The 117436-nt window shown below is 41.7% G+C and overlaps 5 protein-coding genes across 11 annotated transcripts; 3 read left to right on the top strand and 2 right to left on the bottom strand.

Moving 5' to 3' along the window:
• Positions 1-55198: 55198 nt before the first annotated feature.
• Positions 55199-61206, bottom strand: HNRNPH2 (heterogeneous nuclear ribonucleoprotein H2). 3 transcript variants are annotated; one of them, XM_032330499.1, is made up of 3 exons: positions 61070-61193; positions 58103-58180; positions 55199-57229 (listed from the first exon to the last, which is right to left on the bottom strand). In XM_032330499.1, exon 3 carries the CDS (start codon positions 57174-57176, stop codon positions 55827-55829), a length of 1350 nt encoding a protein of 449 aa, XP_032186390.1. In that variant the 5' UTR covers positions 57177-57229; positions 58103-58180; positions 61070-61193; the 3' UTR covers positions 55199-55826. The 3 variants fall into 3 exon arrangements, with proteins under 3 accessions (XP_032186390.1, XP_032186389.1, XP_032186388.1); XM_032330498.1 differs by lacking the exon at positions 58103-58180 and having other exon boundaries at positions 61082-61206; XM_032330497.1 differs by lacking the exon at positions 58103-58180 and having other exon boundaries at positions 61070-61203.
• Positions 61207-61390: 184 nt separating this feature from the next.
• On the top strand, positions 61391-69744 carry GLA (galactosidase alpha). The gene is made up of 7 exons (XM_032330500.1): positions 61391-61675; positions 64446-64620; positions 65617-65794; positions 66580-66671; positions 68285-68446; positions 68652-68849; positions 69235-69744. The coding sequence occupies exons 1-7, from the start codon at positions 61482-61484 to the stop codon at positions 69496-69498; spliced, it is 1263 nt and encodes a 420-aa protein (XP_032186391.1). The 5' UTR covers positions 61391-61481; the 3' UTR covers positions 69499-69744.
• Positions 69745-71625: 1881 nt separating this feature from the next.
• LOC116582308 (60S ribosomal protein L36a-like) lies at positions 71626-76006 on the bottom strand. The gene is made up of 6 exons (XM_032329709.1): positions 75995-76006; positions 74296-74454; positions 73771-73876; positions 73505-73572; positions 72087-72209; positions 71626-71782 (listed from the first exon to the last, which is right to left on the bottom strand). Exons 1-6 carry the CDS (start codon positions 76004-76006, stop codon positions 71762-71764), a joined length of 489 nt encoding a protein of 162 aa, XP_032185600.1. The 3' UTR covers positions 71626-71761.
• Positions 76007-78004: 1998 nt separating this feature from the next.
• BTK (Bruton tyrosine kinase) lies at positions 78005-110515 on the top strand. 5 transcript variants are annotated; one of them, XM_032330513.1, is made up of 20 exons: positions 78013-78151; positions 83102-83249; positions 86970-87137; positions 87686-87784; positions 91631-91699; positions 93229-93310; positions 99666-99794; positions 100082-100149; positions 101097-101284; positions 101700-101762; positions 102342-102396; positions 102681-102760; positions 102926-103053; positions 103865-103939; positions 104414-104585; positions 105105-105321; positions 106329-106393; positions 107000-107118; positions 107643-107800; positions 110006-110515. In XM_032330513.1, the coding sequence occupies exons 3-20, from the start codon at positions 86997-86999 to the stop codon at positions 110075-110077; spliced, it is 1980 nt and encodes a 659-aa protein (XP_032186404.1). In that variant the 5' UTR covers positions 78013-78151; positions 83102-83249; positions 86970-86996; the 3' UTR covers positions 110078-110515. The 5 variants fall into 5 exon arrangements, with proteins under 5 accessions (XP_032186403.1, XP_032186404.1, XP_032186402.1 ...); XM_032330512.1 differs by lacking the exon at positions 83102-83249 and having other exon boundaries at positions 78005-78151; XM_032330510.1 differs by lacking the exons at positions 78013-78151; positions 83102-83249 and adding an exon at positions 84444-85099.
• A 461-nt stretch (positions 110516-110976) lies between these two features.
• On the top strand, positions 110977-114033 carry TIMM8A (translocase of inner mitochondrial membrane 8A). Its single transcript, XM_032330516.1, has 2 exons — positions 110977-111388; positions 112952-114033. The coding sequence occupies exons 1-2, from the start codon at positions 111257-111259 to the stop codon at positions 113111-113113; spliced, it is 294 nt and encodes a 97-aa protein (XP_032186407.1). The 5' UTR covers positions 110977-111256; the 3' UTR covers positions 113114-114033.
• Positions 114034-117436: the final 3403 nt, after the last annotated feature.

Below are 117436 nucleotides of genomic sequence, written 5' to 3'. Positions count from 1 at the left end.
ATCTCCCATTATATTTTTACAATGAAATATTATGCAACAATAATATGAATAAACTACAACTGTATATGCAACCACATGTATGAATCTCACAAATGTAATATTGAATGAAAGAAGGCAGACACAAAATAGCACATAATGGATGATCCCATTTATTTATTTACTTTTTACCTGAATTAATTTTATTTTTTATTAAGTTCAATTAGCCAACACAAAGTATATCAATATCTTCAGATGCAGTGTTCAATAATCAGTTGTGTATAACACCCAGTGCTCATCAGATCACATGCCCTCCCTAATGCCCATCACCTGGTTATCCCATCAACCCACCCCCTCCCTTCCAGCAACCCTCGGTTTCCCCCCCACCCCCCAAGTCCAGAGTCTCTCATGGTTTGTCTCCCTCTCTGATCTCTTTCCATTCAGTGTTCCCTCCCTTTCCCTATGGTCCTCTGCAGAGATAAAATTCCAAAACAAGCAAAACTAATTTGTTTTTAGAAGTCTGAACAATGGTTACTCTTGGTAGGGGGAGAGAGTTTTGTGACTGGAGGGGGACACCAGTGGGGCTTCTGGGATGCTGTTAATGTTCTCTTTCCTGATCTGGGTTTGGCCACACAGATATGTCCATTTTATAAAAGTTTATCAAGGTGTATGTGTATGGTTTGTGCACTTATCTCTCTGTTACATTTCCAAAGGCGCTATCTCTTTTTTTAAAGATTGTATTTATTAATTTGACAGAGAGAGAGAGAGAGCACAAGCCGGGGGAGCAGCAGGCAGAGGGAGAGGGAGAAGCAGACTCCCCGTGGAGCAGGGAGCCAATTCGGGGCTCCATGTGGGGCTCGATCCCATGACCTGAGCCCAAGGCAGATGTTTAACCAACTGAGCCACCCACGTGCCCCTCAGAAGCTCTCTTTTTTTAAAAAAAATTTTTATTAACATATAATGTATCATTAGCCCCAGGGGTACAGGTCTGTGAATCACCAGGTTTACACACTTCACAGCACTCACCATAGCACATACCTTCCCCAATGTCCATAACCCACCACCCTCTCCCCACCTCCCTCCAACCGGCAACCGTCAGTTTGTTTTGTGAGATTAAGAGCCTCTTATGGTTTGTCTCCCTCCTGCTCCCATCTTATTTCATTTTTTTCCTTACTTAACCCCTAAACCCCCCACTGTGCCTCTCAAATTCCTCACATCAGGGAGATCATATGATAACTGTCTTTCTCTGACTTATTTCGCTCAGCATAATACACTCTAGTTCCATCCACATCATCGCAAATGACAAGATTTCATTTCTTTTGATGGCTGCATAGTATTCCATTGTATAGATATACAACTCTTCTTTATCCATTCATCTGTTGATGGACATCTAGATTCTTTCCATACTTTGGCTATTGTGGACATTGCTGCTATAAACATTCAGGTGCATGTGCCCCTTCATATCTTTTGAAAGATTGGTATCTTTCATTTGTATCTTTTGGGTAAATACCCAGTAGTGTGATTGCTGGGTCATAGGGTAGCTCTATTTTTCAACTTTCTGAGGAACCTCCATGCTGTTTTCCAGAGTGGCTGCACCAGCTTGCATTCCTATCAACAGCGTAGGAGGGTTCCCCTTTCTCCACATCCTCACCAGCATCTGTCATTTCCTGGCTTGTTAATTTTAGCCATTCTGACTGATGTGAGATGGTATCTCATTGTGGTTTTGATTTGTATTTCCCTGATGCCGAGTGATATGGAGCACTTTTTCATGTATCTGTTGGCCATCTGGATGTCTTCTTTGCAGAAATGTCTGTTCATGTCCTCTGCCCATTTCTTGATTGGATTATTTGTTCTTTGGGTGTTGAGTTTGATAAGTTCTTTATAGATTTTGGATACTAGCCCTTTATCTGATATGTCATTTGCAAATATCTTCTCCCATTCTGTCAGTTGTCTTTTGTTTTTCTTGACTGTTTCCTTTGCTGTACAAAAGATTTTGATCTTGATGAAGTCCCAATAGTTCATTTTTGCCCTTGCTTCCCTTGCCTTTGGCGATGTTTCTAGGAAGAAGTTGCTGCGGATGAGGTTGAAGAGGTTGCTTCCTGTGTTATCCTCAAGGATTTTGATGGATTCTTTTCTCACATTGAGTATATTTGGAGTATATTTTTGTGTGTGGTGTAAGGAAACAGTCCAGTTTCATTTTTCTGCATGTGGCTGTCCAATTTTCCCAAAACCATTTGTTGAATAGTGTCTTTTTTCCACTGGACATTCTTTCCTGCTTTGTCAAAGATTAGTTGAGGGTCTATTTCTGGGCTCTCTATTCTGTTCCACTGATCTATGTGTCTGTTTTTGTGCCAGTACCATACTGTCTTGATGATTGCAGCTTTGTAATAGAGCTTGAAGTCCGGAATTGTGATGCCACCAACTCTGGTTTTCTTTTTCAACATTCCTCTGGCTATTTGAGGTCTTTTCTGGTTCCATATAAATTTTAGGATTATTTGTTCCATTTCTTTGAAAAATTGGATTGTATTTTGATAGGGATTGCATTAAACGTATAGATTGCTTCAGGTAAGTATAGATATTTTCACAATATTTGTTCTTCCAATCCAGGAGCATGGAACATTTTTCCATTTCTTTGTGTCTTCCTCAATTTCTTTCATGAGTACTTTATAGTTTTCTGAGTATAGATTCTTTGCCTCTTTGGTTAGGTTTATTCCTAGGTATCTTATTGTTTTGGGTGCAATTGTAAATGGGATTGACTCCTTAGTTTCTCTTTCTTCTGTCTTGTTGTTGGTGTATAGAAATGCAACGGATTTCTATGCATTTATTTTATATCCTGACATTTTACTGAATTCCTGTACAAGTTCTAGCAGATTTGGAGTGGAGTCTTTTGGGTTTTCCACATATAGTATCATATCATCTGTGAAGAGTTATGTTTGACTTCTTTGCTGATTTGGATGCCTTTAATTTCTTTTTGTTGTCTGACTGCTGAGGCTAGGACTTCTAGTGCTATGTTGAATAGCAGTGGTGATAATGGACATCCCTGCTGTGTTCCTGACCTTAGTGGAAAAGCTCTTAGTTTTTCTCCATTGAGAATGATATTTGCTGTGGGTTTTTCATAGCTGGCTTTGATGATGTTGAGGTATGTACCCTCTATCCCTACACTTTGAAGAGTTTTATCAAGAAAGGATGCTGTACTTTGTCAAATGCTTTTTCAGCATCTATTGAGAGTATCATATGGTTCTTGTTCTTTCTTTTATTAAAGTATTGTATTGCATTGACTGATTTGTAAACTTGCAGCCCTGGAATAAATCCCACTTGGTCATGGTGAATAATCATTTTAATGTACTGGTGGATCCTATTGGCTAGTATTTTGGTGGAATTTTTGCATCCATGTTCATCAAGAATATTGGTCTATAATTCTTTATGGTGGGGTTGTTGTCTGGTTTGGGGATCGAGGTAATGCTGGCCTCATAAAATGAGTTTGGAAGTTTTCCTTCCATTTCTATTTTTTGGAACAGATTCAGGAGAATAGGAATTAATTCTTCTTTAAATCCTTGGGTAGAATTCCCCTGGGAAGCCATCTGGCCCTGGGCTCTTGTTTCTTGGGAGATTTTTTTTTGGGGGGGTTTTGTGGCCTATGCTTTTTTTTTTTAATTTTTTATTTTTTATAAACATATGTTTTTATCCCCAGGGGTACAGGCAAACGACATATCAGATAAAGGACTAGTGTCCAGAATCTATAAAGAACTTAACAAACTCAACACCCAAAGAACAAATAATCCAATCAAGAAATGGGCAGAGGACATGAACAGACATTTCTTGGGAGATTTTTGATGACTGTTTCAATCTCCTTACTGGTTATGGGTCTGTTCAGGTTTTCTGTTTATTCCTGGTTCAGCTGTGGTAGTGTATATGTCTCTAGGAGTGCATCCATTTCTTTCAGGTTGTCAAATTTGCTGGCATATATTTACTCATAATATGTCCTTATAATTGTTTGTATTTCTTTGGTGTTGGTTGTGATCTCTCCTCTTTCATTCATGATTTTATTTATTTGGGTCCTTTCTCTTTTCTTTTTGAGAAGTCTAGCCAGGGGGTTATCCATCTTATTAATTCTTTCAAAGAACAGGCTCCTAGTTTCATTGATTTGTTCTATTTTGTTTGTTTGTTTCTATATCATTGATTTCTGCTCTGCTCTTTATTATTTCTCTTCTGCTGGGTTTAGGCTTTCTTTGTTGTTCTTTCTCCAGCTCCTTTAGGTGCAGGGTTAGATTGTGTACTCGAGACCTTTCTTGTTTCTTGAGAAAGGCTTGTATCACTATACATTTTCCTCTCAGGACTGCCTTTGCTGTGTCCCACAGATTTTGAACCGTTTTGTTTTCATTATCATTTGTTTTCATTAATTTTTTCAATTCTTTAACTTCCTTGTTGACCTATTCTTTCTTTAGTAGGATGCTCTTTAGCCTCCATGTATTTGTGTTCTTTCCAAATTTCCTCTTGTGATTGAGTTCTAGCTTCAGAGCATTGTGGTCTGAACATATGCATGGAATGATCCCAATCTTTTGGTAGTGTTTGAGACCTGATTTGTGACCCAGGATGTTATCTATTCTGGAGACTGTTCCATGTGCACTAGAGAAGAATGTGTATTCTGTTGTTTTGGGATGGAATGTTCTGAATATATCAGTGATGTACATCTGGTCCAGTGTGTCATTTCCTTGTGGATCTTTTGCTTGTATGATCTGTCCATTTCAGTGAGGGGGATGTTAAAGTACCCTACTATTATTATATTATTGTCAATGTGTTTCTTTGATTTTGTTATTAATTGGTTTATGTGGATGGCTGCTCCCATGTTAGGGGCATAGATATTTAAAAATGTTAGTTCTTCTTGTTGGACAGACCCTCTGTGTATGATATAGTGTCCTTCCTCATCTCCTATTATAGTCTTTGGCTTAAATCTAATTTATCTGATATAAGGATTGCCACCCCAGCTTTCTTTTGATGTCCATTAGCATGGTAAACTGTTTTCCACCCCCTCACTTTAAATCTGGTGGTGTCTTTGGGTCTAAAATGAGTTTCTTGTATACACCATATTCATGGGTTTTGTTTTTTTATCCATTCTGGTATCCTGTGTCTTTTGATTCAGGCATCATGTCCATTTACATTCAGGGTAACTATTGAGAGATATGAATTTAGTGTCAAAGCCTCTTTAAAAAAAAGTTAACCTTACTAGTAATCAAGAATCTGCAGATTTGAACAACAGTGAAATATTATATGCTCTCAGCAGAATTAAAATTCTCAGTATTTGTGTAGAGGTAGAGAAAAAGACAGTGGCTTTATATTGAAGGTGGATTTTTTTCAGCACTCTGTAGGTGTTTTTTTTTATCTGTTTGTACAAGTTTTGCCTTTTAATTGGAATGTTTAGGCTGTTTACCCATGATGTGATCACTGGCATATTTTGACATATATCTACATCTTATTTGCTTTCTATTTGTTCTGCCTATACTATATTACTTTTTCTCTTTTCTCTTGCCCTCTTTTGTATTGCTTGATTTTTTTTTTAGAATTCCATTTCCTTCTATCTAGTTTAGAGCATTCCTAAATAAATTTTCAATCTCTTGGCTGTATTCCTCACTCCCGTCTTTGATTCAAAATGTCTGTGTTTTTTCCCTCAACACACCACCGCCTTGAAAACCAGTGCTTTTGGTTCTATGCCTCGGCCTTTTACCACAAGGAAAGGGTTTTTATCTCCCTTTCCTCATCTCTATCAAGAAAAGTTAATGAACTTGTAACCATATGTATGCACCATTTCATAATATATGTGCACCGCTTGAAACAATTGTAACATAGCCAAATCCTGATCCCTAGAAGCTCATCATCCAAAAGAGGAAGCAATGGGATAAAATTGGGAAGTTAGGCATATCGAAGCCAGGGTAAGAACCCCGGGTGGTTGTCACCTGGAAATGCTTTTTATCCTATCTTGACCTATCTTCCTGTATAGGTAGTGTTTGATATCCTCGACTCTACCACTAGATGTCAGCAAATCCTAGAAAAGGTTGGGTGGTTCATGTGAGATTGTAGGTGTTTATTCCAATTATTTTTGTTTTATTGTACTTTCTAAATGTTACAGAGAACGTGTATCACTTAAATTCAATACAAATAAAACTATTACACATAGCAGGCACTTAATGGTGGTGAGCACCATACTTATTCCTCTTTGTTAAGGAGCAAAATAAAAAAGCTCATTATCATTACTAAGCTATAACTGGATATCTTACCTCTGTAACCTGGGTATCTTTTCCAAAGATAAGCCAGGTTCTCACCCTCTCTGGGCTTCATGTTTCTATATCTTTAATATGTGGATAACAATCCCCCCTCAAAAGGTTGATCTCAGTATGTAATATCACCATGCACATGCAAAGGGAATGCTCAGGGCAAGTTGCTCCCCACCCAGTTAAAAAGGTGCACAGGAAACACAAGGGTCCTTTGAGGGAGCAGCCCATGGTTCAGGTTGTTCAGAACACAAACCACTTGGTAAACAAGGCTGGATATGTAGTCTGGATCCACCAGGTGGGAAAAGGAGTTTGCTGTTCTCTTGGTAGGTAGCAGATTGCCTCTGAGGGTGTTTGTGTGGTAATACCAGAGCCAGTGGCAAAGAAACTGTTCTGGGCATCTGTGTGTAAAGTGGCCTGGAAAGAGGCAGATGGAAGACTTGGGAAGCCATTATATGGGCTTGGTACTTGGGGCTTAAGCCACCTGCTTTCTCCCCAAAGCGTCCTCTCTACAATGTAGACTGGTTAGTAGACCTTGATGAAGAGATAGAGAGAGAAAGAGGGAAGGGAGAGAGGGAAGGAAAAAGAGAAATCAATGAATAAAGTATATATGAAACCACATTGATAATCTTTTAGTCTTTGTATATGAAAAAAACATTTTCAAGCACAATTTATGCCATCTTATATATACTGTTTAATAAGAGACATTAAAAATAACATTTTGGGGATGTCTGGGAGGTGGTTAGGCATCTGCCTTCAGCTCAGGTCATGATCCCAGGGTCCTGGGATGGGGTACCGCATAGGGCTCTCTGCTCAGCAGGGAGCTTGCTTCTTCCTTTGCTTGTGCACTCTCTCTCTCTTTCTCTCCGACAAATAAATGAATAAAATATTTTCAAAAATAAGTAAAACATAAAAATAACTTTTGTTTCTTTAAAAATGCCTTTTTGTGACTAGGTAATATTCCTGTGTGTGTGTGTGAGAGAGAGAGAGAGAGAGAGTGTGTGTACACACTACATCTTGGAGGAATGGGTGAAATAGCTGAAGAGTATTAAGGATACAAATTTCTAGTTATAGTTATAAAGTAAACAGGTCATGGGAGTTAAAAGGGCAGCATAGGGAATATAGTCAATAATATTGCAATAACACTGTATGGTGACAGATGGTAACTACGTTTATCATGGCAAGCATGCATAATGTAGAGAATGGTGAAATCACTATGTTTTATGCCTGAAACTGATATAACATTTTATGTCAACTATACTCCAATAATAAATTTTTTTAATGTTTTTTCATTTAAAAAGAGGAAAGATGGGGACAGATGCCACCTGGTGATCAGAGTCAGAATTGCAGTACTGAAAAACAAGACAGGATGCTTTGCAGGGGAGGAGGAAATAAGGGAGGGACTTGCATTTGGCCTCAGCCAGGTTTTCTTAGAATTACCATCTACTGGTAACAATCTCTGACTATAGGACTTTCTGTGGCCCTAAAACTAGACATATGTCTCCTGCCTAAGCTGAAGGGAAAGCTGCATATATGAGTGTATTATCTGGAGGAAAGAATTTTGAGACATAGAAGTACACATTCACAGATACACCGTCAAATCACTTGCTTTATTCTTTTCCCAGCAAACAGCCATATTGTGAGCACGTTTCCAAAACACAATATGTGTGCACATAAATTTTGTCACTTGGGTTACGTATTTTTGCTCTTTACAATTTTATCTTAATGAATTTTCCTAATTACAAAATTTTAAACATGACAAAAACATATATGTGTACATTCAATTATCCTGTACATCCCATTTACCTAACCCTCACTCCCTGACCCAAAGATATTCACTGAAAATAGGCAGGTGAATGTTCTCCAGTTATGTTTCTCTGTATGTACTTTACTGATGTAGTTACACATAAAGAAAACTGCATAAAATATACTAAAGTACACATGTTCTTCAAAGCTGTAATCATGTTACATGTATTCTTCTGCAATTTGCCCATTTCATTAAAATATGAAAATATCTGATTTTCACTAGCATTTCATTAGCTAGTGTTTACTGTGCACAAATATTGCCCTTATGTGAATTTTCTGTTGACATCATGGACCTACCCATCTAACATATCACAAATATGAACCCTATAGACTTTGCAAATATTATCTCTGCTTTTCACATAACTTTTACAGTTTTTCCTGCCACACGGTGTTTTAAATTTTGAATATTATTAATTAAAATTTGTTTTGTAAATCTAAAATTACTACAAAATAACATTTATGTTAAAAATAAATAATAAGTGGCCCTTGGGTGGCTCAGCTGGTTAAGTGTCTGCCTTGGGATCAGGTCATGATCCCTGAGTCCCAGGATGGAGTATGCATCAGGCTTCCTGCCCAGTGGGGAGTTTGCTTCTCTCTCTACCCCTCACCCCTCTCCTATGCTCTATCTCTCTCTCTCTTCTTCTCTATCTTGCTCTCTCTCTCTCAAGTAAATAAATAAAATCTTTTTAAAATAAAATAAAACTTTGCCTTCCTATTTTTTTAAAGATTTAATTTATTTATTTGACAGGCAGAGAGGCAAGCAGAGAGAGGGGAGGAAGCAGACTCCCCACTGAGCAGAGAACCCGATTAGGGGCTCAATCCTGATTAGGGGCTCGATCCCAGGACCCAGGGATCATGACCTGAGCAGAAGGCAGAAGCTTAACCCACTGAGCCACCCAGGCACCCCTGCCTTCCTATTTTAAATAAACAAATAATCGCATCCATTAGGAAGGATATTGTTTTTTAAAAAGCAAAAAATAACAAGTGTTGGTGAGGGTGTGGAAAGCGGAGACTCAGATATTTGTGCACCAATGTCGATAGCAATATTATTCAAACTGACAAGACTCTCTCCTTGACCAAACTTTAATCGTGCACCTCTGAACCCTCTCCTCAACCTAGGACTTCCACGTTCATCTTTGCCTAGCCTAATTTTAGCAAAAATCCCACTAAGTCAATTCCCCAAGAATCCCCACCTCTGATGTCTGATCACCCAGCCTGCCTTTGGCAAGGATCCTGGTCAGGTCATTTAACCAGAATCCCTCCCATACTCCTGAGGCTTCCTCTTCTATTTTCCACTCTGATTTCCACCCTGTTCCTTGGCTATAAATCTCCAAGGAAGATTTTTAAATTTATTTATTTATTTATTTGACAGACAGAGATCACAAGCAGGCAGAGAGGCAGGCAGAGAGAGAGGGAGGGGAAGCAGGCTGCCACTGAGCAGAGAGCCCGATGCAGGGTTCCATCCCAGAATCCTGGGATCATGACTTGAGCCAAAGGCAGAGGCTTTAACGCACTGAGCCACCCGGGCTCAGTGAAATCTTCTCAAGGAAGGTTTAGAGCTGTATTCAGAACTGAGCCCAGTTTTACACTGAAGTCTCTTTCCCCATCACAATAGTTCCTGAATAAAATCTGTCATTACCACTTTAACTACTATACAGATCTGTTTTTCTTTCTCGTTTTTTTTAAGATCTTATTTATTTATTTGACAGAGAGAGAGCACAAACAAGGGAATCGGCAGGCAGAGAGAGAGGGAGAAGCAGGCTCTCCTCTGAGCAGGGAGCCTGATCAGGGACTCAATCCCAGGCCCCTGGGATTGTGACCTGAGCTGAAGGCAGATACTTAACCGACCGAGCCACCTAGGCACCCCAGCTCTGTTTTTCTTTAACGACAATAGCCAAAAGATGAAAAAAATCCTAATGCCCATCGATGGGTAAGAGTATAAATAAAATACGGCATATTCATAAAATGAAATACTATTCAGCCTTAAAAAGAAATGAAAGTTCATCTTCTCTTTTGTTTCCTTTGCCTTTGGAGACATATCTTGAAAGAAGTTGTTGTGGCTGATATCAAAGAGGTTACTGCCTATGTTCTCCTCTAGGATTCTGATGGATTCCTGTCTCATGTTGAAGTCTTTTATCCATTTTGAGTTTATCTTTGTGTACGGTGTAAGAGAATGGTCGAGTTTCATTCTTCTACATAGAGCTGTCCAGTTTTCCCAGCACCATTTATTGAAGAGACTGTCTTTTTTCCACTGCATATTTTTTCCTGTTTTGTCGAAGATTATTTGACCATAGAGTTGAGGGTCCATATCTGGGCTCTCTACTCTGTTCCACTGGTCTATGTGTCTGTTTTTATGCCAGTACCATGCTGTCTTGGTGATCACAGCTTTGTAGTAAAGCTTGAAATCAGGTAACGTGATGGCCCCAGTTATGTTTTTATTTTTCAACATTTCCTTAGCGATTCGGGGTCTCTTCTGATTCCATACAAATTTTTGGATTATTTGCTCCAGCTCTTTGAAGAATACTGGTGGAATTTTGATCGGAATGGCATTAAAAGTATAGATTGCTCTAGGCAGTATAGACAGTTTAACAATGTTTATTCTTCCGATCCAAGAGCATGGAATGGTCTTCCATATTTTTGTGTCTTCTTCAATTTCTTTCATGAGTGTTCTGTAGTTCCTCGAGTACAGATCCTTTACCTCTTTGGTTAGGTTTATTCCCAGGTATCTTATGCTTCTTGGTGCTATAGTAAATGGAATCGTTCTCTAATTTCCTTTTCTGTATTTTCATTGTTATTGTATAAGAAAGCCACTGATTTCTGTACATTGACTTTGTATCCTGCCACGTTGCTGAATTGCTGTATGAGTTCTAGTAGTTTGGGGGTGGAGTCTTTGGGGTTAAGGAAACAGTCAACAAAACAAAGAGGCAACCCACGGAATGGGAGAAGATATTTGCAAATGACAGTACAAACAAAAGGTTGATATCCAGGCTCTATAAAGAACTCCTCAAACTCAACACACACAAAACAGACAATCATATAAAAAATGAGCAGAAGATATGAACAGACACTTCTCCAATGAAGACATACAAATGGCTATCAGACACATGAAAAAATGTTCATCATCACTAGCCATAAGGGAGATTCAAATTAAAACCACATTGAGATACCACCTTACACCAGTTAGAATGGCCAAAATTAGCAAGACAGGAATCAACATGTGTTAGAGAGGATGTGGAGAAAGGGGAACCCTCTTCCACTGTTGGTGGGAATGCAAGTTGGTGCAGCCACTTTGGAAAACAGTGTGGAGATTCCTCAAGAAATTAAAAATAGAGCTTCCCTATGACCCTGCAACTGTACTACTGGGTATTTACCCCAAAGATACAGATGTCGTGAAAAGAAGGGCCAACTGTACCCCAATGTTTATAGCAGCAATGGCCACGGTCGCCGAACTGTGGAAAGAAACAAGATGCCCTTCAAGGGACGAATGGATAAGGAAGATGTGGTCTGTATACACTATGGAGTATTATGCCTCCATCAGAAAGGATGAATACCCAACTTTTGTAGCAACATGGACGGGACTAGAAGAGATTATGCTGAGTGAAATAAGTCAAGCAGAGAGAGTCAATTATCATATGGTTTCACTTATTTGTGGAGCATAACAAATAGCATGGAGGACAAGGGGAGATGGAGAGGAGAAGGGAGTTGAGGGAAATTGGAAGGTGAGGTGAACCATGAGAGACTATTGATTCTGAAAAACAATCTGAGAGTTTTGAAGGGGCGGGGAGGGTGGGAGGTTGGGGGAACCAGGTGGTGGGTATTAGAGAGGGCACGGATTGCATGGAACACTGGGTGAGGTGCAAAAACAATGAATACTGTTACGCTGAAAAGAAATTTTTAAAAAATGAAATTCTGATACGTGCTACAATATGGACAAACCTTGAAAACATGCCGAGTGAAAGAAGTCAGACACAAAAGGACAAACACTGTATGATTCCACTTATGAGATACCTCTAATAGTGAAATTCATAGAGAAATAAAGTGGAATGATGGCTGCCAGGGGCTGGGAGGATGGCAGCATAGGAAATTACTGTATAAGGCGTATGGAGCATGATGAAATGAGCTCTGGAGATGGGTGGTGGTGACACTTATACAAAAAAATGGATGTATTTAATACCACTGAACTGTACACACACACACACACACACACACACACACACACACACACACACAGATTCAGGGTGCCTGGGTGGCTCAGATGGTTAAGCATCTGCCTTTGGCTCAGGTCATGATCCCAGGATCCTGGGATCGAGTCCCACATTGGGCTCCATGCTCAGGGAGAAGCCTGCTACTCCCTCTGCTTCTGCCTCTCTTTCTCTCTCTCTCTTTCTCTCCCTGTCTCTCATGAATAAATAAATAAAATCTTTCAAAAAAAGATTCAAACAGTAAATTTATGTAATGTCTATTTTATAAATACGTACATAAGTACATAATACAGTCTATTTAACAAAAACTGAGCACTACCCTGCCAAGCATCAAACGCCAACCGCCAGGGAGATTTGAGCACTCAGCCTTGGAGGCTTCAGGACACAGGGCAAAGCTCTAGAGTAATTCCAGCTGTAACTACTTATCTCTGCTAACTCAGCCCACACGCAGTGATAGGAATTGCGCATTACTCATATGCATCAATACCAGGAGGCCTGGGTCATTGTGACCATTTTAAGGACTTCCTACTACAATATCATTTCCCCATCTCTCTATATGAATTACTGGGAATGTTTTCTTATAGCGTGACAGTTAGTCCCAGATAATTTGCAAATATTTACTCTAGCCATTTCAGACAAGCTTTGAGGGTTTATTTGCCATAGAACATTTTTAATTTTTCAGTAATATTATAATTTAAAAGTAATACAAGTCACTATTTAAAAAAAAAAAAAAGCAATACCCTGGCCAGCATCGATTGCCCAAGGAGATTAGAGCATTCAAAGCCTTGGCCACTTGAGGGTCACCTGGGTGACTCAGACTGTTAAGCATCTGCCTCCAGCTCAGGCTGTGATCCTAGAGTCCAGGGATTGAACCCCACATCGGACTCTCTCCAGAGAGCCTGCCTCTCACCCCACTCATGCTCACTCTCTCCCTCTTTCTCTCAAATAAATATGTGAAAGTCATTTTAAAAAATAGTTTATCAGGGTGCCTGGGTGCCTCAGTTGTTAAGCGTCTGCCTTTGCTCAGATCATCATCCCAGGGTTCTGGGATGGAGTCCTGCACTGGTCTCCCTGCTCAATGGGGAGCCTGCTTCTCCCTCTCCCACTTGCTCTGCTTGTATTCCCTTTCTCGCTGTGTCTCTATCAAATAAATAAATAGAATCTTTAAAAAAAATAGTTTATTGAAGCCCTGACTGGTTCAAGACCCAAGGGGAAATCTTTAGCCTAATTCCAGGCTTGACTACTAAGCAGGCATTTACGAATTTACTTAACTTCTCCTAATTTCCTATGGCCTGATCTGAATTAGTGATATAATAACAAGTAGCTCACATAGCTGTTAAGATCAAGGGACATCTTGGGGCGCCTGGGTGGCTCAGTTGTTGAGCCACCTGCCTTCGGCTCAGGTCGTGATCAGGGTCCTGGGATCCAGCCCCACATCAGTCTCCCTGCTCTGTGGGGAGCCTGCCTCTCTCTCTCTCTCTCTGCCCCTGCTTGGGTTCTCTCTCTCTCTCTGTCAAATAAATAATACAATCTTAAAAAAAATAAAAGATCAAGAGAGATCTTGGGAGCCTGGTGCTCAGTCCCTCACACACAGGGCCTTCCAGGGTGAGAGGCAGGATGAAATCACAACACCACATGAGCTATTTTATAGACCAGTGACCGGTCCCCTTATACTTTAGGGGAGTGACATAGTATCACTCACTGCCTGAGTATATGGCCCAGACAATGGGCCTGGGTACACCGTATACTGCATCCCCTTTGACACAAAGCCACCTACATCCACCAGCCCTCTCAGGTCACTGTGATTCTCTAGGTATTCTGGAAAGGCTAAATGACACTTCTGTTTATTTTTCTATGAGCCACATTAGTGGTTGTCTGACTAGTCCTTGAACCCACAGTATCAGCATTACCTAGGAACTTGTTAGAAATGTTTATCCCTGGGCCTCACCCAGACGCAGTCCAGCAATCAGCCTTTGAGCGTCCTACAGGTGATAAAGGGCAAAGTTGAAAATCCTTGGCTTTCATCCAGAAATAACTGACAGTTTTATATGTTATCACCTCTCAGAGCCTCAGTCTCTTCAGTGAGTGTGAAAAATTGCACCACTTCATCACAGTGGTGTGAGGAATAAATGGGAAATCCTTTGCAAATGGTATCTGTTGATACTCCTGTGTTGGAAGATGAATTACCTCCCGGAGCTGGGAAAAGAACAAAAATCCTTACGCCATTTCCTTTTTTAAATATCCTGAGACTGTCCTAAAAATGAATACTTTTAAAAATGTACTCTGTTGTTCTTATGTTTCCTTCACTGCGACTATAATAAAAATATAGTGAGAAAACTATGTTATAATGACTGGCACAGAATAAAATTTCAACAAATACTAGTCCTGGCCTACCTTAATTTCTCTCTCAAATAAAAAATATGACTTTGGGGGCACCTGGGTGGCTCAGTGGGTTAAAGTCTCTGCCTTCAGCTCGGGTCATGGTCCCAGGGTCCTGGGATCAAGCCCCACATCAGGCTCTTTGCTCAGCGGGGAGCCTGCCTCCTCCCCTCTCTCTGCTTGCATCTCTGCCCACTTGTGATCTCTGTCTGTCAAATAAATAAGTAAAATCTTTAAAAAAATATGACTTTGACATAAACTACATGGAACACAGCTATCATAGACAGCATCTGAAGATGTAAGCAAGAAGTAAATTATGCATACATTTGCATAACATATAAAGCTTTGGTGCCATGTCTTCATTGATGGATGTGAGTTCTGAGGGGAAAAAATACTCCCACCATTTCCTTTTATTCCAGGTGCTTACTGGGCCTTAGTAGTTTAGCACCAGTTTGACACTGGAGGGGAATTATTCCTGACTGATCATTGTGGCTAGAGGTTTATCAATGTCCAGTCAACAGCAGCAAATCTGAGCCTCAAGGCTTTAATGCAAACATTACCATCCCGCCTAGAACACCTTCTGTAATACACCAGCCACTCAGTACATTGTAATGAATTAATTAATAAATAAATAATAGTGACTTCTAGGCTCAGTCTCAGCTTAAATTTACACATTATCTCAGTAAAGCTCAGGGGAAGGAAGGAAGATTATATATTGAAGATTTGTTTTTTAAAAACTGGAAATAATATGCCAAAATGTCAACAGTAATTTCCTTTGGCATATATATTTCTATACTTTAATAAATTTCTACAGAGAACAAATAATAACTATTCACAAAGCTAGAAAAAAGTAATCTGCCTTTAAGGATTTTGGTACGTAATACTACATAAAGTTGTATGAGACTAAATGTGGGTCAATTCCTTAACTTCTTTTTTTTAAAAGATTTTATTTATTTGTTTGACACACACAGAGAGAAAGAGAGAGAGTACAAGCAGGGGGAACAGGCAAAGGGCCACAGTCACGATCTCGGGTAAATGCGAAGAAGCAGGTTCTGAGCACCTCTGTGCATCAAGCTTTGTTCTGGATGTTTGAGATACATTAGTGAACAAAACAAAGTCTTTGCCCCCCCCATGCAGCTTATATTCTAGATTCTTAGAATATAGAAGAAGAAACAAATAGTTAACAACAAAATACCATATGCGCTATAATGTGAAGTAGTGATGTGTGCTATGAATATGCATGTGGATATGAGGCTTAATAGATGGAATTATTAGGGATGCCTGGGTGGCTCCTTCTCTCAAGTGTCTCCCTTCAGCTCAGGTCATGATCCCAGGGTCCTGAGACTGAACCTTATGTCAGTCTCCCTGCTCAGTGGGGAGCCTGCTTCTCCCCTGCTTACCATTACCCCTGTTTGTGTTTGGTCTCAGACTCTCTCTTGCTCCCTAACTTGCTCTATCTATGTCAAATAAATAAATAAATAAAATCTTTTTTAAAAAAATATGCAATTATTATACCGTAAACAGCTTGGAGAAATGGCTGATGCCAATTCTGGGGTATTTAATATATAAGATAAGGTTAGGCTATCTTGTCATATCATTCAGCAAAGAAGCTGTCAAAGATTGCTGGTGTGTGTTGGGGGGGGGTGGAAATTAAAATACTGAGGTCATAGCCAAAGGAAACAGGAGATAACCTGAAAAGGCTTCTACTGACCAAAGATGGAACCTGAGCATTTTTTAAGGGCTATATTAGATGAAAACACATTGAATATAATTTTTAAACTATTAAGATCTTTCTCAAAAAAGATAAATAAATGACTCTTAAATTTGTGAAAAAATATTCATCCTTACTCATAATAAAAAGCGTATAAATTAAAAGTAAAATGAGATGCAATTTCTCATCAGATTGACAAAAATTCAAGGGTTTGATCACATAGACTTCTGGTGAGGCTATGAACAGGAACTCTTGTGCTTTGACAGTGAGAATATAAAATAGTACCACCCAGTGGAAAGGAAATGGTCAAATCTAATAAAATTACATAAGTATTTACACTTTGACCCAATAATCCCACTTCTAGAAATCTATCCCAAGAATACATTGACAAAAATTAAGACATATGTATTAAATTATGCATTTCAGTCCTGTATGTGATAGCAGAAGGTTAAAAAAAAAAGTCCATCAATAAGTGACTGCTTGAATCACCTCTAATATATTCATATGTTGGAGTATTATGCAGCTGTAAAAAGAATGAGGAATACGTATTCTATATGCTACTATGGAGTGATCTGCTGATATATTACTAAGGTGAAAAAAGCAAGGGTGGCTCAGTGATTTAAAGCCTCTGCCTCCAGGGTCCTGGGATCAAGCCCCGCATTGGGCTCTCTGCTCGGCGGGGAGCCTGCTTCCTCCTCTCTCTCTGCCTGCTTGTCTGCCTACTTGTGATCTCTGTCTGTCAAATAAATTTTAAAAATCTTTAGGAAAAAAAAAAGAAAAAAGGAAGATAAAGTGAAGTATAAATAGCATGCTACCATTTATCTAAAAGGGGAGAGAGGGAGGGATGAGTACACAGATGATAGAGATAGGAAATGATAGAAAAATAGGTCTTTTATATCAAATCAAGATAATAGGTAGAATCTCAATCCAATTCTATCTGGAATTCAAGCTGTGGGGAGTGATAACAGCTAGGTGGTCCAGATTTGTGAAGATCCACAGGCCCCTAGTCACCCATCTTCCCAATAAGACCATGACCAAGAATTTTTTTTTTAGAGAGGGAGGTAGGAAGGGGCAGAGGGAGAGAGAAAAAGAGAATACTAAGCAGGCCCCACACCCAGTGTGAAGCCTAGTGTGGGGCTCAATCTCACAACCCTGAGATCATGACTTGAGCTGAAATCAAGACTTTGACACTTAACCGACTCAGCCACCCTGGGGTCCCTAGGCCACCACCCAGTTTTTTAAGAAAAAAGTCAATTCAGCTGAAGAAACAGTAAAGAAAGAACCCAAGAGAGCCACAGGTTGCAGCCAAACCCATGTCTGCAAAAGTTGAAACTAAGACAAAAACAAAAGGCAACAAGAGAAGATAAACCTTTAGGGAAAATGTGTGAACATGACAGAAAGGAAAAGAACCACCAGATTGGCTAACAAAAACACTAAAGACTTCAGGAAAGAAGAAAAAAGAAAGGAAAGCATGGTCTCTGACCTAGCAAGACAGAAAGAAGTTGAAGTATGCCAGTTAGAACTGGCATACCTATACTAAGTCTTATCAGACATCACAGTACATCTCATCTTTTGCAGTACAGAGGAATGGTTTCTATCAACCATTTTGAAATTTTAAATTTCTTAGCAGCTCCAGAAACACATTTTTTAAAGGATTAAATTCAACCTAATACTAGTATACTAAAATATATATTTAGATCAGTGTAAATGAATGCTTTGTTTAGGAAGCAAAATCATGTGCTGTCTGCTTGTTTCTCTGTAAAGCCAGAACTCAGTGGGTTATTGAATTAAAAGAGGCTTTGACTGCATCCCATAGACTGGAAGCAAGGGTAGTTTTTACATCCTGTCATAAAAGTCACAACTAAATGGTAGAGTTGAGTCACAGTCCTGCAGTTAACATGTCACACATTTTTCAAATTACTTATTCATGTTGTTGTATTAATTATATCAGAAATCAAGAAAGCTCTCAAGGATAATTGGGATCATGTCAAAAGCATTCAGCAACCAATTTGAAAAGAGTCACAATGGTCAATTTCAGTATCATTAAAAATAATAACTGCAAGAGCTTGGGAAGATGGCAGAGTAGGAGGACCCTGAGCCCACTCCATCCTCTGCTTACAACTAGATATCATCCACATCCAAGTCAACAAACGAGAGAGAGATCTGAAGACTGACAGAACAAACTCCACAACTGAAAATAGAGAAGAAGCTCCATCTTAAAGGTTAGGAAGGCCAGAAAAGCAGAGAGAGGCTTCCTACAGGAGAAAGGAAGCTATATGTACAGAGAGGACAGAGAAACAGGCCCTCTCACTAGGGAGTTCACAGGGGGAACACTAATCCCCATAACTCTGGCTTTAAATGCCAGAAGGGTGGAATTCCATGACTTTGTAAAACCAGTGGGACTAGGAGCCTGGGGCTTTAAAAGTCAGTTGAACTGAGCCAGGAGAGCCACTGACAGCTGTGCCTCTGCCCTTAAAGAAACAGTAGTCTTTGGAGAGGCAACATAAAAGCGGCAGTTTGGAATAGAGAACCCAGAAACAGACCTTCAACTCTATGGTCAACTCATCTTCAATGAAACAGGAAAGAAGATCCCATGGAAAAAGGACAGTATTGTCAATAAATGGTGCTGGGAAAATTGGACAGCCACATGTAGAAGAATGAAACTGGGCCATTTTCTTACACCATACACAAAAATGGACTCAAAATGGATGAAAGACCTCAAGGTGAAACAGGAATCCATCAAAATCCTAGAGGAGAACACAGGCAGCAACCTCTTCGACCTCGGCTGCAGCAACTTCTTGTTAGATATGTCTCCAAAGGCAAAGGAAACAATAGCAAAAATGAACTATTGGGACTTCATCAAGATAAAAAGCTTCTGCAAAGCAAAGGAAACAGTCAACAAATCTAAAAGGCAACCTACAGAATGGGAGAAGATATTTGCAAATGACATATCAGATAAAGGGCTAGTATCCAAGATCTATAAAAAACTTACCAAACTCGGGGCGCCTGGGTGGCTCAGTGGGTTAGAGCCTCTGCCTTCGGCTCAGGTCATGAACCCAGGGTCCTGGGATCGAGCCCCGCATTGGGCTCTCTGGTCAGCAGGGAGCCTGCTTCTCCTCTGTCTCTGCCTGCTGCTCTGCCTACTTGTGATCTCTGTCTGTCAAATTAAAAAAAAAAAATCTTAAAAAAAAAAAAAAGCTTACCAAACTCAACACTCAAAAAAACCCAAAAAATCCAGTCAGGAAATGGGCAGAAGACATGAACAGACATTTCTCCAAAGAAGACGTACAAATGGCCAATAGACACGTGAAAAAAATGCTCACTATCACTGGGCATCAAGGAAATACAAGTCAAAGCTGTGATGAGATACCACCTCACACTGGTCAGAATGGCTAAAATTAACCACTCAGGAAACAACAGATGTTGGTGAGGATGCAGAGAAAGGGGAACACTTTTACACTGTTGGTGGGAATGCAAACTGGTGCAACCACTCTGGAAAACAGTATGGAGGTTCCTCACAAAGTTGAAAATAGAGCTATCCTATGATCCAGCAATTGCACCACTAGGTATTTACCCAAATGATACAAACATAGTGATTTGAAGGGACATATGCACCCTAAAGTTCATAGCAGCAATGTCCATAATAGCCAAAATATAGAAAGAACCTTGATATCCGTTGACAGATGAATGGATAAAGAAGAAATGGTATATACATACATATATATACCTATATACACATATATATACCTATATATTCCTATATGGAGATATATAGGAATATTATTCAGCCATCAATATATAGGAATATTACTCAGCCATCAATAAAGAATGAAATCTTGCCTGTGCGATGATGTCATTGGAACTAAAGGGTATTATGCTAAGTGAAACAAGTCAGTCAGAGAAAGACAAATACCATACAACTTCACTTACATGTGAAACTTAACAAAGATGAACATAGGGAAGGAAAGGAAAAATAAAATAAGATGAAAACAGAGAGGGAGGCAAACCATAAGAGATTCTTAACTATAAGGAACAAACTAAGGGTTGGTGGGTGGGGGCTGGGGAGATGGAGTAACTGGGTGGTAGGCATTAAGGAGAGCATTTGATGTGATGAGCACTGGGTGTTATATGCAACTGATGAATCACTAAATTCTACCTCTGAAACTAATTACATAGTATATGTTAACTAAACTGAATTTAAATTAAAAAATGTCTTTAAATCCTGCTAACAATATGCTCCATCAACTCTATCTCCTTCTTTTCCTAATGGCATGCTTTTACTAAGGATAATCTGAAACTTCAAAGGCTTCTTTGGGAAAGTTAAGATCTCCCCCAGATTTGTTCCTCTAAAGCCTTTACCTGACCATCACTTCTGCTCTTCCTTCCCCATTTCACCTTTTTAAAATTATGTTTTTATTATTCCCAGTTGGCCAAAATATAGTACACCATTAGTTTTTGATGTAGTATTCAATAATTCATTAGTTGCATATAACACCCAGTGCTCATCAACACACATGACCTCTTTAATATCCATCACCCAGCTACCACATCCCCCTCCCTTGTGTAACCCTCAGTTTGTTTTCTAGAGTCCAGAGTCTCTCATGGTTTGTCTCCCTCTCTGATTTCTTCCCATTAAGTTTTATCTCCCTTCCCCTATGGTCCTCTGTGCTATTTCTTATGTTCCACATATGAGTGAAACCATACAATAATTGTCTTTCTCTTTTGATCTTCCTTCTAGTTCCCTTGAATCCTTTGCTATGTCCCCTTTCAAACTCTTACCTCCTCCATCCTTCTGTCCATTCTGACAGACTTACCTTCCCACTTCACTTACCTTCCCACTTCAGCTCCCCACAGTCACTTGAACTGTGGGCTCCTTACCTTCTGTTGAGGTCCCTCAAGGAATTCAAGGACTCCCAAAAGTAACCACCTGAGGCTGAATGGGGAGGGGGAAGGCTACTTGGAAACAGAATTCGATGTTTTATCCCTCAGATGGTTGTAGAGACATATCCAGACAGCTGCTAGGTGTCTCCTCAGTCACTAGCCTAAAATTTGGTCACAAGCCTCCATGAAATTACATATAATGGCAAAATAAAACCATAAGTGTCTGCTTCAAAATATTAGTAAACAGGTGACCTTAATTTGTCTTGTTTGCCAGAAACATTATTTAAATAAAAATATAAGGTGGAGACGAGCGGTAACTATTTTATATAAATAAATGAGTTTGTATTACTAAGTTTTACTGATTAATGGTTATAATTTTAGAGGAAAAGATATAAGACCTCTGTTTGTGTCTGTCTGTATATTTATGTCTCTATGCATGTATGTTATGCATAAGTGTTATTTTTTTTTTTTGCCTCTGGGAGGTATTACCAAAATGATTTATAAAATCACTTAAAGAACTTCTGTTCAAATTGCTTAGTGATAAATGAGCATTTAAATAAATTAAGTATGCCCAAAACTCTCAGAAATGTAGAAACTAATCCAAATGTGTTTTTAAAGTTCACGTGACCTAGGATCATTGTTGGTAAATAAAGCTAGTTTTAAAATCACTGGTAGAGGGACGCCTGGGTGGCTCAGTTGGTTAAGCAGCTGCCTTAGGCTCAGGTCATGATCCCAGCGTCCTGGGATCGAGTCCCACATTGGGCTCCTTGCTCAGCAGGGAGCCTGCTTCTCCCTCTGCCTCTGCCTGCCATTCTGTCTGCCTGTGCTCGCTCTCTCCCCCTCTCTCTCTCTGATAAATAAATAAAATCTTAAAAAAAAAACAATAAAATCACTGGTAGAATCAAAACAAGCGTGTCTTCACAATTGTCAGCATTAAATATGATGCAGACATAAAAAGGTTTTCTGCCTAGGTTTACTAATCAAACAAGTATATGTTAAACGCTCAATGTTTAAAATTATAAAACTAAAAATCTAAGCTAGAACAAAATGTAAAATATAAATCAATCACGTGATACATGTCAAGCATGTCAGTAAAAAAGGGGGAAGAATGGAAGAACCATCTACTTAAATTTCTAGGATATTTGCTTCTATTATATTTCTAACACTTCTCTGATTTGTCAACAAGAAAAATAACTGAAGATGATGGCTAACTTTAATGTCTCATGAAAGTTTCACGACAAGTTCAAGCATTATTGTTAAGAACAAGTAAATTAAATCCACGTAAGTGGGATACGAGTTTATAAATGAAATTTTCAACAATAATTATGCTTTATATCTGCTTAAAAATAGTTTCAAAAGTCTTTTTGATAACTTGAAACCTAAATGATGGATATCCATTAAATATCTAGGTCATTTCCAAGTAAGATGAAATATTAAAACAGTAATTGCTGAACATAAGATTAAATTTATTTACTTTTGGCATCTTGGTTTTTTTAAAGATTTATTTATTTATTTGAGTGGGGAGTGGCAGAGGAAAAGAATCTTCAAGCAGACCCCCAGCTGAGCACAGACAGACACAAGACTAGATCCCAGGACCTATGAGATCATGATCTGATCTGAAACCAAAACTGACTGAGCCACCCAGGCGCTGTTTTGACATCTTGTTTTTATATGATTTAAAGAAGCTAACTATATTTGAGTCTGCTAATAAGCATGAGAAATTGTACTATGAAAAAGATATATGCCTCTGGAAATAATTAAATGAAGTATCCTTAAATTTGCTGCAGAATGGTAGACAGTTTACAATCACTTACTTCCTAGTTTTCTCTCCCAGAGAAAAGGAGGATGTTACTAATGCTTAAAAATTTTAATCAATATATGTACGTGAAACTACTAGGAATAATAAAAGTAAAGAAAACACTTGGGGCGCCTGGGTGGCTCAGCCAGTTGAGCATCAGAATCTTGATTTCAGCTCAGGTTGTGATCTTGGGGTTGTGGGATGGAGCCCCCCCTTAGGTCCCATGCTCAATGGGGGCTCTGCTTGGGAGTCTCTCTCTCCCTCTCCATTTGCCCCTCCCACCTCTAAAGTAAATATTTTTAAAAAATAAATTAGAAAGAGAAAAAAATCTCTGTGTGCAAGGAAAGGAAGATGTGTTTTTATAAGGAAAAAAAATAATTTTGTCATAAATTAGAACAACTGATTGTTCCAGAATGAGAAAGAGGAAAGGGTAGGATAAAAACTGAATGGATACTTAACAAATAAGTTGTAGGAAGTTTGAGGAAAAGGAATTTTATGTGTGGTCAAATTGCTAAGGTAGAGTAAATTTATAAGTTTTTTAAAACTGAGTCAATATACAAAGAACACTGGTGCAAGACTAGAATTTGGTTTTCTATTAAAAATGACAGAGGTTTCTTAGATTATTGGTCTTCTCTTTAAAAAGAGATCATATAAATGTTTTTCTTTACCTTTTAACTAATCTTCTTGGGAAAGCAAGATATTATGTCTTATCAAAATAATTTCCTGTGCGTGTTGTCTTTATCAAGTCTTTGATTACTTAAGAAAACTGAATTTCTCATATTAAGAGCTAAGATTTTTAATAGCTGTGTGACTCTCTTTATTTGTCTTTGAAATATTTTAATTATCATTTTGGTTAAATGGATAGCTAAGTACTGTTTCACAGTGATCTGTGATCCTATATAGCCAAGTGTCTAAACCTTTTGACATTTTGACAACTTTCCCAAATAAAATTCTAGATGGAGTACTTTTGAGTTCAAACTAATTTTGAAGTTTCCCAGATGGTCCCTGGAAATTTTCAAAAGGCTTTTGTCTCTCACCTTGTAAAAGAAAGATATTAAGCCAATTAGATTTATTTGGTATGTTTAATTACATGGGAAGCCTTGTCAAATAAGTGATGATAAACCTTCTCAGTTTATATATGAATGAATATATATTACAAATATAGATGCTGCAGAAATTGTGAAGTTCACAGAAATTTTTCGATACCTTCCTTGTCCAGTTATTTATGTTAAAATGTATTTCACAGAAATAACTAAATTTCTTTACCAAAGTTACTTTCATCAGATCTGTACCCATGGCTATTTTAAGTCACTTATGATTCACAGTTTTTCTTCTCTAAGAGCATTTGATTGTTCTCAGAAGGCATTCTTCTCAGTCAGCTACTGCAAGAATCCTCTGTGATGACATCACTTGAATAACCTTGAGATGATACCACTGGACTAAGAATTTCTAGAACTACTTAAGAAGTTGATAGAGTCATAAAACTGCTAACTCAAGTGTAAGCAGAACCAGAGTTGAATTATAATTACTTGGGACTTAATGAACAGATGAGGATAATTATAATTTTTTGTGAGTCTTTGTTTGAAACATTGCTGGTTCTATAATTTTTGTTTTAAGATCTCTAAGGAAACTTTTTCTCTTTTCTCTTAAGTTATCTATAGCTTACAGCAATTTGAGAAAGTATACTTTGTGAACAAAATGAAACAATTACTTTTTCTCTCTTTTTGATCCCTCCAGAATTTGGAAACTTTTAATGGGTATTTTTATTTTTATCTCAATATAGTTAGTTGTGTAAGTTCAATAAGAATCTGTTGTCCTTTGAAACAGGAAAAAATTGAAAATATTGGATATATGTATAATTTATATAAATATATATATATATGGCTGGAATGTCATATTTGAGAATGTGCATAGAATTAGATATGATTAGACAGCTTTAAGGAACTAAGGTTGACTTTATGGAGAATTAACCCCCTTGGAAAAGCCACGTGGAAGCTTACAGAGCCAATAAAGCCCCTGGAAAAGCCACCTGGTATCTGTAAGTGTTCCCCATCCTACAATATGAATAAGGAAGGTCAATTCCTGGCAGGCCCAGGAACCTCAGAATATTTGGAGGACCTCATAAAAGAGGAATTCACCTGAATCCATAGGTATTGCATGCAAAGTCTGATGGCTATTCCTTGGCTTGGCTTCTTTGCCTTGAAAGGCTTTTAAAAGTCCAATCTAAGACACTTTTGAAAAGTTTCAGCAAAGCAACCTTAAAAAGAGTTTACATGGTCAATTGCTATACTTGCACTTAGGTAAATAATCAGGCCAAGTTTAATGAGATTAGGATTATTTTGCAAACTAATGATTGTAATGATCTCTGATAGCAAAGGGGGTGAGTACTGAGAAAAAAATTATGTTTAATAGAAAACTATAGCATACCCTTGTAGGTATTAAATTATAGCCCTGTTCATTGTCTTTAAGGGTTTTTTTTTAATCTACCTGTAAACTGGATTTGGTTCTGAATTCTTTTTAGTTTCATTCAATGTCATATTACAACTCTCCAAATTAACATTTCCAATTTTTCTCCCTCTGAGTGGAATCATTGAAAACAAAAACTGTCCTTTTCCCAAGACCCTGCAAGCTGAAGCTGGATGACATGGTAAGACCTTCAAGGAAATCACCATCACAGATGGTGTATGTACGAGCAACCTCAGTGCCAGCCACTGTTGTGGGCTACTCAGAAAGTTCACTGAAACACAATGCCGTGAGCACAAACATTAAAACTGCAAACCAGAAGATCCACTGAATTATCTCTGCTGTCTTTCCACCATTTAAAAATACTTTGAGTCCAACATCTTGAAATCTTCTCAACTAGCTGCCTGCTGGTCTCAGAAAGTGGATTTCAAATTATTAATCTTTGTTTTCCTTTTATTTTCATAGAAATCTTCTTCATTAAATGCTTGCCTACTAGCACCATCCAGCAAAAAGCCCCTACTACCAAGTCCCAAGAGATGATTCAGCTGGTCCTTAATGAACAAAAGGCAATCAAATGAGAAGTGAACTTACATTGTTCAAGTTATAGAAAAATGTCTTCTTTCCTTGAACAAGAGGAGTAACTACAAAGAGTTTCTGCTTGACCAAACTTTAGTTAGGTTCCTGAACCTTCTAGGTCCATTTTTGCACTTATTTGTAAAATCCACTTTTAGCAAGAGCCCTGCTAAGTTTATCCAGAACCTTCCCCCTTTAATATCTGATTAGGTTTCTGATTTTCTACCACCCCTCCAGGTGATATCTGATCCTGTCCAAGTCCCCTTAACCCTGATGTTTCCCTTAATTTGTCATCCACTGGCCTCCATCCTACCTACTCCTTGGCTAAGACTCCCCAGTTGCTCATGCTATATGCTATATGGGAAATCTAACACTGTCCACTCCTCTTTTTTTGACATTTTTGTGCTATCTTAATTTTTTTAAATTTTTTGTTATGTTGTATTAGCCAAGATACAATACATCATCAGTTTTTGATGTAGCATTCAACGATTCATTAGTTTTGTACGACACCCAGTGCTCATCACAATATGTGCCCTCCTTAATACCCATCACCTGGTTACCCCATCCCCCCACTCCCCTCCCTTCTGTGACCCTCAGTTTATTTCCTTGAGTCCAGAGTCTCTCATGGTTTGCCTCCCTCTCTGATTTCTTACCATTCAATTTTCCCTCCCTTCCCTTGTGGTCCTCTTCCTTATATTCCACATAGGAGTGAAATCATATCACTTTTTTTCTCTTCTTGACTTATTTCAGTTAGCATAATCCCCTCCAGTTCCATCCATGTCATGCATCCTTTCTGATGGCTGAGTAATATTCCATTATATATATGAACCACATCTTCTTATCTGTTCAAGGACATCTCGGTTCCTTCCACAGTTTGACTATTGTGTCCACTCCCATTCTTTAAGTCAGACTATCATTGCTTACTGCCAAAGCAACCAAGTTTCCTATCACATTAAGTCATTCACATCTGCTGTTCCTTCTACCTGGAATCCTGTCCGACCTCCACATTTGATGGACGAACTTTTGCTTTCTTTTCAAATCTTTTCTTAGACATAATTTACTTTTGGAAACCTTCTATATCCCAATGGCATACTAGAGTTAGCTTGCCCTGACTTTCATGAGCCTATTATGCATATGTCTTCCCAACTCTGTGTTCAGTGTCATCAAATTGACAGCTTGAAATTGGCCATAATGAAAGCACTTACAACATGAAAATCAGAAAACACTACAAATCAGGACTTTTATTTTCCCAGAGAACTGATTGTTAAGCATTTACCAGCACACTACTGCCCTGCCTCCTCCCCACATATCCCAAATTTGTGTTATATGTCTGTGCTATGGGCTCTGATAATATCCTAACACCCGTCACTACTTACTGCAGGTTGTCTATCTCACCCTCCAGGCTGAAATTTTCTTGAGGGTAGAGATACTATATCTCTAGAATCTTATCTATGTGGCTCATAGAAGGTACTAATTAGTATTACTACTCTTTGACAAGACTGTTCATCTGAATGAATGGCTTTCAGAATCCATGGTTGTTAAACATTTGCAAACCCTGGGAGAAACGTTAGCAGAGAAGACAGCTCCTGGCCGCCATCTGCAATGATCACATATTTGCCTGAAAAACATGGACTGAGAGCAAGGGGAGTGAGTTGGATGCTTTCTATCAACTGTGCCATCAAGTTGTGACTTGATGTAGGTATTTCATCTACACCACATAGGTCTGTCCTACAGAATAGACCATGCTATTCACAGTCCAGGGCTTCTTCCATCTTCATCTTATCAAGCAACAGAAAAGACCGTAGTGTTTGCCTCTGTGATTCACCCTGCTCTTCGCTGCCATTGTTCATCAGCCGCCTCTTACAGTTAATATCAAGGGCCTGCAAGAGCATATGGATCCAGTAATACTCAGCATAGCATGTTTTCAAATCTGCTCATATACAAGAGACAGAAATGGTATCATAAGCAGAGCTCTGGTGCAGAGAAGAACTACCATAAAAGAGCTCTGGCCAGAAGCTTGAACTCTAACTCAGCTAGCCATTCTTGATCTGTGACTACAAATTCAGGGACAACCAGAAGCACCCCTGGTTATTCCAAGAATATTTATGAATGACTACTCTTTAGTGTTGCTACTCAAAGTATGATCTGAGATCAAGCAACATCAGCATCACCTGTCAGTTTCTTAGAACTGGAGAATCTTAGGCTCTAGTCTGGATCTAATGGATCAAAATCTGCATTTTAAACAGATCCTCCAGGCCATACATATACATATTTAAGTTTGAGAACCACTGGTCTACAGAACACTGGATTTTCTGAAACTAAGCAGTTAGCCCCTTAGAGTCATGGAGTTTTGGGTATTAATGCTAATGGCACTTCATGATAACAAATACTACTTATGTAACATGAAAAAATTTACATTCACTTTACCATTAAATCAAAAAAACCAACTCTACGACATAGCCAATTTTAATCAATCTGATCCTGAAGTTTGAAAGCTCACCATCTGAAAAGAAAGCACTCTAAACACTATAGGCTTGGGAGTTAAACAAAGCCTGGGTTTCGGTCCTACTTATGCCACTTACTTGTTGAGTGATCCTGAAAGAACTACTTAACTTTTCTAAATATCTATTTCTTAATCAGTTAACAGTAAAAATAATAGTATTTTATTTTCAGAGTGGTGATAAAAATTAAAAGAGGAAACCTATATAAAGTCTCCAGCATGTGGTAATTACTCATTAAATATTAGTTTCCTCCTTCCCTACTACATCCTTTCTGAAAACAAATTAATTCAGAATAAAACAAACAACCCAGAGCCACCTGGATGGCTCAGTCCATTAAATGTCTGTCTTCAGCTCAGGTCATGATCCTGGGGTCCCGGGATGGAGCCCCACATCAGGCTACCAGCTCAGCAGGGGAACCTGCTTCCCACTCTCCCTCTGACCCTCCGCTTACTCTCTCTCTATATATATCTATCTATCTATCTCAAGTAAATGAATTCTTAAGAAAAAAAAACGTGCCACAAATAGCTTTTGGAAATTTAAGAGCAAAAAGAAAAGTAAACACTATTCGCACATCGATGTACATTCAGTACCATCTCTGTGTGGTACAATGAATTGTTCTGATTGAACTAGGGTTGAAAGAAAAGACGTTCTGTTCTTTTCAATGAATTGGTGACATTCCGTTTCAGTTGTTGGATTCTAGGTTACTATCAGAGGTGCATATTGTATTCATCCATGCTCTCTGGGAAGCATATTTTAGCCTGGTATTCTTTCCCTACCAAAACATGAACATAAGCACAGACAGACAGAAATACTGAGTACCTGGCAGGTGGACAGCGAAGCTCCTAGACAGCCTTTCAGAATCCAGGGCCACCACCGTTAAAGCTTCTACACTTTGTATTTATTTCATCATCTGATTGTTCTCTGACAGCCCCTTACCACCTCCCACCCTGCTTTATAAACACCCCGAGGAGTTGTGTCAGAGTTTTGTTGTTGTTGCTTCTGCTATGAGGAAAAAAAAGACCATGACAACCTCAACAATGACTTGCTTCCAACTAAAAAAATATGCCCTATGTGGTAGTGTATGACTAGGTCACAATGACTCTCAGACCATTCACTCTGGAGGAAGCCAGTAGCTATGCCATGAGGACAGTCAGCCAGCCCTATGAAGGTATTTACATGGTGAGGAACTGAGTCATCTTGCAAACAGCTCCATGAGGTATCATAGAAGTGTGTCCTTTAACTCCAGTCAAACCTTCAAGTGACTGCATTCCTGACCTACATCTTAACGATTCTTTTTTAATTTTAGAGAAAAAGAGAGAGAGCATGTGAGGGGAATAGAGGCAGAGGAAGAGAGAGAATCTCAAGGAGACTCCCTGCTGAGCATGGAGCCCAATGCAGGCCTCAATCTCACAACCCTGAGATCATGACGTGAGTTGAAATCACAAGTTGGATGCTTAACCGACTGAGCCACCCAGATGCTCCCCAACATTTCTTAAAAATTTTTTTTGTTCTGTGCTACATCTTAATTGCAACCTCATGAGAGACCCAGAGCCAGAATCACCCAACTTAGCCACTCCCAGCTGACCTTCAGAAGCATGTGAGATAATAAGTGTTTATTTTTTTAAACTTCTAAATTTGGGGGGAAATAGTTATGCAACAATAGATAATTAATAAGACACTTCAAATAATTTGCTCCCCTCAAAACAGTAGACTAACATATATTACTAGAAGCAATGTATGAAGTTGCTACTCTATATCCCCAGGTTTTGCTTAACAATTCTTTCCATAAGAGACATCACTTATCTGTTCTTCCTCTTTAAAATTTTATTTTTTATTTATTTATTTATTTATTTATTTATTTATTTATTTAGAGATGGTGTGTCGTCAGGGGTAGGGACAGAGGGAGAGGGAGAGAGAGTATCTCAAGCAAACTCCCCACTGAAAGTGCAGAGCCAGACATGGGGCTCGATCCCACTACCCTGAGATCACGACCTGAACCGAAGTCAAGAGTCAGATGCATAACCAATTGAGCCACCCAGGCACCACCATATCTAATCTATTGCTGTTGTTGTTGTTTTATTAACATATAATGTATTATTTGTTTCAGGGGTACAGCTCTGCAAATCATCAGTCTTACAGTTCACAGCACTCACCATAGCACATACCCTCCCCAGGTTTACCCTCCCCAGTGTCCATCACCCAGCCACCCTAGCCCTCACTAGCCCCTCCCTCTAGCAACCCTCAGTTTGTTTCCTGAGATTAAGAGTCTCTTATGGTTTGACTCCCTCCCCAGTCCCATCTTGTTTTGGTTTTCTCTCCCTACTCCAAACAACTCCCCCCATCCTGCATCTCAAATTCCTCAATCTTCTTAATGTATTACTCAATCAGCTTTTGTGACGGCTATAGCATTTGTTTAGGGGTGAAATCGAATGGGCAAAATTAGCACATTGGAAACTATAAGAGACCAAAGAAAGAGGACCAAAATCTGCTTAAAAATAACCAGGATACAAGAAATCAAGGTGTCTAAGGGTCTAACTTTTACCTCTAAGTTAGTTACCTTTTACCGCTAAGTTAGTTTACCTCTAAGTCAAAAGGTGTCTAACTTTTACCTCTAAGAGGTAAAAGTGGCTTCAAAGAGGAGTTAAAACATTTGCAGTATATTTTGTGGAGAATAAAGTTGTGTTTTCTAACCAACAAAAAGTAAACTGATAAAACTGAAAAATACTAAATTGGAAACAAATGGAGAAGCCAACATCATATGTAGCAAATTTTCCTATACAATTCACATATCCTTCCATAAATGTGAAGATAGTGTTATAACAGTGGGTAAACAATTTGTCCTTGATACACTCTGCAATGAGAGCTTCTAGAACAAAATACAAACATGTCATCACAATCCACAAACAATAAAGTCACTGTCTATTGGAAATAAACCTGTATTGAGCACCTGTTGTTTGTCAGGCAAGGAACTCTGCATGGGGAAAGTGGCTTACTTTAACTACCCTCTATTTGATAGCTCCTGCCCACGTATAGACCCCTCCTCCCCAGGCTTGCCTCTCCTCTTCTCCATCCTCAACACTCTTTCTCCACAAAATACTTAAGTGTAAAGGCAAGGGATCTAAAAATAGAGCTAGAAGGAAAGAGAAAATTCCTGCCACTGCTGCTAATGGGACTTCATAATAATAAATATTATTTATGTAATTTATATAAACTGAAGATTTATATTCATTTTGTTTCTGAACCCAGAATAACTTCATTTCCTCCACTCTTCTCTCATCTCCAGAAACCTGCTTCTTTACCAAAGTTTTTCTCCCTCTTTGAGACTTGATTTCTTTTCTAAAATGAGGATAATGGGACACCTGGGTAGCTCAGTTAAGCGTCCAACTTTTGATTTCCACTCAGGTCATGATCTCAGCATAGTGAGATTGAGCCCCTCACAGGGCTCCACTCTGGGCTTGGGAACCTGCTTAAGATTCTCTCTCTCCCTCTCTCTCTGCCCCTCCCCACTCTACATTCATTCATTCATTAAATGAGGATAACAATGCTCCTTGCAGGGTTGATCTGATCTTGTAATAAAACCATGACATTATGACATCATGTGTGAGGGCCAAGCCCTGTGAAAACTAAATGCCAGCATGCTAAAGGGGTGTAGAAAATGCAGGAACCCCTTCAAGAAACAGAAAATGGTGCAGTTTGCCAAGAGCAAAGAGGGCTTAGGAGAAAGGACTAGAAATGTACTCTGAATCCATGGCATGAGGATCTTTGAGTGCCAGCTCAGGACTCTATAAATCATATCAGAAAATCCGGCCTGGCTCAGTGGCTGTTGTCCGGGGCAGGAGTGGGGATACTTTGGTATAAGAATGTCAAGAATGATGGTATTATTTCAAGTGATAATGACATACACATGCTCTATTTTGTTTCCTTCCACTTATTCAAGATTTTATTTATTGTGGTTAATATACATCACGTCTTATTTTTTAGAATCCCAACTCCTAAATTTAATCTCAGTTAAAGCTGTGAACATATATAACACTTATATTTTACTCACAACTTTCTGACAGCAATGTTATTCCAAGACCTTAGGGGATGCAGAATGGAGGGAGGTGACAGCCAGGGCAAGCAGTGTGTTGTTCTGTTGATAGGCAGTAGGATGCCTCTGAGAGTGTCTAGGTGATATGATTGCATCCAGCTTCAGGAAAACCAATCTGAGCAACTATGAACTATTAAAGAGAAATTATTCTGACATTTCTTAGAACAATAAGAAAGACTTCATTTGACACTACTGCAGTAGTGGGGAGAAATTGAACCCAACTCCAAATACAACAAAGACAGCTAGAGATTTACAGCCAGAGAGTAGAGTGAAGGGGTCAGGGGATGGAAAATTATTAAGAGGAGATATTAAGAGGAGATAGGGTGAAAGGGATTCTTTTTTTTAAAGATTTTATTTATTTGACACAGAGAGAGAGATCACAAGTAGGCAGAGAGGCAGGCAGAGGGGGAGGGGGAAGCAGACTCCCTGCTGAGCAGAGAGCCTGATGTGGGGTTTGATGCAGGGCAGGGCTCAATCCCAAGACACTTGAGATCATGACCTTAGCTGAGGACAGAGGCTTAACCCACTGAGCCACCCAAGCGCCCAAGGTGAGGGGGATTCTTGCTAAAGACAGGCCAAGGGCATAAGGCCAATGTCATGGCCTAGTTCAGAAGAGGGTTCAGAGGAGCTTGACTAAAGTTTGGTCAAGAAGAGTGTTTTTGTCAAGGCACGGTTGCTCAGAAGAGAAAGACGGGGGTGAGGGGAAGTCTGGAAAGACTTAATAGAGGAAGAATCCTGGGAATATGGATAGGTTGCTTTCTCTGATGAGCCCTCCCCACTGTGTGGATGGCTCTCTTGATGTGGGAAAGGAAAGAAGCAGATCATCTGGGAGAATGTCCTACCAATGAACTGTAGGTAATGCCTCCAGTCAAGAGGCACTGGCCAGTGAGGTAGTCTAATAATGGCTCCCAAAGATATGTCCACATCCCAATCCCTGGAATCTGCAAATGTTACCTTATTTGTAAAATGAGAATTTGCATAAGTAATTATATTAAGGATTTTGACATGAGGAGATTATCCTGGATTATCTGGAGAAGTCCTAAATGCCATTACAAATGAATGTATAAGAGGCAGGAAGGCAGAGGGAGATTTGCACACAGAAGAAGAGGACAAAGAAAATAAAACTTAAAAAAAAAAAAGAAGACCAAACAGAAGGGGGAAAAATACAGGGTATTCCTTGATATTCACATGAATCTTCTACTTTCAGTTGCAATTACTCACTGGGAAAAAGGCAGGACTATGAAGAGGGCAGAGAGAATCTTGTCAGCATGCTTATCATAAAGAAACTAAGTTCTAACCCAGAAATAACTAGGTTATCCTGAATTGGCAAATTCAGCTTTCAGGTCTCATTAAAAAGGTTTAGGATGGTGGGGGTGTACTTGTGAGATAAGCTTACTTTAGTTATTCAGAAATAAAGTTACATTTTTGCAAAGAAGAAGGAGGAAGAGGAGGAGGTGAGGAGGAGGAAGAGGACACAATGTGACCACGGAAACAGAAATTAGAGTAACCTGGCCACAAGTCAAGCAATGCTGACAGCCACCAGAAGCTGAGAGAAGCAAAGAATAGATACCTCCCTAGAGCCTCTGGATTGGGTATAGCCCTACCAACATCTTGGTTTTAGCGCAGTAAAACTGATGTTGAATGTCTGGCCTCCAGAACTAGGTAAGAATGAGTAAATTTCTGTTCTGAGCCACCAAGTTGATGACAACTTGTTACAGCAGTCTCAGGAAACTCATACAGTCAGGCAGAGCAACCTCATGGTTAACATCAGCATTGTCACCCTATCCTGATACACACCAGCCACTCAGTACGTGGTCCTGAATGAATGGAGTTGACTCCTGACTCAATCTCTGGGTGAACACACACATTCTCATGCAGGAGATTTTCGGGAAGCAGGGTATTAGTGCCTCTGATCCACAGCCACAGGAGGCCATCTGCTTCACAGTCAGAGGGCAGCATATTCAGGAGTCTGCCACCTTTCTCCCATATAAACTGAGCCAGGCTCCTCGCAGAAGTCTAAACACAACCCTGCCTCTCATCCTGAGCATTGAATTGAGTTTTCTCTGTGCTGAGGCTTTTGGGGAAATGGCTCTCAAGAATATGACAGAAGGGGTGCCTGGGTGGTTCAGTTGGTTAAGCATCTGCCTTCAGCTCAGGTCATGATCCTGGGGTCCTGGGATCGAGCCCTGTGTCGGGCTCCCTGCCCAACTGGGAGTCTGCTTCTTCCTCTCTCCCTGCCCTTCCCCCTGCTTGTGCTCATTCTCTCTCACTCACTCTCTCTTTCTCAAATAAAAAAAAAATCTTTTAAAAAGGGGGTGCCTGGGTGGATGTCAGTGAAACGTTTGCCTTCAGCTGGGGTTGTGATCTCTGCCTGCCCTGTGTTGATCCTCTTCTTTCTGTCTGCAAAGTCATGCCTGCCCTTCCTTCCTGGTCCTTTCCTTATCTCTCTAAATTCGGGTATAAGTCCAAAGATTTATAGGATATAGGAAATTGAATCCAAACTGGCACCTGGCAATTCTGGGGGTTGGGGGGTGGGTACCAGCACTGACACAAAAATGATGGCTGTGGGAGGGAAAAAATGAAGCAAAATGGGACCAGGGAGGGAGACAAATCATAGGAGATTCTTAATTTCAGGAAACAAATAGAGGGTGGCTGGGGGGTTGTAGGGGAGGGATCGAGTGGCTAGGTTATGGACACTGGGAAGGGTATGATGTGCTAAGGTGAGTGCTGTAAATTGTGTAAGACTGATAACTCACAGACCTGTACCCCTGAAGCAAATAATACATTATATATTAATTTTTTAAAAATGACAGCTGCCTTGCAAATGGATCCATGGCAAGTTGATGAATGTTATTAGGTGAATTTGGAATTTATTTCAGAAGTGACAGCTACTGTTCCAGCTTGCTACATGTAGCAAATTACAAATTGTAATAATATCATACAACATTATTACCTCCACATCACAGGTGAGGAAATCATCTCAAACAGGGTTTCATGTCCAAAATCACAAATCAAATAAAAGATTGAAGCAGGATGCTGACCTAGACCTATCTAATTGCTAAGCCCTATGTATTTCATTCTAAAATGGAGTCCGGTCTAACGAATTGCAGTAGCCATGGTTCTGCTACCCAGGGCCTCCACTCACACATGTGCAACCCTGACTTGCCCCAATATCTGGATTTCAGAACCAAAAAAACCCCCAAGCATGAAGCCTGGGATACAGAAGCAACTATGCTGATTGGCTGTAACTCCAGCTCTGCCCCACACCCAGCTCCATCCCCACCTCCTACAAACATGCATGGCAGCTTTCACTGTTAGGTCAGTGATCAAACAAACGAGACTGAGACAAAGTTAAAGTTACGCAAAGCGTTATTTTATGTCAAGCATTAGAAGTCAGATTGATTGACCTGGGGAATAAGAATGAAACGAATTTAAAGTTATGCGAAGCTTTATTCTATGCCAAGCATTAGAAGTCAGACTGACCGGCCAGGACCATCTCTGAAAAAGGCAACCACCCCCAGCTCACAGGCTCAAGAATTGACTGACTGACCGGTCAGGGCCGCCTCCAAAGAGAGCGCCCCCTCCCAATCTTACAGGCTGCCTTTTATTGGGTAAGACTGCTACCCATATTTTGGCATCTCAACCCACCGGGTTTGTGTCTCTTGCTGATTGGCTAGTTCCATCCGGTCTGGTGACATGTTATTCAAGATTACCCCATATCAGGAACTGTTACAAATAGTACTTTTGGGGAAGGCTTAGTCAGTTAACATATTCAGTGTGAATAATGAGATCGTCGTCCTTCCCAAGATGGAGTCATTTTGATTTGGGCAAGACCTTCTCACTGTTACAAACAGTACTTCATACTGATTAGATGTCTCTATCTGGCCTGACTCATCCTTGTATTCTGGGCTCTGTTATCAGGAACTAGCTGACTACATTTTACTGGTTTCCTGGACTTGCTTCTAAGTAAGTTTCTCTTGGTGGGGGGAGGGTCAATTTAAATTTACTGCACAAACAACAAAATGGCTATTTAACTGAGATGGAGTCGCTCTGGCTATATAGGTCCTTACATTCACAACAGCTTATCCCCCAACTGTGCAGCACCCATGGTCTCCTCTTGCCCCTCTTAGTTGCCATGGACGCAAACCTGGGTTTGCCCATTTAGCTTAACTTGGCTCTCTTCTGTCCTTCATGTATCTTAGGTAAACCTGCCTTATGGTCGGGCTTGAACCAGACCCTGTTTATTCTTAGAACATATCCCTTCTTCCATCAATGAGTTGCAAAAACTTGAGGCAGGCCCCCTGCAGTCAGGACTAAGCAGGCTGGGTGGGATGTGCCCAGGGTGAAGAAGATACAGAGGGGGCATACTCAGGAATCTACTGAAACTGGGCAGATTTGCAAGACTGCAGAAAAAACTTGCACAAGTCCACTTGTGTGTGGGCTGAGGAGACTCCTTGGAAGGTACCCTTGATTCATATGTATTTGGGGTGAACCTAGGAGACTGTTGGTGGCTGTTGGAGATGAAATGGACCCAATCAAATTCTACTCACAGTAGAGGCTCAGGAACCTCCAGGAAAGGACTCAAGCTATGTCCACTGCTTGAGACAAGGTGCATCTGAAGAATTGGCTTGCCGTAAGACTATTTCAGGTCATAGTGGGGGTAGAGAGGTCTGATGCAAAAGGAAATTCATCCTGAGTAGGAAGAGATGTCCGCCCAGAAACAAAGTCTTGTCATTAGGGAGGTAGGGTTATTCCAATGACAACACAGGGACTAGGACTCCTGATAGTACCTATTCCAACACCTCATAGTCCAGTGTAGGTAAATTTTCCAAAAATAATTACTGAATAAATCATGGTGATTCTCGGATGTTGTCTCCCAGGACACATCTCTTTTTTCAGAAAGCTAACATTCTCTTTTCAGCAGCTGGTGGCTGACAGCTGGTGGGAAGAGTGTTCTGTGCCTCTGTCTGTGTGATTGCTGCCAGGGGGTAGGACGCCTCCCACAAACAGACTCCAAGCACAAGCTAACACTCTGCATGGGCTCCATGGACCCAGCGAACCTGGGGACCCCATGGACATGACTGCCCTGCCTTCACAAGACTGAATTTTGGTCCCTGTGAGAGCAGGTTGTGAAACAGACCCTGTGACATTCCCAGCTAAGTGTCAGGTGCAGTGAGTGGAATGTCATTTCAACAGCGACAATCTGTTCTTGCAACAGCCCTGGAGGCCCGTCTTGGAGAAATCTTCCTTTTTGCTGACAACTTAGGAATTCTCCCCGAAGAGAAAGAACCTTGCTTTGTAAGTGAATTTGCCATGTGTTTTCATACCAGTTTGGGAGGGGAAGATATAAAGCTGCGCTAGGTGTACAGCTAAGATTGTCTCTGGTTTGCTGACCTCCTTTAGGACTGGATAAATGAATGCAGAAATAAACGAATGGGTGAATAACAGGATGGCTACATCAGCCAATGGTTCTGTGCATCAGAACCACCTGCGGAGCGTGTTAAACCACAGATCTGGGATGTCACCCCCAGTTTCTGATTCAGTCAGTCTAGGAGGGACCTGAGACTTTGCATTTCTAACAAGTTCCAGGTCAGGATGCTGGTGCAGGAAGCACACTCTGAAAACCACAGGCACCAGCCATCAGTGGAGACCCCCTTAGGCCATGATTGTTGTGGCTGCAGACTTTCAGCCTGGGCCAGCCAAGTAGCTCTCAGGTTATAGTCTAAAATAAATCCCCTGTTTTGGTGGGATTTGCCAAGATGAAGGAAATGGTAGGTTGCCTGTTTCCCTGAGCCTTTCAGAAACCTTAGCCTCATGGCGGAGTGGGGGAACCATGGGCTTGGGGCCAGGCACTCTGAGGGTTTGTATGAAGGTTCTCTTAGCAGTTGTGTGAACTTTTAAAATTTAGGGACCAGTGTGAGGCTCAGCTTATTTTTTTTTCTTTTTTTTAGAGAGAGTGTGAGAGAGAGAGCAAGTGGAGGACAGAGAGAGTAGAAGAGAGTCTTAAGCAGGCTCCAAGCCCAGCACGGAGCCTAGTCCAGGGCTTGATCTCACAACCCTGAGATCATGACCTGAGCCAAAATCAAGAGTCAGAGCCTTAACAGAAAGAGCCACCCAGGCTCCCTTAGCTTCATTTTCAGTAAAAAGTTAGGATTCTGACTCTTACAATAATGTTGAGAGCATTAAATGAGAAACCCTGGGGGAAACATTTGGCACAGCACCAGGCACATAGAAGCCATTCATAAAATGTTAGTTCCCTTCCTACCCTCTGTTCCACTCTCCTCATTTTGATGTTTTTTAAGACTCAGGTAAAATGCTTTCTGAGGCGGTCTCAAGGGTCATTTTGCAATATGTGAATATATCAAATCAAGACCTTAAACTTATACAGCTTAAATTTACACAATGTTATCTCAGTAAAGCTCAGGGGAAAGAAGAAAGATTATATATTGAAGATTTGTTTTTTTAAAACGGAAACAGGGGCGCCTGTGCGGCTCAGTGGGTTAAAGCCTCTGCCTTCAGCTCAGGTCATGATCCCAGAGTCCTGGGATCGAGCCCCGCATCGGGCTCTCCAGTCTGCAGGGAGCCTGCTTCCTCCTCTCTCCCTGCCTGCCTCTCTGCCTACTTGTGGTCTCTGTCTGTCAAATAAATAAATAAAATATTTTTTAAAAACTGGAAACAATATGCCAAAATGTCAACAGTAATTTCCTTTGGCATATATATTTATATACTTTCATAAATTTCTACAGAAAACAAATAATAACTGTTCACAAAACTAGAAAAAAAGTAATCTGCCTTTAAGGATTTTGGTACATAATAGTACATAAAGTTGTATGAGACTCAATGTGGGTCAATTCCTTAACTTCTTTTTTTTTTTTAAGATTTTATTTGTTTGTTTGACAGAGAGAGAGAGAGTACAAGCAGGGGGAACAGCAGAGGGAGAGGGAGAAGCAGGCTCCCCACTGGGCAGGACCCTGGGATCCTGACCAGAGCCGAAAGGCAGACGCTTGACTGACTAAGCCAACCAGGCATCCTATTTCCTTAACTTCTTATCAGTGGTTTAGGAAACATTGTGTACTTCTGAGAAGGAAGTACAGAGTATAACAGAGCCATAAAACTCTGCTCAAGACTAAATATAGAAAACATGTATTAAGGGGCACTTCTGTGCAAGGCATAGTTCATCTTTCATCCAAACCTTGGTCATAGTGATAGATTTCTACACCCAACTCATTCTTTCTCCCAGATGCACTATATATCCTGACAGCCCCTCTAAAGTGGGGAGGACTTCCAGTTCCAAATCTTACCATTCCAAGTGAAGAAGATATCCTTACAGCATGGGAGGAAATAGACAGATGCTAAAAAGTAGGTTTCGGATACAGAGACACGCATGACCATCTGAGACCCAGGAGTACAGGGAATGTGAGGAGAGGGACCTAAAAGGGGAGCATCTGAGCCTCAGACTCTTTAGAACTCCACCTCCAGGCTCCCATCCATTTGGAAGCCATCCAAAATACTGCTGCCTGAGGCTGAAAACAAGAATCCTTTTGGGGTTAATAAGTTTCCCAGAATCCCACGTATCTGACACAATATTTCTTTTCTTCTTTCTGAGACTCTATCCCCACTTACCCTAAACCCAAAACTGCTTACTGCTAACACAGGTCCCTATAAGGGCCATGCTTCATTTGTGGAAGAGAGATGATTCCACTTGGGGGTTAACAGTCACACTCACAGGAGGCCTAGTATAGGTCACTGCTCAATAAATATTTGTTGAAGGAATAAATAAAGGGTTGAATATGTAGATGAATATCTGCCCAAAGCTTTGGTGGAAATTATGGGCCATCAATGTGTGATTTGTTTCTATGGTTAAGCTGAATGGTTTTGGTTTCAAGCAGACATCTTAACTGATGGTGACTGCAAAGGGGCTGACACAGAGAAAGGCTGGCCTATTTGTCACATGTTCTTTATTCAAATATAAAGCAAAAAAAATCAAATCGATGGATGAGGATAAGGAATACTGCCTCTGCCACATATTAGCTGAGTGACTATTCTAGGAACTAATTGTCTTTTCCAAAATCAAGTCCCCTCATCTCCAAAATCCAATAGTAGTACTTCTCTCACAGGATTGTTTAGACCCCTATAAAACAAATAGCTCCATGCTTGACACAGAGAAGTATTTAACAAACATCCATTCTCTTTTCCCTGCACCTTCCCTAAAAGAGGCAGCTTGGAGAGGCGCCTGGGTGGCTCAGTGGGTTAAGCCTCTGCCTTTGGCTCAGATCATGATCTCAGGGTCCCGGGATCAAGCCCCACATTGGACTCTCTGCTCAGCGGGGTGTTATGCCTGAGTTTTTGCATCTGAGAGACCACCAAGGAGCCAACACGGAGGTAATCACACGAGGGTTTATTTGACAAGTTTAAGCTTGGGCCCAGGTATACCCGACACAGCGGAGTAGGGACTTTGACCCCAAGGGGACATGCTTAAGCTTGGACCCAAGTATACCTGGCGCAGTGGAGTAGGGACTTGGACCCCGAGGCTAGTTAAGGCAGGGGTTTTTATGGGTCATTACAAGAGTTTTGGCAGGGGGAGAAGGAGAAGTTTCAGACTTTTCTGCAGTAAGCTGATTAGCTGTTGCCGGGGTGTTGCAGGGTGGGGGTACTTTCTTGGAACTAAAGCAGGGTGGGGGTGCCTGGAACTAAAGTAAAGTAGGGGAAAGTTCAGCCCTTGGTGACAGGGGCCTGAGATGGCTGCCGAAGCTAAGATGGCTGTACTTATGCTAAGGCTAAACCTGAGGTGGGATGGCCTTAATTTTTCTCGGCCTCCACACGGGGAGCCTGCTTCCCCCTCTCTCTCTGCCTGCCTCTCTGTCTACTTGTGATCTCTCTCTCTGTCAAATAAATAAATAAAATCTTTTTTTAAAAAAAGAGAGAGAATTGGAGATCGACTAACTAGCATAACTAGCATTCAAGGATGCCTAAAATGGGTCAGCAAGGAGGGAAATAAATAGGTATATGTGTTACAGTTGACTTTCATGGTCATGTGGTAGGAATGAATTGGGGGAGTCTGACAGAGTCTGGGGTAGAGAAAAAAAATCCTAACTCTATTTTTATTTACTTTGGTGACGTCAGTGTCTTAACATGCCCCCCAAAAAGGCAAGATACAGAAGACTTGTCCATGCTAGACCTATTGCCAACTATATAGAATCTTGGAGAAATCAAGATGTCTCCCTTGTCTTCACTTCTTTAACAGGATAGCAACAACTAGCTTTTTCGTATCAACCATCCCGGAATGTTGTGGAGGCCAATGAAAACGTTCTCTCTGTTGTTCTTTAGTAAGAAAGAGGCTGTGTGAGGCCAAGGACAGGGCTAAGAATCATAAAGAAGATACAGTCCATATATACAATGGAATAATGGAAAACCCAAAAGACTCCACCCCAAACTACTAGAACTCATACAGCAATTCAGCAACATGGCAGGATACAAAGTCAATGTACAGAAATCAGTGGTTTTCTTATATACTAACAATGAAAATACAGAAAGGGAAATTAGAGAATCGATTCCATTTACTATAGCACCAAGAACCATAAGATACCTGGGAATAAACCTAACCAAAGAGGTAAAGGATCTGTATTCAAGGAACTACAGAACACTCATGAAAGAAATTGAAGAAGACACAAAAAGATGGAAGACCATTCCATGCTCTTGGATTGGAAGAATAAACATTGTTAAATTGTCTATACTGCCTAGAGCAGTCTATACTTTTAATGCCATTCCGATCAAAATTCCACCAGTATTCTTCAAAGATCTGGAGCAAATAATCCAAAAATTTCTATGGAATCAGAAGAGACCCTGAATCGCTAAGGAAATGTTGAAAAATAAAAATAAAACTGGGGCATCACGTTACCTGATTTCAAGCTTTACTACAAAGCTGTGATCACCAAGACAGCATGGTACTGGCATAAAAACAGACACATAGACCAGTGGAACAGAGTAGAGAGCCCAGATATGGACCCTCAACTCTATGGTCAAATAATCTTCGACAAAACAGGAAAAAATATACAGTGGAAAAAAGACAGTCTCTTCAATAAATGGTGCTGGGAAAACTGGACAGCTCTATGTAGAAGAATGAAACTCGACCATTCTCTTACACCGTACACAAAGATAAGCTCAAAATGGATAAAAGACTTCAACATGAGACAGGAATCCATCAGAATCCTAGAGGAGAACATAGGCAGTAATCCCCTCAATATCAGCCACAGCAACTTCTTTCAAGATATGTCTCCAAAGGCAAAGGAAACAAAAGCGAAAATAAACTTTTGGGACTTCATCAAAATCAAAAGGTTCTGCACAGCAAAGGAAACAGTCAAAAAAATAAAGAGGCAACCCATGGAATGGGAGAAGATATTTCCAAATGACAGTACAGACAAAAGGTTGATATCCAGGATCTATAATCCTGGAACTCCTCAAACTCAACACACACAAAACAGACAATCATATCAAAAAATGGGCAGAAGATATGAACAGACACTTCTCCAATGAAGACATACAAATGGCTATCAGACACATGAAAAAATATTCATCATCACTAGCCATCAGGGAGATTCAAATTAAAACCACATTGAGATATCACCTTACACCAGTTAGAATGGCAAAAATTAACAAAACAGGAAACAACGTGTTGGAGGGGATGTGGAGAAAGGGGAACCCTCTTACACTGTTGGTGGGAATGCAAGTTGGTGAAGCCTCTTTAGAGAACAGTGTGTAGATTCCTCAAAAAATTAAAAATAGAACTTCCCTAGGACCCTGCCATTGCACTACTGGGCATTTATCCCAAAGATACAGATGTCGTGAAAAGAAGGGCCATCTGTACCCCAATGTTTATAGCAGCAATGGCCACGGTCGCCAAACTGTGGAAAGAACCAAGATGCCCTTCAACGAACGAATGGATAAGGAAAATGTGGTCCATATACACTATAAAGTATTATACCTCCATCAGAAAGGATGAATACCCAAATTTTGTAGCAACATGGACAGGACTGGAAGAGATAATGCTGAGTGAAATAAGTCAAGCAGACAGTCAATTATCATATGGTTTCACTTATTTGTGGAGCATAACAAATAGCATGGAGGACAAGGGGAGTTAGAGAGGAGAAGGGGAGGTGAACCATGAGAGACTATGGACTCTGAAAAACAATCTGAGGGGTTTGAAGTGGTGGGGGCGTGGGAGGTTGGGGTACAAGGTGGGTATTATAGAGGGCACAGATTGTATGGAGCACTGAGTGTGGTAAAAAAAATAATGAATACTGTTATGCTGAAAATTTAAAAAAATCAATAAATGCAAAAACATTATATATATATATAAAGTGTATATATATATACACTTTATATATATATATATATAATGTTTTGCAAAGTAATATTCCATTGTGTGTGTGTGTATATATATATATACATGTATGTATATATACACACACACACACAATGGAATATTACTTTGTCATCAGAAAGGATGAATACCCAACTTTTGTATCCACATGGATGGGATTGGAGGAGATTATGCTGAGTGAAATAAGTCAAGCAGAGAGAGTCAATTATCATATGGTTTCACTTACTTGTGGAACGTAAAGAATAACATGGAGGACATTAGGAAAAGGAAAGGAAAAGTGAATTGGGGGAAATCGGAGGGGGGAGATGAAGCATGAGAGACTGTGGACTCTGAGAAACAAACTGAGGGTTTTAGAGGGGAGGGGGTAGGGGAATGGGTGAGCCTGGTGGTGTGTATTAAGGAGGGCATGTATTGCATGGAGCACTGGGTATGATGCATAAACAATGAATCTTGGAACACTGAAAAAAATTTTAAAATTTTTTTTTAGATTTTATTTTTTCATTTGACAGATAGAGATCACAAGTAGGCAGAGAGGCAGACAGAGAGGAGGAAGCAGGTTCCCGGTTCAGCAGAGAGCCCGACATGGGGCTTGATCCCAGGACCCTGGGATCATGACCTGAGCCGAAGGCAGAGGCTTTAACCCACTGAGCCACCCAGGCGCCCCTAAAAAAAATTTTTTTAAAGAATCATACTGTAGGTATTAGTCTTCCTCCTAGTTGTTGTAGTAGTAACAACAGGAGAGATGGTTTAAAGTCCCAACAGAGCAGGGCCAGATGTCACCAGAAATTCAAAAGGCACAAGTTCACAACCAAATGGGGAAATCAGAAAGACTTCCAAAATCAAGAGGTTTCTCTGTAGCAGGCAGTGTTTTACGTGTATTACCTCACTGCATTTTTTAAATTGAAGTACAGTCAACATACAACGTTATATTGGTTTCACATGTACAATATAGTGATTTGACAATTCTATACATACACAATGCTCACCATGATAAGTGTAGTTACCAAAACTGAATTCTTAAAGCAAGCTCAGGGAGTAGGGATTGCTATACCCATGTTCTGAATGGGAAAAAACTGAGAACCACAGAACTTAAGTCATTCCCCCACAGACAAACTGTTAATAAGTGGTGCAGCAGAGATTCAAAGGCAAATCTGCCTGACTCCAAAGACATTAGCTCTTCAAGAAAAACCGCAATGGACACGAGGGTCCAAAGATACATATCTAATCCAGATGCAAGGGAAGAGGAAAGAACATTCATTCCCAGGAGCCATCCTTCAACCCCAAACTTTTTAAATCCTACTCCCTGAATAAACTATCCTCTATATTTTCCACTTGAGGGGGATGTGAACATTTGATAGGCAGGATTATGGGTAGATTGGCATCAGTGCCTAGATGTGTCATCAACTCTCTCCCAAAAGGATACAAGAAACGGAGAGTGGGATGGAGAGAAGGAGAAAGAGAAGAAAAGGTCAAAAGAAGGAGGAAGGGGACTGACAAAAGCATTTGCATTTTCTTTTAACCTTTTTATTGGGGTATAACTTTCACACAGTGAAGTGCACAAATCTTAAATGTACAGCTCAGTGAACTCTACATGTGTATCTGTCCATATAAGACCAAGATATACAACATTTCCATCACCTCATAAGGCTCCCTTGGGCCTCTTCCCAGTTAATCCCAACCTCCAGAACTAACCACAGATCTAATTATTGTAAATATACATCAGTTTGCCTTTCCTAGGATGTTGTATAAATGGGATGATACAGTATATACTCCTGTCTGTTTGGCTTCTTTCACTCAGCATTATTATTTGGGGGTTTATTTATTTTATTGTTAAGTAGAATCTCACTGTATGGCTGTACTGTAGTTTGTTTATCTACTCATTTATTTATGCATATTAAGGTTGTATCTGATTTGGGGAAATTACAAAAGAGTTGCTATTAATATTCATGTACACGTTTATGTACACATATGCATTTATTTCTCTTGGGTATGTACTTAAGGAAGAAATTGTTGGATCACAGAGTAAGCATTAAGTTTAGCTATAGTAGATTCAAAAGCACCAAATCTTAGACCTCTATCCTCTGCATAACTTGGCTTTTTATTTAGGCAAATTAACTTCATTTTTCCCCACAAAATGAAAATTACATATACTCCCTATAAAACATTGGAAAATCCAGCAAAGCAGAAAGAGGGGGAATTGCTCCTGTAACTCAGCCTCAAATAAGCTATCTTCTTTCTGGAACTGAGGGTCAACTATTGTCTGGCTTGACAATGCAGAATTGTAGTTGGAGAATTTCTGGAAAATTAACTGAGCAGACCGTCAAGCATAAAACCAATTTACAAATCCATGGAGTCTCCCTCTATGAGAGAGTCAGGGCCCAGTATACTGTGATGAATAGTTTGGATGGAGCCTCTATTCAGCCCCAGAATGTAAAAACAGAAACAAACACAAAAACAAAAAACATGTTCTCTCCCAGCCTTCCTGAGCCTACTACATGGCAGTCAGGATAAAGAAACACATGACAGAGTTCCTTCCTGTCTTGGAAACTGAGCTTGTGCCTATTAAGAGAAAAATGTATACGTCACATCCTAACATGTGCTATATTCATACAATGGAACACAATACAGTCATTAAATACGATTTTATAGACTTATATTTAGCAATAGTAAAGTGTGACCAGGACCTATTTGGGAGACTTACCTTAGTGTAGTAGTTAAGACCACGGGTTTTGGAGACAGAATATTTGGTTTGATAACTGGCTCCAATGTAAGATCTTTGACTTTAAACAAGTGACGTCATTTTGCTGTATCCATTTCATGGATGAAATATCCATTTCATCATCATTCATCATTTCAATATCTACCTTGTGGGGCTGCTTTGAGGATTAAATAAGATAAAATACTGGGACATGCAGAAAAGCACTTAGAACAAGTAAAGCTTGTTTCATGATAAATTTACCATCAACAACCTGAAAGAAATTGGCCATCAACATTACTCCCCATTCTTTCTACAATTCTCTGGTCAAGCCACTCTCACCTTTACAACTGATTAAACCTTCTCCATTCTCTTTGAACTTCAAACTCCTCCTCCTCGTCTTCTATTCTCGCTACAGACAGATGACCACACTCTCATTGACAGAAATAATAATAGGCAGAGCTTTCAGAAGGGAGCTCCCTCATCTTCCTTAACACCAAACATCTGACACTAGCTGACATTATGTCAGCAGTACCCTCAGTTTAGACAGATGTATGCTCTTCTACTGAACACTACATTCTCCACCTCTGCTTTGGCTCCCAGACCCTCCTCTTTCTCAGCAAATGTACCCTATAATTTATCCCTTTTCTCCATTATATTTTCAACCACACAACTCCCAATAGATTCTGCATTATAAACTTGACACATCAACAAAATTTCTCCTTGTTTAAATAAATAGGCTTCTCTGGACTTCTAATCCCAATCCTGTGACTACCCTGACATTCCCATGCCCTTCTCAGCCAAACTGCTTCAAATAATTGCCTATACTCTCTGTTTCCATTTCCTTGCCTTTCCCACTCTACTAACCACACTTCAGTTCATGCCCTGTCACTCTACAAAAATAGATCTGGGTAAGGTTCCCAATGACCTTCCAGATTCCTAAATACAACACCTGCTTACCACTCTGCATATTACTTGACCCCTCAGCACCAGCAGCCTCTGTTGACAGTCTACTCCCTACTTCTTGGAACAGTCTCTTCCTTTGGCTTCAATGACACGAGCCCCTCTTACTCTTTTTAACCTCCCGGCCTGCTCTTTCCCTATCTTCATTGCAAGCTGATCCTCCTCTACTCCACATTAAATCCTGGAGTTTCTCAAGGCTACTTTCTATCCTATGCTCTCTTACATTCTTCCTCTCGTACTCTCTGACCTGGACAATGTTATCTATGCACAAGGCTTCAATCACTACCCATATGCAATTTATGTCTCCAGGTTAGATTCCTCTTCTGAGCTCCAGATCCATCCACTGAGCTATCTGCATGGCTCTCTTGGTGTTCTCAAAGGCATCTCCAACACAGCATATCTAATAACAAACTCACAAACTTCATCCTTGAACTTACTATCTTCTCTGATCAATACCTCCAAACATCCAGTTGTACAGGCCAGAAATTGGGAAGTCCTCCTTGACTTCTCACTCTCCCTCATTCCCAATTCCAGTCTATCACCGAGTTTCATGGATTTTACTTCACAAGTAATTGGGAAATTACTTGGGAGTAAAATATACCTATTCCCTCCATTTAAACCAAGACTACTGTAGTCAAGCTGATCATCTCCTTGACTCTAGATTGTTGCAATGGTTCCTAATGGGACTTCTCAGTACATTCTGAGCCCTTCCCACTCCTTTGTCCACACTGTATTCAAAAGACAAATCTGATTCATTATCTGCAACCCACGGGACTTCCAATGGCTCCTAGGATATAGATGAAATGGTTCAAGCTGACTTCCAATGTCCTGTATGTCCTGACCCCTACATCTGGGCACAATCTCATTTCTCACGATGCTGCTCTTCCACTCTCTTGAACTCCAGCCATACTGGCATTCTTTCAGTCTCTTTTACTCACCATGCTATCTCTGAACAAATATCTTTAAACCTTCTTCCCCAAGCCCTATTTCCAACCTAATTCATCTCTACTCTTCCTTTATCTTTACCCCTCACCTCAGCTCGATAATCATGTTCTCTGGGCAGCACTCCTGACCACCTTGACCAAGCCAACTCCTGCTAATTTATGGATTCTCATAACTCCATGGACCCATTCTTGCTGGTACTTGCTCTTAATGCAAGTGCACACTTGTATGGTTCTTTGCAGGCTATTTGGCTCCTCCACTAGAGTATGAGCACCATGCGAATACGGACAATGTAGATGATTTTTGCTCCCATCTGTTTCCTCAGCACCCAGCACAGTGCCTGGCAATAAGTAGGCACTCAGCAAATATTTCATGAACAAATGGGTGGGTGTGCACTTTTAGGTGGTCTTTTAAAAAGGAGTTGCCCTCCCAGCAGGCCCGAATGATATATATACTACCAGAAGCTCTGAGAATGCCTTCTGTCTAAGAAAAACAGAACCAGACACTAGTTAAAGGTGGTAAAGACAGATTTTATTCAGTACTATTATGATGAGGAAAACCTGACTTCAATATAGAAGAGGGCTCAATTCTGAATACAACAAATGCAAGTAGAGATTTGTAGCCAAAAAACAGAGTGAGTCAGTGTATAGGAAATTACTAAGACACATCAAGGGGAGGGGGATTCTTGCTAAAGGCAGGCCAAGGTGATCAGATGTCAAGGGCAGGGAGATGACAGCAAAATTCTTGCTAAAACTGAACAAAGCATGTCACAGATTAAATCCCAGGACAGGGCTCTAGTCTAAGGCCTATGTGAAATGAGGTGTTAGAAAAACCTATTTAAACCTGTCATTCCCTTTAGGCCATTGTATTTTTCTTTAGCACTATAACCTACCTTTCCCACTAGTCTATATCATAGAGATATATATCTCCACTATTCTTTACTTGTTACTCCATAGGCACTTTAAGTTTCTTTGAGGTATAATTTATATTCACAAAGTTTATCCATTTTAAGTTTACAATTCAATGGTTTTGAGTAAATTTAGAGTTGTGCAAGACTTCACAATCTGAGTTGAGGACGTTTTCATTATCTCCAAAAGACCTTTATGCCCATTTGTGGTCAATCACCCCTGTTCCCACTGCATAGGAACGTTTGAAAACCCTCCTATTTGCCCAAGGATAAAAACTACAGCCTAGGGGTTGCTGGGTGGCTCAGTGGGCTGCATGTTTAAACCTCTGCCTTTAGCTCGGGTCATGATCCCAGGGTCCTGGGGTCAAGCCCCATGCAGGGCTCTCTGCTCAGTGGGGAGCCTGCTTCTCCCTCTCCCCCTGCCTGCCACTCCCCCAGCCTGTGCTCTCTCTGTCAAGTAAATAAATAAAATCTTTAAAAAAAAAAACTTTAAAAAAAGTCTACAATCTAACTAGTCAAGCAAAAATCAAAACGGCCACACCTGAAATAACTTGAGAATCACCAAGAAACAAGAGAATCACCAAGAAACACCTGATTATTTGCTCAAAAACAAGTAAGAAAAAACAAACTGGTGTGAACTGATGGGTGGGAGGAAGTTTCAAGGAAGACTGCAGAGTATTTTAATGCTTTGCTGCAGAGGAAAACCTCCCTCCTCCCCCCACCGCCAAAAAGCAAAATACTATGAGTTGAGAAATAAACAAAATAAGCAACTTGTCTTCAGAACTTTTTATGGACTCCGGGAAACAAAAGGGGGGAAGGAAGGGTTTAGCCTGGTGGTGGGTATTAAAGAAGGCACATATTGCATGGAGCACTGGGTGTTATATGCAAACAATGAATCACGGAACACTACATCAAAAACTAATGATGTACTGTATGGTGGCTAACATAACACAATAAATAATAATAAAGCAATATGTCTTTGTAAAAAAAAAAAAAAAAAGTTCCAATACGATGTCGTGACAGTTGGCAGGTTCTTTGTCCGTGATCCATTGGCAATGGGAGTTTCAAGAACAGAAGGAAAAGGATTAATCACCGGCCATAAAAGTTGAATCAACACTCAACTGAAATCAAGGTGTACTGAGCGCCTATCGTGTGCCCGGCAAGGGGCTCCACAGAGGGGCAAAGCGGCTTTCCGCAACCCACCAGAGGCGAGCTCCCGCCTGCTCTCAGGGCTGCCCAGGGGCAGAGGAGCTCGGGGCACAGGAAGCACCACTCCCCAGGAAACAGACCCACGGAAGGGGCGCCCAGCAAGGTTCCGAGGCTGTTCCTTCAGTGCCCCAAAGTCCGGTTCGGCCATGGCCTCCTGCTCCCAGCTCCCCGCTGGGCCCAATGAAGTGAGAGGGCCCTGGGAGGGGGAGCGAGGTGCCCGGACCAGTCTTAACGAGTACAGCCGCAGTTACTGAAGCGTTAGGCTCGCGGCTCAGAGCTCCGTTAACACCCCCCTCCCCCGCCCCGGGTTTCGGTCCGCCGACTAAAGCCGCGCTAACCACACCCCCACTACCGCCCGCACCAGGCCCCGCCCAGCCGGCAGCCATTACCCGCGCAGCCTCGCCTCTCTCCCTTCCACGGAAAAACGAAATAACACAAGTGGGGTGGTGGCGGGGGATGTGGACTGAGGGTCTCCGGAAACCGGGAGGGGAAAGGAAGGATTCGAATCTTATCGAGCTCCCTTTCCGCTTTCCTGAGCCTCAACCCTTTGCTTGCCTCTCGGCAGGCTTGCGGTAGGGTAAGGGGACCACCACGGGCTGAGCAGCGAGAGTGGAGGAGCTGGACTCCGCGCTCGTCCCCGCCACCCTCACCACACAGGTCCCAGGACGCGGCTACTCTTATACCATCCTATTCGGCTCTGAGCCATACCTCTTTCCCTGGTTAAACGTCACTTCCTCCTCCCCTCCAGTATTCTGCTTCTTTCCCAAACACAGACTGGTCTTCACCCTTCCTGAAACTCAGTCTGGGCATCTCTATAGTGGGGATGGCATTGACAGGTAACAGCCTCGCGTGTAAGAGAAACAAGCTCCCTGCAAAGAAGGGGGGGGGCTGGCAGGAAGAGGGAGGGCTGGAATGAGAAAAAGGACCTTAGAAAAGGGTCCTCACAATACACAGGTAGATGTGCTAGTTAGTATACTGGTCAGACAGAACATTGGAATAGGTAAATAGTTCACAAAATAATTACTGAATAAGTTAGAGCCATTCTCAGATATTGGCAGGAGGTGCGTTCTGTGCATCTGTCTGAGCAGATCGCTGCCAGGGGGTAGGACGCCTCCCACAGACAGACTCCAAGCACAAGCTAACACTCTGCATGAGCTCCATGGACCCAGCTAACCTGGGGACCCCATGGACATGACTGCCCTGCCTTCACAAGACTGAATTTTGGTCCCTGTGAGAGCAGGTTGTGAAACAGACCCTGTGACATTCCCAGCTAAGTGTCAGGTGCAGTGAGTGGAATGTCATTTCAACAGCGACAATCTGTTCTTGCAACAGCCCTGGAGGCCCGTCTTGGAGAAATCTTCCTTTTTGCTGACAACTTAGGAATTCTCCCCGAAGAGAAAGAACCTTGCTTTGTAAGTGAATTTGCCATGTGTTTTCATACCAGTTTGGGAGGGGAAGATATAAAGCTGTGCTAGGCGTACAGCTAAGATTGTCTCTGGTTTACGGGCCTCCTTTAGGACTGGATAAATGAATGCAGAAATAAACGAATGGGTGAATAACAGGATGGCTACATCAGCCAATGGTTCTGTGCATCAGAACCACCTGCGGAGCGTGTTAAACCACAGATCTGGGATGTCACCCCCAGTTTCTGATTCAGTCAGTCTAGGAGGGACCTGAGACTTTGCATTTCTAACAAGTTCCAGGTCAGGATGCTGGTGCAGGAAGCACACTCTGAAAACCACAGGCACCAGCCATCAGTGGAGACCCCCTTAGGCCATGATTGTTGTGGCTGCAGACTTTCAGCCTGGGCCTGCCAAGTAGCTCTCAGGTTATAGTCTAAAAGAAATCCCCTGATTTGGTGGTTGGGGAGCTATGAGTGGGTTTCCCACTTTACCTCCCAGTGAACTTTCCTGGGTAGTGTTAGGGTGTTAAATTTGAGAGTTAGAAGGGTGTGTGTGTGTGTGTGTGTGTACACATCAGCGTTGCTCCCCTCACAGGTACTGCTGTCCCTTTCCACACCTCTAGTGCTGACTGCTGAACTTCTCCAGGATCACGCGCTCGCTCTCTCTCTCTCTCTCTCTCTTCCCTAAATGTTCGGGAGTTTCCTTACCCAACAAGAGCCACAAACACCTTTGAGCACAGGTCTCAGCCAGTCCTTTCCTGGCATTTGGTGCCATCTAGTGGCTAACTGGAGAATCTATGCTCATACCTCGAGAACATTCTGGAAAATTGAGCAAAGTAGAAGCAAAAACACCTACTTGTCAACTCCCTGAGAAAGGCTTCCTGAAGTCACTTGGGAGGGCAAGGTAATGACTGGCTCAGTATGACATGAGTCAAAATGGATTTCTCGCTCTTTTGGCAGCTGTGACAGAAATTATAAGTCATTAAAGAATCTCAAATTACCTCTCACTGTACCCCCAGTGTGAATGATTTACTAGAAATGATACTCAATAAAAAATGTCCTTGAATAAATGGGTAATACCAATTTGGTATTTGCTTCCCCTCTCAGAGCACTTCTCTGGGCCCCAAGCTATAAGCAGAGCTAAAGATAACAATCTATGCCCTGGCTGGTCAGGAGATCACAAAACTGACTTGTAGAAGTCAGGTGCAGCCGGTAGTGACCTGAGGGCATCCCTGCCAAGATCACTGAGAGGTGTAATTGCTAACAGCAACTACATATGCAGAAATGTAAGATAACCCCTGGTGTCACAGGCGTTTGAAGTCCTCCTGGGAGGTGCAAGATATTGTAAACAATCATATGCAATCTGTACTTTAGGGGAGGCAAGCATAATCACAAAGGAAGTTGCTTAAAGCTGGCATTCTGAGCCTTTAGCTATTAGACAAGAATGGGCCACAAATGCGGTCATTGAGACCAAGAGCATCAGCAGATTCCTAAACACAAACCCAGAGTTACCGAATTTCAGAAATTCTAGGAGTGAGGTCCAGTAATCAATGTTTTTACAAGCCCTGCAGATGATTATGGGAACCAGATTCTGAGAACCAATGGTTAAGAACAAGCTTTTAACTGCCCTGAAAAACCTTACAGGGTGTTAGAGACTATTAATAAATTCATGGAGGAAACTGAATTATTTATATAACATAGGCTTCCTTCTTTTTTAAAAACATATAAAGGTGCCTTAAATTTTCCACTTATGATTAAATGAAAAGAAGGGGATTTATCTGCCTTTACTTCTTGGCTTTTAGAGAATGCTGTCTTGATGAAGTCCAGTCTCCAAAGTAGCTCAACAGTCCTGTGCACATTGAGATGGAAATGAGAGGTTTAGAAACAGAAAAATACTCCACCTATATCTTAAGCACAGAAATTAAAATAGCAATGGGATACCATTTTTCAACTAACAAATTAGCCAAGACCAAGAATAATAATATGCATCACTGCGGCAGAAGGGGGCTACACTTCTGGTGCAAACACAAAGTACCATAACCTATTTTTAAAATTATTTTTATTAACATATAATGTATTATTTGCCCCAGGGGTACAGGTCTATGAATCATCAGGCTTACACATTTCACAGCACTCACCATAGCCCATACCCTCCCCAATGTCCATAACCCTACCATAATCTTTCTAATAATGCAAAATCAAAAGCCTTAAAAAATGTGGGTATCTTTGACTCAGCAATTCCACTTCTGGACATACAGTTTAGAAATAATTACTGATATACGCAATAACGTATGTATAAAGATACTAATGTGCATTTATAAAAATTTAAAAATTAAAAACAACTTAAAGGGCAGAGGACTTGTATCAGAGAAATGGTTTGGGCTGCCTAACTGGCTCAGTCAGCTAAGTGTCTGCCTTTGGCTCAGGTCATGATCCCGGTGTCCTGGGATCAAGTCCCACATCAGGCTCCCTGCTCAGTGGGGAGTCTGCTTCTCCCTCTGCCTACCTCTCCCCCTGCTTGTGCGCTCTCTCGCAAATAATAAAATCTTTTTTAAAAAAATGGTTCATATGAATGGGAAGAAATCAGAGAGGGAGATAAACCATGAGAGACTCTGGATTCCAGGAAACAAACTGAGGGTTACAGAAGGGAAGGAGCTGAGGGGATACAGTAACTGGGTGATGGGTATTAAGGAGGGCATGTATTGGGATGAGCACTGGGCATTATATGCAGCTAATGAATCGTTGAACACTACATCAATAACTAATGAACACTACATCAAAAACTACTGATGTACTGTATGTTGGCTAACTGAACATAAAAAAAAAGAAATGGTTCATCCAACAGAACATTTTTAAAAAGTCACACTGTACAAGACTGTTTTTCCAGTTTTTAAAAGGAAGATTTATTTAACAAGTTTCACTTAGTACAATACATCTAATGGAAATCACAATACAAGGAAAGATTTAAATCAAAGCCTCAGAATCTCATACAAACAACATGACCAAACTCCTAAGGTATTGGTATTACATCTCAAAACTGTCCCAGATCTTTAAAAAAAAAAAAAAAAAGTAAAAGTGTACACTCACGTGCCTTACAGGATATTAAACCAAAAAGCTAGAATTAACAAACATGCCAAATGTTTTCACTTTGAATCGTAGACACAGCTCCTATATTTGAGTTTTACAGAAAAGCATGTTTCTCAACATGCATCCAAAGTTTTCAATGTATTGTGGTATAAGAGCAACATTTAACATAAGTGAAACTGCTTTAACCTAAATACGCTTACTGCTTAGGTACACTCCTACAACGTAACTAACTTGAGGAAAGCTGAAAATTGTTTTAACAGTTATGGTCAATACTGAACGTTGTTATTATACCCTAGATGAATGTTTCAGTGTTCGAAATTACTGAGCTTGAAGTTGTAAAACCTTGACTTCCACTTTACAGTAAGCATGAATCACAAGCCTGTAATGCAAAACTGTTAAACTTAATTTTTTTCTTTAAAAAAAGGAAAGAAAGAAAGAAAGAAAGAAAAAGAAAGAGAAAGCTGACCAAGAGTGATCAGAATCAATGATATTTCCCATTTACCAATCATACTGGATATACTAGACATCACTCTCATTCTACAACTCCCATAAATGCAGAGCTTTTATTTCTGTAACAGGTGTTGTGTTCCTTCACCTAAGCAAGGTTGGACTGATAGTCACTGGAGTTTTCCTGCAGAACTTGGTCGTATCCACTCATACTGCTCTGACCACCATAACCACCTCCGTAGCCACCACTCAGCTGCTGACTAGCAGGACCCCCATAACTAGACTGGTTGGATAAGCCCATCCCTCCCATCATTTGACTACCATAAGCACCACCACTTGCCCCTGCTGTAGAATTCAAAAAGAGTTCTACATAGCTGTGGTCATAGGCGCCCCCACTTGTTCCTGCAGTAGAATTCAAGAAGAGCTCCACATATCTGTGTTGCATATTAGCTTTGTCTTTTGCCATTGCTGCCACAGCATCTTCATGGGTAGCAAATTCAACATCTGCCTCACCAGTAACTCGGCCATCGGGTCCAATTTCAATGTGCACTCTCATGGGGTTAAGAGGTGAGAAAAAATTGTAAATATCATTCTCAGTGGCTCTGTAAGGTAATCCCCTCATGTGTACACAGTGCCCTGTGGTGCTCTGGAAACTGGACCCACCATCTCCGTATCTATGATCAGACATTCCTGAAAAACAGTAATTGAGGTCTCTTCCGAATCTATCAGACCCAAAGCCATACCCATCATTATAGCCACCATAGTCATCATAGCCTCCGTACCCTCCACCATAGGCACCACGCCTCATCCTTTCAAACCCTGCCCCTCTGCCAATACTATTATACCCTCTGCCAGCCCCCGGCCTATCATAGGGACCTGGCCGCTGCATAGCCATGAGCTTTCGAGGGGGGTCGTAGTGGGTTCGGACTTCAGCTCGGCTACTCTTGAAGATTTCAATGTACCTGTGCCCTATTCTTTCCTTGTGTTTCTTTAAGGCCTTTTCAGCTATCTCCTGTGAAGCAAACTGCACAAATGCTTCCCCTGTGCTCCGCCCCTGAAAGTCCACCGGCAGTGTCATCCCATTTGGCACAATTTCCAACCCAGAAAAGAACTGAACAATCTCTTCCTTGCTACAGCCAAATGGGAGTCCTCTAAGCCGGACGAAGCCATCGTTGGCAGTATCGGGACTATTCGGACCTGTATGCTTCAACACCCAATCCATTTCAACACTGTTGGACTTGAAAACTTCAACGTATCTGTGTCCCATGGTTTCTCTGTCCTTCTTCAAAGCCAATTTCACTTCATCTTCAGATTCAAGTTCGACAAATGCTTCACCACTTGGTCTGCCTTCTCTGGTGTAGATGAAACGAATACCTGATGTGCCATTTTGGATTTTACAATCAGAAAAGAAGCGCATCACTTCATCAGCTGAGCAGGACCAGGGTAGGCCCCTGACCTTCACCACGAACCCCTCCCTGCCTTCTGTGCTCAGCATCATGGTGACTGTTGGGCTCTTACTGGCAAGCTTGGCTCAGTGCGATTTCGGTGTAGCTGAAAAAAATTAGAAGACTACTGTCATGGAAAAATGTTCACAGTATAGTAAGAGAAAAAAGCAAACTAGTACTGTAAAACTCACATGTATTGCTTTTTTCTAAAACATTCATGTAAATAAAAAGACTACACCAAATTTTTATGTTGTTTATGTAACCATTATTTACTCCATACCTATTATGTGTTGGATACCATTAACAGTTGTTATTTTTGGGCAGTAGGATTATGGGAACTTTTTGACTAAAGGAATATTTTTTTTGGACATTTCTGTATATTCTAAGTTTTCTACACTGAACATATGTTAACATCACGTATATTCTAAGTTTTCTACACTGAACATATATTAACATCACAGAACATAAAAGCATAAAAACATCAACAAAATCACTGGAAGATGTGAACAAATACAAGATGGTTATCCCTGATTACATAAAAATGAAAAACTTCATTACATCAAAGATAAGATTCAAAAGAATTAAAAGACAATACAAAACAATACACCTGAAAAAATACATACACCAATACATTACTATCCTTGTTATATTAAAAACTCATGCCAATTAGTAAAATCACAGAAATATTAAGGCCTAAGAGATAAATGAAAAAAAGACATTATGGGTAATTCACACTTTACTTTCATGTTTTTTAACTGCAAAGTCCAGTATTTGTCTTTGGGATACAAACATCAATAAGCCCAGAAAGGGTTTATGGTCCTACAGGGGCATTATACATCTTTACCTAAAGGCAAACGGGCAAATAAACAGTATCCCTGCTATGACAAAATTCTGGGCAAGGTGAAAAAGTGGTATAAAACAGGGACTAATTGGTCAATTCTAACAGTTGGTACAGAATTGTTAAATAAAACAGACTCACCAGTTCAGGGATCCACAAGTAAATTTTAAAAATTACGGATGGAGCATAAAACAGGATGAGGCTCGGCAAGAGGTAAGGCTGGCAAGGCAGACATAAGATCCCAAAGACCTTACTTGATAGACAAACACTAAGGCCCTTCTAAAGATTTTAAACAGGGGAGTGAGGGCAGGGGAGTGAGGGGAGGGGAGAGGGTAAGGGAGTGAGGAGAGGGAGGTGGGCAGGGGAGTGAGGGGAGGGAAATGATGTAATCAAAGCCCTTTCAAATAATAGATCACCCTGGCAACAGTGTGGAACTCAAACAGAGGGGGCTGGTATGACACCAGCAAGATCAGCTAGAAACCTAGTCACTTTGAGGCAGATATAAGGGATTCACCTAAGGCAACAGCAGTTTTTTCTGTTTGCTTTTTTAAGATCTTATTTGACAGAGAGAGAGAGAGAGAGCATGCGAGCTCAAGCAGGGGGAGCAGCAGGCAGGGGGCAAAGAAAAGCAGGGTTCCCACTGAGTGAGGACCCACCCCCCATATCAGGACCGGAGAAGGCAGCAGAGGCTTAACCAGCTGAGCCACCCAGGCACCCTAAGACAACAGCAGCTTTAAAAAAGGAGAGCACCAGGGTGGCTCAGTGGGTTAACTGGCTACCTTCAGCTCTGGTCATGATCTCAGGGTCCTGGGATGGAACCTCGCCTGGTCAGGCTTTCTGCTCAGTGGGGAGTCTGCTTCTGCCTCTCCCCCTATCCTCCCCCACCCCTCTGCTTGTGCATGCACTCTCTCTCTCTCAAATAAACAAAATCTTAAAAAATATAAAGTAAAAATTTAAAAAGAAAGCAGTGGATTCTGCGGGACTTGATAACAGATTAAATACAGGGGAAATACAGATGTGAGGAACAGGAGAATTGTCTAGGAAAAACCTCATCAATCATCAGAAATCCAAGTTAAAACCAGAATTAATCAATATTTTTCACCCACCAAGACAATAAAAATTAAACAGTAAGGATAAGCCAGTGCTAATATTCAGGGTTCTTGAAAACTCCTAGAAGAGTGAAAGTAGATACAATATTTCTGGAAAGCAATTTGGAAACACGTATCACACTTTTTGATACAGTAAATCCATTCAGATTACGTGCCCTAAGAGATGACCTGAAATTCAAAGATTTATGGAGCTATATATTCTTCAAAAGGTATTTTATTAAGAAAGAATATTACTTATTTAAAAATTAATTTTAATTTTAAAATTATACAAATATTTAATAACATGAGGAAATACATATGCGATAATCTTATGAACCAAAATCATGGTGCATCATAATCTCAACTAGGTAGAAAAATATATATATGTTCACACATCCTTTGACCCTACTAAAATTCCTTCCAGGAACCTGGTCAACAGAAATACTCATATTATGTTCACTGCTACTGCACTGTTAGTAATGGCTGAAAATTAGGAACCTAACTATTCATCAATAGGGAAATGGTTGAATGAATTACAATATACTGTATCCTTAAAATGGAATCCTATGCAGCTGTTAAGGAAAAAGATCTGCCCTGACCTAGGAAGATTTCCAACATGTATTAAATAAAATGTGCATAGTTATGATCCTACTTATTTTAAAATATAAGCATGCACGTATTATGCATGTAAATGCACAGAGGATCTGAAAGCACGTAATATAAGTTTGTTTTCTGAGAAAACAGGAACTAGAAGGTAGAGTGAGGTAAATTTTCACTCTTTACCCAAGGTACTTCTTTACAGTTTTTAATTTTTAAAAATCACTGTCATTGGAACAAAATGTTAGAAAAACATATATACATGGGGAATTCAGCAAATGTTAATAGTGGCAGGTTTCTGGCTTTTTCAATGTTATTTTTTCAATTTCTTGTGCATTCTTAATTTTCTGTATGCATTTTATTTTAGCAAAAAATTAAATTTAAATGTTTGCTTTTATAAAGTTTTCTAATTTTGTGTATGTGGATGGCTTATCTGACATGGTCTGGAAACACTGGACATCTTGGAAAGAAAGTACAAAGTGTAATAACTGCCATAAAACTACACTGAGGAGTCAACAAACATGTATTAATTGCCTATTATATGCCTGGCACACTGCATCTACAAATAACAGTCTCCCTATAAACCATCTTCAGGCTTGAGTGATGATTTATGGACTGGTTTTTTGCATGCCTTAAGCACTCTAGAAATTAACATCCCCTCTATAGTGGCAGGGAGGTTCTGTTTCATTACTGTATCTCCTGGGCCACCAGTACTAAGTTGCTAAAGTAGAAACCAGGATTCCATTTGTGGGTCAAGAAACTGTGTATTTCTACGTGTGTTATACACATACTTTTTATACACCAAAAGGCTGAGTACTTATCTCCCGGTGATTAATAACGTCTAATTTTTAAAAAATTTATAGTATACTATTATTTTTTGAATGTCCGAAACTGAACATGTAGTTTGTTATGGTAAGTAGAAAAACAGACGTTATTTAAATGTTCAATTTAGTAGAAACAGTTATTGAGCGCCTCTGTCAGGCACACAGCATCTGCCTAGATGTGACTCTACAGATAAATTCACTTGGTGCCTCCCCTACAGACAGACAATCAGTGGGAAGTAAGTGCCTGAATGGATGGACCGGCACTCCAGCCACTGGTCTCAATATTTGTTTTTCCTTATCCAGGGACGTGGTTTTCAAGCGTTTTCACCTCAGAGTTTCTCTTAAGGGTCCCCTGAGACCCGCCCAAACAGACAAATACACAAAAACACACACACAGTCACGAACGTCCACCATTTCCCCACCAGGCGCAGCAAAGGCGGCTTCCCGGCACTGGGCGGGGGGGGGGGGGGGGGATGGGGGGGGAGGGGGAGCGGGGGAGGGGAAAGCGGGGAACGAAAAAGGCGGAGGCGGCCCGCGAATCCTACTTTAGTCTTCAGCATCACCACCCTCGGGCCCCCAGTTCCCACCCACACACCAACCTCTAACGATACCGGATAATTTTCCTCCTTCTTCCCTCAAACGGCTATAGCGAGACGGTAGACGACGACCAGAACTACTTCTGCTCACGTAAGCGACTGATCACGTGATCGCCTACGTCATGTGAGATCTCGGTCACGTGAGCAACTCTCGGCTTAGACTCGGGATCTCTAAAGTGCCGCACTTCCTTCTGGTATAGAAACAGGGCGGGCCAATATCGAGAAAGGCAGAGTCTGATTGGTTGCGGTGTGTTTTACGTGACTGATCATTGGTCCGCCTCTGGGGATAACCGTCCCAGTTGCCTGAGAAACAATAACGTCAGTATTTAATAACTCACCGGTGATTGGTCCGCTTCTAAAGTTAAACTTAAAAGCCCAGATTACGGGTGGAAATTTGTACTGCATTACGGTGGCGATGAAGCTGAAAAGTCTAGTGCCGCAGTCAGGCTTCTTGCTGGTACTTCGCTTCCTGGCCCTGGTTCTCTGGAGCTTCCCTGGTGCCAGGACCCTGGACAATGGCTTGGCGATGACTCCTACCATGGGCTGGCTGCACTGGGAGCGCTTCATGTGCAACACTGACTGCCAAGGAGAGCCGGATTCCTGTATCAGGTATGAGAGATATTGAGTACCCCCTTGCATTCGCCTTTCCGTGAGTTTGTCTTCTCTATTTGGGAAGATAGAGGGTCGCAGAGAGAACATTTGAGCCTGAGGGAGGGCCGCCCTACTGCTGCTGCTTTTTTATCCCCAGCAAATTGCCCTGGTTGGAAACGAGAACTAAACTTTCTCTGGCGTGACCCCTCCTGCGGTAGGAGTCGGGCCAGCAGCCCCTGCTTCTCCATCTCTCCGTGCTGGATCACCCAACTAGGAACTTGATCCATTCACCATCCAGTTCTGTTCAGGCCCTTCTTGTGAACCGCTGTTCGGCCTCTGTCTGCCACGCACTGGTAGTGACCACAGCTGGGGTGAGTAGGAGAGACAGAGGACTAAGACACGTGCTGTTTCTTCTGCTTTGGGGGCCAGGGGTTCCTTGGCTGTAACTGGAGGAAGTTTAGAGGAACCAGGGAGTCTCTGAAATACCCCACCCCCAGCCACCCTAGCCAGTGGCATCTGGCTAGAAGATTGACCTGGAGGAACTTTATGAAGGTTTCCCCTGGTGTCCAAAAGTTGAGAGTTCCATAAGCGGAAATGGCTTAAAGTGAAGAATTACCATTAATTTATATGGAAAATTTTTTGAGCATTCCCAGGCCCAAAATATAACCTCTCTTGGCTTTGATGCACAAAATAAATGGAGATAAATCACAGATGCTTACAGGCACAGTTCAAAGCTGTGGTGGCTTAATACAGGGATGCTGAATGTACTTCCCATCACATATTTCTTTTTGTCTTTTCCGTTTTTTTCTAAGTAGTGGTGGGTTTATTTTTATATGTGGTAATAAAACTAATGCATGAAAATGGAAAAAAATGTAGATAGTAAAGAAAAGTATAGTGAAAATAAAGTTTTCCTGGCACAGAATAAGCGCTTCACAAATGCATATTATATGTATATAATTTATTTAAGCAACCTCCTCTTGATAGCTATTCAAGCTCTTCAAATTTCTTTTTTAATTTCTTTTTTTATTATTGTGAAGCTGTGTTAACCATCCTTTTACATTGTAAGATTCTTTCCTGAAAGTGTAATCACTGGATTTAAAGGTATGTTACATATCAAACTATCCTCCCCAAGAGTTTTACAAATGTGCATTCCCAAGAACAGTGTATGAGAATGACTATTTCCCCACACCCTGGCCAACGCTGCATTTTTGTCATTCTTTTAAAACTTTGCCAATCTGGTGTTTTTATTTCCACTTAATTATTTTTTAGTTGAAATGTTTTGGGTTTGGTTTTGGGGCTGTGTGTGTATGGGTGTTTGGTCTATCATATATTATGAAAATGGTGGTTCCAGCTTATGTTGGTTTTTATGATTTCTGGCTCTGGCATCATGTTGAGAAAGTCTTTACCTACCCGAAGATAATATAGTCACCTACATTTTCTAGTAGATTTTTTAATGGATTTTTAAAATATTTAAACATTAATCCACCTGGACCTTATTTTCCTATAAGGAAAGCCACATTTGATATATACTGAATTCCTGGGATACCTGGTTGACTTAGTTGGTTAAGGGTCTGCCTTCAGCTCTGGTGAGGATTCCAGGGTCAGTGAGGAGCCTGCTTCTCCCTCTCTGTCCGCCCCTCCCCTCCTCGTCCACCCCTGCATATGCTCTCACTCTTTTTCTCAATAAATAAATAAAATCTTTAAAAAATATGTATATACTAGATTCCATGATACCAGATGGCTAGAAGGATCTCTTTCAGAACTTTCTCTTTAATTCCATTGATTTGTGTATTCTAATGCTACAGGTACTGTACCAGTTTCATTTATCTTTTGTAGAATGTTCATATGTTTTATCTCTCTGGTGAAATTTTGAACCATGTTGCCAAGTTCCTTAAAAAGTCCTTTTGGGGGGGCACCTGGGTGGCTCATTGGGTTGAGCCTCTGCCTTTGGCTCAGGTCATGATCTCAGGGTCCTGGGATGGAGCCCTGCATTGGGCTACCTGCTTGGCAGGGAGCCTGCTTCCCCCTCTCTTTCTGCCTGCCTACTTGTGATCTCTCTCTCTCTCTCACTATCTGTCAAATAAATAAATAAAATCTTTTATTAAAAAAGTCCTTTTGGGGTTTGTTCAGGATTTTTTTTAATGTATAAGAGATGCCTGGGTGGCTCAGTAGGATTAAGCATCCTACTTTTGATCTTAGCTGAGGTGTTGATCTCAGGGTCGTGAGTTCAAGCACCACGTTGGGATCCACACTGGCGTTGAGCCTATTTTAAACAATGTATAAAGTGTGTTTTAATATTGAGTTTTCTTATCCCAGAGCAAAATAACATCTCTCCATTTACTGAAATCATTTGGGAGCATTATAGTTTTATTCATATGGATCCTGCACATGTCTTAAATTTATCTCTAGGTGTTTTAGGTTTTTCTGTTGTTTTTTCGGTTGCTCTTGTGCGTGGTATCTTGTTGTTGGGTTTTTTTTCCATACAGGTTATTGTTAATATCTAAGAAGCTGTTGATTATAGTAACTTTGTGGTTTCTTACTTTACTGAACTTTCATCTTAGTTCTAATTATCTTTTCAATTTCATGTATTTCTCATTCCTAATTGTTTGGGGTTCTTACAATGGAAGTATTTGGCCAGGGGGAAATTTTAAAAAGGCCCCAGTCCATTTTACCTTGCTGATTACTATTGAACTGGGTAGTAACTGGGTTGAAAAAAAACTTGCAAAAGCAAAAGATGCCTTATTATTTGTTCAATGAATTACAACAATTTTTGGAATTTCTCTTTCAGTGAGAAGCTCTTCATGCAGATGGCAGAACTCATGGAGTCAGATGGCTGGAAGGATGTAGGTTATGAGTACCTCTGCATTGATGACTGTTGGATGGCTCCCAAAAGGGATTCAAAAGGGAGACTTCAGGCAGACCCTAAACGCTTTCCAAGTGGGATCCGAGGCCTTGCTGATTATGTGAGTTTACAGATAATGCTCTTTCATTCAGGAGACTGTAAGCACTTTTGTACAGAAGCTTATTCAGAAAAACTGAGAAAGTAAAATAGCATCTATTATCTAAATATCAAATTGTAAGGTTTCTCAGATGGAATTTTCATTCCATCAGCAGATCCCAGTCTTTCAGTAGCACTTGAGGCCAGTATTGAAGAAGTTCTCCTTTTGCTGAAACCACTGAATTCTCTAGGAGGAAAAGGGAACTTGGGTCTCGACATGTGTGCATATATTTCCATATGCTTTGTGAAGCTATTACAATTGTAAGTATAAAGTCGAAGACAGAAAGAATATATTCTGGAAATTAAGGAGTAACAGAGCTGGATGCTAGTTAAAGGCAATGAAGACAGATGTGTTCAGGACTACTGTAATAGGGGAAAGAGCCAAGATCAATTTCAAATACAACAAAGACGAGTAGGGTTTTAGAGTCAGTGAGCAGACTTGAGGGGGTCAGTGGATGGAAAATTACCAAGAGGAGACATTAAGGGCAAGAGGGTTCTCTCTAAAGGCAGGCAGGCCAAGGAGTTAGACATGAAGAGCAGGGGGATGAGAAACCTGATTAGATACCAAGGGTAAGGCAATGACTTAGCAGGATTCTTGCTGAAACAGTGTAAGACCTACTTGAGAAGAGGGCACAGAGGAGCCTAAGGTATGGTCATGGTGAGAGTCTTTGTCCAGATAATTGTATCACTGCCATGGAAAGGTAACTTTTAGGATCCCATTAGAAAAAGATAAGAGTGATAGCTTTCCCTTTAGTTCTATATCATAACCTACATATGTAGTTTGAACTAAGCAACATTGGAGACTTTGTCTCCCAGCTAACTCATCTGGATAATTTTGGGGGTTTGTGAAAAAAGCCCCTGATACCTAGTGAAATATACTTATCTGTGCCTCCAGCCTAGAGTGGTTCTCTCTAATTCATGATTGCCCTTCTATTGTGGTGATCCTTTTCTCTCATTTCAGGTTCATAGCAAAGGACTGAAGCTAGGAATTTATGCAGATGTTGGAAATAAAACCTGTGCAGGCTTCCCTGGGAGTTTTGGACACTATGATATTGATGCCAAGACCTTTGCTGACTGGGAAGTAGATCTGCTAAAATTTGATGGTTGTTACTGTGACAGCGTGGAACATTTGGAAAAAGGTATGATTTACCCATGAGCAAAGGAAGAAACTTGCAGGCCAGGGTAACTGGAGCATTCCAAAGAGCTCATCATCACATTTTATTTTATTTTTTTTTAAAGATTTTATTTATTTATTTGACAGACAGAGATCACAAGTAGGCAGAGAGGCAGGCAGAGAGAGAGAGAGAGAGAGAGAGAGAGAGGGAAGCAGGCTTCCTGCGGAGCAGAGAGCCCGATGCGGGGCTCAATCCCAGGACCCTGAGATCATGACCCGAGCCGAAGGCAGCAGCCCAAACCACTGAGCCACCCAGGCGCCCCTCATCATCACATTTTAAATGCTTAGTCACAACACCAGAAATAATTATTCTCAATGTGCCAGAGCTCCTACCTCTTTTCTTTCAGTTTGTCCATGCATTCCTTCATGCATGCATGTAAAATCCATGCATGCCTAATCATGGCTAATAATGTGCACGGTTCATTCAGGAGGGCTCTGAGTTTATTACAAATAGTAATTATAACTTTCCATAACATCACTTGGGAAAGCATCTGGAATGTTAGTTCCAGAGAAAAGAGCATCTACAGTCCTCCCTTTCCTCAGTGTATGCACCATCCCACACTACCTCCTGAGAACAATCCCAGCAGTCTGGGAGGTACTGAACACAATTTAATCACAGAGTAACCACCCATCACTGCTCCTGGTTTAAAATATAACCACAGCCCTTCCAGGCAGCCTCTTTTTAAAATACACAACACCAGCTGGACATTCCTTTCTTTACCTCATTTTACCCATTGTTTTCTCATACAGGTTATAAGCATATGTCCTTGGCCCTGAACAGGACTGGCAGAAGCATTGTGTATTCCTGTGAGTGGCCCCTTTATATGTGGCCTTTTCGTAAGGTGAGCTAGTGAGCGCACAATCCAACAGAGCCTTGCTGATAGATTTTCAGAACTTAAGAACAAAGGAGACTGAAGGGTCTCCTTCAACGTCCAGTCTTGTTTAACAGGCTCATCCTACAATCTCTCTCAGGATCCAGTCACTTCTCACCCTTTCCCCTGCTGAAACTGAATTCTAATCTTGGAAATCAGTCATTTTTTAAAAAATATTTTTATTTATTTATTTGATAGACAGAGAGAGATCACAAGTAGGCAGAGAGGCAGGCAGAGAGAGAGGAGGAAGCAGGCTCCCCGCTGAGCAGAGAGCCCGATGTGGGGCTCGATCCCAGGACCCTGAGATCATGACCCGAGCTGAAGGCAGAGGCTTAAACCACTGAGCCACCCAGGTGCCCCGGAAATCAGTTATTTTTTATTCTTCCCTTTGTCCTGCAGTTCACAGCCTATTCGCCAGCAATCCTGTCAGTACTATCTACAAAACACATCCCAAATCAGCCCATTTCTTTCCATCTCTGTTGCATCCACCCTGGTCTTCCAGCCACTGTTGTCTCCGCTCAGCCTAGTCCATCTCCACCATCTTGCCATCAGTTTTCCAAGCAGCACCACAGTGATCTTGTTAAAATGTAAATCCTATCAGTCCCCTGCTTTAAAAAGCCTTAACTGGCTTCCCATTGCATTTGGAATAAAATCACACTCCACTGATGTGGTCCTGGCCTTCATCCAGCCTCCCCTCCCTCTTTCCATGACTGCACTGGGTTTTCTTTCTTTCCCTCAAACACACAAGCCTGCTGCTGCCCCAGGGACTTTACACTTGCATTTTGTTTTCTGCCTGGTACATTCTTCATCCAAGATTTTTAAATGGCTGTCTCCTTTTAACGTTTAAGTCTCAAACCAAATGCTACATATTCAAACAGCTCTTCTGTACTCTCAAATAGCCCTCTATCCATTTATTCTTTATCATATTGATCAGCTGAATTTCCTTGTAAGAACTTAGCACTGTATGGAATTATTTGTTTACTGGCTTATTGTCTGTCTCCCCCACTAGAATGTAAGCTCCAGGAGGGCAGGGACCTTGTCTGACTTTATCACTGTATCCCTAGCTTATGGTAAGTGTTTAATAATTACTTATAGAATGAATCCCTGTTCTTTGCTTCTAATCTCTGCAAAATACTCTCCCCTTTCTCAGCATCGTGAACCTGATATTCTTTCTCCCTATCTACAAACTTGTTATTCGTTCCATTAATAAAGTATGTACCTCGGATTCGGATTGCCTTATCCTATGCTTATTTGTCCTATGTAATTTTGCAGCCTTTATTTTTACTTATACAGATCATTTTAATTATTTGATTACAGAAGTGATACATGTCTATTTTAAGAAAGTGTGAAAATCCAGTAAGTTGTGAAAAAAGTTAAAATCTTCATAATCCTGATACTTAGTTACCATTTGGCAAATTTCCAGCATAAACAATATTAAAGCCATTTAAAGGAGAGATTTTAAGTTATATGGCCTACTTCTGAAGTAGACTTCTTACAGTGAAATTCCATTATAAACTTGACTGTTTCCATGTTGCAAGAATGGTAGTAGAAAGTACATAAAAGAGTTATGTCTGTTTTCACAGCCCAATTACACAGAAATCCGACAGTACTGCAATCACTGGAGAAATTTTGAGGATGTATATGATTCTTGGCAAAGTGTAAAGAGTATCTTGGCCTGGACATCATCTAACCAGAAGAGAATTGTTGATGTCGCAGGACCAGGGGGTTGGAATGACCCAGATATGGTAAGAACCTGAGCCCTCCTTGTTCAAGCCCATGCAGTGGACCTGTTTCCTATTTGATTTTTCAAGGTAAATCAGAAGGGAAAATTTCTGGAAGCAGGCCTTACCTGAGAATACTCAGAGCAGGGTGCCATAGAAAGTGGCTTATGTCTAAACTTTGAAAATGTTTCATTTTTTTAATTTAAATTCTTGCTCTTCTTTGTCCCAGTTAGTGATTGGTAACTTTGGCCTCAGCTGGGATCAGCAGGTAACTCAGATGGCCCTGTGGGCTATCATGGCCGCTCCATTACTCATGTCCAATGACCTCCGACACATCAGCCCTCAAGCCAAAGCCCTCCTTCAGAATAAGGATGTAATTGCCATCAACCAAGACCCCTTGGGCAAGCAGGGGTACCGGCTTAGAAAGGTACAGTAAATAATGTTGTATGGGAGAAAATAGGAATTGGCCAGGAACATACTCTTGCCTTCTAGTTTACGGTTCATCCAAATGTTTGTGCGTTTTAATATGGAATGGCCTTATGCCCAAGTACCACATTGTCCTGGGCCTAAATCTGTTAAATAAGAGGATGTGCACTCATCTTTTGAGAATATTTACTTTTAATCTTCATGTTGTAATCAGTAATGAGGCTCCTTTTTTTGCTGACCATTACCTTATTTCCAAAGCATGCTGTAGGATTTTAATTTTTCCCAGAAGTGCTCAGTAGTTCTGACAATAATACTGAGTGCCACTACCAAGGCAGCTTCTTGCTGTTACCAAGCTCTCACACCTATTTTCTTGGCTTACTTTTCAGGAAGACAACATTGAAGTGTGGGAACGCCCCCTCTCAGACTTAGCGTGGGCTGTGGCTATGGTAAACCTGCAGGAGATTGGTGGACCTCGTTTTTATACCATCTCTATTGCTTCCCTGGGTCAGGGGCTGGCCTGTATTCCTGACTGCATGATCACACAGCTCCTGCCTGAGAAGAGAGAGCTTGGGTTTTATCAGTGGACTTCAGATTTAAAGACCAAGATAAATCCCACAGGCACCGTCTTACTTCAGCTGGCAGCAACCTAGACTACACTAAAAAACCTTCTTTAAAACGTATTTTGTTGTGGCTCCTATGGCTCATTGATTAAGTGTCTGACTCTGTCTCAGCTCAGGTCTTTCTCTCAGGGTCATGAGTTTAAGCCCCTACTTTAAAAGGAAAAAAATGTGTGTTTTGTTGCCAAACTGACTCCCCCACTGGTGTCTCCCTTCCCTTCCATTCCCACTTTAGCTGTCCTTCTTTCCTTCAATAAAATTTTCCACAGTGGACCGTAAGAAAAACTTGCAAAGGTATCTCTAAACATTTTGGGGAAAGGCTTTTGAAACAAATTGCTAAATAATAGCTGTAATTTATTGGGCACTATAGTATGTGCCAGGCACTGTTCTAGATATATGAACTATCGAGCCATTTGAATCCTCACCAACAGAGGTAGGTACTTATCCACTACAGAACTATAGGCAAGATTTCAGCCCAGACTTTTAACCCTTAAACTACTACCTACTGAGGTGCTTGGATGGCACTCTTTAAGTATAATCTTAGCCCAAAGGGAAGACAAAAACAAAGCTACTTTAATTTAAGGGCAAAAAAATACCCCAGCAGGAATAACCTACAGAGGCAACCCAAGAGACCACATTACTGAATCTTTATGGAACCATCTCAAACATTCCACCACACAGGTTTCTAAATCCTAAGGTTTTTTGCAATCTAGAGCCAACAAATGCAGGTGGCTTACTTTCACAAGCAGTAGTTGATCCATTATGATCTCTGGCCAGAACACCCTCTCCCCTTTAAGCTGCCTCCTTTCCAGGATGTGACGAGGCAGTGACCTTCAGACTGGGGTATGTGGAAATGGATCCTTTTTTTTAAGAGGGGGTGCAGAAGGAAAGGGGATGCCAAGCAGGCCCTGCACCCAGCCTGATGTGGGGTTCAATCTCATAACCCAGAGATCATGACCTGCGCCAAAATCAAGTCAGACACTTAAGTGACTGAACCACCCAGGTGCCACAGGGAATGGATCATTTTAAAGGCATTTCCAGACATTAGAATCTTCTTTCCCTACCATTTGCCTGAGGACCAATCTGTAGTCAAAGCTTCAAGCCTGCTCATCCCCTCTCCATTCACAATGAGCCTTCTCTCACAGAACCAAAGGCAGCAGCTCCACCATCTGAATGTGCAACAGCACAAAAATTAGCAAGGGACAAAGGCCCTCCAAATACAAAGGGCATGTTGTTAACAATTCCTTTGCCGGTCAGGTGATTTCCATTTATTGTAAATAAAATTGGAGTAATCATTTGCTAAAACTGGCAAGCCCAGACTTAATCACCCACGGAAACAAGGCAGTTTGGAACTGCTCCATCCCACTGAGATGTACTTGGTCACCAAAAGGTATAGCTTCTATGTTTTGCCTCCAGTTTTGCTGCACAAGTATGAAAAGCTGAACATCAGTTAAGAATCAGTATACAAAAATAATAAATTAAAAAATGAAATAAAAATGAATCAAGTATACAGGGGTGCCTCGGTGGCTCAGTGGGTTAAGCCTCTGCCTTCAGCTCAGGTCATGATCTCAGGGTCCTGGGATCAAGCCCCACATCAGGCTCTATGCTCAGCAGGGAGCCTGCTTCCCTGCCTACTGGTACTCTGTCAAATAACATCAATCTTAAAAAGTATAAAATTTGCAATGATTAGACGTCTTTAAAAATCAGCATATATCCCTGTTAAATTCTGCCAGGCAGCTTAATTCACTAGAAATTTTATCTTCTGCTGTTATTTCAACATGAGAATTTATGTCTACTTTGAAATCTGGGGGGTTATGTCAAAAGGTCTGAACAATGTTAGCGTTAAGTCTGAGAATATAGAATATAGTGTGCTCCATACAGTATGCTGTGCATAAAAACAGCCTAAATTCCTCACTGAAGGACTGAAGTAGCAAGGGTATAGGAGAGAAATTATTTCACTCTAGGTAAACTTTACGTTCACTATGGGTATAATTGATAGTTATCATGGGACTCTACTTACATCCCATGATAATAACCCTTGTTTAACAGCAAAAGGAATCCCATGAAAGCTCATGTAACTTAAGTGCCAAACTGGATGATCACCACATTTGATAGGAGTTCAACCACCAAATTCAATCCAAAATAAAGTACCCAGAAGACTCAAGCATAAACTGCCCCACGAGAGGAATTTTATTGATGCCAGTACTTTATTTCCATCTTAAAAGACCAACTGCAACCAAATGAAGTGAACATAACCTCAAGATTTTACTGTCTTCATAATATAAAAATATGAAGTTTAGAACTGGATCACCTGGCCCTGTAATGGAACAGAAAAAAAAAGTGAGTTTTTTTTTTTATTTTGCAAAGAACCTCTGCTCTCTCAAGTATACAATTATCCCCCTAAAGAGATCACCTCCTTTTAATTAAGTCTCATTATCCCTCTACTACTCATGCCAAAACCAACACCAAAACCATTATACCAAAACCTCATACCTTCAGCTATGGATCTACTTATTTTTATGAGGATTTCCCCGTTCCGGATTCCACCATCAGTTAAGTGGAGAGAAACGTTCACCTCACCCAACAGGAAAGATTGCACCCTTCCACCTGCAATTATATACCTTTCTCTTCTTATCTCCTCCCAGTTCAAAATGTTTGCATCTCTTAATAGCCAGCATTCTCTTAGATCTGCAATTGGGCTCAACACATTCAAGCCTCAGCACAATCTTCTTTGTAGTTTTAGCCTGGAAAAAATGAAGTCAATCCTTTCATAAATCACTGAAGAAAATCTTTCTTCAAAACGGAGGACTGTTGGGTTAAGTACTACTTAAAGGGAAGCTTTGCAAATGACAGTTTTAGCAATTTGTCTTTAGCTATGGGGAGAAAACAGAAATGTGAGAATCAGTGCATTTAAGAAATTTAATAGCAAAGGTAGATCATCTGATTGCCATCAAATCCTCTATTCCCATCAAACACCCTGAAGAGCTTCTTACCAAATGGTCATTTATCACACCACCTTCAACTTGTGGCCTTTCACCAGCTCTACATACTTGTATTCCCCACAAACAAAAATGGGTCAACCAAATCCCTGAAACCATGAACTGAACACAACTTTCTCAATAAACAGAATTTAATAATTGTTACTTCAGATTTATCAATTCTCTAGAGACTACCTAAAATTATGTCTACAATTTATGTGTATTCAACTGTATCTATTTAACTCAAGGTACAGGAATCAACTTTTTAAGACTACTCCTATAATCAGAATTCTACTTCTGCCTATTCAGTTCTCCAAAAAACCAAAGCCTAGGCAGAATCTTCCCACCTTCTAAAGAAGTTAGCCGAATGCGAAAAGACAATCTTTACCACCTTGAGCTCAAACCATTTATGGCACCTAAATGAACACAACTGTTATTCCTTAGTACTTTCTGGCAGGAGGCTGAATGAGCAAAGCACCAAAAGAAATGCTGTGTTCACAGGAATGCTGTTCCAGGCACTATGTACTTTAAGGGGCACCAGATCACCTAGGGCAGAACAGAAACTCATTTGGCCTGGATGAGGACAGGAGAATTCAGAAGTGCAGTGGAAGGCTTACATGAGGATTTTAAGAACTCTGAAAGCCTCACGAGATTGGTTGCAGTATGCAGGCTTCTGAACTGAGAAGCAAAGTGAGAAAGCAATTCTCACTGCAAGCAAAGGCTGAAGATTCACTAGGGTATGAAAGGTAACAAAGAAAGCATTCACTGGTGTCCTGAAACTTCAGTCCTTGGGAAATTAGAGCACATTCCTCTTAACTTAATTTTGCCTCTTCAAAAAGGTTAGGACAAAAATAATAAAACACCAAGATATTGCAAGATTGTAGACTAGAGTCTGACTAGAGTCAGACCGGGGTTGTGCTCATAGCTACACTGCCTCCTAGATGTGTCACCGCAGGTAACGTAGGGAATCGCTGAAACTATCACACCTGTACTGTATTTAGGCTAGAGAATAATGCAAAGTCTTTACTACAGAAGCATGTCAAATGGTAATTACTACTAACCTTTTTCCGGAAAATAGGCTTCGTCTGCCCACCATAGCCACTCTGCTTCCTATCATAACGCCGCTTTCCTGGAAGAATGAGGTTATTTGTTACAACATACCAAAGATAATCACAACTGCCACACGAAGTCTTCTTACACGTTTTATCTTGGGTTTTCCAGCAGAAAAACAATACCCAAGTGGCAGTGAGGGACGGGGCACGGCACGGTGTATGTATTCCACTAGTTCCTGAATAATTAAAACCAAATTACATACAGGCCGTCTTACCCTGGGCATAAAGAGAATCTTTTCCTTTCTTGTACTGTGTCACTTTGTGGGGTTGGTGCTTGCCACACTTCTTGCAGAAAGTCCGGCGGGTTTTAGGAACGTTCACCTAGTAAAGAAACCGTTCAGAACGAGCAGCGTTATCAGATACCCATTGCACAACGCCCTTAACGACCCAGCCGAACCTAAGACCTCCCCCGAAGGCTCGACTCTCAGTCTTCGCGAGCGCACACCACCTGACTAGAAGGTGGTACAGCCGCCATGTGCTTCAGGTCCAGCGGCCTCCGCTGGGCCCCGAAGTGGAGAGCGTGCATGTTCCCTCCAACCCCAGCTTAGTCTACCTCTTTGATCCCATCACTTCATTTCCTGACTCCGAAGCCCCGTGTCTTCGGGGCCGATCCCAGCAGCGCTGGGTTTCTTTGGTACAACGAGTCCGCGAATGGACCTAAAGCCAGCCTGGGTCGGCCTCCGTCGAAGGGGGTGAAAAGATTAAGCTGGATGTTACCAGGCCCGCTCCCCAAATCCTACCATGTTTGCGAGAGCGCAATCCACACAGAAAGAAAGAGACGTGCCCGGAAACGGAAGTATATAGGAGGTTTCTGGTCGCTCTTGCTCATGGGAGTGGCGAGAAGGACCATAGAGTCTAAGGCTCTGTGAGCACCGCCCTCTGGCGGCTGAGAGGACTCGCTTCGGAGCCGTGGATAGGAGCTTAAGGAAGGGCTAGGCCTGAGGCCGATCCTATCTTTGACCTGGGTCGGGTGCCCAAGCTTTGCAGTTCTTCCTCACTTCATCGCTTCTGGCGGACCCCGCTAGGTAGCAGCGTTAAACGAGGGAAACAGTGCTCGTTCTAGACCTTTGGGCGTCCCTGTCCAAATCTCCGAGGGAAGCGAGGACTAGGATCAAAGGGAGGAGCCCTACACACCCAGGTTCCGTTACTGTTTCATATCAAGGACACTGGGAATATTTTTGACAGGGAACTACTGGTTAACTGAAGGCTTGGAGGGAGCCAGTGCTCTAATTCATTTATCACATGGCTGTTTGGTTCATCCCACAAATGTTAATTGAATTCCTATTCTGTGTTGGGCTGCTAGGGCAGGGACAGGGTAACAAAATAATCAGTCTCATAAATTTATAATTAGAAAGTACTTTGTAAAACAGTATGAAGGATCGGCATTCAAGCAGCCCCCTTTTATTGAAGGAACAAGTTGGCTGCCCTGAAAAGTGACAATGAAATTGTTCAGCTCGCACAATAACAAACAACAGGCCAAGAGATAAAAAAATATATATATATCCAGCATCTCTTCCTTTCCCTGCATACCTGGCAGAAGTCATGTGCTAGGTTTCAAGAGTGTAGCAGAGAAAGACTGCAGGGTACTGAGTATTTAAAATGGATTGTCTCATAAAATTCTCACAGTAACTCCAGGAGGTAGGTGGTACTATCATACCCGTTTTAAAGATAAGAAAATTGAGGCCGTAGGATCATCAACATTTTGCCCACTGTAGATAGTATTTAGTGGAACCAGGACACAAACACAGGTGATCTGATTCCAGAGCCTGGGTTTCTTTACCATTATACAGTATGTCTGTTGTGGCCTGGAAATTATAATAGTTAACAATTACTGAGCACTTAATATATACCAGGCGTTTTCCTAAACACCTCATCTACTACCTCTTGTAATCCAAACCACTCCATGCACTGTGTGCCATTATTAATATTTAACAGGTGAGGAAACTGAGGCACAACACAGGTGTTTATTTCGTGGAGCTGGAATTTCATCCCAGGTAGTTTCTAGCACCACAGCCTTGCACCTAACCATGTCATCACACAGTGCAACCAGGGTAGAGGTTGATGAAGAACTGAGCAGGGACTCAGGAAGGGGTACAAGTGATTAGGGGCTAAGGAACTATGAAAGCCTGGGGTCTCCTGCTTGCATAATTCTCCAGGAATACCCAGGGGTCCAGAGCTGACTCTCAGATTATCCCCTTTTTGTTGGGTGGTGTCTGGGAAGGAGATAATGAAAACAGTACCCCTACCTGCTACTACATTTCCTAAAAGTTTCTTTGCCAGACAGCCAGCCCATAGTTTCAGCATATTCTTCTCTTTGGGCTCTTAGGCAGTCTCACTGGACTTTGAGGGGTTTCTAGAGGCTTTTGATGTTAGTAACATGGAATTATGAAGACAGTGAACATGGCCCCTCTTAGTCAACCTTAGATCTTTGTATCATACCTTGTATGGCATGGCTTTGGCTTTGATTCCCTTCACTAATCCTGGTCTGTGTTTTGGACATGTTCCTGCTCATTAATTTTCCCGAACATGAGGCGCCAGAACTGAACACAGGAGTCTAGATATGGCCTGACCTTGCAGAGTAGGTGGCCTATTTACTTTCCTCTATCTAGATATTTTACAGGAAGCCTATTTTCACCTTGGATTTTCTGGCAGCCATGTTACTGACATGACGTTTCTCTTCATTACTATCAGCAAAAACCTCTGAACCATTTGCACAAATCCTACTGCTCTTCCACCTTCACCTGGAGTCTTTTAAAGTTCAGTTCGGTGCCCCATTACAGGACATGACCCTTAGCTCTGGTAAAATACACTTGCTCTTCATACCAGGTGATCAAGATCTTTTTACAAACTGATTGCTCTGGTTCCATCACCCAGTCTTGCCCCCGAGAGCGTTGTAGCGTTCACAAATTAGCTAGGCTACTTTCTGTATCTTCCTCAAAGCTCATTAGGAAAAATGTTAAGCAGGATACTACCAAAACCAGAACCTTATATTACCTTGGAACTCTCTTGAGGTGACACTAGGCCATTTATTTGCACTATTTGGGTGCAGCCCTTCGATCAATCTAGACAAGTATGTTAAGGAAGGGCTCGTGGGAAGATAGTTAAAAAAATTGCCTAGGTCTATCTTACCCTATCCCCTGTCCCATTCTCCCTTGTCCAGATCCTCCACTGTATGCCTATCAATTTCCAATCTCCACCCCAAGATGGATCTTGTGAAGAGATGGGCCAGGTGACAACAGTGAGCATCTGACTGAAGAAAAGGGGAGGGAAGGAAAATGTCTGTGACGGCGACTCTCAGACAGGAGACTAGAGCAGCTGTTCAGAGGTGGCTAGTAAGACGATGTATGTTGTCAATGATATAGTGAGATCGTGCAAGACTTATTGCCCATCTATCTTGTGCAGATGTGAGGATTACCCACTCTACCATTCCTACAAAATGCTTTAGAAAAAAAAAAACACCTTGTTGTCTTAAAAACTCTGACAGACTTCTGGTGAGATCTGTGATCTGCTCCTACGTTAAGATCCAGCACCTGGGGGCGAGAACATGGCCATGCCCCCTGTGTCAAGGTGGGCTTGCAGACCAGTCAGCCGGGGCCATGCTGCCATCCTGGTCGGCAGCCACGACCAGCTGCATTTTCTAGGAGAAGGCTCCAAGAGATGACTATGGCTAGACATAGGCTAGGAAGTAGTTGAGGACACATTCGGGCTTTGAGGGACGTGTTTACTTGGGTTCATGGGTTTACAGAGTTAAAGAGAAAGGTGTACATGAAGAGTTAATCCCTGAGGCCAAATTTGAAAGGGAGAAAATCAACATCCACAGAAAATGGGGAAGGGCACAAGTCTTTGTGTGGGCTTACATTCAGACATTTTTATCTGTAGGGGGAAAAAATGCTTTCTTAGAAAATGACTCAGCAGGGGGAAGTCTTGTCTCTACCTCTCTCTCTCTCTCGGGTTCTGCACTTTGGGGTCCCTTTTGTGAGCACTCTCCATCTTTCCTTATCAAGATTAACGGTGTGACCCCCCAGTGTCCACTGTCTTCAAGGACAGGAGGCTCTAAAGACATTCTCCCTCATTAGACCCTTTGTTTTGTCTTTGCAGGTCTGCATTTCTTGTCCTTCCTCTAAGTCTCCGCTCTCTGCTGATTATCCCCACAGATCTTTAGGGTACAAGGTCCCTTTACCTTGGGGGAGGTCAGCATGGTGACCTGTTTGCCAACCCAGCCCCATCTAGAGTCTCAGTGGCCCCAGCAATGTTGAGCAGAGCACTTTCAAGAGCACATTCAAGACAGGAGTGTCAGAGGTCCCAAGCAAATGAAGGGCGGGGACAGTTGGGGGTTGGGTGGGGGGATAAGGACAGCAGCAGGGAACCAGATACCATGCTGCTGAGAAGAAGAAAAAAAAGGCATTGGTTTAAGTCAGGAAACAAAAAAAGGGAACTGAGTGGCTGTGAAAGGGTGGGGTTTGCTCAGACTGTCCTTCCTCTCTGGACTGTAAGAATATGTCTCCAGGGCCAGTGTCTTCTGAGATCGAATTACACCTTCAAAGTCCTGGCATCTCAATGCATCTGGGAAGCTACCTGCATTAAGTCAGGACTGAGGTGGGTCTGGGGTATGGCAAGGGCTGGGCAGCCGCCGCAAATCCTTTTCATGGGGACCGCCCCCTCAAGGCAGGAGAGAAAGCATGGCTCGTGCCATATAGTCTTGCCCGAAAAGGAGGCTGACAGAGGGTAGCAGGGTCATCAGTGCAAGGCCCTGGCAGCCCTTCCCGATGATCAGAAGGGACTGAAGGGTTCCTTCTGAGTCAGGTTGTGGGGGGAAGAAGAAGAGCAAAGAGGGACATGAGGGGACCACTGGAACAGGTAGCAACTGTTGGAAGTGGGCACCCTTGCAAACCTTGGCAAAAGAGGAATCTTGGCGATGGCAGGAGGATACAAATATGCCATTTGGTCAAATACTGCCTGAAGATGCAAAAGGTAGATTTGTGTCCAGAGGCCCTTAGGAGAAGAAAATCTAAGAGGCACATTGAGAGAACAGTAAAAACTCACGTGCCTTTGTAAACTGGGGAAAAGCCCAGGCTAACCCTGGGGGGAAGTTGCCTGCCATGGGCTAATTCGGACCGTTGTTGCCAGGAGCAGAGCTGGCTTATTGGAAGGATTGTGTGTGCCAGCCTCGTGGTGATGTGGGTCACAGACTGGGCCAGAAGAAAATAGCCTCACCCTCAGCCCAAACAGTGGGGCTGACCCCTGAGGTCATGGGGCCAGTTTTTCCTATTAGCACTGCCTGCCATGTGCACGGCTTTCTTTTGTCTTCATCATTTCTCCTCTTCCTTTCTCTTCTCTCCTCCTCTCCTTTCCCCCCTCTCCGTCCCCTTACTCCTTTTCCTCCCCCTACTCTCTCTACTTGTATTCCCTCTTCCTATACACCCCCCTTTTATCTCGTTCATTACCGCATTCCTGGGAATAGGTTCAGAGCTTAATGAACAGTTGGTGAATTGCATTAGATTATTCCTGCCCTTTCCTTTCCCTTTCTAGTACCTTCCCCATAGGATTGTCATGAATAGTAACTGTTAATATATATAAAACGGTTAAAGCCTGGCAATTGTAAGTGCTAATATCTCCATGTTTGCTCTGATTTTTATACTGCCTGAGCGGCTCTGCCTAGGGCAGATGGTGTGGCATTTAGAATAAAAGTGGTTGGTGGCCCTGATCAAGACATCCCTGGATGAGCTATTAGACCTCCAAATGGAATCCTGGTCCAATTTCCTTTCTTAATTTATTTTTATTTTTAAAAAGATTTTATTTATTTGTTTGTCAGAGAGATAGAGTACAAGCAGGCAGTGAGGCAGGCAGAGAGAGGGTTGAGGGGAAGCAGGCTCCCTGCGGAGCAAGGAGCCCGATGTGGGACTTGATCCCAGGACACTGGGATCATCACCTGAGCCAAAGGCAGCCACCCAACCAACTGAGCCGCCCCGACATCCCCAATTAACTTTTTAAAAAAGATTTTATTTATTTATTTATTTGCCACAGAGAGAGAGAGCACAGTAGGGGGAGTTGGAGAGGGAGAAGCAGGCTCACAGCTGAGCAGGGGGCCTGATGTGGGGCTCAATGCAGGGCTCCATCCCAGGACCCTGGGACCATGACCTGAGCCAAAGGCAGACACTTAACTTACTGAGCCACCCAGACGCCCCAGTCCTGGCCCAGTGTCCTGATCACCCAGTTCTCCAAGCTCCAAATCTCTATGGCATGTTGTGGGTTTCCAGATGCAGAACAGCAGCAAAGCCCAGAGGTGGGATCTATAAAGCTGAGGGACTGTCCTCTGTACTGTTAGCTGTGTTCTAGCTCTGCTCCTTCCCTCCTTTTGCATGCCAAGCCCCTGAAACCAGGGTGCTATAGCCTCTTGGGAGCCTCAGTTATTTGATAAAACAATGCCATCCTCCTAATAAGCTACAAAATGCAAATACTCATGGAACCTAAAGCATTCAACCAAAACACTATCCCTTAAGGCTAACCCTGTTTGCTCTGTTCTGACCTCCTTTATAGCCAAACTGTTTAAACTGTTTGTGTTAAAGCCCAAATTCTGTTGCTTATGGCCAGTGATGTGTTTGTCTGGAGCCCTTTGTGAACTCTTTATGGTGAGAAACAGTGCAATTTTCCATCCACTTCAAGGGTCTCGGTGTAATTTTAAATTATCATCACCATGATATACTATTTCCATTTGAACAAATCTCCTACAGAGACTTTCCTTTCAGCGGACTCAACCCATACCAGGAAGTGACTTAGGTGTAAGGGGAAGACATGCCTTTTGAAAACGAGTTCAGATGTTCTCCAAAGAGTTGCCAGATCCCTGCTGCTGTTTGCCCAAAGATGCTACGGGGAGGCCAAATCGCTAACTCCTGGGAATAAGGGAGAGCTAGAATTTTCAGTGAGGCAGTATTCAACAAGAAGCTAGAAACAAGACATTGACCTAATTCACTCCAAAGCTGCTTGGTTATGCAAATGAAGCCATCAGGGGAGGGGGAGAGAGAACTCCTCTGAGGACCCTGAAACAAATAGGCCACGTGTGACTTTCAGTTTCTATAGAGGTTCATGTGCACTGACACAGGGTGTTTGAAACACAAAATCCTTAATCCCAGGCTTTCCTTCTTACTCTCGGAGAAGCATCACTAGATGCCCTGAGAGTTAATGTTGCTTATCTGAACGTCAAGCTCATCTCACAGCCTTGCATCCCTAAAAACAATAAACTATAGTCAATTAGCTCATCTCTAGAAGACAAGATTCTTGAGAGTCAATATAAGTTAAATTTTAGACAAGTTGTAGGTTGGAATACACTGGAGTTCCAGATCACTGGCTCAATGAAAAAGCAGACTAGTCGGCAATAAAAACAGAGTAAAAAAACTGACTAGAAATGGAGCTGAAAATAAATAAAGGAATGGGAAAAGCAGACTCTCAAAAACTGCTGTCTGGAGTGGAAATTGGTAAAATGCCTCTGGAAACTACTTTGTCAATATATTTCAAAATGCAAAATGCACGCACTTTCTGACTTGGTAAATGATACTTATATAGAGATACTAATACCACGGAAAAATACTCAAGAATACTGTTAAACAAGACCTTCAGATATTTTGGGGAAAAGGTGTGTTGGGAGGATGGATGGATAGATAATGTTCAGGAATGCAAGGAAACTGCAAATACTATATGTAACACAATCTCCAACCTAAGAGAAATGCACAAGAAAAAATGGAAGGTAATATGCCCCAAGATTAATGCCTTTGCAAAATGAGCTTGTAATTGAGATTTTCTTTTTAATATTCTTATCCTTGAAACATTTTTTATAATTAAATGTGTTCATTTACTATTGAAAGAGAAAAAACAGCATATGTTTAAGCCAGGGAAAACAAAAACTGAACCTAAAGAGAAGGCCAAAGGGCCTCTCAAGTCCAGAGCTAAAAATGGACACCACAGGAGTCACCCTCAGAGCAGAGGGACAGTGCTGAAAGTATTACCACCAGTCTGATGCTGAGTGCAGACTTCAGATTAACCATCTGGCTCTCATGGTCAATGTTAACATGACAAGAGGCTGAAGAAGAACCAGAGACCCAAGACCTCTTAGAGAGGACTGCAGGAGGTGAGAAGTTCCCTGGGCAACACACAGCCAGAAAACTGATTTTGGCTGGAGGGCCTCACCACAAATTTGGTCACCTGTTACACTGACCATGAAGTTTATCAAATAATGACTAGAGCTTCTTGGGAATTTAGCAAGAGTAATTTGGTTTCTTTGTTGCTATGGTTATATTCTAAAGAAGATGTCTCTTCTGGTTCCCAGGCCAAGGAATTCTCAGTGAAAATCTCAATCGGAACCTGAGAGATGCTTCTTGAGACTGAGAAGAGATTTGGGGGGAAGCTAAATTTAGCCCATCATACCTATTCTAATTTCAGACAGTTGCTAATTCTACCAGATTCCATAGTAAAACTTCAGGAAGACAGGACTGAAACGGGAACAAGGGATAACACAAAGCACATAGGCCAACAGATAAGCCAGACCTGGGTTTGCCACTTCGTCTGAGTAACTGAGAATTCATTCTGAGAGTGGAAAACCATGATCACTTGCACAAGGATGTGCACAGCAGCATCACTTATAATTGAAAACAAGCAACCTGAACATCCATCAATAGGAGACTGGACAAACCAAATGTGATGAATTCATGATACAGAATACTTTAAACACATAGAAATAGTCTAGAGCTACCAACATAAATAAATCATAAACTATTATACTGGGAGGGGCACCTGGGTGGCTCAGTAGGGTAAGCATCCCACTTATGATTTCGGCTCAGGTCATGATCTCATGGGTGGTGAGATCAAGCCCCATGCAGGGCTCCACACTCAGCTGGGAGTCTGTTTGGGATACTCTCTCTCCCTCTGCTCCTCGCCCCACTCACACCAAAGTGTGTTCTCTCTCTCTCTCTCTCAAATAAATAAGTAAATATTTCTTAAAAAAATATACTGAGAAGAAAAGCAAGCTGCTGAAGAATATGTGGCTCAGTGGGTTAAAGCCTCTGCTTTCATCTCAGGTCATGATCCCAGGGTCCTGGGTTCGAGCCCCGCATTGAGCTCTCTGCTCAGCAGGGAACCTGCTTCCTCCTCTCTCTCTGCCTGCCTCTTTGCCTACTTGTGATCTCTGTCTGTCAAATAAATAAATAAAATCTTTAAAAAAATGTTAAACATGCAAACCAAACTAAATATCTTTTGTGGATATTTACATATGCAGTAATAATGTAAAAACATGCCTAGGAATGATAAACACCAAATTCAAGATATTGTTAACCTCTGAGGAAGGACGGGGATTGGTTGAAGAGGAGTTTCCAAAGAGGTTTTGACTCTATGGGTAGTATTTTATTTCTGAAAACACCAGAAGCAATTATGGCACAATGTTAAGACTGTATTAGAGCTTGGTGAGTACCTGAGTGTACTGTTCTTCTCTATACCATCTATTTGCAACATTTTATAGTGTAAAAGAAAATACATTTGATCAAAATTTTGTATTCACAGGATGCAATAACAACCCTAGGGACAAAGAGTGGATGGGTGTTTCACCTAATCTTATGCTTTTATCCCATCAACAATGAAAAGAAATCCTGAAAAGAAAACAGCAAGTAACACCAGTTAGGATCTCCTTGTGGAAGATTTAAAAGAAAATGTAAGAAAATCTGGCATGACTAAAAAGAGTCCACATGTGGGAGAAGGTACAGTTGACAGTTAACAGGGCTAAATCATCCTTTTTACTTGGAGGATTTTTGCAGAGGAAAATGCTCCAGGACCCTGCAATCTCTCTCATCCCCTGAACTTACCACCATTTCCTCTTTTGCCAAATGTTCCTAGAAGATGCAGAGGGTCTCTCCCAACTGCTCTTTGATGATAACCATGGGGGATTACAGGGTGCTGAAGTAGATAGCATCAAAACTCATTGAAGGCAAAAAAATAATAATTATATTCATATATATATATGTATATGTATATGTACGTATATATATATATATAAGGCATATGTATATGTATATATATATATATATATAAGGCATAATGTGTATATATATATATATATATATATATATATATATATATACATTATGCCTTATATATCCGGGAGGCAATGAGGTAGGTATCACAGAAACAGCAAGGGCTATGGAGTCACAAATGGATGAGGTTGAGCAAGTCACACAACTTCCATGAGTCTCATTTTCTCAGCTCTGTGTTGAGAGAAATAAATGAAATAATGAGTATAAATAATGAGTATAGACTGCACTGAAAGAAACACACGTTTCCTCCCATTCCCTGGGGAGAAAACCAAATAGATAGGCTCTGGGCAATTGAGTAATGCTTTAAAGGAGAAATAAAGAGAGAATGATATTTCTTGGATATTCTGGCTAAGTAGCTATCTGAACTATGACTGACTGGTTATTTCTAACTGGCATCTCCAGGACTCTTCCCAATCATAAGCAGTCTGTGCAGTCTTCTGAATTTTGCTCTGGTGTTGTCCCTGATAGTGTTTCTCTTAGCTTGAGCAATGATAGGGCCAAAGGCCAAATGATAGGGCCAAAGGTTTAGTTTACTGATCCTGCAGGTGCTTTTTGTATCAATTCCTTGGCATAGTGAAGTTTGTAAGATGGTTGCGCTCTTACAAGCATTCTCTTTATGAATTCTGCTGCTCCACAGGGAGCTGGGAGGCTGCAAATGTGGCTACATGAAAATCCTTGCATTTGTAGTATAATAAAGAGAACATTTTAATGCTGGAATTCTGTATTTTAAATGAAGAGTTCTGTGTTTTTCTATTATTTTTCTTCCTCTTTCTTTATATGAACAACTGTGTGTGTGTGTGTGTATAATATTCATGTCACTTCTGGTTTCCACCCCCACCCCCACTGTCTGAGTGAAGTGGAGGGTCAGCCCTCACGGTGCGTCCTTTGTGGTCAAATTGACTGTCAGCTGCTGATATGGTTAGAAAAAAATTTAGAAACTTCCACAAATAAGTTGCAGCTGCCCTCCAGTGCAGAGGGTCCATCACACACCAACCTTCAGGAAGACATAAAGACAGATTCACCTCCTTTCACATTATATTGGTGGATGGATCGGTGATGGCTAAGAAGGAACTACCACATTTTCAGGCTGTGTGTCTGGACTGGATCACAAGGAATTAAGGGGAAAGCAGTCAAAGAAGGGGCAACCAGACCTTGGAAATCCTGGCAATCCTTTAACTCAATAGTCTAGCCGTAGAGGCCATTTCACCCCTTGCTCTGAGGGGTGATGGCTAGTGAGAGACTCGCTTACTTCCTCATACTTAGACCAGCACTGAACCCTAACCCAATAGACACTTGAAAGAGAGGAAGGCGTCCTCTTGTACAAACTGGATTTGTTCTAAAAGAGAAAAAGAGCAGAGGCAGCTTCCAGAAGGACCTATCTTATAGGAAGTAAGAGCAGAGGCCAAGACTAAAGCGGATGCTGGGACAGAGCAGGGAATGTGTCCATCAAGAGCTTGCAACAAAACTGAAGGTAAAATGATGGGTATGCTTTATTCAGCTAACAGAAAGAAAACTGGATGTAGTTTGTTGGGAGGCTTCTGATCCAATTTACTGCTCATGCTACTCACTTTCATTAAGGCTTTATTTTTTCCTCTGTAATCGGAGTCTTTTTGATTGTGAAGAGGTACTTAATCGGAATTCACTGTGGGAAAAAATGGTATTGTTACAAGGATCTCTGTAAGTTGACAGTTCTTGAGAATACAGTATCATTACTTGGTTACCACTACTTCTGAATAATTGAATAATTTCAGGTTTGACAGAAATCTCTGTGGGTGTTGAGCATTAGAAAGTCCTCCGGTCTTATCAGTTCGTCACTCCTGCGGGAGACCATTTAAACCAAGGAGTCAGGGAACTGTGTGGCAAGGTGTGGGAAGAGGTACGCTCCTTGGCCTAATTTTTCTCAAAAGATCATTTATAAACCATTGAATGAATCCAGTACCAGAAGAGAGTCGCATCAACATGGTGAATAAGTGGCAAAGTGATCATTCTGAACATCCCTGGTGTTCCTTTAACCTATTTTTAATGTCTCCCCAGTATGGTAATAGAATTTTCTACACCACAGGAAAGAGCAAAATAACGGTGCGGATAGCCTCAGACTTTGATAAAAACCACTCCCTTGCTTCCCTGGTGTGAGCAATAATCTGTGCTTGGCAGGTAAAAAATGATGCTGACTTTATTTATCCAGAATCCACGGTGCCACCAGAAGCACAAGGAGTTTAGATTTACAAAATGCCATCTATTCCCCCCTTAAGAAAAACCCACATGTAACAAAATTTGAGGTGAGCTGGTGATTTTTTCAATACTTACTTAGTGCCCCATTTTGTGACAGTATTTATGTTTTCACTTTATCTTTCTAAGGAAGGTTTGGAATTTGTACTATGCAATTGTGCATAAACTTTAAGTGAATAACTAATAAGAAGCATGTTTTGTGTGAATCAAAAGAGCCAATGGTGATTTTTCATAACTTTCTTTGCACTTCTGTACTTCAGTTACCTAAACTGAGTCTTTCTAGAGTATTGTGAGTTTAGCGAGGGTAAACAAGTTACTTTTTGTAAATAATCAGAGATGGCATTCATAAGAGCAAGACAGTTGCATCACTTCTGTATGACAATGTCTACAAGAACAAATCTAAGAAAAAAAGGAGAGGAAAAACCAAAACCAAAACCAAAACCAAAAACAACCAATAACTGCCTCCCTCAAAATTGTTTTTCAGTTTTAGAACAAAGCTTGTATCCTTTGTAGCTCAGCCAGTGGCTGATGGGCAAAATCGGTTGGGCGGCAGTTAGTATACGTCCATAACTGCAGGTGCAGCCTCCATATTCTTACTAGACCCCTGGGTTACAGACCCGGTGGGACACTGTTTGAAAAACTGCATTCACTGTCTAGGAAACTGGGAACTGAAAGTCCAATATCTGCCTCAGTGGAATTCTAGCACCTGCATTGTCCCTTCTGGGGATATCAGAATCAACAGTTGCACTGAGACTTTTGCTGTTCACGGATCCTGCACATACAATAAAGGGTGGTTAGTATAAAATGGCCTCCAGACATTACCAAGCACACAGGTACATGGCCTTTGACTCCAGAGCATTCCATGATCTTATACAAAAAACCAGTGTACATGAACTCACGCTGAACCCATCCTCCCTATTCAATGCGCATCTATTACACCTGAAGACTGGCGGAGATGGAGGCTGTGGGCGAAGGATATGAAGGGAGGAGGAAGGCTCTTCATTAGCTTTGCACGATTCTGTTCCATTTGAAACTAAGTGGCCAGGCTGAGGGGAAACCAGGAGGGATGAGGATTTATGTGCTGGGTGCTCAAGAACTTTCTTTATCAACAGCACACAAGTGAGCTCCAGAAAGAAGCTATGGCTGCCGTGATACTGGAGAGCATCTTTCTGAAGCGATCCCAACAGAAAAAGAAGACCTCGCCTTTAAACTTCAAGAAGCGCCTCTTTCTCTTGACTGTGCACAAACTTTCCTACTATGAGTATGACTTTGAACGTGGGGTAAGTTTCTCTGCTGTGAAACCTGAGTATCTAGGATTTGGCCTTAGATCTTCCTTGAGGAGGTAGATAACTTTTGGTTGGAGGAGGGAGGTGGGTAGGGACCTAGGTCTATTTCAAACTCAGAAAAATGTTTCCTAGCCTAGAACTAACTGCAGCCACGCTGGAGCAAAAATTCAAAGGTGCTAAGAAGCCATGGGCGAGGAGGGGGGAATCTTACCATTGGAATCTTGCAGTTGGTAATCATTCATTAATATTGTTGAGAAGGAAATCCAAGTCTCAAAAATTATTTATTTTTTATGGTAAAAGCACACACAGTCGTCCACTCTTCTATAGTATTTGCCCTCTATCTGGTAGTCAAGGAAGTTTAGATTAATAGATCTGGAAGTGTCCTTGCTTCCCCCCCCACCCCCGCCCCTAATGGCAGGTCCTGATGGATAGGGTGTGGGTGTCACTTCACTATGTTGAATGATTAGATAACAAAATCTAATTATCTGGTTGCTTAGTCACTCCTAATCTTTCTCCATTTTCTTCCTCATTCTCTTTCTCAGAGAAGAGGCAGTAAGAAGGGCTCGATAGACGTTGAGAAAATCACCTGCGTTGAAACAGTGGTTCCTGAAAAAAATCCTCCGCCTGAAAGACAGATTGCAGTAAGTAGAGCCCGTTGTCAGAGCAGGAACAGGTGGTGAGAAACTTAGAACACTTCAACTCTCTGTAAATAAACCCGTGATGCTGTGCAATGTGTTAAAGCTCCCTCACAAAATTCTTCACTCTGTTCTTGGTTATACTGAGTTTCAGCATTTTTCCCCCAGATGCAGAACAACTCACTTAATGTTGAAAAGTTCTAATACCAATTTTACGAAGACATATCAAATTTTCTCTTTTTTTTTTTTCGGAAGGATTTTATTTTTAAAAAGGCATCTCCACACATTAGCAGAAGGAGAGGAAAAATACGGGGGTGAGGATTGGAGGGGGAGACAAACCATGAGAGACTATGGACTCTGGGAAACAAACTGAGGGTTTTAGAGGGGAGGGGGGAGGGGGGTGGGTGAGCCTGGTGGTGGGTATTAAAGAGGGCACGTATTGCATAGAGCACTGGGTGTTGTACATAAACAATGAATCTTGGAACACTACACAAAAACTAATGTTGTATTGTATGGTGACTAACATAAAAAAATAAAATTATTTTTAAAAATAAAAAATAAAATAAGTAAATAAAAGGAATCTCCACAACCAACGTGGGGCTCCACCTCACAACCCTGAGATCAAGAGTCACATACTCCGCTGCCTGAGCCAGCCAGGAGTCCCAATATGTGAAATTTTCTTTTCTTTTCTTTTCTTTTTTTAAAGATTTTATTCATTTATTTGGCAGACAGAGATCACAAGCAGGCAGAGAGGCAGGCAGAGAGGGAGTAAGCAGGCTCCCTGCCGGGCAGAGAGCCCGATGTAGGACTTGATCCCAAGACCCTGAGATCACGACCTGAGCCAAAGGCAGAGGCTTAACCCACTGAGCCACCCAGGCACCCCTGAGTCATGAGATTCTTTAACAACTCACTCTTGATTCTCCTCTCATTTCCCAGAGCCTCTCCAAGGCAAAATGCCTATGGATTTCTGAGTTGAGTCTTTTAAAAATATCATTTATTATTTTTTTCCTAATTACAAGAGTAGTGTGTACCTATTTTGGAAACTCTAGAAAATACAAAAAAGCACAATAAAGATGATAAAATCATGCATAATCCCATTATTCAGTTAGAAATGACTAATGTAGGGCGCCTGGGTGGCTCAGTGGGTTAAGCCGCTGCCTTCGGCTCAGGTCATGATCTCAGGGTCCTAGGATCGAGTCCCGCATTGGGCTCTCTGCTTGGCAGGGAGCCTGCTTCCTCCTCTCTCTCTCTGCTTGCCTCTCTGCCTACTTGTGATCTCTGTCTGTCAAATAAATAAATAAATAAAATCTTTAAAAAAAAAGAAATGACTAATGTATGTTGGTATACAGACTTACAGTTGTTTTTCTCCACTTGCAACACATATGTTCACACTAATATGTATATTGTGTATTTATTTTTGTAAAGTTTATTTACTTAGGGGGCACCTGGGTGACTCAGTTGGTTAAGCATCCAACTCTTTGTTTTGGCTCCTGTCATGATCTCAAGGGTCCTGGGATCCAGCCCTGTGATGGACTCCAGGCCCAGGCGGGAGTCTGCTGCTTGAAGATTCTCTCCCTCTGCCCCTCCCCCCACTCGCACCCTCTCTTCCTCTCTCTCTCTCTCTCTCTCTCATCTAAAATAAATAAATAAATATTTTAAAAATGTTATTTAAGTATCTCTACACCCAATGTAGGGCTCAAACTCAGGACCCTGAGATCAAGAGTCACATGCTCTTCCTACTGAGTGTGCCAGGTGCCCCTATGTACTTAGGTATTTAAAACTTAGAATCATACTACACATCTTGATTTGTAATGTACTTTTTCAATTTAACAATATATGGAAATGTTTCCCATGACAATAGATAATCTTTAATAATGTGATTTTAATGGCTGTGTGGTATTCTCTATTATGAATATACTGCAATTTGTTTAACCAATCTCTATTACACATTTAAGTTGTTCCAACTTGATATTATAACCACACACTGAGAACATCCTTGCATACATCTTTACGAACTTTTGCTATTCTTTACCTTATAATAACTTCCTAGAAGTAAAATATTGTTCTTCTCTTTATTAAATCTGCACAATTTGGTTATGTTTATCTTTTTATTCGATTTTATTTTCTAGCAGTGTAATTTAAATTTTATACACTCCTACAAGCTATACATGAGCTATACCTCTATTTCTCTACATTCTTTCCATTACCAGATATTTTATATGTTTGTTAATTTGACAGCCAAGAAAAGTGATATTTCATTGCTGACTTATTTTTCAATATTTGGTTACTCATAAGGTTGAGTGTTTGTTTATATGTCTTACAGTTCATTTATGTTTTTCCATTTGTGAATTGCCTGTTCATTTTTTGCCATTTTTCCATTGAAATGTTTACCTTATTGCTAGTACTTTTTAAGAGATCTTGATATAGAGGCGCCTGGGTGGCTCAGTGGGTTAAAGCTTCTGCCTTTGGCTCTGGTCATGGTCTCAGGGTCCTGGGATCAAGCCCCGCATTGGGCTCTCTCTGCTTAGCAGGGGACCTGCTTCCTCCTCTCTCTCTGCCTACCTCTCTGCCTACTTGTGATCTCTGTCTGTCAAATAAATAAATAAAATCTTAAAAAAAAGAGATCTTGATATATTAAAAGAATCAATCCTTAATTATAATACACGTTGAAAATATTTTCCCTAGTTTTTCATTTATCTTTGAACTTTGTTTATGGTGTTTTTTACTTGTTCATTTTTACCATTCTGGGTTTTAAAATCTATGTCATCAAATTAGTTCATCTTTTCTTAATGAGTCTAACCTTTAGCATTATAGTGGGAAGTCTTGTCTCCCATAAAATTATATATAGTCATTTATTTCTTTTCTCTGTCCACTCATTGTTCCATTTTTATATTAAGCTTTGAATCCACCCATTAAGCTTTTGAATTTACTTTCATGTATGGTGTGAAATAGCCCCCCCAACACACACACACACACCAGAAGTAGTGGTAACCTCCCTTTCCTCGATAGTTTGAGATGCCTGAGGTTTTTTTTTAACACATCTGTGCTGGATCTTATGGACATGTTTCCCTACTGGGTTAAAGAAAGCAATCTCTAATAATTAGCATTGTCTAGGCAGGAAATTCTTCTGGAGTGACTACAGAGGACTCCCAATACCTAAGGAAATCCAAAAAAGAACAATGCATCAACCAATAACTATGCTTTCTTTTTTAAGTTTTTATTTTAATTCTAGTTTGTTAACGTGCAGTGCTATATTGGTTTCAGGTGTACAATATAGTAATTCAACAGTTCCATACATCTTCCTGTGATCATCACAAGTGCACTCCTTAATCCCCATCACCTATTTAACCCACTCACCCACCTCCCCTCTGGTAAACATCAGATTGTTCTCTATACTCAAAAATCTGTTTCTTGCCTTGACTCTCTCATTTTTTCCTTTGCTTGTTTGATTTCTTTCTTAAATTCCACATACGAGTGAAATCATATGGTATTTGTGTTTTTCTGACTTATTTCATGTAGCATTATATTCTCTAGCTCCATCCATGTTGTTGCAAATGGCAAGATTTCATTCTTTTTAATGGCTGAATAACATTCCATTGTATAAATATATCACATTTTCTTTATACTTTCATTAATTGATGGACATCTGGGCTGCTTCCATATCTCGGCTCTTGTAAGTAATGCTCCTATAAACGCTGGGGTGCACATATCCCTTTGAATTAGTGTTTTTGTATTCTTCGGGCAAGTACCTATAGTGAAATTGCTGGGCCGTAAGGTAGCTCTATTTGTAACTTTTTGAGGAATCTCCACACTGTTTTCTACAGTGGCATATGCTTTCATCTTTCATTGCAGAGAAGGGGTGAAGAGTCCAGTGAAATGGAGCAGATTTCAATCATTGAAAGGTTCCCTTACCCATTCCAGGTAAAGTGTTTTCTCTCACCAGCTCTCAAAGGTACCTGTAATGTAATAATTAGGGTTGGGGTGCAGGGCACAGTGAAGAATACTAAGTCCTAGTGAACAGAATTTGAGGTGGACAAGGAAGCTGAAGGGAGAAATGAGACTGACATGGGCTAAGACTGTTTTCTTTTTTCCCTATTTAACACGGTACCTTTTAGTCCCTACACCTCAAAGAGAATCCATAATGGCAGTCATTCTATTATAGTTTGTCTTGTCTATGGTATCTGCATTGAGAAAGATGCTTTGTTTGTTGGGTGAGCATTTCACTTCCTTCTGGTTCTGCCTATCTGTCTAGTGGTGGTCATGTGGGTTGAAAAGACAGAAAAGGAGAGGGAAGGAGTAGTTATTAGGAAGTTCGGTATGGGGAAGGCTCATTACATTACACATAAACCTAAATTCTATTCTAGTCTGAAGTAACTGAAGAGCCACATAGACATCTGTTTCAGAGATGCACTGTAACCCATGAAGGAGAGTAAAGCTTCAGATTCAGTCTACAATTTGGTTTGCTTGTGTCCTAAAAACTCTGTAGGTCACATGTTGTGAACATAGCAGCCTCTGCAAACAGTGAAAGCCAGAAAAGGAAGTGGAAAGTCTCAGGGGAGGGGGCTTTCTGTCATGGATTTATGAGCACAGCTAGATTAAGAACCAAAGAGAAAAATGTGCAAGGATCTTGTTCATGTCCCTGACTATATCAAAGTTGACAAAACCTGTGAAGGAGGAGTGTTTTAGACATAGTTTTTACTACCGTCTTTCAATAAGATGTTGTTTGGTTGGGCTAGTGGGTAATGCCAAATACCAGATAATTTAAATTAATTTACATTTGATTTCAGAATCCAGTACGTAATGTCTGTTGAGTCTGTGAGGATTAGAACCACATGTTTCATGAACCTCCAGAACACCTAACACAATGCCTTGTACATGTGAAGTGTTCAAAAAATTACTGCCTGTTTGATCTGAAGGCAATGCTTAATATATATTTTTCTCTTTTTGAAGTAAATATATACTTTACTCTTTTGTGGTTTCAAACTTGGTTTGTTTTGGCAAGGGGAGGCCACTAGGCAGTAGGAGAAAAAATTGCCATAAGTTAAAATTTTGCTTCATACTATCCAAGTGAATAACCCTCATCTACCAAACAAGACTTAAGTTATACAAATCATTACTTCCATTTCTCTTCTATACAAACTCAAGTTTTACTAAGATCATAAAATATTCTTTGTTGAATAAACACAAATCCTGTCTCCATCAAGGCTGGGGGAAATATTATGAACTAAGTTTACACAGAAACTGAAACATAAGTCATGAGGATCTGGGACTATTTAAAAAGCTAAGAATTTCTAAATCCTACAACCCTGGATACTGACAGAAGACCCTACCTTTCTTTGTTTTCCACTATGGATATACAAAATTGTAGCTTAAGATTAGTTCCTTCAAAGACTTTGTTCTTTCTTCTGAATCCTAACTGCTGAAGTCTGTGTGTCCATTGCTTCATTCAGGTTGTGTATGATGAAGGGCCTCTTTATGTCTTCTCCCCAACTGAAGAACTGCGGAAGCGTTGGATTCACCAGCTCAAAAATGGTGAGAATTACTTGGAAAAGAAACTAGTTTCCAAAGAAAGAAGGGAATGAAGTGGGGAGGGAGGAAAAGAGAGAAGACAGGAAGGAGAAAGAGACACGGATGGAGGGAGAATGCATTGTCTCCATTATTAGTGATACAATTGAGTTTCATATTCCCTTTTATGAATAAAATATAATGTGCTAGACTCAGGGTTTCAACCCAGTTCTACCTCTATCTCTCTAGTGCAATTCTACAATTGTAGGCACCTCTATTTCTCTATCTATAAAACAGTCCCACTCTTTACACCAATTTTGAGGGTGGTGTGGTGTGTCATTCAATGGTCATTGCAATATTTCAAGTCCTAAATATAAAAAACCTAGTTCCGGTGATTAGATTATCATAAAAATGCTTGAAGTTACAGTGGGGAATATCCTTCCAAGCCCTCTCCCACCATAAATAAACTGGGTGACCTCTGGAAAGTAGGCCAAGGAGCTTCTTCTGAGGCATCATTTCTTCTTCTGAAAGAGAAATCATAACAATGTCTGCCATACCTACCTCCAAGGTTGTCCGAATGATCCAATGAAGTAATGTGTGTGAAAGCCATAGAAAACTGTAAAACACTGTACAGGAAAGCACTGTACATCTCTTCACTGTGGCTAAATATTTTCTAAGGAACATGTTCATGTTCCTTGCTTCGTGAGGACTTAAACTTGAACACAGTTTCAGCACTTGACATAGCCCATACAGTGTGCTGAGATAAACTTGACTCTAAAGGCTTGCAGCACAGGATGCATGCAGACATATTTGTGTGTATATATAGCCACATGTCAAGTGACTGAGAGATTAACTGGTTGAGTTGACATCAGGAAAGGCTGCCTAGAGAAACAGGAAGGATGGCAGACTGATAACAGCATGGTTGGGTTATTGCACGACAGCCCTTTGTCTTAACATTTAGATTCTGATATTCAGTGTTTCACTGTACCACCCTTATTCACTCCCTTGAATGCAAGTCTGATTGGCCAAAATAACATCACCAAATCTTTCAAGCTGAAAGAGGAGAGGAGAAAGGAAGAAAGGGGTCATTTATTGAATCCTTGCTACATGCCAGACACTGAGCTAGATATCTTACATTTATTATCTCATTGAATTCCCACAGCTACCTTGAGTTCAAGACAATCGTATAGTAATTACTAATTACTCACTTAATGAGCACTTAGTATATTCCAGGCTCAGTGCCGACTGTTTCAAGTATACTAGCTTTTAATCCTCACAATAAGCCTATGAAGTATGTATCATTCCCCTATTTACAGATGAGGGAACTGAGGTTCAAAGAGGTTCAGTAACCTGCTCATGGTCACACTCAGAGACATGCAGAGAGGTGAAGCCTGGGTCTTCACCACATCCCTATGTCTGTAGGACTCCAGAACCTAAGCTTATTGCCTAGTGTCATGCTGCTTGGGTGTTCTCAAGTCCAGAAAGTACACCTGTAGTTGGCTGCAAGATATTCTAGAGGAAGGCCATGTTGAGATTGCAAATTGGTGCTATCTTGTACCACGAAGTCCAATTCTTGGCATGTTTTGAAGTAAGAGGCCTGCTTTAGCCCTAGGGGTACAAAACGAATACACAGAGGGCCTGTATATTTGCACTTCCTTGGTTTTCTCCACAGTGTGTCATACAGTGCCTTGCATACAGAAAGGGAGCATATCTGTTGTATCAACAGATATTTCTGTAAGGGTAAACAACCACCATGGGTAGTTGGGCTCCATGTTGATGGACAGCTAGGACTTAGTTTGGAGATAGGGGATGATGGGACATACTGAGGGAGAACCAGAAAAGAAAAAAAAAAAAAGTAACATGTGCAAGTTAGTAACTCCTTTACACTTAAACGACGAATTTCAAAACCAGTCATAGATTAGCCTAACAAATACTTCTAGAGTGCCCTCTACATTCAAGGTATGAGCAATGACAGAGGATAAGAATATTCAGCTTGTAAACTTGGTTTACTGACTCAAATGGCAAACCTATCATTCTGGTTATACACTATTATTAAAGTTCACTGGTCAGGTAAACTTACAACAGTAAAAATAAAGCCAAAACAAACAGAAAACACCACCCTTTCAACTGGGTTATGAGTGTGGATGGTTAGTGTGGGTTAAGGTGCAATGTTGCCTTCTCTCTCTTGCATTTGACGGAAGGCATTTCATTTCCAGCTGTTCTAGACCTGGGTGTGTGTCTTGTTGAGCCTGCCTGGGTCAACAGCATGACCCAAAAAGGAAGAACCTTGCAACAAATACCACAGTTGCTAGGAGATTTAGGTGCAAGTTCTAACAACACCAGAATGGCCCCAGGTGCTGGCAATGCCAGTCATGAACTAATCTAGCCAGCATAAAATCCTACTCCGGGGTTGAGTTATCCTACTGTAGGATGAAATGCACCAACTGCAAATCACTAACATGAGAAGGAGACTTCATCAGGGTACTGGCTACGTCTGCAGGGGTATTAGCTATGAAAGTACATGAGGGAAACTTCTCCAGTCCTGGATCTGAGCCTCAGGATGCCTGGGTGGTTTGGTCGGTTAAGTGGCTATGTTAGGCTCAGGTCATGATCCCAGGAGTTTGGGATCAGGTCCTGCCTCGGGCTCTCTGCTCAGCAGGAAGTCTGCTTCTCCCTCTCCCTCTGCCTTCTGCTCCCTCTGCTTGTGCTCTTTCTCTCTGTGTCAAATAAATAAAATCTTTAAAAAAATTTTTTTAAATAAAAATAAAAAAATAAAAGTAGGGCTTCAGGTGCCCTATATCCATCTGCCATCTTTTTTCAGTGGCACCTTCCATGCAGAGGTTGCTTCCCTGAGGACGTAGCCATGCACTCTCTTCTTCCATTTCCTTGAACACAGCAGTGCACACTTTTAATGGTATAGCACCATGGATAGGTGTCTGCATTTGCTCTAGAATCTTTCTTTGGTCAAGCTCAATAGATCCTCTCCAAATTGCAATATCAAAAACAAGTAAAGGGCCTGAGCTCACCGATAATGAAAGAAAGAGGGGCATTGGCAAAACTCCAACAACCAGTATAGGGAGGACTACTTCGTGCATGCCTGAAGCAGAGTTTCAGCCAATCAAGTACTTAGGATATGTGCACCAACCATTAATATTCCCAGACAGGACTGGCCCTATGCATCAGTGCAGTAGTCTTTCCTGGCCCTCTCACTTGGACACAGTGGTGGTCAGCTTGGGTTGTTAATAAAAAAAATATATCATAGACCAAGTGGCTTAAACAACAAATATTGATTTATCACAGTTCTGGAAGCTGGGAGTCCAAGATCGGTGTGCCAGTGGGTTTGGTTTCTGGTGAGAACTATCTGCCTGGCTTGCAGAATGGCTACTTTCTCATATGCCAGAGAGAGAGAATCTCTCTCAAGTCTCTTCTTATAAGGGCACTATTTCCATCATGAGGACTCTGCTCTTATGACCTAAGTACCTCCCGAAGTCTCCATCTCCTAATACCATGACATTGAGGGGCTTTATCATATGAATTTCGGGGGTGGGAGGGACACAGTCCATGACAAACACTCTACTTTGGCAATTCTCACCTAAGTAGCTAGAAATACCAGCTCTGGATTGGGCAACAAAAGGAAAAGGTGTCATCTTCAAGGGACCTCTTAAGAGGCAGGCAGTATTTGGGAACATAGGGTGAGCTTCTTATGATCTGCTGGAAGTAGAGAGGGCAGAAAGCATTATGTGCCCTCATTAGCTTATTCGCATACCTTAGTTTATCAGAGTAGCCAGGGGTTGATTAGGAATTCTTGGCAGATCAAAAACAAAAACATGAAATCTTGCCATTTGCAACAATGTGGTTGGAACTAGAGGGTATTAATGGTAAGCAGAATAAGTCAATCAGAGAAGACAATTATCCTATGATCTTACTGATATGAGGAATTTGAGAAATGAGACAGAGGATCATAGGGGAGAGAAGGGAAAAATGAAACAAGAGGAAACCAGAGAGGGAGACAAACCATAAGACACTCTTAATCTCAGGAAACAAACGGAGGGTTGCTAGAGGGGTGAGGGCTGGGAGGTTTGGGGTGCCTGGGTAATGGACCTTGGGCAGGGTATGTACTATAGCGAGTGCTGTGAATTGTGTATTACTGATGATTCACAGACCTGTACCCCTCAAACAAACATTACATTATATGTTAATTTTTTAAAAAAAGAAATTCTTATATACAACCCCCCCCAAAAAAAAGGGAGAGAGAGAGAGAAACAATTCTTTACAGGTCTGCCAACGTCTAGGCCTGACCAGAGTGTCTTCAAATCCCTGAGTGAAGAATAATGGTGGGGGGAGGGTGGGCAGAGAGTGGAAATAGAGCAATCAGTTCGGTTGATATCTGGAACATGGTTCAGAATTGCCAGTGGCTGGTAATAATAAAAGAAAGACTTTGGGTTGGTTTTATTATTGTTTTAAAATCCTCTATAGATGGGTGCCTGGGTGGCTTAATCGGTTAAACCTCTGCCTTCAGCTCAGGTCATGATCTCAGGATCCTGGGATCTGGGATCCAGCCCCCATGTGGAGCCTCTCATTGTGGGGCTTTCTGCTCAGCAGGGAGTCTGCTTCTCCCTCTTCCTCTGCCCCCCCATGCACGCTCTCTCTCTCTCAAATAAATAAATAAAAATCTTTAAAGTATTTTTAAAAATTAAATAAAATAAAATTCTCTACAGACAATGCAACTCCTTATCTGAATAGCTCCCACCACACTGTGCTTGGTACGATGGTGAAAGGGAGTGCTGAGAAAGTAAGGGGTGAGGATGGACTGCGACTAATGGTTAGAAGTCTTCAAATGCTCTTAGAAAAGCATTAAAATAGCACTTAAAAAAAAAAAACCCAGCACGTTTGTTCATTTGCCTGTAAAATGCGCCTGGCCATCAGAAGCTTCTAGGCTTCCCCCAAAGTCTTAAGTGAATGAGTGTAACTAGCAAGCTCTTAAGAACTTGAGTTGTTCTCTATAGAGGAAAGTTTTGACTTGTTTTTTAATCTTTTAAAGAAGTTATGTGGACTTCCTCTTAGCAGTAAACACTGAAATGTGTAGGTCCTCAAATGTACACGTTGTATTTTTTTAAGATTTTTTATTTTTTTATTTGAGAGAGAGAAAGAGCATGGCAGGGAGGGACAGGGAGAGAGGGAGAAGCACACTCCTAACTGAGCAGGGAGCCCAACCCCAGGACCCCGGGATCATGACCTGAGCTGAAGGCACATGCTTAAGCGGTTGAGCCACCCAGGTGCCCCTCAGATGTGCATTTTCTTAGACCATTTAAGGTCTTTTTGTCCTAATGCTAGCTGTTGTCAATTATTTCATATGTCTTTGCTTCTCTGTTATCTGACAACATGATCCCAGGAGGACTTGACCAATTGACTTCATGCTAAGATCCTAGAGATACCACAGTATTAAAAAAAGTGATGCCAATTCCTCCTATCTGCAAACCATTGTATTCTTTACAAAGGACTGGCTTCTGGGACCTCTTCTGAGCCTCATGACTCTGTGAAGGAAATGGAGGTGCTGTGTTTGTCTCCCACAATGAGCTCAGGCCACTTAAGTGGCCCTAGGAAGAATGGAACCAGGAAGAATCACTTCATTTGCTCCTGAGTTCCATTCTGTTGACTATTCTCTGAACACCGAAAGCCTGATGCAGACATTCTCACTAAAGCAAATATCTCTAAAAGATCACTTAGGGGACGCCTGCATGGCTCAGTCGGTTAAGCATCTGCCTTGGACTCCAGTCATGATCCCAGAGTCCTGGGATAGAGTCCTATGTCTGGCTCCCTGCTCAGCTGGGAGCCTGCTTCTCCCTCTGCCTGCTGCTCCCCTTTCTTGTGTTCCCTGTCTCTGTCTGTCAAATAAATAAATAAAATCTTAAATAAAATAAAAGATCACTCAGGTGGCTGGAACACTGGTATGCTAAGAACTGGAGTAAGAGTTTGGCTTGGGCACATTGTTTCCTGTATCTGGAAAAGAACACCATCATCAACACTTTGCCTTACAAGAGGATTGAAATGCTTACTGGGAAAACAGACTCTGTGTGTGTGTGTGTGTGTGTGTGTGTGTGTGTGTCTGTTTTTCTCTTGGGCTCTGGAGACATCAGATATTCTTATCTTGGTAGTCAGGAGACAGTCATCATGACAGCCCACTGCAGAGAACTGCATACGAACTTTCCAGGGCCAGGGATGTGAGCTAACTGGTTTGTCGTCTGCTTTCCTTCAGGGTGAGGGAGGAAGGGAGAGTTATTTGAAGCTCACCACTACCCGTTGTCAAAGAGGAAAGCATGCAAATGGTGAATTCTTCAGAACATCAGATGTGATCTCTTTCTCTCTTTTCTCCCTCTTACAGTAATCCGGTACAATAGCGACCTGGTACAGAAATACCACCCTTGCTTCTGGATAGATGGGCAGTATCTCTGCTGCTCTCAGACAGCCAAAAATGCGATGGGCTGCCAAATTCTGGAGAACCGGAATGGAAGTAAGAGATACGATCAAGATAAATTTCTGTCTCTTTGGATTCTATCCGTCACTCTTTAAAGGGTTGGCCAATGCACAGAGGGGCCTGGGGAAGGGGATTAGTCGGCGCACAAATACCACTGGAGCTCTGCTCTCCAAACCATGTGACTTGGCACAAGGCTGTACCCCCTCAGACTTCTCCGAACTGTCTTAAAGGAACTGTGTACAAAAGCTAAGTCCCTGAGCAAATCTGTCCCTGGCCCTTTCCTAAGATGCATTCTATATCAATACTGGTTTCTTATTTTGCAGGCTTAAAACCTGGGAGTTCGCACAGAAAGACAAAAAAGCCCCTTCCTCCCACGCCTGAGGAGGACCAGGTATACAGGGAAATTATGCTGTTACTGCTTAAATAGAAACTTACACTCGTGCCTGGCTGGCTCAGTCAGTAGAGCTTGTGACTCTTGATCTTGGGGTTGTGAGTTCGAGTCCCATGTTGGGTATAGAGATCACTTTAACAATAAAATTTAAATTAAAAAAAGGAATCTTACAGTAACACTCTGAAAACACACCTGTCTTAGAACTCCCATGGGACTTGGCAGTGTTAATTGATGTTCATGTGGAGACATGGGATTTGTCCTGAATAGGACAAATCTTACCACTCTTTGGTGGTGAGAGAGGGGTCTGTTAGGATGTTCTTGGCAACAATTTAATCCAATCACCTGTTTAAAACAAAACAAAGCCTGGTTTTTTAAATAAAAAATATTTTTCAAACAAAGTTTTAAGAATTTAACAGTAAACACCCATATACCCAATACTTGACCCTACCACTAATATATTATTTTAAAAGTTGGTTTTTTGGTTACTTTTTGAAGTCTAAAAAGCACTTTCTCATACTTTGTAAGTAAGCAGGGTAGGAGTTATTATGCTCATTTTACAAACAAGGAAACCAAGATTCAGGGCCACTTAGCAGATCCATGTACTAGTTCAGTGCCAAGCTTTCTTGATCGTGGCTGTTCGTGGTTTTTGTCCAGGAAGCCTTAAAAATACTGATGCCTGGCCCCCGCCCCTGAGATTTTGACGTGATTGGTATAGGAAACTGCCCGGGATTGTTAACCACTCTCCAGATGATTCCAACGTGCACTTGAGGCTGAGAGCCCAGCACAGATACTTGAGAATCATTGTTGAATGAATGCTGAATAAACCTTTTTTGTTTATGCCTGATTTAGGTTAGAATGGTGTTTCGAGTAAGCCAGAGAGTTGTGGGAGAAGAGGTGGGTGCTTCATATCTAGCCAAACACCCCTACTTTTCCCCCCAACTACACAGATCTTGAAAAAGCCACTGCCCCCTGAGCCAACAGCAACACCTGTCTCTACAAGTGAGCTGAAAAAGGTTGTAGCCCTTTATGATTACATGCCGATGAATGCAAATGACCTACAGCTACGAAAGGGTGACGAGTATTTTATCCTGGAGGAGAGCAACTTACCCTGGTGGCGAGCACGGGATAAAAATGGGTGAGTCCACTCCAGCTCTTCTGGAACCCTCTCCACATGTGTGCAGAAGCTTGCAGCTTAATTCCCCTACGTGGTATCCCAGTCAGAAGTTGTTCTTTCCACCCCAAAGGGAATATGCTTTCCTGCCAAATCCTTCCCAGAGTGCTTTGCTTTTGGCCACATCTCTAAGCCTATAGGGTCTGGGCCATATGTTGTCATGTACATATATAATCAGTGCCGCATGTGCAGAAACCACACACTTCACTGGCCTAGCCATGCATCAGTGGCATGATCCTCTTTGAGGGAGGGGAGTGGCTTATAGATCTCCATTTGAGATTGGTTCTGAGCTCAGAGATATGGAGTGCATATGAATCTGTCCCCCCCCCCCACAAGGATGGGAAGTGCTGGGTGATCTACCACATTGTCTCCTCTTCAGGCAGGAAGGCTACATCCCTAGTAACTATGTCACCGAAGCAGAAGACTCCATAGAAATGTATGAGTGAGTATGCTTATGTGCCCAGAGCACAGTCTTCCCAGAAGAAGTGAATACAGTATATACATGTTTATACTTTCAATATGTTATTTCAAGATAGTTATTAAAGTCAGTACCAACTGGGTCAAATGATGCTACCACCTTAAATTAGTAGCTATGTCTTACCCTCACTCCAAACACCCTTTGCTTATGAGAGCTGGAGAGATCATCATGCCCTCCCCCCAAATCCAGAAGAACCAAGGAAAAGGATTTGATGGCTGGATAGGAAGCATTTGAAAGGGTGAAAATGTCAACCTTCTGTCACTGTCCCTTCTCCTGAATTGTGGAAATGGATTGTCCTTGGGTGCCCTGTCCCTGATCTTGTCCCTACATCCCTCTGCCACCTGCCTTTTGTCCTCTACTCTTCAATTCCAACCAGGCTCTGGGAAAGGGATGCAGGGTACTATGCACATGAGAGGTACTCCATAAGTAGGAGTTGAGTGAACTGGATTGAACCACTGGCATAGACGAACTGTGGAAGGCGCTCTAACCTCTAAGCAGCTAATGCCATGGCCTAAGAGCCACTGAAACATTCTCCCTTTACAGGTGGTATTCCAAACACATGACCCGGAGTCAAGCTGAACAGCTGCTAAAGCAAGAGGTAAGGGTGTGACCACAGGCAAATGGCATTCTCCTTGCACAACAAGTGAGGGCTTTCTGCTCTATGTCCCCTCAAAGCAAGGCAGTGTCAAGACTGTCATATTATGGGGGGTGGTGGTCTCAATAAGACTTTTCACTATCAAAAGCAGTGATGTTGCTGCTAAAACATGGCACTCACTCAGCAGTAAAATTCAGTCTTCAATTTTTCTCTCAAGTTCGGGCCGGCAGAATGCAGGTGTGAGTGCCACTTCCTCCTTAAAGTTGGCTTCTTTTTTGTTGTTTCAGGGGAAAGAAGGAGGTTTCATTGTCAGAGACTCCAGCAAAGCTGGAAAATATACCGTGTCTGTGTTTGCTAAATCAACAGGGTGAGTGTTACTGTGTCAAGGCCCTGGGGACAAAGGACAGAGGTGTTTTCATGGTGTGCCCCTCCTATGGTCTCTGCCCCTTACACGCAAAATTCATTTCACTTTACTTCTTGGGTCCTGCTGACCCTTGCTCCCAAGTCACTGACCCAGCCTCCACCTCTTCAGGGACCCTCAAGGGGTGATCCGCCATTATGTTGTGTGTTCGACACCTCAGAGCCAGTATTACCTGGCAGAGAAGCACCTTTTCAGCACCATACCTGAGCTCATCAACTACCATCAGCATAACTCTGCCGGTGAGTATCAGAGGCACCAGAGAAGAAGCACGTGACAAGAACCAGGAAAGGCAATTCCGGACAAGGTGGTGAGGGGAAGAAAAAGCCTCACAGGGCAGTGCAAATTTGGTGAAAGAAAACCCGTAGGATGCCAGGTCAAGATCAAGTAAAGGGGAAGTCAAAGGATGACTTTACAGCAAGTAGTGAGTGAATTTTTATTTGGTGACTGATGCTCAGTGCTAAGGAAAGACATAGAAGATCCTGGTAATTAACAAAGCAGCAAGTACTCATTGAGCTCCTACTGTATACACAGCAATGTTCTCAGTACCGGAGGAGAACACAGTGAAATTATCAGTCAAGGTCCTTGCCCTCAGAGAACATACAGATTAGAAAATACCCAAAGACAGTTTCTAAGTAGGGTAGACATTTAAAAACCTGGAGATTGGTGAGGACATGAAGACATGGGATAAGCTTTATTGGGAAGACTTGCTGCTTTCTGCTACCTCCACACAAGGCAGTGTCAAGTGTCAAGTGTCAAGACTGTCATTTTAGGGGGTCCTTGTGAGCTAAGTCTGGGCTGGGAGGTGGGGATATATTTAGTTGAGGAGTGTACATCAATGAGTATTTTCTGTCTTTTTTTTTTTTTCTCTTCTGAAAATTCTTTTGTGAGAGGAGAAGCTTCCAGAAACATTTGGGTTCATGGAGATCTTCTGGGATTCACAAGTACCAGAAGGATGACTGTCAGAAGTGCGGGGCTTTATGTGAGGGTGTGTGCATCATCCCATCTCCTACACTGCACCAGCAACATGACCGTCTCCTCTGTATGTTTCAGGGCTCATATCTAGACTCAAATATCCAGTGTCTCAACAAAACAAGAATGCACCTTCCACTGCAGGCCTGGGCTACGGTAACTGCTTATTTCTCTAGGGGAGGGTGGATGGGCCAGTGACAAGGACAACCTTGGGCAGACCCAAGTAGACCTTGCAGCACACTGCTCTGCATTAGCTGCCTCGAGGAAGATTAGGGCAGAGCCAAGCAAATTATTTAATAATTTTTCTCCCTCTGGTGGCTCCTACAGGCACTGCAAACACATAGATTCATGAAGGGATTATTGTGTGATTAAAAAAAAAATCATAAAGGGCTTTTAAGAGGTTGTCCACTTTCTCCTTCCTTTATGGCTGCCTGGCACCTAAAATTCCAATCCCTCCAACCAGTAACCACCCTGTCCCTGAGATTTATCTGAGCAAAGATAGATTAGTATTCTTGAGCATTTCCCTTTTACTGCCTGCCTATTTCTACCCCTAGTAGGGATTCTTATCTATTATAGGAATTATACATACACAATTCCCAAAAAAATCATATCTAGGCTTTGCTGTTATAGGATCATGGGAAATTGATCCAAAGGACCTGACCTTCTTGAAGGAGCTGGGGACTGGACAGTTTGGGGTAGTGAAGTATGGGAAATGGAGAGGCCAGTACGACGTGGCCATCAAGATGATCAAAGAAGGCTCCATGTCCGAGGATGAGTTCATTGAAGAAGCCAAAGTCATGATGTGAGTTACAGCCCAAACTCAACCTTCAATCCAGTTGCTGGAGTCTAGGAATTACCGGAACAGTTTCCACCGTGGCTTAAGGTGACTTGGAGTGAGAGAGATTTGGGGCCAGGGCCTGAGATCAATCTTTGATTGGCAGAAGTATTAACTGCTAAGGTAACCATTTCTTTGCCTTGGATATTGGCGATAGCAGTGTCGGAACTGGGTGTGTACTAGCTCAGTAGCATTTGGTGATAAGTGTTAAAAAATTAGACTTTCAAAGAGAAGACAGATTCCGACTAGCGTTAGTGTTCAGTTAGCCCTGGGCTTATTTTCTGTTCTGTTTGGGCTCTGTATCCCTGCCCCGCCCTCACATATTAGGCACTTTTGGGGTTTAGGGTGGGAAGGAGGAAACTCCACTTGTTATCACGGTCCCTTATCTGATGCTCTACTTCCGGACCAGCCCCTTTCCTCTCCAGCCCCTTTCTCATTAGCATGGAGAGCCAGAAAGGGAGGATTGGGTCTTTGCCTCTCCCATAGGAATCTTTCCCATGAGAAGCTGGTTCAGTTGTATGGCGTCTGCACCAAACAGCGCCCCATCTTCATCATCACTGAGTACATGGCCAATGGCTGCCTCCTGAACTACCTGAGGGAAATGCGCAACCGCTTCCAGACTCAGCAGCTGCTGGAGATGTGCAAGGATGTCTGTGAAGCCATGGAATACCTGGAGTCGAAGCAATTCCTTCACCGAGACCTGGTAGGACCTCAGAAGTACTGGTCTGAGATCAAGGACTGAGGGGGTGGAAGTAACAGTGGAAGAGATATCGTACCTGGATGAGGAGGGTGGCCGGGATCATCATCTCAGTTTTATCTAGAAAACATTATGAGCTGGGTGGGCCTGTGCCCCAGTGGTCAGCCAGTGAAGGATCTCCAGCCTCAACGCTACAAGTCGAGCCATAGTGGGAGTGGGAGCCATCACTCGCGCCCAGCCCCCAACGGCAACAAGGAAATGGTGGGGTCCCCCACCAAGGACGGAAGGGCAACCCCGCTTCTCAGTGGGGCTGCTCCTGGCACAGAGCCATTGTTTGGTTACATCAGAGTCATTCGTTTTTGTTTTTTGTTTTTTGTTTTTTAATTTTTTTTTATTAGCTAGCAAACACTTAAAAACACATTTAAAAAACCTGAATTTCCAGCTTCTCTTGACAGTCTTGGCCATCTTGAAACACCAGGCTCATTCTCATAGGCCATGCTAACAGTCGCCTGGAGCCCAGGAGCAGCTTCTCTTACAGACCCAATGGTGTGCTCTGAATTTTCCTGCACTCTGAGTCCCTCTATCACTTTGCCTGCCTGGCCTCTGGAGGCATCAGAGTTTTGTGGCCCTGTTGATTTCAGCCAGACCAAGGCTCAAAGTGTCTTAGTCCCACTGGCAGAAAAGCAAACAAAACACACCTGCCTTTGGTTCTCCCTCATTCTCTCAGCAATTCAGTAAAGGATGGGGTGTTGGAGAATTGTTGGTGTGAACGAAATCATTCTGCGTGCGCTCTGGTGCTTTACTTCTGTCTATACAGCAGGTTGCTTTAGATGTAGTGGCAACACATAACAGCTTCTCAGTGGCATCACCTGACTCCTGTTGGGTGGGAAAAGGTCTCTGGAGCTGAAAGAAATGAGGCTTCCCTGGCTTCATTCCCCTCGGTGGGCAGGAGTTTTGTGCCTTTAACCCGTGTGCCAGGGACAGAGTCTCACTGGTACCTATTGTTACTACAGGCGGCTCGAAACTGTTTGGTAAATGATCAAGGAGTTGTTAAAGTATCTGACTTCGGCCTCTCCAGGTGGGTGTGCCTTTTTCATCTTTCCCTCTAAGAGGAAAAATAGCACAGTACATACATGAAACAGCATTATTTTGTATCCTCTCCCTTTCTGGTTGCTCCCTCATTCTAGTCTTTTTCACCCTCTTTCTCTTCCTTCTCTTTCTCTGAATTCTTTAAGTCACTTCTTTCCTCCTCTTGGTTTATTGTAATATCCCTCTCCTTGCCTTTCTCCCTCCCTCTTTTTCAAGCGAATATTCCCCAATACCTTACCTTGATCTGTTAATCCTGTTGTTTTTACCAGCAACCACCCCCCACCTGTGCCTCCTCCTTTCCTAAGCAGTCTAATTCCACTGGCAATGGCAGAATAGAAGGAAGGATAAAACAGAGAGGGGGACAGAGAAGAGGAAGGGAGTACCTAATAGATCTTATTTCACGCCATCCTTGCTGTAACCATATTGTCCATCAGGAAAGCTAAATCAGATCTGAAAACAGGAGTACATTAAACATTTGTAAAAGACAGTGGGGCCGGCAAGCATGTATTTGTGTGGCTCCTGCCACTGGGCCAAGAAATTGTAAATGTCAAGCTCTTCAAAATTGTAACAGTAACAAGTCCTGAACCCTTGGCAGGTATGTCCTGGATGATGAATATACCAGCTCAGTCGGCTCCAAATTTCCAGTCCGGTGGTCTCCACCAGAAGTCCTTATGTATAGCAAGTTCAGCAGCAAATCTGACATCTGGGCTTTTGGTAAGTGGAGGAAATATACAGATTACACAGCTCAAAGGAAGAATGCAATGGGGGAAATTGGCACTTTGTAACCACACAGAGAGATTATTATGTGTTGTTTTCTTGCTTCTAATCCTTAGGGAGTGCTTACTATTGTCAGGCACCACAGGGGTTCCTGAGGATAAAAAGAGTAACCTAGACATGATCCCTGCTTTCTTAGAACTTAAGCAATATATTGAGAGGAACAAACAATTTATTCAGTATGCCACAGATTCTGAATACTGATTATGTCCCAACGGACTCTGCCAGACTGGCTAGTTACAAAGACAAATAAGAGGCTGTCTCACTCCAGAGGAGCGAATTGTCCAGTACAACCGTGATTATCCTCCAGTGTGGTCAGTACTAGAGAGGAAGTTTGAAAGATATGTAAAATTCACAGAGTAGGGAATCAGCGGAATCTAGTATTTGAGGTTAATCTAGGAAGACGAGGATCCCAACTACCCAAAGAGCCTGCAAATCAGCTTACTACATTTTTCCTTTCCTAGGGGTTTTGATGTGGGAAATTTACTCTCTGGGGAAGATGCCATATGAAAGATTTTCTAACAGTGAAACCGCTGAACACATCACCCAAGGCTTACGCCTCTATAGGCCTCATCTGGCTTCAGAAAGGGTATATACCATCATGTACAGCTGCTGGCATGAGGTAAGTGTTTTGGGGGGGATCTTTTAACTTATTTCCTTGAGCCTCCTTTCCCATTTAGCCAGCCAGGCCCCCAGTCCCCACTCTCCCTGGCTGTGTGGCAGCTTGGGACACACTGACAGGCACACACATTCTGGAACCCCGCCTGTACCCCACTCCTTTGATGGCCAGAGACTTTCCCAGGCTTATCTATTTCTCACTAGAGTTGTCTCAGCAGACCCCATTACCAACTCAGCTTTAGGGGAGGGGATGTTGTGAGGCCACATCCCCTAGCATAAGCAGGCAGCTAAAGGCACTCAGGTAAATGTATGGACACATAGAAAGAAAAGCCATTAAAATTTATGTTAATTCCTTTGGAAGCCATTAGACCTTTCTTCGACTTTACTAACTAGCTGCCAACTTTTCTGGCTGTAGTCCTACTGGAATTAAAAAAAAAAAAAACCCTCCTGAAAGGGAACTAAAATTAATTTTATTCATTTTTTTAAAATAGGGTACATCATGGAGTATGTGGGTAGATGTGGTATTTTGAAAGTAAGGAGTCTGTCCCACTATTACTAAAATGTTTTGGTGCTCTGAACTTGGGTTATTTCAGAGGTGCTTTCTCCACTTTTCAATAGTTCCTTGGCAACCTTAATTTAGCAACCGAAACCTCTAGTAGGAAGTGAATGCTGCACCAGTAGAAACAGGGCAGGATGGTGTCCAACAAGCACATATGTGAATCTGGAGCCCTCTTTGTGGGGTGAAAAGTGGGTACTTGGATCAGAGCATGGCTCCTTTCCCTTCAACAAATGACTGAGGTCACAAAGGAAGCATGGAGAAAGGGACAACCATTTCCGTTTTCTCTCTCCTGTGCCATCCAGGATTAAGGGGGATTGACTATGCACCCTCCCAGCTAGGACATCCTCACTCTGCTAGTTTAACTGTTTCAGACAGGCCCTTTCTCCACAGCCTGTTTAAAGTAATACTCTTGAAATTGGATGCATATCAGAATCTCTGGGGAACTCTTAATTAAAAGTGCAAATGACTGGGCCTTATCCTCAGAGATTCCAGTTAGGTATGTCTGAAGCTGAACCCAGAAATGCCCTTTTAAACTTCCCAGGAGGGGTGCCTGGGTGGCTCAGTGGGTTAAAGCCTCTGCCTTTGGCTCAGGTCATGATCCCAGGGTCCTGGGATAGAGCCCCACCTCCTGCTCTCTGCTCATTGGGGAGCCTGCTTCCCTTCCTCTCTCTCTGCCTGCCTCTCTGCCTACTTGTGATCTCTGTCTGTCAAATAAATAAATAAAAATCTAAAAAAAAAATTAAGCTTCCCAGGAAATTCTGATACTCAGCTAGGTTTAAGAGCCACTGATTCAAAGGAACAAGAAACTGATGACTTTTTGGTTCTGATGGATTGAGACCCTTCTAGCACGAAGATGCTGTGAATCACTAAATACCTCAGGGGTTTATGGACCATGACTGTCACAGAGGGCCTCGGTCTACAGGCCAGACAGTGGTAATAAAATGTCCCAGGTGCTCAGGATCCCTGCTCAATGGTGCAGCCCATGGTCTTGAAATGTTAATTCCTCTGTAAAACTTTGGCTATGGGATGAGAAAACAGTGTTTGAAAGTTTACAAGATTTCATTTCTGGCAACATTTAAACTTGTTTAGTAGCCATTTTTCATTTGAGGATCCAAAATAATGATGCACTGTTGTACAATTCTGTAATGAATTCGCCCTCAGTTTTTTTTTTTTTAATTTGACAGAGAGAGACACAGCGAGAGAGGGAACACAAGCAAGGGTAGTGTGAGATGGAGAAGCAGGCTCCCCGCAGAGCAGGGAGCCTGATGGGATGGGGGCTCAATCCCAGGACCCTGGGATCTTGACCTGAGTGGAAGAAGGCAGATGCTTAATGGCTAAACCACCCAGGTGCCCCTCACCCTCAGTTTTTAATCAGTGTTTGTCAGTTTAATCTGCAAATTGTCATCATCACATTAATAACCTCAGTTACTAAAAATGAAAAGTGAACAAGGACTTCATGGAGCACTTCTATTTCTTTTCCTTTTTCTTTCGTGTGTGTGTGTGTGTGTGTGTGTGTGTGTGTGTAATTGACACGGTATACAAAAGAGCATATAGTGTATACTTAATAAACATTTCTGCTTTACTCATTGCATTTCCCTTGAATTCTGGATTCTAGCCCACTGTAACACACTGCTTTTTCTTTGGTTTTAGAAAGCAGAGGAACGGCCCACTTTCAAAGTTCTTCTGAGCAACATCCTAGATGTCATGGATGAAGAATCCTGAGCTCACCAATAAGCTTCTTGGTTCCATTCCTCTCCTCCACAAGCCCCAATTTCACTTCTTCAGAGGAAATCCCAGGCTTACAGGTCCTGGAGCCTCCACGCTCTCAGTGAATACACAAGGGCCTCTCTCTACATCTAAGAATGACTCTCTTCTTTGATTCTCTGAGATAGTACCTTCTGAGCAAAAACCAAGGAATTTCTGTGCCTGGTATTGACCTGAGAGAGAAATTTTTCCAATTTCCAGGAGTCAGGACAGACGGAATTTGGGATGCAAAGTTTGGGGGAGGGAGGGGTGTAAATAGCCTGACAAGGGGTCCAACAGATCTTTGGGTAGGCATTAGAGCTTGGGGGGAGGGAGGCAGAATTTGGCAAGAATAAAATGGTGTCATAAAAATGGGAGGGGAGGGTGTTTTGATAAAATAAAAATTACTGGAAAGCATGAGGGTTTCTTGCTATCTCGATTAGTCATGCAACCTCCGTGAAGCGCCCTATCTCAGTGTTCCAGAAAACTGTTGTGTAGCATTGGTTTGGCATATTCCTACTTTAAGAACTCCACAAGATCCTCAGCAATTTAACCCTGCTCTGAGTCAGAGACAAACTCACAAGCAAAGCACCAGCACCAAAGCAACTGGCACACAGCAGGCATGTAATATTACCGCAAGTTGGGGACAATTTCCTTTGGAGTCTCTTTCTCCTCCGTTAGGTGGGAATACACCCTCAAAGAAAACTGGAACCCCAGGACGGCTAACAGATGGGCCAAGTGTCTGGGCCTTGGCAGAACCAGCACTGTAACGCGAAAAGCGCGGGCCAATTTGGAAGCGGGGAGGGGCGGGGCTGTTGGGCCGGCGGAAACCGGCCACGTGATGTTAGGCAACTTCCTTTTTTACTTTTTTCCCTTTCTCTTCGGAAAGCTTCTTGTCAGCACCGCGGCACTGGGCTGCAAGCCGTGAGGCCTCAGGGTTCACCTGAAGCGCCACAGCGGTGTCGCGGGCGGGAGCCGGGCGCATAGGAGGCTGGGAGGAGCGGCGGGCGGGGCCACGCTCAGGACCGCGCGCCAGCGCAGTGCGCTCACGGGGCGGGCCCAGAGACAGTCAGGTTGTGGTTCCGGTTCCGTCGCGGAGACACGTGAAGGTCGGTGAGTTGGTACGGAGTTCGTCTCGGCAAGCGTGGCGGCGCTGGGATGGATTCCTCTTCGTCTTCGTCCGCGGCGGGTTTGGGCTCGGTGGACCCTCAGCTGCAACATTTCATCGAGGTGGAGACTCAGAAGCAGCGTTTCCAGCAACTGGTGCACCAGATGACGGAACTTTGTTGGGTAAGCAGCCTGGGGCTGGGACCTGGCCACTGTACCTACTTTCCCCCTGTTCTTGCCCGGCGGGGCTGCCCAGGACGTCTGGGATTCGGGGAGCGGGAGGACCCGGTAGCACCCCCTTGGTTTCCTCAGGTTTCTCAGATCAAGCCGGAAGATAGAAAAGGTGAAGGTGACTCCTCTTCTCGGGGGACTCTCACCCCAGACCTTGGCTTTGTTGTTGCAGAGGACTGGGAATCGCAGCGGACTTTTCCCCTGTCCCAAGCAGCTCATTAGGCACCTGCGCTGGAGCTGCCTAGTGCTGGCCACCAAGACTGATGAGAGCCATCAGCACAGAGATTTTTTCTTTTTCTTTTTTTTTTGGAGCCCCGAGTCCCAGGGAGTGAGTCTCCTGTTCCTGGGCTACTCGGGGTTTACCTGATTACCCAGTTGCTTTAACCATCGCCCATGAGAAATGAGTGGCTCTAGCCCAGTAACTGTAAAAGTGGCGTAATCTATCTACCCTCCCCACCCCCCACACACACTTATTTGCTTTCTTGTTGTGTAATACCAGGCTCTTTCAGGTCTGAAGGTTGAGGAATTGAGTATGCCCTGTCAGGGGACTTTGGCAGAAGGGTGGAAAGGCATTTGCAGCTGGGGATCAAAATGTTCTCTGGCTGCCAAGGACAGCATAACTGCCCTGCGTTGTGGGGGGTAAAAAAAAAAACCCTCATCGTATTCAGAGGCTAAGGATAATTTTCTTGGAAGTGGAGAGTGTGAAGCTTGTGCACACAGCAGATAATAACGAATAAAATTCATTTGAACCACTTATCTTGAACTGAATGTAGTCATCAGTTCCATAGTCCCTTTCACATAAGCTTATGGTATTGTTGGACTCTGACCCCTGACAGATGCTTACCTATATACTCCTTGGTGCTTTTTTTTTTTTTTTAATGTGATTCATTACATTTTGGCCGGGAGGGGGTGTGGTTAAGGACTCCTTTAAGAATTTGTAAGCTCTGGGCCCTTTAGGAATAATTTATATATAATTTTCCATTCATCTTGAGAGCATTCAAGAATTTCTGGCTTAAGTAGAAAAGATTATAGAATCTTGGGTAATAGATAACTTTTTTCCTTTGGTAGGTTTTGGGGTGTCACTGCTGTGATTTATTCTTTCACCCTTTTTTTCCCCCTGCAGTTACTCTAAAGGCATTTAATGGTGGCAGCGTTCTGGAGTTATAACGAAATTCAGTGAAAGTTTACTTCACTTGCATTTTGCTTCTCCCCGCCCCTCCTTTTTTTTGGCTCTATAATAGCCCCCCCCATTTTCTGTTCCAATAACTATGGGTAAGATATCTCTGCCATGGTTTCCCTCTTTGTAAAATGAGGATTAATGATAGGGTTGTTGGGAGAATTTAATGTAAGGCTCTAGATAACTGCTTGCTACATGCCAAATGTGAAATAGTAACATATCAGATACTGTTTTTAGGTGAAGTTTTTCCTCTAAATAACAAGAAGTAACCTTTCCCTCCCCACCTCCTGATTTTTTTCTCAAGTTCTCTTTGTGTTTCTGTATCTTGTCCTGGGCAGGAGAAGTGCATGGACAAGCCTGGGCCAAAGTTGGACAGTCGGGCTGAGGCCTGTTTTGTGAACTGTGTTGAGCGCTTCATTGATACAAGCCAGTTCATCTTGAATCGACTGGAACAGACCCAGAAATCCAAGCCAGTTTTCTCAGAAAGCCTTTCTGACTAATCTCAGCATTACGTCTTTGGAAAAGGAAGGTACTTCAAGAAATGAAGAGCGGTTGATGGGATAATTAAAGAAAAGGCTATGGGGGAATTGGCTCCCACCTTTGTCACTCTTGGGACATCCTGTCATCTGAGAATGAACAAAGACCAATATGTGTGTGTGTGCGCGTGCGCACGTGTGTGTGTGGGGGGGGTGGGTTTTGAGGGTCATATGTATACTTGGTTGTGTTTTTTAATGCTAATCTTGTGAAAACAATTGACAGATGAATGGAAAACTCTAATAGATGCATATTACTGTATGTGGGACTGTGCTTTCTCAAAGTCCCAGTAACTGCTCCGTATAATTTTGATAGTGGAACTGCTTTCTATAATTTGATTGTGGGACCACATAAGGTAAAATCTGTCATTTGTGTGGATTCATTTCGGATTTCTGGGGAGATTGGATATACACCTTTTGTCTCTCAGAAAGGACAGCAGTGGGAGAAGAGTAATTTGGTACTTAACTGTAGGCCTCCTTATCTAGTGTTTTGACTATCAGTGCTGGAAAAAAATCTATGGGATATTTAAACAATACACTGAGCTTTCTAGATTCTCCCCTTCCCTTACGCTGTGACTTACTTTAATGTGTAAGGTATGGTCTCAAGGTAGTACAGGTAGCCTGAGTGTCTAGAGACCTTTAGTTATAAAGGAATCTAGCAGGTGAGCATAATTCTCATTACTAAACTGCCACAAGGAAGAAGCTTACTTACCCTGTATATCAGAGTCCAAAATATTCAAAGATGTGCCTAAATAGGTGATAAAGATTTAGGCCAGTCAGAAACTAACAGCAGTTTCAAGTAGAGATGCATGCCTAATGTTAATCAGCGTAGACTCCATTTACTGCATTCTTTTGATCACTGAAATAAAGGCTTCTACAAAATTCAACTCTGATTCAGAAAGCTTTCTATTCTGGTTATCACCTACACCCTGGAGAGATTTGGTGTAGGCTGGTTCCAAGACTGAAGTGCCTGTCTGGGTACTTGGCTCTGTGCGAGGAACAACATGGTATTCCAGGGGTGTGTGTGTGGCATTTTTGTGAGAAAGGAGAACCTTGAGATGAGATGGGGAGGGAAGGGGTTCAGTGTTGACAGTCAGTTCCCACAGTGTAGTAGAAGAGATTATATTGACTGGATTCCCCTCCCAACTTCAAATGCCAGTAGACTGAAGTGTAGACCTAATATGGAACTACTTGTTGGGAGCCTCTAGTTCAGATCTATGAAGGCTGGAGAAATACACATTTCTAGAAGCCTCAAGTCTTTTAAGTTTTCCACCATATAGGTACTATGAGAAAATTTTTTTAAATCCTGGTGAGGAAATTCACAAAAGTTTCAAGTGATTTTTTTTGTGCCAGACACTGTTTTTGGTGCCACGGCTTCAAGAGTGCACAAAAAACCAAAGTCCTTGCCCATGTAGAGCTTATGTTCTATGAGAGGGGAGTCAGGCAACAAACCCATAAATATGCCAGTATAATGAGTGCCATGGAGAGAAAGCGGAGTCTGGGGTATTAGGGAATGTTTGTGGGGCTGTTGTTATTTGAAATAAAATGGTTAGAGAAGGCCTCCTTGGGAATGTGGCAGTTCTCAGAGACCTGAAAGAATTAAGTGACTAAGCCATGTTGGTATCTGGGAAGAATATTTCAGGCAGAGGTAGCAGCAGGTCCAAAGATTCCCATGGTCAGAGCAGCATGCCATGATGCTGAGGGAGAACAGTCAAAGTCCACAGGGCTGGAACAAAATAAGTAAGGAGAATAGTAAATAAAGTCAGAGACATAAGCATGAGACAGATTGGGGCTGGGAGGCAGGTAAGTGCACTGATCATGTAAGGGGTTATAGGCCATTGCAAGGACTTGGCTTTTAGCAAGCAAAATGGGAAGCCATTTGAGGGTTTTTAGCAGATGAGTGATATAACTTAAGTTTTAGGAGGGTCTGGCTGCTGTTTGGAGAACATGTATGTGTACAGTAGTAAGAAGAATGGCATTTTGAAGTCCAGGAGAAATCAGGCTCTTAGGTTAGGTATCTAGCATATAATTTGTGTCTATATATCCCCTTTGATTTTTTTTCTCTACAAAATTTAGTGTGTTCACAGAAAACCTCAAGTCATAAACGAAGGGTCCTTTAGTCTTTGCCTTCTTGAATTCATTCCTCCTTTTTATTTTTTTAAAGATTTTATTTATTTTATTTGACAGAGATCACAGGTAGGCAGAGAGAGAGAGAGAGAGGAGGAAGCAGGCTCCCTTCTGAGCAGAGAGCCCAATGCGGGGCTCGATCCCAGGACCCCAGGATCATGACCTGAGCCGAAGGCAGAGGCTTTAACCCACTGAGCCACCCAGGAGCCCCTCATTCCTCCTTTTTATTATATATTACTGTTTTTTAATTTATTAACTATTCCTTCCTAGTCTTCCTTCATTTGGTATTAAAATACTCTCATCACATTTAGACACAAATGTAACTGTTTTCTTTTACAATATTAACTGCTTGCTCAGCTAATGTACATAATGAGAGAGAGGGTCTGTCGGATTTATACAATATGCTTGAGCACCAAGTATATGTTCAGTACTACTTGGTACCAGATAATGGGAGAGAGAAAAGGTAGAACATTTGTCCTCATTGTCAAGGAGGTTAGGTATACCAGAGCAACAATTTGAGCTTTTGTTTGCTTTGTCAATCTCAGAAACTTCAGTATCTTGATAGAAAGGTGGTACTCTCAGCCCTAATAACACTCAAAGTTCTCATTTCAATATTCAGGGTAGAATGCTTAAGACTCTGAATATGAAATAAAAGGATTGCATTAGCAGAATCTTACCCTGAAATGAAATCTTACTTGAAAGCCTAGTATATAAAATAGAAAACCAAAGCTGCATTGGAAGAGGCCCACTGTTGTCACCCCCACCCCCATTTCACCCACTCCTGTGGTGCCTAAGGCACTGTCTTAGGACCTCCGGGTTTTATTAAACATACTGTGAAAACTGGACCAAGACTATCCGTAAGGCCCCTGCTCATGAGTCTAAATGAACATTAGAGATAACAGATACAAGGAAACCAAGCAAGAACTTTGTATTTATTTATGGTGACAAATCTCTAGAGGGAGTCTAGATATAAAATATAACAAGTTAGAGGACACCTGGGTGCTTCAGTTGGCTAAGAGTCAGCTTTCGACTCAGGTTATGAACCCAGAGGGCATCAGGCTTCCTGCTCAGCGGGAAGTCTGCTTCTTTCTTTCCCTCTGCCCCTCCCCACTGCTGGTCTCTCTCCCTCTCTCTGAAAGAAAATCTTTTAAAAAATATGTCAATAAACCCCATGTAAGATAACATTTACATGCAAAGCAATCGGTGGTCTTTAAAAAAGAAAACTTTTCACTCCTAACAGTACCTTAATAAAAAAATCTTGGCCTAGGAAGATTTTATTTCAAAGACCACTCAGTGGTGTTTTAAAACTCTTCATACTCTCTTCCAGTTTCATCTGGACTCAAAAGAGGCTGATGCAGAAAAGTCTGGTAACTTGCATGTTTATTCCATGGAAGAGTAAGAATATTGCTTAGATTAATTGATCTCCAGTCAAAGGGCAACAGAGACAGACCACAAGGGACATCTTAAAAGGTGTGGCAGCAGGGTGCCTGGGTGGCTCAGTGGGTTGAAGCCTCTGCCTTCAGCTCATGTCATGATACCAGGGTCCTGGGATCAAGCCCCACATTGGGCTCTCTGCTCAGCAGGGAGCCTGCTTCCCTTCCTCTCTCTGCCTAGTTGTGATCTCTGTCTGTTAAAAAAGTGTGGCAGCAAAAAGGCCAAGAACTGTGGTAAGGAAACCACAGGTCTTTTTTCCTTAAAAAGAGTGGGAGAGAAGGTGAGGACAGGTGTTTGGAGAGGCAGACAGTACATGGCCATGACTGTGTAGGGACTGAAAGTATCCAAGGCCTTGTTTAGATAGTTCATTTGAGTGCTACACCAATCACAACATTTGTCCTCACAAATGTTGACACAAGTCAAGAGTATCCAGTTGAGGGCTGGCTTTGTGATTGACTTCTCTAAAACAGCTGCTTCAAGGTGATGCCCAAACTTGATACCCGACATGGAAAGTGAGCCAACAAGAGCAGATAGGAATATACACTAGGAGCTTACCCGGGCCATCATGAAGTCCCACTCTGAAGATGAGCAAGTGGAACTGGTCACTACACATAGCAAAACTGACAAATCCTGCGATACAAGAAAATAATTGCATTGCTACTTTTAGTACTCCTATAAGAAATGCTAAAGCAGTTTGACAATTAAATCATTACATTCTGTGATACCTTA

The sequence above is a fragment of the Mustela erminea genome, chromosome X, assembly GCF_009829155.1.
Source record: "Mustela erminea isolate mMusErm1 chromosome X, mMusErm1.Pri, whole genome shotgun sequence".
In the NCBI taxonomy this organism is placed as follows: domain Eukaryota; kingdom Metazoa; phylum Chordata; class Mammalia; order Carnivora; family Mustelidae; genus Mustela; species Mustela erminea.
Note: the sequence above shows the minus strand (reverse complement) of the source record. Positions and strands in the feature narration are given on the sequence as shown.

Excerpts from the sequence above, each read along its gene's own strand:
- HNRNPH2 (XM_032330498.1), bottom strand. The coding sequence starts at position 57,176 with ATGATGCTGAGCACAGAAGGCAGGGAGGGGTTCGTGGTGAAGGTCAGG.
- GLA (XM_032330500.1), top strand. The coding sequence starts at position 61,482 with ATGAAGCTGAAAAGTCTAGTGCCGCAGTCAGGCTTCTTGCTGGTACTT. Across the intron at positions 64,621-65,616 it reads TCCGAGGCCTTGCTGATTAT|GTTCATAGCAAAGGACTGAA; the intron begins GTGAGTTTACAG and ends CTCTCATTTCAG. Across the intron at positions 66,672-68,284 it reads ATATGTGGCCTTTTCGTAAG|CCCAATTACACAGAAATCCG; the intron begins GTGAGCTAGTGA and ends CTGTTTTCACAG.
- LOC116582308 (XM_032329709.1), bottom strand. Across the intron at positions 73,573-73,770 it reads AGATTCTCTTTATGCCCAGG|GAAAGCGGCGTTATGATAGG; the intron begins GTAAGACGGCCT and ends TCATTCTTCCAG. Across the intron at positions 71,783-72,086 it reads GAGGAGATAAGAAGAGAAAG|GGCCAGGTGATCCAGTTCTA; the intron begins GTATATAATTGC and ends GTTCCATTACAG.
- BTK (XM_032330510.1), top strand. The coding sequence starts at position 85,046 with ATGCTGGGACAGAGCAGGGAATGTGTCCATCAAGAGCTTGCAACAAAA. Across the intron at positions 102,761-102,925 it reads GTGTTTGCTAAATCAACAGG|GGACCCTCAAGGGGTGATCC; the intron begins GTGAGTGTTACT and ends CCACCTCTTCAG. Across the intron at positions 103,054-103,864 it reads CCATCAGCATAACTCTGCCG|GGCTCATATCTAGACTCAAA; the intron begins GTGAGTATCAGA and ends TGTATGTTTCAG.
- TIMM8A (XM_032330516.1), top strand. The coding sequence starts at position 111,257 with ATGGATTCCTCTTCGTCTTCGTCCGCGGCGGGTTTGGGCTCGGTGGAC. Across the intron at positions 111,389-112,951 it reads AGATGACGGAACTTTGTTGG|GAGAAGTGCATGGACAAGCC; the intron begins GTAAGCAGCCTG and ends TGTCCTGGGCAG.